General features: G+C 42.0%; 3 protein-coding genes across 5 annotated transcripts; all 3 read left to right on the top strand.

Moving 5' to 3' along the window:
• Positions 1-2,881: 2,881 nt before the first annotated feature.
• On the top strand, positions 2,882-18,587 carry FKTN (fukutin). Of its 2 annotated transcripts, none has more exons than XM_061454986.1 (9): positions 2,882-3,099; positions 4,360-4,419; positions 7,246-7,449; positions 8,604-8,881; positions 10,288-10,420; positions 11,575-11,704; positions 12,799-12,932; positions 13,815-13,942; positions 16,225-18,587. In XM_061454986.1, exons 1-9 carry the CDS (start codon positions 2,995-2,997, stop codon positions 16,436-16,438), a joined length of 1,386 nt encoding a protein of 461 aa, XP_061310970.1. In that variant the 5' UTR covers positions 2,882-2,994; the 3' UTR covers positions 16,439-18,587. The 2 variants fall into 2 exon arrangements, with proteins under 2 accessions (XP_061310970.1, XP_061310971.1); XM_061454987.1 differs by lacking the exon at positions 2,882-3,099 and adding an exon at positions 3,123-3,244.
• Positions 18,588-21,920: 3,333 nt separating this feature from the next.
• On the top strand, positions 21,921-46,142 carry TAL2 (TAL bHLH transcription factor 2). 2 transcript variants are annotated; one of them, XM_061454989.1, is made up of 2 exons: positions 21,921-23,126; positions 43,169-46,142. In XM_061454989.1, the coding sequence occupies exon 2, from the start codon at positions 43,179-43,181 to the stop codon at positions 43,527-43,529; it is 351 nt and encodes a 116-aa protein (XP_061310973.1). In that variant the 5' UTR covers positions 21,921-23,126; positions 43,169-43,178; the 3' UTR covers positions 43,530-46,142. The 2 variants fall into 2 exon arrangements, with proteins under 2 accessions (XP_061310973.1, XP_061310972.1); XM_061454988.1 differs by lacking the exon at positions 21,921-23,126 and adding an exon at positions 34,445-34,839.
• A 14,145-nt stretch (positions 46,143-60,287) lies between these two features.
• Positions 60,288-77,938, top strand: TMEM38B (transmembrane protein 38B). Its single transcript, XM_061454985.1, has 6 exons — positions 60,288-60,504; positions 66,982-67,138; positions 70,479-70,663; positions 73,025-73,112; positions 75,065-75,182; positions 76,780-77,938. The coding sequence occupies exons 1-6, from the start codon at positions 60,399-60,401 to the stop codon at positions 76,984-76,986; spliced, it is 861 nt and encodes a 286-aa protein (XP_061310969.1). The 5' UTR covers positions 60,288-60,398; the 3' UTR covers positions 76,987-77,938.
• Positions 77,939-108,548: the final 30,610 nt, after the last annotated feature.

Here is a 108,548-nt window from a genome sequence, read left to right as displayed (position 1 = left end):
CTTGGTATTCCATCATCTCAATTTCTATTTGGAAGCTTAGTAAACACAGTCAAATGACTATTAACAGTGGGAGAGCTAAAAAAAACCCAAACAAATCATGTTATATTCTTCATGGAAAATCTCAGCTTTTCAATGAGAATAACTTGTGTATTATAGACTGCTTAAATTTGCTTTCTTCCCTCTAATCAAGTCCAGGAACCTAGAAGCAATTTTCAGATACACAATTGAATTGAGTGTTTCCTAACTGAAGTTTTTTTTTCCTAATATCACCTGAGAACTGTTTCTACTTCATGCTGATAGGGTCCATAATGAATTGGCTTCTTTCCTACAGGGCCAAAGTAGGAAAGGAATAAAAATTTTTTGTGTATGTATCTCTCAGTCCATAAAAAACATAACCATCTAATTGTGTTAAATTTTGTTAGTATCAGTGGGTCCTTTGTATCCGTCAGGATTTCTCAAGAGGAGGAGAATTCCTTAAAAGTAATAAACTGGTTGTGATGTTCAGTGGAAAATTGAAGTTTTCCTTCAGTGGGAAACTTAATTTTTTTCCTAATACCTGCTCGAGAAAGTTTTGTTTCCCTTGAGAAATCATGAAGTTGACAAGACAGTTGAGCCCCTAATGTTCATTTCATATCTGGAACTTGAGCATCCCTAAATATTTGCATTTTGAACAAAGTTAGCTGTAATAGTTCTTGCAGAGGAAAGTGCAAAACAATTCCCAGTTTAACTGCACCTTCCTCTACCATTTAAGTATTTTGGGTCTTGAAACAAAAATCCTGGAAGGTGACATGGTTTTAAAATCAACAGTGTCTGAATCTTCCACAGATTATCTACAATTGTTGTTGTTCACATAGTCTGTGTAGTAATCTTCAATATTTCTTCCTCACTTCTTTTGTTTTTACTGCAATTGTCCTGGGTTCAGCTGTAGCTGTCTGGATGTTTAGGGGCTCATCTGCTATCAATTCAGTGGTATATGAGGGAGGATTGCATGCCTGGACCCTGGTGGTGTTTAGAATGAGGATGGTTAAGACAGATACTTCGTGTTTTGAGGCTTGTTCTAATAAATGATTGTGATAGACATTGAAATAGGATAGTACCTATTCCCAGTGCCCGGTCATTTGCTTCATCTTGGGTGTTCAGCTGCAGTTCCTATTTAAATTTCCCTTTTTGAAAAGAAAGGGGATGTTTACAGTAGTTAATGTGGGATGTGAAAGAACCACATCTCCAACCCTTCATAAGAGCATTTAAATGATGATGATTTTTCTAGCAAGATGTTGTGCAACCTGTAAGGTAAATTTGATATGCACAAGTAAAAATGTAATTTAACACTTAGAAGAAAGCTTGAAGTATTTCACTGTGACTTGTGACTTGCAAGTTTTAACTGATGATGCCCTAGATGAACTTAACATATGACTTTTTACTCTTAAAAGATAAATTTGTTACGTAATAGTTTGCACAGATGTCAGATTTTTGCTGCTAACAGCTAGTCCAATTGTTTCTAGTAAATGGGGATATGAAGAATTGCCTTAAGCACTTTAGGGTTTTTTTTTGACTCTTCTTTTTTTCTGAGCTAGTGTCTGTCGGATACCAATGTATTGGTGAGGCTTTGTTACAGTTGGTGCACTGTTTGTACCTGCAGCTAGAGAGGGTTGTGGCTGGTGAAGCTACTGTTTTTTTTTCTGGGGATAGGAGGGCTTGTTCTTTGGCAATGGATTAGACCTTTGGATGTCTGTAGCTTTTGCCCCGCAATTAACCCTAAATGTAATATGCCCGGTGACTTTAATACTCTGTGAGCCTCTCCTGTGGGGTTAATGCTGTCTGGTGGCTAGGCAGTTTCCTGCTTTATGACCAAAATGAATTTAAAATAACTTCAGGATGAGTTGTGAGGAACTGAAGATTTCTCTGGAGTTTTTAATACATCAGAAAAGTGTAACTCTTGACTGTTTCTGCATAAAGCTGTATGGACTGCAGCAAGGGATGCTGCTTTCAGAAAGCAGTTAAAAGCATCCAGGTGGTAGGTGCTCCTCCAGATACCAAATCTGAATGGCAGAGTGTAACAGGCTTATTTCTTTAGCCACCCTTTTCAGCAGAGAAAGTAGAGGCTAATGTACAAATCCTGTTTCCTCCTGCTTTGCACCATCCCATGTTACTAGAGTTTCTTTCAAGGACTAGGGAAACCAGTTCCCTCGGGAAGAACATCTGGCTCACCAGTATCTTAGTCTGATAATGGTCACAGCTTATGAATGATGCCTAGTTTGATAGACAACGGCATCGACTTCTGCTCATCATTGCCCCACTGGAAATCGGACACTCCGGATGCCCTGTGGAAGGGGAAGCCTGAATGTAGTCTTCCCTCCTCACCACGCCGAGCAACGGCATCCTCCATTGCCTCGTCCTGCGGCGCCTACCCCTGCGGCCAGCGCGGGGTTTACCCGGTCCTCCCTTGGCTCTACCTCAGATCTTCTCCATCAGTGCTTCATCGCGGCCGGGAAGGGCAGGAAGGCGGCCCCCGGGCGTGGCTTTAGGGCCGCGCGGTGTTTCGGGATCTGTGACTTGTGTGAAGGCGAGCTTTTTCTATTAAAGAGACACCTGGAAGCGGGCGCGCCCGTGTTCTCGTTCCATCCTTCCTCCGCGGACGTGGGCTAGCTGGGAGGGCCCGCTTCCCGGTACGTTGCAGGCGAGCCCCCGGGCCAGCAGGGGGCGTGCTCTCCCCCACCGCGCATGCGTGGGCAGCCGCGGGCGGTGCTCTGCAGCGAGGGTAGCGAGGTGCGTGAGGGGCCCGCGGCCCGGTGCGGCGAGCGGGCAGCGGGCAGGACCGTGCGGGGCGGGGCGGTGGGGGAGGCTTTTCCCAGGGCCTCGGCTCGGGTCTGCTGATTTGCGGCCTGTTGCGGTCCCTGCATCCCTCCGGCGGCGCGCAGGGAGGAGCTGGGAAGCGGAGAAGATGAGCGACGCGGCGCAGCTTCCAGGCGGTGATCGGCAGCGCCCCGAAGACTAATGCAGAAAATCAACAAGAACGTGGTTCTGGCGCTCCTCTCTTTGACCAGCCTGGTTTTCCTTCTCTTCCAGTTGTACTATTATAAGTTCTACCTGTCGCAGAAGGTAAGAGAGCTGCGCTGCACGGGTTTGCTTTTGTGGAATAACCCGGTATAATGTCTGCTCTCTTCAGAGGCCCTTAGCGGTACCAGAGCCACCTCCGAACTGCCCTCGTGTGGCTAGCAATTCCTGCATTGTTGACGTGGAGCAGGTAGGTAGCTCTAGCAAGGTACTGGTGGCAAAGGTAATCAGGTGAAGTTGTCACCCTGATATTCAAGTCATTGTGTCAGCCGAAGGCATCCCATTCATTCTAAAATGGGATGTCGTTCGCTGCTTAACCTTCACAAGCCTTCTTACTCCTGTTGTTAAGTGACTTTTGTGGAAAGTAAAGTCAAACCAAGTGCTATCTTGGGGCTTTGAAGAAACAAGGAAGCCTTTATTGGCTACAAGTTTTTCCAGCAGTGGTGTTTTTAAAAGAATTGCAGTTGCCTTACTGTTTTGTGATTCAGGGTTCCTAATTTTCTAGGTGACAGATTAAATCATACTTTTAAACTATGAGTGGGATGTTTAGGTGAGGCTGATCATCTGTAACAGAAAAAGAGGTTCAGTGTTAATGAAATACTGTGGGTTTTTTTATGGCTTTGTAGTTTATTGTTGCAGTGCAGATTGAACAAAGTAACTTAATTTTATTTTTATGGAAGAACTGCATAGGTATCATATTTCCTGAGTTTGTTTTCTTTTGGTGAGGACTTTCTTAACGAATGCAGCCTTACTGCTGGGTAGTACCACAGCCTTTGACTTTCTTATAGTTTCTGACTGTGAACAACAAGGCTGTGAATGAGAAATTCTTCATGCTTTTGCAAAGCTAAAAGCCAAGCCACTAACCACCTTGGCTTTGTCATATGAATATATTCTCTTTCAAATTTAACTCTCTAGGATTACACCTGGAAAGACTGAGGCATAATCCTGTTGTCTTTCCCCTAGTGGTATGTGCCTAACAGGGTTTGTATTTGTCATCTTCCTGTTTTACTTCTGTTGACTTAGAAACCTGAAGCCTGATCATGCAGTCCTTGTATGTCTGGAAGTCCTCAAGGCTTGTGTTGTACTTCTAAATACACTATGCCAGAGCAGTTGTTTCTGATTTCATGTGCAGTAATGTAGTTGAGTGACTGGAAGCATAAATAACCAGAGCCGTAACTATAAAATGCTGACTGAATAAATGCCTCTGAATTGTCCTGTTAAGAAATCCTGAGCATGAATTCAATCGAAACTTAATTTTTCTCCCTTTTGTTTCTCCCTCCCACTTCCCTTCTTTGGTTTTGACAGAATGGAGCAGTGTTTTCCAAAGTCAGAGGAAGCCTGTCAGGCCAAGACAGCACTAGATGGGTATGTACAATGTTACTGGTTCATATGGTGATTCTGCCAGTCTCTGAGAACTCTCATGGCATTGCACAGTTCTCTTTCAAATTCACTGGGGGTTTTCTAGTATTAGGTGCTAAAAGTTATGAAGTGCTTCAAAACATCAGTTTAAAATAGAACTGAGAAGCAGTTACAGGTTAGCAGCCTTTTCTGTGCAGTCCTTACTAATGTTGTTAAAGTTGTAAGCAGCAGCAAAATTTGTTCTTTCTGCTATAGAAGTTTTGATCCAGGCTTTTGTGTTCTTTCAGACTGAATATTGAAAAGATTGGCTTATTTGGGATGCAGCTGTTGATAGTCAGTAGCATAGTAAAAAAATCAGCTGCAGGTCACAGAATACCCCTTTGCTCACTCACCCAAGCAGTTATTTAACCTGCTGCTCAGTGTTTTCTGTTACTTGCTTATACTGGGTCATAAAGTTCTTCACAAGCAGGAAAATGTTACATTTCAGCATTCGCCAGTTTCTGTATTCCAGGGTTCAGGAGCAGTGATAGCAGTGCCATTAAATACTTGAAATGGGGTATTTTTATTGTGTCTTGTTTAAGGTTTGAAGGATTGAGTGCAACCAAAGCATCATGTTGGCCTCAGGGAATCAGAAGCTCAATATGATTTCATAGTTAGCATTTGTTTTCTAAACACTTTATAGAATTTTTTTGTTTAACAGATCTCCCAGAGAAAAACCAGCACAGATGGTTAAAGAGCAATGCGCTGGAAGCTGGCTGCTATTTTCTTTGGATGCTAACGTTACCAGTTAGCAAAATAGCTATTTAAACACCTTGCTTCTGCTGAGCAAGAGGAAGTGTGCACTGGTTAAGAGCTGTTCTTAGGAGTAATCTTGATCAACTGCCCTATGGACTGTTGGATTGCACCTGGAATGTCTCACTATTCTTGGAAGTGGCACCCCTTGGAACTACCTGCCATGTTAGATGACATGGTCATAGTGGGCTTCCAGTCTGTGAGCAGAGTTCTCATTAAGCTTTAACTTGTGCTTATGAGATCATCAGTAACAAAGCAGAATGTTGCACCCCAAACTTTCTTGAGAGTCCCTGCGTGATGAGTCCAAAATGCTCTGTTTGAGTGCATTTCTCTTAGCTGTTTGACATGATCATCATCTCTTTCTGCCAATTACTTGTTTCAACTAAAAGCATTTGTCCCTGAAGGAGTGAAGGAGGGGGTAGAGGGATGTACATACCAGTCTTATCTGCTAGTTTTAGTTACAGAAATAGTGCTAGCACATCACTCACCTTTCAGCTCCATGTAGATGAAATCACTAAAAGGGTGGTTGTGCTCCTACCTCTGCAGCATATGTAGCATTGTTGCCTGAATTCTGTTTGTTGATCCACATTCTGTCTTTACGTTTTTACATCCCTCTGAAGCCAAAGCACTATGCCAGAATTGGAGGTTGGCCTATGGAGTCTGACTGAACAGATTCAGCAGCTGGGCAGGAGGAAAGTTAGAGCTTCACTTAAAAAAAAAGCCAGAATTATCTTGCTGGGTGGATAGTTTGGGCTTACCACACCTCTTCTAGAAACCTGGAGATGTAACAGTTGTAAAGCCTGGCAGTTCTGTTCTAAGCAAATGTTTTGGGGTATTTTTAGAACAGTACTTTAAGTAAATTTATCTGTTACAGGTACAAACATTAAATTTTTAACAGCAGGGTGGCTGTGACTGTTGTAAATGGCTTCTGTATGCCAGTGTCCTGGGTTGAGCAGTAGCAGTCATTTTTCTCCTTAGTAGCTGGTGCTGCTAAGGGGAGAGGGAGTAGACTGTGTGGTTCTGATTTATGGCCTGGGCTTAAACCACAACAGCCAAGAACATTTAAAAGTATTTCATTAAAATCCTTCACTGAGTCAATTTAATAAATCCCCTCATCAGGCACAGAATCTTCTTGCTGCAGCTTTTAACCCCTATGCAGTGTTGCAGTGGTTGAGTGCTCTGGGTACACAGGTATCCAAAGACCAGATAGCACTCAGTTCCTACCTCCTCATTGGGTCACCGATGATATACAGCAGGTGTCATGCAGAAGATCTGGGGGGTGGGTCAGGAGGAGCCTTGCTGAAATCAAGGTATGAAGAGTGTCCATTGCTCTTGCCCACAGACTTCTTCAAATGCAGTTGATGAGATTAGGTGCAGTTTGCCTTTGGCTGACTTTCCCAATCACATCCTTGTCCTTTATGTGCTTGGATTTGACTTCCCAGGGCCTTTTGTTCCAGAAGCTTCATGGGGACTGAGAGTAATGTGACCAGAGTTCTCTAGATCCTCCTTTTTGAAGATGGCATGAGATTTGCCTTTTCTCAGACTTGAGAAACTGCTCCTGATCATGGCCCTTCAAGATGTTGCAGAGCAGCCTCAGAGTGGCATCAGCCAGATCCCTCAGCACCCACATGTGTATTGCATCTCATCCTGCAGTCTCTGGTTTATTTAAGTGCTTTCCAACTCGCTCTAGATCTCCAAAGGATCTAGAGTTTAGCCTAGAGTCTGCTTTCAAGTCTAGCACTCCACAGTTCAAGTGCTGTAAATTGTAGAAAGTTCTAATTGAAGCTGAAAGGTTTTTACTTTAGTCTGAGAGACCTGGAAGGGCTGAGAGCAGCCTGTTTTTCTGGGAGAGAAAATTTCCGTTTCCACAATTGTTCATGGAAGTAAAGTGGATGCTCAGAAAATGTATTGGGAAATAAAATTCCTTTCTGTCAGCCGGTTGGGGTTGTTTTTCCCTTCTGTCAAAAGGTTTTAATGTATTAACCTTTGTATGCTTGAAGATGGTGTTTCTAACTTAAAATCTTATCCTCTGTCAAACAGCACGTGGTTAGGAAGTTCCTAGGCTTAATATCCAGTTACAATATACCAGTGTATTTGATCGATCCTTTGATTCTGGGACTGGTTGATAAAGATATTGAACAGATCAGAAGTTCTCCTGATGGCCCTAGTCCAGAATGCAGGTACTTTTGTGCTCCAAGAGACTTTACTACATTTGCACTGCTGGACAAAACATGGAAACATGAAGTAAGTGCCTTTTTTTCATTTTGCATTTGTGTATTTGAATGTATTTAACTGTTCAGTGATTTTATTTTTTACACAGTGCTTTCTTGTTTATATTAAGCCCTCTTAATTCATTATGTGGAAATCTTGTAAAGGTACTGCTAGAGGAAGCTTGGTTTTAATAGTAAAAGGCATCCAGGCACTACCCTGAATACATCAGGAGTAATTTACTAAAAGGTTTTTGAAGCAGTCTGGAATATTCATAAACACTTGTAGTAAGAAGCCACACCAGAAAGAAGAAAAAAATGTGGTCTGTTAGGAAAGAAGAAGAAAAACCTTAAGTCTGTATTCTAGATACAGCTGTAATAAATCTTGAGTTTGGGGAATCTATCAAGGAGGAATGCAGGTATTGATGTGACAAGGCTGGAAAGATTAACTTAGTTTTAGAAGACATTTAAACCATAATCTTACAGTTTATATTTCTGTTAGTACATCCTTGTACTTAACACCATTTTATTTACTCAGTGTATTGTTATCTCTGCTTTTCTTTGGTGTTCTGAGATCTTTAAATGGATGCGTTAAAAATAGAGGTGTAGCAGGTAGTAAAGGACAAAATGAAATCCAAGATTATTTCATCAATTAAGCATCAGCTGGAAATATTTATTACTCTTTACAGACTAAATATACCAGTGACAAACAGGAAAAAGCAGGGGACCTTAAAATGGTCTGTGACTATTTTTACTGCATAGCTGTAAAGGAATTAAACTGAAAATAAGGTTGTGTGTAGCACACTTATTTAAATCCATCTCCCCATTCCTTTGTGGCTCATTGATAATATCTGTAGCATCCAGAGGAGAAGCTGATGTGCCTGTATAAAACAGTTCAAGGGGGGTAATTGAAAGGATGTTCAGATGTTGATTGGTTCTTTTCTTATCAGCCAGAATTTAATTCCCTTTTTGTATGGAAATATGAAAGCATGTTACCTAGTGCAGTGGTTGGTGAGATTTAGACAAATACTTATGTACATCATAAAAGAAGATTTTTGCAGTATATTTTTGAGTAGTTTGTGCTTAAGTCTAATTAGAAAGTAAAAATGGCACATAATGTCGCTTAATAATAAGCAATAAGCTTTTAATTTTTGGTTTCTCTAATCTTTAGCCCCTCTCTCCTAATTATAGGTGGGCCTTTTTAGAACTGCTGAGAAAATGGGATTCCAATGGCTAAAAATTATAAACAAGGACCCCCGCTTGGATGGGATGGATGACCTGTCTGGGACTGAAATTCCTTTGCACTACATATTTAAACTGGCATCTCATGCCATTCATCTGGTGGTCTTCTATGAGAGGAGTGGTAATTATCTCTGGCATGGCCCTCTGAGACTCAAGCAACATATGGACAGAAAGTTTGTGCCTTTCCGGAAACTCCACTTTGGTCGCTACCCTGGAGCATATGAAAAGTGAGTTCAAAACAGAGGAGAGAAAAAGCCATAATGACACTTGCAAAATAAGTTCTTTCTCCTGTATATAAAATTACTCTCTTTTCTGAAGTCAAGTTGTAGAATTTAGCTTATGTGTGATTCAGCCCTCAAAGTGCATGTAAGCTAAGGCATGAAGGTAAATCCAGTTCTGTTTACCTGGCAGCCAGAGCTTCCCACCATTCATAAATTAAGAAGTGCATTTTAGAGGAAGTTGCTATTTAGCCATGTCAGAGCAAGGATGTGAGAAGTCATGACTGAGGTTGAATGTACCACAGGATCTTCTGCTTGAGTCAGTGGTTTACCATTAATATATTTCAAAGTTTGAAATCTCTTGATAGCCATGTGCTATGAACGCAGGGGTAGAGATTTGGTACTAGCCGATAGATATTCGGTGTTAATTCTATAACAGTATGTATCCAAAAGTTGAATACAGGTACTGAACATTAAATGAAAAGGGGAAACAGCAGGCATCCATTCCATAACAGTAGAAATAATCAGTGTTAAAGAACATCAATAAAGAAAGGTGACTAATACCAGAAAGACATGTGCCAACCATTGCATCTAGACTATGCTCTTAACATGCTGAGGGGACTTCTTTCTTGCATAAATGTTCGAATTGCTGGTTTTATTTGTCCATAGTCTTATGCTTAAGCTTTGCATTACATTGGTAAAGTTACTGTAAATGTCTGCCTTTTCTTACAATGCTTTCAATGGGAGTATTTTAGGAAATACAGGTCTTGTTGCTGTTTTCAAATCCAAGCGCATGCCACTAGGCTTTGAGAGCAGTGTTCCTGTAGGATGTGTGTATGTGCCATAAATTAGAGAAAAACAGTCAAACAGGTCAAACTTAAATTTGTTAAACTTTCTCCTTAAAATTGACACCATTCTGTCTTTCTTTTAAAACATGCAGTCTGTGCTGGTTATGTGCCTGAACATTTGAAGTCAACTGTGTAAGCTGTTAAATAGCACATTTCATTCCTTGTGAAGGCTGATCATTTTTTAGATTTTAAACGCAAATAACCTCAAAGTACAGGGTAACTTGGTTCTTAAATGCATCCCATATTTAGACAACTAAATAAACAGCACTGCGTAACAGCTCTGAGCAAATGCAGTGCAAGTTATGAGTCAATAAAGGAGTCAGTGGTCTGACAAGGTAACTAGGGGCTTTTAGGCATGGAATTTCTTTTTAAACAAAATTTTGAGTTGCTTGGGAATTTGTTGAAGCTCTTGTTGGTCTCCTTTTATAATTGGGTTTGGGTGTATTTGGACATAGGTGTCACTGCCAGTTGTGTGCATTAAGATTTTAACCTAAGCTAGAGGAAAAAGTGGCTTGTGATTTGTAGAGCAATTGAAAGGGGTAATAGATCATTTTTTTCTCCCTGCAGGCCAGAACTTCTGCTTGTTTCCATTGATGACTTAAAAGTTCAAATTCCCAAAAACCCATCCAGTTTTCTAGAGGAGATGTCACACTCTAGATTTCTTGAATGTAGGTACAGAGAAGCTCGGGCTTTCTTTCAGGTTAGTGGTAATCAGGTAGTGTCTCTGAGATGTGTGTTTTCATTGCTTGACACAAACCTACAGTTTACTGTTTTTTACCTAGATGGGACTGCTTGCATACATAAAGCTAAATACAGCCTCTGAGACTCAATCCACAGTTTAAGTGCTAATAAAAATAAAACTTTAACTGAAAATTACTGTTTTTTTAACTTGTTAGCACATTTTTGTCCATTTTCCAAACTTCGAAAAGAAGAGGTAACCAACACATCCACAGTTCTCACACGTTACTGTTAAAGAGATTTCGTGTAAATAAGACTAAGATCGTATGTATCTTTGTAGTTGGAAATTCTCCTTAATGGCAATTCTCAAAGTCTAAGTAATAGACTTATAGAACAGAGCTGGAAAGGACCGTAAGATCATCTAGTTCCAACCCCCTGCCATGGGCAGGGATGCCTCCCACTAGTCCAGGTTGTTACCTTGGCTCGAAAATCGTCAGGCAGTATTCACCACAGGCAGAGAAATATTGAAATAAGCAACTGGCATGTTTTGAAAAGTATTAATTTCAGCTGTTTGTTGCCCAAGAGCTCTTAACCAGTCATGAAGCTGTGTGGTGGGTTGTTCTTCTGTTCAGTTTGGTGACGTTTGCCTAGACTGGCATGTTGTTTTGGGTTTTGCTTTACTAGAAGATCGTGCCCACTATTGCAGCTGGAAGATAGGCATGATTTTCTGTTCGCGTTGTTTTATTCTGTGACAGAAATTGTCAATGTCCGGTTGTAACACTTGGTGGCGCCAAATAAACTAATGTGCTGCGAGTCGCTGATCCTGTCCCAGCTTCCCCCTGCGCTCTGGGTATTGAGTTCAGCATGTGCAGAACTAGGGTTCGTCTGTGTTTGTTGTCAAATGCCGAGAACGAGTGTCTAATATGTATATTATGATTCTATTTTACTGTGACTTTACATTATGTTAGTCAAAAAAACTTAAGATTAATGTCTCAGGCTTGAATTTTAACTTGTCATTCTAGTGGAGGTTCAAAAACTGGGCTGTATCTGTGAAAACAGATACTGCCCAGATACTAGTAAAGTAACTTTTTAAAGGTTTTTTTTCTTAGGACACTGAAAAATGAATGGACAAGTTTGCTGTCTTAATAGCTTGCTTACTCTTTCTTTGCCTTTCAGTTGTATCCTGATGATGCCTCGCTTGATGCAGTGGAGTTCAGAAAGAAAGCAAAATCTTTGCTCCATCTGGCTGCCCTGACGCTGAATAAATTAGGGGTAAAGTTCTGGCTGAGCAGTGGAACATGCCTTGGTAAAATCTCTGTATTATGTTGTGTTCTTAAACTCATCTGAAATGTTAAACCTTTCATCCCCTATTGCTTGTGATTTTAACTTGGGTTAAATATACCATGTTGGAAGGTAATACCTGGCATTAGCTGTGTTGTCAGGAGCAAAACGGCCTACTTCAAAATGCTTTTTCTTTAGAAACCTGAGCCTTGGAGATGCTGAGCAAATTTCCAGTGAAGCATTTAGTGTGGTTAACATTTTTCTGTGTTGTGTTCACTACGATCACTGCTTAGGAAATAATCAGCTGTTCCCCAAATTGTGTGATTTGGAATTTACTAAAATACTAGTTGAAAAACGCAGTGATGGATGCACTGCTGTCCATGTAGGCTCTCATCTGATTTTTCTTCCCATGCAATTTGGTGATTATCACTCACTGATAAAATATTTATTCATTGTAAACCACATCTTTTTAATAAAATGTCAACCTATTAGTGTAGGTTTTAAATTGTGCTGAAGAGGGAAGTAGTGTCTTATCACTGGTGAAGAGTCTTATTACTGAAATAAGTTGTGAAAACTCCTGTGTGCACATTTGACATATCTGTTTAGTCCTAGGGAATATGATTTTCTGAATGGATAGTTAGTAAAAGCTTCTTTAATCAAGCAGACAGAAGGGATGTCCCATTTCTTGTCTTACTGGTTTCAGTAGTGACTGAAAGATGATTAACGTCTCAAATACTACTTAAAATAATAGTTTCAAAGTAAAGCACAGCTGTTAGCCCTATTAGACTAGGTTCAAGATATAGAATGCTTTTTCCTTAAAGATATTTAGGTTAGAAAACTGAAAATATTGTATCTTTGAAAGAGTTAAGCGTTTTCTCTCTCTTTGTGACTTTCTGGAGGAAAGAGCTGGCTATAAGTGCAGGAATACTTGTTTCTTCGATGTGGTTCATTTCATGCTGGAGAAAGCAAGGGTTATTGTTTATGGACTCACTCAGATATCTCTGCCTGGTGATTTTCCATCAGTTCGTTTTTATGTTGCCTTTGTTCTATTGGTGTATTTCTCATGTTCCTGAATTAACTAGTTTGGTTTTGTTCTTCTTTTTTTTTTTCCCTCCTTAGGTTGGTTTAGACAGTGCAATGTCATTCCGCACAGCAGAGATGTGGATTTGGGAATCTTTATAAGAGACTACAAAACAGATATCATTCCAGCCTTTCAGAAAGCAGGCTTACCACTGAAGCACAAATTTGGCAAGGTACCTGAACCATTTGCTTCTTATGTCTTTCTGTACATTTGTAAGTTTGAGAACCACTACAGATCTACAGTTAGGTAGAAGTGTGTATCTGAAGTTTCCTTGGCAGACATATTTACTCATAAGGGTTTTACCTAAACATATAATCTTGCTGATTTTATGTGTTCTCTTAGATGGAGAAAATACCCTTCTTAATAGCATCAGCCCTGTTTGGGGCCTCTGAATTCCACCTCAGATTAATTTTTTTACTAGGTTTCAAAGGGGTCTAATATCTGTCAGTGGTTTCAGGGAAATCTGAGAATCAGGGTAGAATTTAGTCTTTGAGATTGGATGGGCCTCATTATACAGGAGCATTGGTGATAGCTCTGAGATAATCTGTAGCCCTGTAAGTAGAGTGTTCAGAAAGGAAAGGATGGCTTGAGATGGGCACTGGGCTTGTTCATTATTAGCTAATGTGGATCTTTATTTAACTTTTTCAGAGTGAAATTGCAGGAATATGAATTTTCAGTCATAGTTCAAGTGATACAGTGTTACTGGTGCTAGTGAGCATTTTATTGTAGAGGAAGCATGTTAAATGAAGACACCTACTAATTATGTGTTTATTCACTGAGATTATTTTGCTTGTGGCAGAGGGCAGGGAGATGTTGCTGCAGCTTTTGGAGCTAAAAGGAGGCAAGAGAAGATAGTCCCACTGAAGGGCAGAAAGATTCTAGTGTTCTCAAGGCATTAAAAATAGAAATAAAAAAACTGCAGAGTTAGCATATTTTCTTCACTTAGGATAAGAGTCATTCTTCATACCTGACCAAAATAAATCTGTTTTATGACACCTGCTGACATAAATAGCCTGGTGTTTTTATGAGTACATACACTATTTTTGTCTTGCAGGTAGAAGACAGCTTAGAACTGTCTTTCCAGGGAGATGCTGACGTGAAACTTGATATTTTCTTCTTCTATGAAGAGGATGACCACATATGGAATGGAGGAACTCAGGCCAAATCGGGCAAGAAATTTAAGTATGAACTGGATTTATACCTCTAATAGAAAGGAAATTGAATCGATTAGTGTTTAGTGTTGGCATTTTGTGTGTTATGTGTTGTTGCCTTGCAAAGTCTGTGCTTATTGTGAGAAAGGTAGTTGTTGACAACAGCTAAAAAGCTATTTGATGAGTTTAGCTTATTTTCCCCTAGGTAGCTGGCATTTTGTTGCTTTTTGGTTTAGTCTAGGGCTTATCAGCAATCTCTGGATATACATATGAAAGTGCTTGATTACTTTTTTCTCTCTATCCATTTAAGGCATAAAAGCAAGGTTGTTTTATTTGCTGATACTGTTTGCTCAGTGCTTAGAAGTAAAATTAACTTTATGCTTAGAGGAACATGTGGGGGTTCTAATTGATGCAAATGCATAAATCTTTTAGCCTTGTTCAAAAAGTCTAAGTGTTTGTGGTTTTATTTTAACCTGTGAAAAGGAATTTTAAGATTGTTTTTTCCTGTGGAAGACTTCACAGATTCAGTAGTAGGAGTAGTTGTCTGCAGGAATAGTACATAGGCTTAACTTGTTTAACGAATTGACTCTGACACTATGATCCTACAGGATGTCTTTATGATCAGACTGTGAAATTTACCTGTGATATTCAATGGGTGTAAGCATGCCTATAGGTAGGGCTTGTGTTGGCCCTTCTACAGGAAACAACAGATCAGATTTGTAGAATAATTTATTTGGATTTTTTTTCAATTTAAATGGGCTGAGGAGGTTTCAGAAAGTACAGGGTAGCAGCTGTATTTTAATGCTTTGCAGCTGCTCCAAGTCTGACACACCATGTTTAAACATGGGTGCGGAAGGGGAATTGCATGCTTTGTTTGGCAAGATTGAAGAAAGGTAAAAACTAGATTTTAAAAAAGGCCTGATTCATAATAAAGTATTTAATGCTGCTTTTATCATTTCTCCTCTAACATGTATCATCATCTTGACACAGTTCTAAATGAGGTAACTGTTAAATCTAGTTTCTAAGTGAAAAAAGTAGAGACAGGGACTAAGTGATTTCCTAGAGGTGCCAGAATGGTATGGAAATAAACTGCGAAAGAATTAGAAATGCTCCTTGCTAAGGACCCTGTGGCAAACGTTAACCAGTTACTGTTGATAATAACATCCTGTGGTGGTTTAACTGCAGCCAGCAATCAAGTATCAAGCAGCTGCTTGCTCACTCTCTCCCTTCCTTCCCAGTGGATGGGGAGGAGAATCAGAAACAGGTTATAGCCCTTGGGTTGAGATAAGAACATTTAATAATTGAAATAAAGTAAAAGATGATGATGATAATAATAGTACTACTAATAATGGTAATAATAATAACAGTGACAACAATAATAATAGCAAAAAGAGAGGAATAAAACCCAGGAAACACAAGTGATGCAGAATAACATTGCTCACCACTCACTGACCAATACCCAGCTTAACCCAAGCAGTGATCTGGCCTTCTGGGTGACTCCCCCCGGTTTATATACTGGGCATGATGTGCTGTGGTATGGAATACCCCTTTGGCTAGTTTGTGTCAGGTGTCCTGTCTCTGCTTCCTCATGGCTTCCTGTGCCCCTCCTCACTGGCAGAGCATGAGAGACTGAAAAGTCCTTTACATAGAGTAAGTGCTACTGAGCAGCATATAAAGTATCAGTGGGTTATTGGCATTGTTCTCACACTAAATCCAAAATACCAGCACTATACCAGCTACTGAGAAGAAAACTGACACTACTCCAACTGAAACCAGGACAATATCCATCCCTTATTCCATATCATTTATGACATGTCAGATCTCACACTTCTTAATCATAGAATCATAGTGATGCCATCTTTCCAGTCCAAAAAGACTGTTATGAAAAATGGAACCCAAGGTTGTGGACTAAATGAACTCAACAGACTTTTATAGCGGTGGTCCATAAACTAAGGGAATGATAGCTGTATGTATATACTAAAAATCAGGAAAAGTGATGGTGTACCGTTCAATTTTCCCAGAGGCTGATGCATGATAGGGAATGTGATGTCCCCACTTGCGTCTGTGCTTTTTGGCACAGGTGTCTATGAGTTTTTTCCAGAAATGAGTCCCATTGTCTGACTCAATTATCTCTAGGTTGCAATGTTGCCACAAAACTGTCCAGTATGTAAGTAGCATTTCATAGATAGGAAGGTGTGAAATAAGAAAAAATATGAATACCCACTTGCTGCAGTTGCTTGCTTTCTCTGTGAACTTATTTAGAGGTGTATTTCAGTCTTCTGCAAATGACCATGTTCTTTTGTTATGACACAGGTATCTCTTTCCAAAGTTTACTCTGTGTTGGACTGAATTTGTAGAACTCAGGGTACATGTGCCCTGTGAAACCCTTCAGTATATTGAAGCCAACTATGGCCCAGACTGGAAGGTTCCTGTGAAGACATGGGACTGGAAGAGCTCACCATCCAATGTACAGTACAACGGTATCTGGCCTGTTGATGAATGGGATGACGTCATTCAGATCTACTGAGCACCTGACTATCCTTGGAACCATCAGTTTGTAATTTCCCATTTCCCAAAGGCATCAAGTTCTGTTCCTTTTGTAACTTCTCATCTGTTTCCTAAGGAGACATTTACTTTTTTTTTTTTAACAGGCATCTTTTTCACCTTCAGCATGCATTTTCCACGAAAAGATTGAAGGCAACTGAAGGAAAGAGGATCAGAAAGAAAAACTGCCCAAAGGGAATAGAGAGCAATGTTGCAGTAAATTAATGGGCTGTTTAACTGACTATTTAATTGACATTTAATTCACTATTTAATTGTAAACAGTGGCAAGGTGGCTTAGACTTTCCTTGGATCATCAAAACCATGGGACTCTTCACTTCTCAAGCTTAATAGAGGGATAGGATGGAAGAATAACAGAAGTTCCTTTCTTTCAGAGGAGATCCACTAAATATTCAACTTCAAAACACCAGAGTTATGAGTACCTCAGATGTGCTTGATTTGAGACTGATACATTCCTATGAAACACAGCAGTTTGCTCTTGTCAGTTGAATGTTTCTATTACACAGAACCCATGTGGTTCACCTGCTTCAATGTAGGAGGTATTGGGTAATGGTGTATGAATGGAAGGAGAAATTATCCACATTGGGCATATTCCAAATAATAGCTGGTTTTTTGTTTGCTTTGTTTTGTTTTTTTTTTTTTTGTGTGTGAACTATTGCATGCAGTTATGACAGGGAATGTTATTTACCTTTTTTTTTTTTTCTTTTTAAGGGCATGAAGGTGTAGGCTGCAGGTATGTCTTCTCATGAAAAAAATTATATTCTGGGTTTAGTGTCCCAATTAGTGTGTTCTCCCTGTAGTGGTTTTGACTGGGTTTTAGAGAATTACAACTATCTCTGATTTCGTACAAGCAGATGGAAATGGGGTATTCATTGTTTTCTGTTTACATGGGCCCACAGAACAGAGATGTTGGAGAACTGCGGCTCTTTAAGCAGAAGTGTGTAAAGATGCCAACTGTTCCATCAAATTTGCAGTAGCACAATTTCACTAACACTCTACTTGAAACATTAGGCTTTGGATGGGAAGAAAGTGGAAGCCTGGTAACTCTTCTGCTTGTGCTTTTGGTGAATGAAATAAGCTTGCTACTTAAGCATTTTTGAGTGAGATTATAGCTTTCATATGAGCATGTGTGTCCCAAGTTTGTTTTGGTCCTGCTGTGTGGGGAAAACAAGGGCACTAGAGCTGCTAGTGAATTATGACTAATATACAGTACAAACCCAGGAGTACTTGTGAATCAAGGTACTGAATGGAGCTTACACTTACTTGCACCAAACTTGTATCCATTCTGTCCTTGTTAAATCAGAAAGGTGTTATCTATGGGTTGCAACTTTTCCACCTTTCATTGGGAAGAGATAGGTTGAGTCTGTGTTTTGTGTTCTGTTGATCTGCAGTTCTCTGCTGTGTATTCAAATGTGTACAGTTGTGGAGAGATGAAATAGCTACTGCTGTGCAGCTGTTTCACTATTGTATTGTTCCAGCTGCAGTCTGGGCTTCCCTGCTGTTTTCATCCTGGAGTGTGCAGCATGCTTTCTCCTGCCAGCGCTCTCAGTTCCAGCAGTCAGGAGGCTCAGTGCCACTGAAGCACTGGAGTAAATTATTCAGCTTCTGGCAACAACTTGTCATGTTGGCTCTTCAGTTGGTATGGTAACTTTGTTTGCTTTTGTCTAATTGAGAAGGGAGAGATGTAAAATCCTGCTAATGCCATTTACTCAGTAAAGTACACTTTATATCAGAAGGGATAATTTCTCAGAAGTTGTTGTAGTTTTTCCCTTAAAATGAAAAAGAAAACAATGTCCATACATTTCTTTTTGTGTTCAGAACTCTGTTTTCACCAACTTTTGTTTAATAATGTACAATAAGCTTATCAATTTTTCAAATGTAATATATGTTTAAGAGTGGAAAAAGAAGATACTATCAGAAAATTATAAGCCTGTTAATTTTTTTACTTTTTAGATGGAAAGACTAATGGAAAAAAATGCATATCGCTGAAAGGGAGGATGTCTTAAGCAGCTAAGTTATGTAAGTTAACCTACATACCTGTAAGTTATTCTTCAGGTTAAAATACTTCCTCTTCACAAGACACTGATTAAAAGGAGAGTCTAATTTGCAAATCAGGATGTTGTTTCATCCTTTGTTTTGTCATCTTGGGCAGCATTTAACACACTTCATCCCAGTACCGTGTCATAACGCACCGAGAAGAATTTTGAACTGCTTCTTACGCTGCTTATTGACTGTCTTATCTTGAGCTTTTATTTTTAAATAAAGATACTTAAACACCACAAAGATACTTGGAATAAAGCAGGTGCCCATATGTAGAAAAAAGGATCTCTCAACTGCACACACACATTTACCTTCTGCATGTCTCCAGTCGTATTTTGTGCAGTGCCCTGATGGCAGATTTCCTGCTTGTAGGGCTATATCCCAAGGAACAGTGTGAACATGTCAGAACTGGTGCTCTTTGAAGGCACACTGTAAGGCTCTGAAGTCTTGCCATGCCCATGGAAACACACAGATGTAGGCATTTGTGTCCTGTTAGGTTATCCTGAATTGCCTCATGTGAAATAGATTATTAATTCTGTGTTACCTTCCTAACTCTACTACCTACCTTCATTTTGAAAGTTCTTTGAAGACACGCACAATTTCTGAATTCTTTTAATGGCATGCATTTAAGGTCTTAAGAAGCATCAACATGTGAAATACCTTGACTTTGTGTAGCAAAGAAAGCACATTACATATGTGTAACTTAAAGGTAGCAGAGCCTATTCAAAGAATACCCATGAGCTGAGATGAGGGTCACAAGATGTTCAAAGCTCCAGAGTAACTACAAAGTAAGATTGAAGAAATAGGGTTCCCTGAAGAGAAGGGACCATAAAAAGCCATATTCAAAAGATGGTTGTACAATGGAAGAGATGTATGTACTCCCTTTCCATGATTGTTAGGGAATGGAAGTAAAAGGGAGGAATGTAAATTGAGGTTGCCTGCATAGCAGAATGCCGGAGTGTTGTATATGTGCGTAAATGCATATACAACACCCCCCTTTGATTTTTAGGGTCTCTGAGGACACAGACAAAAGTTAGCCGAGACAGAAGGTAGTTTGCTTTTGATCTGTCCAGAAGGAATCTTGCCATAGAAGAAGGGCTTGTGTATGTTCCACCCTACTCTTTTAGAAGTGGAAGGTGGTCAAAACTGTAATGATACAGGTGGGAGAGAGTCCTGGAAATATGGTTGAATCTTCCACTGCTGTCCAAATGGAAAGAATTGGCTGATTTTGCTAAGCGCTGTCCCTTGAAAGAGTCTGGAATATGTTTGTTCCCAACACACAGTTGCATCCTTTGCTGCTTTAGAATTCTCTCCCCTCCTCATAAGTCTTAGAGTCTGTCAACTCAAGAGAAAAACAGTTTCTGCTTTGCACTGTCAGTTGAATTGTTTGTTTTGCACAGGTGAATGAGATGCTTAAGGGGTAACATCTGTTTATAGTACAGATACCGAAGGGGCAACATCTGGATAATAGATACATTCCTTCCAAGGACTGGCTTGTCACGGTGCAATGACTTTTAGGAGCTTAATTCTGTCCTTCATTACCCATTTGCAGAATTCTCTGAGTTCACATAGCAGTGTGAGAAATCTGGGGGCAGCTACCTCACTGTGTAGGCCTGCTTTTTGCTCTTCATGTAATTCTGTCATGCTGTGTATTGCAGAACTAGATGTGGAAACTTGAACACTGCCAGGGATTAGGCATCCACAACTTCTCAGGGCAACCTGTGCCAGTACCTCACCACCCTCACGGTAAACAATTTATTCCAAAATTTAATCCACCTTCTTTCAGTTTAAAGATACTATTCCTTGTCCTATCACTGTGCTTCTTGATAAAATATCCCTCCCTATCTTTCCTGGAGCCCCCCTTTTGGTACTGAAAGGCTGCTAATAGATCTCCCCAAAGTCTTCTCTTCTGCAGGCTGAACAAACCCAACTCTCTCACCCTGTCTTCATAGGAGAGGTGCTCCAGCCCTTTGAGCATCTTCGTGGCCTCTTGTGAACTCATTCCAACAGTTCCATGTCCTTTTTATGTTGAGGACAGCAGAACTGCACACAATACTCCAAGTGGGGTCTCACCAGAGCAGAGTAGAGGGGCAGGGTCACCTCCTTCGACCTGCTGGTCACGCTCCTTTTGATGCAGCCCAGGGTATAGTTGATTTCTGGGCTGCAATTGCACACTGCTGGCTCATGTCCAGCTTTTCAATCCACCAGCACCCCTGTGTCCTTCTCCTCAGGGCTGCTGTCAATCTATTCTCCTCCCGGCCAGTATTTGTGCTTGGAATTGCCCTGACCCCATTCACATGGGCCCACCTCTCAAGCACGTCAGGGCCCTTCTAGGTGGCAACTCTTCCCTCTAGATTATCGACCACACAGCTTAGTGTTATCTGCAAACTTGCTGAGGGTGAACTCAGTCCTTTTGTCCCTGCCACTGACCACTTTCAGTCCCAATACTGACTCCTGAGGAGCACCACTCATCACTGGTCTCCACCCAGATATCAAACCATTAATTGCAACTCTTGAGTGCAACTATCCAGCCAGTTCTTTATCCACAGAGTTGTCCATCTGTGAGATCCATGCCTTTCCAGTTTAGAGACAAGGATGCTGTGTGGGATGATGTCAAATGCTTTGCACAACTCCAGGTAGATGACATCAGTTGCTCTTCCCTTATCCACCAATGCTGTCAACCCATCATAGAAGGCCACTGAATTTGTAAGGCACAGTTTGCCCTTAGTGAAGCCATGTACAGGACTCGTGTCAGTCTAGGAGTGGTGTTAACGTCAGGATTTTGGAGTTTTTGACCATGGGTCAGTCTGTATAGCACCAGGCCTGCTGGCAGCAGATGGGGTACACCTGTCCCAAAGGGGGAAAAGAATCCTGACCCAGGAACTAGCAGGGCTTATTAAGAGGGCTTGAAACTACGTTTGAAGTGGGAGGAAAGTAAAACCAGGCTGGCTAAAAATGAGCCAGGGGTGGCATGCCAGAGTTGGAGACCAGTCCCCCAGAGCAACTTAAATGCATCTATGCCAATGCCCGCAGCATGGGCAACAAACAGGAGGAGCTAGAAGCCATTGTGCATCAGGGAAATCATGACATAATTTCCATCACAGAAACGTGGTGGAATGATTTGCATGATTGGAGTGCTGCAATGGATGGCTGCAGGCTCTTCAGAAGGGAGAGGCAAGGAACAAGAGGTGGTGGGGTTGTGTTGTACATCAGAGAACTCAACCAACTGCCCAGTCATCAATGTTGTGAGCAAGAAGGCTGAATGTTTGTGGTGAAGATGAGGGGGAAGGCCAACCAAGCACATATTCTGGCAGGAGTCTATTACAGACCACCCAGCCAGAATGAAGCTATGAATTAAGTGTTCTTCAAACAACTGGAAGAAGTTGTTTGAAGGTCTTTGATTGCTTGGCCTTGTTCTCATGGGAGAGTTCAACCTACCAGATGTCTGCTGGAAGTACAATACAGCAGACTGGAAAAAATCCAGGAGGTTCCTGCAGTGTGTGGAAGATAACTTCCTGATCCAGCTGGTGAGTGAGGCAACTAGGGGAGATGGCTGTGCTCCCCACCAGCTATGGTGGGCTGGGGGGACCTGGGGATGTGGAGCTGCTCCCTCTAGTTGCTGCTACAGCAGCAGGTATCACGCTGTAAGGGGAAGAGAGATCACGGTCATTGGCTGGCCCAAGGAGGGGTGGTGGGCAGTTGTGGTGCTTCAGTCTCTTTGCTTTCTACCAGCTCAGTCATTTCTGTTCATACCACTTCAAAACGAAAATAAACTAAGTGACCCTCCTTGACGTCAAGCAACTAATTTCAGTGCCTTTTATGCCATCACCTCCTGTTAGAAAAGTCAAAACTCTTGAGTTTAGCAGCTTCTACAAGGAGCTACTGTTGAACTCTGTGGCCTCCCCTCTCGAGTTGACACTAGCCCTTTTTTATCGCCACCACTGTCCTGAGTGGTACCTCAGAACCTTGTCAGGGCAGCAGGAGACCTTTCTGTTGAAAAATCTGCATGTTTGCTCTTCAGGCGCTTGTAATCATCTCACATTGTCAGCATTCAGGCTTTGGCCGCCCATTAGTAGCGACCTTTCCAGCTGCACTGACAGAGAGATATTTCTGAACAAACATGGAGAGGGAGAAGAGATTAAATAGGTGACAGCTGGTGAAGACAGGAGCCGGTCCAGGGCAGCTTTTCATAACTGATTATTTTATTTTGGGAAGCCAAGATACATTTGTGGCATAGGGGGATTCGGGGTGTGCCTCCATGACTGACCAAACATACAGTGCCTTCTCCGTGGGAAAACTTTATCTATACACATGGATGCCTTGCTAACTTACTGTTACGTGTTCCTTTCCAGGCATATTCATAGAGTAAATGCACAGAAAACCCAAGGTATTGTCAATGCATTGAAAAGGTAACTGCATGAAACAAGCAATAGTGTTCCCAAGCACACCCATTATGACTGTATAGTTATACTGGCATGCAGGCTTTTGTTCCAGAGCAGACAGGCTTTAGCAGGAGAGGGAGTAAACCAAGCACACACCTGCAATCTGAACTCACATTCTGTCCCACAAAGGAGGGGCCATACCAGTGCAGACTATACTCTCATATCCCCCAGGTAAGGGATGCAGGGGGTTCTCACTCAATATTTGGAAGAAAATAAGGCTTTTTTCTTGGTACATACCTTCTCAGCTGTGGAGACTGACTCCTTCTGCATCAGCATATATTGTAGCATCTACACGTCTACAGCCACGGTGTCCTGCTCTGCACTTGGGAAGAAAAGGCACATTGCTGTGACTCGTGGCCCTAGCACAGAGAGGGAAAAGGATATCAGCAGGTCTTTTAGCTGGGAGTTGGAGGTTACTTTGTGGTGTTCTTGGGTATTGGTGTTTTGCTCTGTGAACCTAATTAAGACATGTAACATACCTGGGAACATAGGAATGCCACCAGTGAAGAAGCTTGGGGACCACCTGTGATGGCTTACCTGCACTGCTGGTGCCTTTTGCACCCTGAGGCTACTTGCTGCAGGAACTTCTCAGGTTAATGATGCCTCTACGATGCATTTATTGTTGTTCAGAAAAAGTCCATGTTTTGTCCTACTGAGATCAAAATGTTGCTAAGGGACAATGTGCTGAGACATTTGTGGGCCTCATCCATTACTGGTCTTTTACATCCACTTCATTGCATTACTCCATGATGTTAACAAGGTAAGGTAGAAATGTTAAGACCTACCAGAGTACTTTCTGCCTTGCTAAGATCTTTCTGCCAACAAACCCTAATAAAAGTGTGTTCAGCAATGGCAGCTGGAAACAGCAGATTACATGCTTTAAGGGACTTTGTGCTGGCTGTCAAAATTAAGAAGACCTTGTGTTGTTAATAGTTAGTCTGGTGTGGTTTGCCATCCCTTGGAACTCATGATCCAAGGTAGGTAGACAGGGAATTAAATCTGAATTGCTGTGTGATACCTGAATAATGCCCAGGGTCTGTGCAGAAAAGGGCACCTACCTCCTGGAAAGGCAGTGCTGTCCAAACAGAACAGTCCTGGGTCTGGTATATTCCCTGCTAATGCTGATGTTGCAGAGAAGAAAATTGGGAAAGGGAGAGCGCAGGGGCCCATTCTAATAGTGCTCCATTATTCAGCAAGGCTGTTTTACAGCAGAATGCCTGTCTAAGGCCAGTTTGTAAAGAGAGAAAACTGCTGGGGGTTGGCGAGTCCTTTGCAACTTTGGGGCTACCTTTTTCTGTATGTGAGGAAAGTGGAAAACATGAAGTAGAGGGAAATACCAGGTCCTCCTTCGTGACCTGCCCTGTACCTTGTACAAAGCAGGAAGGCTGCTGATGCCAGCCCAGCTGCATCCAAAGCACCCACCAGGTGGGCACTGCTACCCTCACACATACTGCAGATCAGGACCACGGCTCTAACAGTGACCACTTGCAGCTGGGAGGTTTCAGGCTATTCTTCCTTTTCCTCCCCAGCCATCCCCCCACTGCCTCTCATCCTTGGTCTGTGCTCAATCCCAGAGAGGTGGGACACAAGCAGGGAGCTTTATTTATAGGGAAGAAAAACTGTCAGCAGCGGTGGGCAGAGGGATGTGAGTGGAAATGAGTTGTGCTGATAAGCCTTCTCACTGTATTTTATTTTACTGAGGTTCTTAACAAATGATCTTTATGAAATGCAAACCTGGCTTATCAGGCTAATGCAGATTGTCTGAAATCCTTATCTCCAAAGGCCAGTTAGCTGGAGTGATCCCCTTTTCACAATGAATAGAGAATGAAGAGCTGCACACAAGCCTACCCCTCCCTCCTTCCAATCATTGCCATTTACTGGCAGTGAACCGAACGGCTCTGATTTCCAAACTCATAAATAACGCAGAGGCTTCAGAGCTGAGCTTGTCCTGTGTTTTGAAACAGTTGTTCAGCTGTGCAGGGAGCCCAAGATGGCTGGGAGGGGCAAGGGGCAGGGAAAGGGAAAAGGGGCAAGAAGTCCCTGGTTTGTTTCACTTTCTGAGAACAGTCTATATTTAAGCCAACTTCTAGTGGTAGATACAACATACAAATGCGTGCCTCCCTGTAGCTGTTGTCAGTGGACCCAGACCCTGACATTTAAATGCGTTTCCTCCACATGCTTTTTGCTCCGCAGCATAGCGCTGTCTGCCAGGGAGAAGCTGCTGTTATTTGTAGGTTGAAGATTTATGGTGAGAAACTTGCCCACTGCTCAGGAGAAGGCTATTTCCTCATTGTGTTCATGTTGTGTATGTGTTTTCTGTACCTCCTGTGGCTCAAGTTTGTGTACCTGGGGAATGAATAGCAGCTAAATAGCTCTGCTGCCTTTTCTGGGATCGAAGCATGGAAAAAGTAATAGCAGCTGTGGGAAAGTTTTATTGTTCAGGCTGCTGAACTCTGGGGAATATAGATAAAAGTCCATCTCTGGGAACACACAATGGAGCAAACAGATGCCACTGTTGTCTGCCTGTGATGTGTGGTGATGTCCTCCATTCCTGGGGCACCATGAGATGCAAGATGATCTGCACCATGTCCTAGCCTTCTAATTCCAAATACAGAACAGGCCTGTACTTAGGTGACAAAACCTAGTGAAGAAGAAGCCTGATTTTATCCATCAACATGTGCACGTTCTCTTAACTCTATTTTTCCCCTTTTGAATATTTTTCTGCTCAAGAGGCAAGGGCCCAGATTCAGCATTCGGTGCAAGGGGGCCTTACAAAGCCACAGTTGTACAGAGAAATAAGGCTTTGTAGGAAGAAGGTTTCCCACAGCATGTTTCACATAGAAATGCTAGTGGAGCTGCTGTCAGTTCCTCATTCTTCTTGACATCTGGGCAGATGCCAGTACGAAGGATTAGTTCAGCAACAGAGATGAACTTCCTCAAAGCAGGAGAGCTTTTGTGCACCAGGATGCAGTTTATCCCTTTGTATTGATACTAGAGTTAACTGCTAAATCCAGGAATATGAATTCTACCAGAGCATAAAAATATCTTGATGATATGTCTACCATGGAGCATGGAGATATCAATGTACTGTGTGGTAGACCGGGCACCTTGCATGACACGCTGCTTCACAGAGGTGCAATTGCTGTCTAGCTTTGCACATTATGCAAGACAAATCCTGTCAGCCAGCAGCTGGGAAGAGTTATTTTTTCCAGGCAGCACTGAGGTGTGAGCTCTGGTTTCCCTTCAACATAGAGCAAAAGAGCAACTCCCTGTGTTGCAGCTTCTTGGAAAACAAACCCAAAACCACACAATGGAGATGACTGTACATGTGCGGTCAGCACACACTAGGTCTCATATGATGGATCCTTCCCCGCTTTTGTCCTTGTGCTTTTTACCTGGAAGTCAGAAGTGTTTTCCCTTTCTTGCTTCAGAAAAGGATGAAAAAAATGGAGAAACAAACATACAGGATGGCTTCATGATATTCTGCTACCTCCATATTTAAATAGATAACTATTTAGCATTTTTCATTCATGCTGCTGTTGGTAGGCGTAAGGAAGACACATTGCACTGCAAATCTGTTTACGTGGTATCTGTGAATGGCAGCTGTCATGCAGGTCTTCAGAGACCCCCCAGACAAATACACCAGGCAAAAGTGAATATGTAAAGCAGCACCAGCATCTCCAGAGCTAGCTATGGGGATGGAGTCTGCTTCTGGAAACAAAGGCTCACAATTAGTCTTGGGTGATTATATTGCAGCATTTCTACTGAAGGATTAAGCTTTATTGTATCTCTTTTCTTCTAGGAAGTCCAGTTTTCATTTCCTTGTAAGGCTCAAAACTGTGTTATAGTTGCCTAGCCTTACAGATGTCCCTCTGTACAATAGAAAAATGTCCAAACTTCCTCCTTCCCTGGTTTTGATGTGGATGCATGTGGGAGAGTTCAGCTCCTGCCACCTGCTATTTCTCCTAATCTGGAGACTGTCCCCAGTACTTTCCATTCCACAGTTAACACGTTTCTTAGCTTGGAGTTTCACCCCTTCAGCGTGAGTGGACATTTTGGGTGCAGACCTGGTTCTGTTAAAACCAGCAGCTGAACTTGTCTTGCAAGGACCTGAACTTCATCCATCTGCCTCTCATCCTGGGAGAGCTTGCCTGAGTCCAGTCAATGCTCTGAAGCACTGCTGAGGTTTGTATTATGTCCAAGCAGCTATGGCATTCAGCTTCTCTTCATTAAGTTTTGTCTTTAGCCTGCCTGCTGAGTTGCTATGGCAGAGTTAGGTGCTCTGCTGGATGGGAGGTCTTGGGCTGTGCTTGTGAGAGAGGTGTTTTGCAGACTTACTCCTTCTCCCCTGAGCATGCAGCTGGGTGGCCCTGGTGGGCTCTGCTGCCCTTCCCACAGTTGCCAATGCAGCCAAGTCCCTCGATAACCATAGCGCTTGTGGGCAACAGAAGACGACATGTTGGGTGTGAGGCTCTGGGAGCCCTGAGCATACTCATCCCCCTGTCACTACATTGCTCGTGGGGAAAGACATATGGGCTACAACCTGTGAAGCTCTCTGATGGTGTTAGGTCTGGTTTGCTCCCAGCTGAGCAGGGTACTGGTGAGAGAAGGGAAAACTACAGTTTTGGTTCTTGCATGCACAGGACCCTTCTCTTCAGCTCCCTTCTATGGCAGGTCTGGATGGGTCCTGCTGAACTACTCACAGGGAATGTGGGAGGAGCCCCACAAGCTGGCCCTTTTCAAAGGTGATGGCTGTTCCTGATAATGCCAACTGGCTCAGCTTTCATTTCAGCTTCCTGAAGACTAATGCAGACAGATCAATTAGGGACAGCACACATGAAGCTTCAACCCTCTCCCAGATAATAATAAAAATATGCCCCCGCTTTTCTCCTTCCTTGAAGTCCCCAGGAGAGAATTAACTGGTGCTGCAGGTGCAGCCGTCCTGCAGGGTGGTGAGAGCAATGAATAGTAAGGTTTTTAGCTCAAGCACACTAAGGCTGTTCAGCAGCCATTGGATAATCTTCTGTTAATCAGATTATGTAAATTACTACTTCAGCATCCCTATACCACCTCTCGTCCCCCTGCTCTTCAAGCTGGAAATAAAAGGCACTCTAAAAAGAAACATTTAAACTGCAAAGAGGCAGCACTGCTGAAAGGGGTGGGCAGAGGGTGCTGGGATGAGGAGCAGGGCTTTGTTTCTGTGCAGATGGGTGTTCCTGCTTGGTAAAGCAGCAGAAGACACCAGCAAATTAAAGGTCAGGAGTGGGCACTGCCTGTGTATTAACAGCGTCTCAGTAGTGGGTTGAGGAGGGCAGCGCTGGTGCATTCCTGGAGGGATGTTCTTTGCCCTGGGATATTACTTTTGCTGCATCTCTGACCTCCCTAGAGCAAAGTGGCTTCCTGTCTTTGCACTCGTGATGTAAGTTCATTTATTGACAATGTAAAGCCTGAACTGGGTTTGGATTGAGAGGTGCTGTTAGCAGTCCAGGCTTAGCCAGTGAACACAGCAACCAAACTGAATGAAGGGACAGATTATCAGAAATGGCCTCTGAAGCTGTGTCTGCACAGCTTGGCACTGTATCACCTGATACCTGCACTTGTGCTTTAGAGCATGCAAGGCAATCAAATCCTCTGGCTCTGGGTTTCATAGAGGGTTATGTCTTCCTGAAACACAAGTTGAGCAGTCACAACAGCGTCTTACTCAGCACTCAAAACATGGCTTATGACACTTGATCTCCGAGGCTGTCACATTCATCCAGGTAGGCACAGTGACAGTTTTTTTACAAACTGGAGTAGAGGGCTGAAGAAGGCAAGAGAGGTCAGCTGCAACTAAAGCAGAGCTTATTTATTCTTTGTGCAGCCACTGAAAGCCACCCAGAAAGCTGAGCTGACCTACATTTGCTGTATAATACTCCTGCCTGAAAGCAATTCCTTTTGTTTGTGACAAAGATGAGGCTGCCTCTCTTATGGCAGAAGCCACACACTGGAGATGAAGTTTTCCACCCCACACAGGGTTTTCCACAGGGTTTCTGGTATTTACAGATGATCAAGAGAATTTGTTCCCCCGTCTTTCTCCACACTGCTGAACACACGTCCTGATTCTTATATCTCGTTAACAGTGGACAGGCAAAGCTGTCTGAAGGGCTGCTCGTGGGCCGTTAAAAGTATTCCACGTGCAGGGTGCATACACTTCTGCTTTGATGGGTCAGGCTAATCACAGGACATCTCTTGGGTTCAGGTGACACGGTTCAGGTGAAAACAGGCAAATGCCTACACTACAGACTTTGCGGTTGTTAATGGGGCTGCTTCCCTGTGCTGTGTTGTGAGGCTGGGACACCAGCTCTGCAAGAGTGATAGTCATAGTCAAGTCGGGAATGGACACCCTGGTCTAAGCTCTTAGGAGCTGCTGCCTGGCCTTGCACAGTAATTTTGACAGTGGAGGTGGTCAGATATACACATAGGATGAATTTCCTCAAAGAATAGTCTTCCTTCCTCTGGCTGCTGTTGGCTTTTGCAAAGCCAGTGGAAAGTAAAGAGACATACAGCACAGTCATATGATGAAATACAGGTGAAAGGGAAGAGTAATAGTGTGATTTCTGCATGCTGCACATCACCCCATCTCTATATTGACTGATGAAAGCATATCATTTGGCACCAGCTGAGCACCTGAAATACAGAAATGTATTTAAAAACAATGGAAATAAAGCAATTGAAAATGAAATTTGAAATTAATTGTACCATCTCTCCATCATCAAGGCAGCAATAAGGGCATACATTCATAATAGGTCAAAAATAGGATTGCAAAACTTTAGAAACAAAGGAAGAAAACTACCATTCAGTCAGAATAGTGATCAGGTCCAGGTTTCCCATGTGAAACAGACTGCCTAATTGTAGTGAACTCCTGAGAGGATGGGTTTCTTGAAGTTTCCCTTTGCACACCCATGCGCTGCTGGTCCTGCAAAGGGAGCAGTCTCAAGCACGAAATATGGGACCTCTCCTTCAAAGATTTCAACCTCAGCCATTGCCAAGCAGCATCCTGTGCTAAGATAAGATATTAGGGAGATTCAGAGCAAATTCCCTTTTTCCTTGCACAAGCTCACCACAACAGCAAGCCGTATGGTTTCGAAGACTTGCACATGAAGAAAGAGAACTTTCTGTTCTCACAGACTGTGTGAAAGCCTGGAGACTCCCATCCCATTCAATAGCTGCGGCTGGCATGGCTGCAGCTTGAGTGCTTTGCTTCAAGTCATACTTGAAATTAAATCTTCACATCCCTACTTTTTGACATTAGTTAAAAGTTTATTGTAGAAGGTGCAAAAATATCTATGGCAAAGACCCTTCAGAGCTTATAACCTGTCCAGGAAGGTTTTCTTATATTCAATTACATGTTTTTTTGAATCCCTGCTTGGAGTGATGAATATGTGGTAGCGTTATAGCTGCATGCCACCTATCTGAGCTCAGCATTATGTGACGGTGAAAATGGCAGTGGCTGATTCTCTGGTATGACTGCTTTATTTTTCTCTATTTTAGGTGATTTCCGAAGGACTTTTAATGTGTAGGAACACCTGTGTCGACGGGAAAATGACCTGCTTATCTCTTCTCTCTTGCTCCCAGTGGAAGGTTTAGAAAAACATTAGGTTTTCAGTCTCTTTCTTTTGTGGCTGAACATTTTCTTCAAGGCTATCAGCAACTTTCAGCATTAAAAAGGAGAAGATTTTTGGCTTCTGGAATTAAGCCTAAAAGTGTGGCCAGAATTTAATGCACCCCCTGATGTGAGTGTTTTGTTAACACTAATAAGAGATTCAAAACATTACAAAAAGCTTCAGATGATGGAAGTTTAATACTTCAGCAGTCTGCATGCAGCTGCTGCTCTGAACCTCAAGCAGCTTCCTCCATCTCGCTGTACTCAAAACCTATTGATCTAAATTTTGATTTTAAAGCGCAGGAACCCAGATGTGTATAATTGCTTCTTATTGTTCTCATCTGTAGAGCATGGCTCTGAGCTCACAGCGATCATGTGGCAGTGTTTGCAGCTTCTTGCTGTCCTTTTTCTGTCCATCATTTTGTGTGTGCTGTTTTCATCAGACTTAAAGGGGTCACACCACAAAGGGAAAAAATAATGTTAACCCAGACCCATCTTCGCTGAAATCTTTACCCATATTTAGGCATGATCCTCTTTGATTTCCTGAACATCTGCAGTAAGAGTTTTGTTGGAGAAAGACAGGGTTTGAGGTCTGTCCCAGTGTGAAACGCAAACATGTTTTTAATCCATCTAACCACTACTCTGTCTTGGAGAGGCTTCTGTTGGCCCTGGAAGCTGTGTAGCAGCAGGATAAAGCCTTTTGTTCCTGCTTGCATACCGCACAGTCACATATGCCAGGAACAGCTTTTTTTCCTTTTAGGAAGAAAAAGGGTTTCTTTCTGCCCTTTAGGAAGAAAAAAAAGGGTTACTCCCCTAGGATGTTTCAGGGCCTGGAACGTAGATGCTGGTGTGAGTTTCAAAATGCACGTAAGAAACCTGTTTTTGAGATGTTCACACTTTGCAATCACCCACATGTTCCTAACTTCTTTAAAGGGGCCAATTCTCATCTATCGCTTTGTAGAGCCACACGGAAAGGCTGCTACATAAATGACTGGCAGTGCAGGCAGTCTGCTGCTTCACCCAGACCAGACTGTTACTGGTATCTGTGGTGATGAGGCAAGACAATAAGCTGACTGAACTGTGGCTTTTCAGAAAGAGATTGCACTAAATGTGAGCTCAGCACAGACTCTGAGGGGCGAATGTGCTGGGCACAATAGCAGAAATGGGGAAAGGGTGTTTTCTCTGGATGGGATCTCTACCTGTTCTCTTCAGCCTCAGTTCTTATCCGTGAGAGGGCCAAGACCACATTTTCTTTTCTCTCCTGGCTTTTGTGTCATCAGACTTGCCAAGGAATGTCTCTGCTGGGAAGAATGTGTACCTCCCTGGCAGAATGGCTTTGTATTTCAGCAAGGGGCAGCCAGCACCGCTGCAATAAATCAGTGCTTTCTGCATCTCAGACACAATAGCTCTATGTCCCCAGTTTCCCCATTTACACATACAGCGTTCCCCATCCTCCTCTCCTCAGTGCTGTAAGGGCAACTGGGACTCTACTTTCTGAGAGAGGTATCTGAGGAGGAAAAATGTGTCCATGACACAGGCAAACATGCTAATATCAACTGCAGTCTGGAGTCTGAGAATTACAAAACATACTGTTTCTCCTTAACTTTTCATGGAACTGACAATGGGGTAGCTACTAAAACCAGACCTGTTGCAGGTGAAGAATTACCCCAGGCCCCAAGGAACTGCCAGGATAGATCCTAGCAGAAATTTTTGTAGGGAAGAACATGCCCAGGGTGCAATATTGCTTTCACTGGTCTTGTTCCCCTCTTCTTGCCCCTGGCTGAGCTATGCTGTCCTGGCACCTATGGATTACTTTAGGGTAAAGCAATCCCAGAGATGTATTCCCTCTACTGCCATGTCACTGACAAGCACGGAGAGAAAGCTGGAGACTCATGTGGTTCACTGGTGCCAAGTAATAGGAAGCTTTATAAAAAAACAGTGAAATGGACTCTCATGTGTGACCCCTTCAAGAGTAAACTGATAGGGTGGAAAAGACCGTTAAAGTTGGTGTAGAAGTCAGCATCCCTGTGCCATCTCAGATCACATCACAGATGTGGTGCTGGCTTTTCTGAAGTACATGGGATGGGGCTAGGATGTCACTTTTTCTCCGTATGTTTTCCCAGTGAGGCAGGTTTTTCACAATGAGCCTGCTGCTAGAGGGGGCATGTATCTGACAGCAACAGGAGCAGAATCCTGCATGCACTCTTGCATGGATAAGGGACTGAGAATGAATAGCAGCCAATCCCATCCCAAATGCCTGCAAGGACAGAGACTTTTCTGGCTGTATATTTTATAACGCTTCATCTGGCCAGGTTTTGAGAGCCTTCGGCAATGAAGTATCCAAGCAGTTAGGGCTAAAGAGCTCTCTCCCTTTCCTGAACTGGCAAGCCCCCTTCTCTACTGCTGTATGCTGGCTGGAGATTCTCAGGGCAGATTTTGGGTAAATAATGGGTTGGAGGAAGTAACAGAGAGGAGGGGCTCTCTGCAACTTTCCAATGTAAATTACATGGAAATTAGGCTTCTGTGAGGCCAAAGGCCCCTCTGGAATAGGGCCTTTAGTTAACATAACACTTGTGCTAAATGAAGCGGTTGACACAGCTTTCAGGCTGTAGTGCCGCTGTTAATTTACCGTGTGAAAGGGCTGAACCTTCAGTCGAGCTCTGCGGCAAATGACTTGCCCCAGCAGGGATCTGGGGTCATTGTCTCCAGAGAGCAACCACATCATTCCACTGCTGTGTTGTTAATAATTATAGAGGCAATCACATTAACTGAAACATTCACAGTGCTTTTAAAAACCCAGTAGGTGAGCCCTACCTAGCCAGCTTGTAGTTTGGGTGAGGTGGTCAGGGTGAGCTGAGCTGTCTTTAGGCTTGGTTGAGGAAAGAAATGGAGTGTGCTTAAAAGCTCCCTTGTCTATTCTGGATGCAGGTGTTTTCCTGCCCCATGACTGTAGCTGAATGATTAACTGGTGTTTCTCCTTCCCCGTTCCTTTTTCCCCTGTAGTATCCCGTTGCTCCCAGTGCCTAACTAGGTATCTTGCTCTTGTTCCCCCTATTTACTCATCTCCACCCAAAGTAAACTCCCACCACCTAACAGAGAAGCAGATGGAGATGCAGGTGAGGTCACATGGGTCCCAAGGCTTTGTATGTCTGTAGCAAGGCTACATTGCTTCATTGGCTTGTGCCTGGGCCAATTTTTCATAGACACATAGAATACTTCGGGTTGGAAGGGACTACCAAAGGTCATCCAGTCCAACATCCCTGAAATGAACAGGAACATCTTCAACTGGATCAGGTTGCTCAGAGCCTTATCCAGCCTTGAGTATTTCCAGGGACGGGGCATCTCCCACCTCTCTGGACAAGCAGAGAGCATGGGCCCCGAAGTGGATGGCAAGCTAGCTGACATGCGAATACATACCTGCAGCCTCCTGCTGTAACTCTGCAGATTCAGGCAGACGGCCAGCGTGGGGCTTGGGGCCGTGCTGAGCATGCAGCAGCTTTAGCTGCCCATGTTGCAGAAGGTGCTAGCTGTGTCCCTAAGTGAAAAGCAGCTTTCACCAAAACATGAAGGCGGGATTGATTTGCCTGCACATGGTCACCCCCACAGCCTCACCGCACTTGCTATCAGAGCAGAGAGGGAATCCCTTGCTTAGGAATATGATAAATACAACCACCCTCTACCGCAGTACTGAGTCACGTTGAAATTGGCTTTTAAATCAGCACTGCATCTTTGTCTCTGGAAACATTTACAAGCTTAGAGCTAAGTTTTATTTATTTTTTTTTTAAAGCCCCCTCCCCCCCCCAAGAAAATAAAACACAAAAAACTAAAACCAAACCACCAAAAAAAAAGAGAGAAAAATTACATACTTACCATGAGCAGTTTCCATCCTTTCCTGCACAGTTCCCTGACCTATCCGGAGCTGCTCTAAGGGTAGCAAGAACTACCAGCCCCAGGAACAGCAGAGGGTGAGAAGAGAAAAGGCAGGATAGAGAGAATCTCCTGGGAGATGCAAAACAATCTCCCTGGATTGCCAGGACTAGTGGTGACACGCGCCAGACAAAGGACCTGCTACTCTATAAATGAGGCAGCCAGGACCCGTGCTAGGCTGACTCCAGCGAGAGCAGGCTCTGCGGCCAGGCTCTGCTAGAACCATCAGGAAAGGAAAACGAGAAGTGTCCGATCTTGCTGTCTGTTTGCCTGCTGACCAGATCTGAAGAAGCACAAGCACCTGTGACCAGAAAAGTGAGTGACAATGGACTCTTCTCTTTACAGTGTTGCCTCCACCCGTTTGGGCTTATCTTGCAACTTTCTTAGGAATGCCAAAGTTTCCTCTCGGGGCAGGGAATATCCTTAAAGGAAGGAATTTCTGCAGTAGCCTTTTACCATCCACTGATTTATCTCTTATCATGGTAGCCCTAGGTCTTGTCATCAAAAAGTTAAGAGTAAGGCACCTGATCTTACAAACAGAATAGTTACAGAAACTGCCACTACAGGTGACTGTGTTTAATCAAGCAAAGTAAACCTGTACTCTGTTTTTGTTCCTGGACCTGTCAAATTCTTAGTATCCACACAGAGACTCAGTGAATTGGACATGATGCTGAGAAAAATGATTAGTTGGTTTTACTACTTCAGAAAGAAATGTTGATGCTTAGATGTGGAGCAAACTAATGTGATTTTAAATCTCTGTTACTACTATCCTAGATTTTTTTACATCATAACTATGTAATTACACACAAGGCAAACTCACACCACTGCAAAGTGCTCTAAATTTGAGTTATTGCACTGGTGCAGAATGGTTACATAAAGCACCATAGACTTTCTGAGTTTAGAACCAAAACTTAACAGAATTGTCCAGTAGTGTTTGATTATCAGAATAAATCATTCACAGAACCATAGACGGTCATGCGTTCATTAGACTTTACGCTTGTGCACTAGACTGTGTAGAAATCTTATGACAGTGTCAACATCTTATGACACTATCAACAGGTAAAGATGTAAAGAAATAGGTTTAAATTCCAATCCTCACAAGTTTAAAAACATTCCCATTACTTCATTGGTTGTTTTACAGCTGATGTGTATGTCAAATACATAGGTACTTGAATTTTGCTCAGTTCAACAGTTCGCTTAGGAGGAAAAGCTCAGCAATTTTATTTCATTTCTGCTGGCAAATATTAATAACCCTCAGATTTGTAAAAAAATCCCACCTTTTGAAACTGTCAGTCTAGAACAGGTTTATATTTCCAGGGGTAGTCTTTTACATAAAGCTGTATTTGCCTGAGAAAGTTAATAAAACAAGCATTTTTTCTGAAACAGGCGTCTCTAGCATTCATGATTTCCATATAATGGTATAGGATGATATTTGATTTTTAAAGCCTTTTCCCACCATGCATTTCTGTATCATTTCACAAAAAGTAACTAAAATGAATGCAGCTTGATTTTACTGCCTGTTTACATAAATCATTAGTAGCTGTGATATGAGCAAGAAATTAAATGCTGATAGAGCCAACATGCTGGGTGGAAGGCTTGATGACCTAATGCAGACGCCCATGAGAATGTGGTCGAGGCACAAATGATCTTTCTGATATTCCTATCAGGTGTAGTCCCATGGAGGTGAGCAGCATGATATTTAGGTGAAAACAGGATTGTGGTCCCTGTTGTGCAGTGATTTGTATCACACTTTTGGATGTTACAATTTGCTGTGGTGTTTTTTTTTTCTCTGTGTTTATGGTGACTTCTAGTCTTAGGCACAGCAGATCCAGTTAGTTCCTAGGGTGATGGCATGGGGGTCAGTAGACTGGTTTTAACTTGTGTTCAATAGGAAAACAAGGCACTGCATGCCACTATCTGGATGCTGTCAGACCTTTAGCCTTGCTTTGGCTGAAGTCAGATTTGCTATCAGACTCAGAGCAGGCCTGGATAAAATGCAAAAGCAAATGTTGTCTGGGGGTCATATCTAAACATAATACGAGATGTATCTTCCCCCCGATGCAATGTCCCTTACACCACTGGATTTTCCTTTCGCTGCCCCTAACAGCTCCTGTAAGCAGGATGTGAGTTTTCCTACATAAGCAGGCAAGGCAAGGGAGTCAAGGCAAATTGACATTTTTCTGCTATCAACGGCTAATTTACTGCCTCACAGTGGCAGGTGCAGAGAGGAGCATGCAGGAATGAGTGCTGTAACAAGGTGGGAGTGAATACCTGTATAGAACAGCGGTTTGCACACAGGGTCTGGAAAAAAGAGGGTCTCTGAAGACCTCCCTGAAGATCACCAAGCTGATATTCTTCTCTGTGTTAACCTGAAGCACAGGGATAGTGTCTGTGTGAAGTATTTGGGCAGTTAATTTGGCAGAGAATGTTCTTAAAGGAAACCCACTGGAACTGTAGTTGAGACTTCGATACAAGATAGCCTTACTGGAGAAGGCACCAGGAGGACAGTGAAGCACTTTTCCAAGGAAGGCTCTCAGATCCCCTTGAACAGAAAATAGCACAAGTGCAAGTTTAGTGAATAAAGGCTAAACCTCCGGGCAGAATGTTCTTTTCTCAGCTTTGCAAGCAGCCATGTCCATTGCTAATACACTAGGCATCCATTTAGCAAAAGTTATTGTAGCCCATGGATGGGCTCTTTGTTTTGCAAGGAACTGCGGTATAATTTGACTTTATTGCAAAGGAACATAAAAAGCATTGACAAGAGAGGAGCCACAGGGAAACCAACCAACAAACAAAACCAGTCCCATGCACAGAGTAAACCATTCTTTGAGTAAACATTTCCATCAGTATTGGTGAGTTCTTAAGCACACATTTTGTGCTCTCCCAAATGCCTTCTGGGTGCCAGCCCATTGCTTTACAGAACCTACCTTTCCCAAGGCAGCCTTACAGGATATGATCAGGGTGTCTAGGTTAAGAAGTATGCAGGCTAGGCTGATTTCTCAGGAAGCAGCAAGCTCTCTCCCCCAGTACGGTGAAGATCTGCACCCTCTAGGAAGGCAACTGGATTACAAAGCTAAGCAACTCAGGGGCAACACTGGGTTGGGTGAAAGATTTGCCTTTTGGAACTGTGATCACTTATAGACTAGTATCCCCAAACATGAAGGCTGACTTTGGCCAGAGACCTTTGCACAGCTGCTTTTGCAGACTAGTGGTTTCTTTTTTCTGAAGGTTCAACAAGAGTACAGCATGGCTGTGAGTTTCTGTAAATGCTGCCCTTAGACAGGAGGGCTCCCAGAAGCAGAGATTTCACTATGTGCATTTCGCCCCAGATTTACAGACTCTGAAAAATCACTGTCAGTGCTGACTGAGTTTTATAGCACTTTTGCTGCTCTGCTATGCTTTGTACTGTGGTTTGATTGTCAGGTTACACTCCCAACAGAGGCATGAGGCAGTGAAGGAGCCCTTGTTTACTCCCGAAGTAGCTCCTCTTCCCACATCTTATTTGAAATGAAATGAAGTTCACTGCTGTTGTTAGGAATTGTCCCGTGAGAGCTGAGAGGCTCTTCTCTTTCCTTACACAAACACATCATCTACCAAACACACAGACACAGGCACGCACACACACACATACAGACATACACAGACACGCAGACATACTTTCCACAAACCTTGCAGCTGAAACAAACTAATTACAGGCAGAAGGAATACTGAGGTGCCACAAAGGAAAGGAATTTGCCTGAGGCAAAGGAATACCAGAAATGAGGACAGAAGTTAAATTCCCTGGTTTGTTCAGCTCACTGCATTGTGCCCTCTTTTTCGTTGTACATCAGTACACCCATGGGATTTCAGGTGGGAGACACTTGGGAGGGCTACAGTGCTGAGATACAGGGAGGCAGTGATGGAGAGAGGGGGCTTAGGAAGTCTGGGAGGGAAGAGCCTGGACCTAGAAGTGCACTGCTCCTCTTGTAACCTGTCAAGCTGGGATACATTGTCTCCTCTCCCCTTAACTCTCTTTCCAGCCCAAAGGAAGTCCTCGCAATCCAAACAACTGCGCATCAATCAAAGCACGGTTCAGCTGCAAAGAGTTTCAGCGTATTTCTCCTAGGTGGTGGGGGAAAAGTCACATGTTACGGATAGGCAGTGAAACGCATTGTGACATCGATGCTCAGTCACGCCCTCTGCATGGAGCTGAGTCCCATGCTCCCATGAAACTGAAGAGGGAAACAGTGAGCGTCCTCTTTCTCCTCCAGATCACGCTGATGTGAACAAAGCACAGCAGCGAGGATTGATAGCTGGGGAATCTTTACTCCCCGTGGTAGATCAGGCTCACAAGCACCTGCCTGATATGGAAACAGACACCATCTGCTCTTCTGTTGCCATTTACTTAAGGGCTTGAGGGGACTGCACAAAATCCAGTGCAATGTGTTAAATAACCAATTTTAGCAGCCACTGGGTTTCCCCTGTGGAGTGGCAGTGTGGCACTGCACGTTTACTAGAAGCACTCCAATTCTTGCTAGCAGCAGGCATCTGACGTCTGATTAAGATTTGCAGAAGTAGGTCTCCAGTGGCTAGTTTCAACATGGATTTAACTTCACCGAGGTCAAAGGTATAACTTGAGGGAGGCACTTTCTCATCCAAGATCTTTAGTTAATAGCAGCCTGCTAATTATGATTGAGTGCTGGGCTCCTGGAGAGTCCCTTACCAGCCCTCAGACATTAACTGCTGGCTCAGGGGCTGTTTTCTGGGGAATGTCCTAGCAAAGATGGTGTTTTGTGCCGAAGCTGCTCTGCTGCTGCTGCCGGAATTGCCTGAATGGCTTTCGCATAGAGAGGCTGTGAGAATTGCTGCTACTCAGGGAGAGATCTTCATGTTTTCCATCGTTTAGTCTTTTGTCTAAGGTGACCCTTGTGGCCGCATTAATCACAGGCAGTATTTTTCTCTCCTCTATTCTTATATATTTCAAATGGGTAGGCAGGGGGGGTGGAAAGAGCTTCACTTAACTGATGGGTGGTGGTGGTTTGTTTTTTCTCTTTCGGGCTGTTGGAGCAGATTTGCTGCTGGGCTGGATTATTTGTTTGCACAATTCTCTTTACACACTGCAGGTGTGGATCTTAGCTCATGAAACTGCACTTACCTAGTACTTCTGGACATGGTGTCTCCTTGATCTGTGTTAAATCCTGTCAATTTTGCCCTGCAGAGTAATTCTTCCAGTGAAAATGGCGTAATCTTCCAGGTTCACATTCCTGAGAGCAGAATTAATCCTCTTGAATTTAAGCTGCTGTCTTCCTGGGTTTCTTTATTGTCAACTAAATGTGGGGCTGTTAACCTGTGGTAAGAAAGATGACCAGAAAGCAGAGAATCCAGGCTTGTGGGTTAATGCAATTTGTCAGTCCATGATATGTACAAACACGTGATTTCCGCACAAATTTAAGATAGACCAGTGGGATATAAGCTGCATGCAGCCACTAGACAATATGTATTTTATACAGCGCACCAGAGAAAGCTAAAGAATACATTGCTCTGATGTGCAACATCAGCAAAGACCTGAAGCTGCAAGTAATATCATAATGAAAGCCAAGCCTGGTGGGGACGGTTGAAGAGAAGGCGGGAATAGGAGGAAGGGAATGAGACGAAGGGAATGAGACAAAGGGAATGGAAATTAGATCCCCTGTCAATAAACTGACTGCGTTTTAACTGGAAGGCGTTGTGTTTACAAAAAACTCAAGGGATGTGTAGGTGACTGTATGAGAAAAGAAGCTGTGCTGAAACATTGCAATTACCGCAGGATTGGAGAAGGCTTGCTTTTCTCTTATGTTTCTAGCTGAAACTGAACACAACAACAGGAAACCTGCACCAGTAAAGGGGGAAAGGAGAGAAAAATGTAAATTGGAGAGTTGTACAAAGGCGGATTACACCTGAAATGAAGCTCTCTGTAGAGCTGTCAGGGCAAGGGGTGGGGGCACGTTGAGAGGGAAGGAGCTGTTGTTTACTGAGCTTGAATGAATGTCAGAAATACAAACACACATTTTTGAAGTGTAAATCATGAGCTGGTCTCACAAAGACATATGTTTGCTGACAAGGCTCATGATCACAAATGTAATATTGTCCTTTCCAAAGGCAGGAGAAGAGAGACAAAGAAAGCGTGATGTCAAGTACTAGGCTGGGGTTATTTTTCCACCAATAATACTGCTGACAGGTCAAGATGACATGTTCACAGCACCAGGGCTGGATGGTAACCCGCTGTGCCGGGCACTGCCTGCAGGAGAAGAAAAAGAAGAAGCAGACCCTCCGTTGGTATTTGTAACTGAGGTATGAAGAGGTATGCAGCAACCTGGGCCCACATAACAGAATTATAGCGCAGAGACTGAAAAGCCTGGCAAAATACAATCCACCTGACCCATTAGAAGAAACAAGGAAGCCCAAATAACTTTCTTTATAAATCTGCCTTTGCACTTGGATAAATTTGTCTTAAAAAAAGAAACAAAACACCAAAAACAGAAGAGAGAGAGAGAAGCAGATGGCACTCTGAATTTCGCATGGACCCAAGCAGCTGCTTGGAAGAACAGAACTATACGAGTAAAAGTTCTACCTTCAGGAGTGAACATGCCACAGTACAGAGGAGCACTGGAAGACAGTGTTTAAAATCCGTATCACTGATATAGCAGTCAAAAAGGTACATGCTAGCTGTTCTAGGCAGGTGCAAAGCATCAAGTAGATTTGTTCCCGTAACAAAAATCAAAAGGAATATGTGGAGTAGGAGAATAATTAAAAAAAAAGAAAAATAATAAAAATATAATCCCCATTTAGATCAAGCAATGGGGCTTAATGTAAGTCTACAAAAAACATTAAAAACTCTCAGCAGCCTGAAATATGAGTATTTGTGTTTTAAATGTGCCACTCACGAAGCAGGGCATTTTGATAGGAGAATTTTCTCAACCCCTGAAGGCAGAGTAGACAATTGAGCATGACAGTGATTTCAGACTTCTATCAAAATAGAAATGTGGTAGCTCTGTAAGGTCTACAGCCAAGCAGAGCCTGCAAAGTATGGGCAGCATGAGTGTAGCCATATATAGTACACATGGGTGCATCTGTATTAGCTGCCCAGGTCTCCAGATATGGCTCTGATATAATTTATGACACTGTAACTGTTTCCCTGGTGATCTGTAATCAGTGCTGGACTGGGTCTTGAAGGACTTGGGAGAGAAATTCTCTGCCTGCCATGCATGTTTTGTCTCCCTACAACAGCACCCCAATTAACCTCTGAGTCACAGTGCAATTTCTTTATTCACCCAGACTATTAACATGTATTTTGGTGAACCCTGAGTGCCCTGCACGGTATGAGGCTGCTTAACATGGACATGGGATCACAGCTGTGCTGTCACCCAAAGTTGCCTCTTTCTGAGGGTAAAGAGTGCTATCTCCCCTGCTCCTCAGTCCCCTGTGGGATTGCTGTAAGGATGGGTTTGCCAATGAATATAAAAAGCTGATGTTTTCACATGCATAAAAGGTTAAGGGGAAACATTTGTCCTTTAGTCTCTTGGCTGCAGCTAATTTTTCCATACCCCAACTGTCTCTGTGCCATTGGCATAAAAAGCAGCTTCAGAAATGGAGAAGTGAGTGTCTCCTGCAGGGCTGTGGAAGAAAAGAGAAGACTTTTCAATGGTGGTAGAAGTAGGGTTACAGCAACCCCAAGCACTTTTGATAACCTTTATGGTAAATGGCTTTTAAAATTTGCACCCATTGCACAGTGCCCTTGTGTTGCTAGGTCTGCTCTGGGTACTGGGTTCATTTTGCTGCACATCTCTTGCTGCTCCAGGCAGGATGGGCAGGTAACCCCTCTGTAGGCGTTTTGGCTGGGATGCCTGCAAGTTTTGTAGGAATCACACTTTCCCTCTTCAGCTTGCACTCATGGCACTTGTGGCTTAGTCTTGGCAGCTCCCAGGGGATAAAACAGAAGCCTGAAAGGATCAGACTGTAGTGTCTCCGCCACCAGCAGTGAGCAGTCAGTGTGGGCTGGGCAGGGAACCAGACTGTTGCTTCCCTGGAGAAGTCTTCTGAGGTAACTATAATCACAAGTGACTGTAGTGTTGGCTGTCTGCTCACAGAAGGCCCATGATGAATGTCCACCTAGATTAGAACCAGTCAGGAGTCACCAAGCTAGGGCCAGCTGGGAGCAGACCCCAAGAAGGTGTGAGCTGGGGCTTGGGAAAGCATGGATGTGTTCTGCGCTGAGCCTGCCTGCCTTCCCTTCCACCTTCCGGGTGTCCCTCATGCAGCCTAGTAGGATGATTAATGCATTCGGATTGGGAATTCTGCTATGGAGGAATTCTCAAGAATCTGGAGAAGCAGCATTAAATGGTTGTGTGAGAAAATAAAATTCCATTTACTCCTTTGTGAAGTCCATACTAGACTTTGGTGTCCATTTGCAGCTCCCATGATTCTGATCATGGCGGTGAATGGGGACATGACTTTAAGAATTAGGGTGAAACTGTGCAGGATATGTAGGACAAGGGCATCAGCCACAGAGGGCAAAAATTAGAAATGTCTAGCACCACCACTTTGTGCTCACTGCTGGCCCAGAGCAGCAGCCTGTGTGAAAGCCAGGCTTATCTAGCATTCACTCACCATCTCCTTTGCTTTGCAGGACGTTAAGGATGACAAGGAAGATCTTCACCAACACCAGGGAGCGATGGAGGCAGCAAAATGTCAACAGCGCCTTTGCCAAGCTGAGGAAGCTCATTCCCACCCACCCACCAGACAAAAAACTGAGCAAGAATGAGACACTCCGGTTAGCTATGAAATACATCAACTTCCTTGTCAAAGTTCTGGGAGAGCCAGGCCCGCAGCAGACAGCAGTGCCAGCACGGGGCAGCATCCTGGGCTTCTTCCAGCAAGCTCCATGCTTGCAAAACATGGAGGAGCTGACACTGATCGAAAACTGTGTCCCCTCTCCTGCCATGAGCAGCAATATCATAGGGTGCTGGTCAGAGACATCATCTCCCTAGCAGAAAATGAGATGTGCAGTCTTTGTATTAGTCTGATAGTCCCCCTCTTTTTGCAGAATTTGTGGGTTGCTCCTCTATGGATTGTGATTATTTATTTATATTTATTACTGATTTATTTGGTATACATTTTTATTTCATAGGAAAGGAAATCCTTGGTCAGCCAACAACTTGTAAGACCAGACAGAGAACTTGCAGCCCCTGTCAACTTGGAAGGACTCACTGCTGTCAGAGCAGAGACCAAGAGAGAAGGGCCTTGTGCCCTGATCAAATCCATAGATCAGACCATAGAAATTCATCCAGTGTTTCTGGGAGGGAAAGAGATTATTCTGTTCTGCCATGCTATTTCAAGAAAGCACTAATAAGCTCAAGAATTACAACTGCAGCGCAAAATGTGTCCAGCAGAGACACAGGCTTAGGTAGTGAAAAATTTTGAGAGGTGTGATACTTGCCACAGTCCTCCACCAGTGATTCCAGGGGATAACTGCATTCACTCTTGAGCCTGTGAATCTTACTTCCAACTTGAGTTTTCCTTTTTTAAAATAGAAGTCCTAGCCCTTGAACTTGGCTACATCTTTCTCCATCAGACTGGAATGATCCCTAGTGCCAGAGCAACATACTATTAAACTAAATTAAAAGCAGAATTAAAAGCAAAAATGGAATTTCTGTTTTAAATAAAAGACAACATAGTCATAGATGAGTTTCAGTGGGCTCAACAGGCAGAGTAAACCTCCTCCGTATCAGTGACTGTACACGTGAAGGAAGCTGATCAGCTACACTCCAGCTGCCTTAAAAGCCCATCAAACAGTTTGATGGCTAAATGTCTTTGTTCTTCAAAAGCTGTAGCAATGGGGGAGATCCTGCTCTGGGAAGGAGATTGCAGGAGAAAGGCCTCAATGATGCACTGTGAAAACCTTCATGGAAAAGCCAGTGAGCAGTGTCCCTTCCTGTGACAGGGTGCAGAAGCAGCAGGAGCATGTCTGGGGCTCTCGGAAGGTGTTGGGAATGCACCACTGGTGTGCTGTGGTGGCCGTTTGGCACAAGGCTGTGTGCCATGGGTCTTGGGCATCGAGCTCTTGAACCAGCCCTGCTTTTTCTGCCGTGGGAGGCAGAACCAAACTACACGCATCCTTGCTGTCATCTGTAAGACCCCTGGTGCTATGATGCTTGGCTGCATGAGGTTGGTTTAATGTCTGCCCTAGGTGGGGTATCAAGGCCATGGACAAGACTAGGGGCATGCTGCCCCCATGCCCACCTGACTGCCTTTAAACTGCCTGCTTCCACCTGCTGTAGTTGAGATTCCTCCATCTGGGCACTATCACAACTGGGCTGGTGGAGCAAGGACAAAGAAATAGGTGTAAGGGTCTTCCACCTGATTCAGTGGGTCAGCCCCCTGTAGGGAACAACCGCCACCATGCTGTAGGTTTTTAGATGATAAGTAGGATGAAAAGGGGTTTTGTGAAGGTTACTATTGTGGGTTTTTGCCCACATATCAATTTAATTTCTTAACTGAATTATAACCTGTGCCAGCAAAGGCCTGGACTGCTCAATCAAGTTATAAAGCTTCCTAGAGCAACAGAAAAATGACACCAGGTTTAAGCAGACCTGCTTCCTGCTCAGATCCTTCTCCCACTGACACAAGTCCTTTTGATTTCCATGTGGACCAACATACCTGTCAATGTTAGAAAAGACAACTGTTCACCACTGGCGAAGAAATGGAGCTCACGTGTGCCTTGGCATGCTCCTGCACTGTTTCTGTTTATTCATGAGACAATGAGCTGCCTTCAGGAAGCAGAGACAGGGTTTATGCATATAACATGTACAGCCCTTCTGCATGAGGGGATTTGGCACCCACAGCTGAGCTGCCTTTTAAAACACCACCACCACCAGTTGCACCAAAGAAGCCAGGACTGACTTCTGCTAGGTGTGTATTGGACTGTCCTGTTCACTGGCAAAGACTGAGGTCTGTCAGGAGCACAGCTCACCCCATCCAGGTCTGGTGCTGTAAGGTACAGGCATGCCAGTGGACTGATTCTGACCAAAGAAAAGAAAAAAGACTGAAAGGGTTCATAGTGATTTCATTTTGTTTCTGAATGCTGCTCATCTTGAGTTTGCTTATCCCTGCCTTTGTGAGCTGTCAGGGCTGAGGACTGCACTGGAGAGCAGCTGAGTGGAAACACACTAAAGAGTCTTTTGCATAGATCATCAAATCTGTACTGCTTTCTCTCCACCTCTGCTCACTTTAATATTGATGAATGGAGTCTGCACAGCTCCTCAAAGGTAATGAGCCAAGTCCTCCTCCTACCTTTCTGTTGACTGGCTGCGTGTTACAGCAGGATAAATTAGTCCAAGTAAATCAGAGCACTTATTGGTGTGGTGTGGTGCTGTTTGGTCTATCAGTTACTTGCTGTCTTAGGAAATACAGGTCACCAAGGCAAGCTAAAACATCTTGTGAGCAGAGTTATTGTCCAGGAAAGGGGAAAGAACACCTGAGAATTTTGTAATGTTACATGCTTGCTATATTTTCTATCCTGAAAAGTTTTCCTTCCCGTTATTGCTATTGTTCATACCAGTGCTTTCTTTGTTCTTTCAGTTTAGGAGTTCTCTACTTTCATGTCCAGCATGTATTTCACTAGATCTACCAAAGACTTTTTTTGTTTTGGTCAAGTTTCTTATTCATATTTTGTGGATTGTGTGGATTTCTTACAACTGTGTAACTGATCACATTTTGTGTCATATGTTGTTATTTAACATCTAATATATTTCAAATAAATTATTTAAGCAACTAATATTTGTCTTTTTAAACCTCTCTAAAATCTGATTTTATGTTTGCATACCACTTGGTAAAGGATCCCAAAAACATTACAATGTAATTTCCAGTAGAGGATCATTCTACTGTCCAGCACTTACACAGTAGTCTTGATGTTAGAAGCAATATTATCAGATGCTGAAGTATAACAGGAATTATTTGTTTACTACTATTCCTTAAACTTTTTAGTTATATTGTATTTCAATCTACAGTCTTAGGAGACTTCGACCATCTATTGAAAAAGACAGACAAATACAATTTCATTGTGCAATACTGTTGGGTTTGTCTTCCAAATATTCACCATTCAAAAGATTTTAACCAACTCCATTTTAAAAAGCAGAAGTAACCCTGAAAATTTAATTTGGTCTCTGATCTGAGTCTGTCATTGTCTGGAGATGTTCAGATAGGCACAACCTACAGATTCAGACTGGAGTGCAGGTTCAGATACAAAAACTCATCCAAAGTTGAGGGGAGTTCAGGATGTAAAGCTGCACTTTCTGGCTAACATCTGATGGGAAAAACCTAATCTCCAGTTGAATACGAGGCTGGGAGGGGAAGCACTAGGATAACAGATGCAAAAGTTGTGAGGAAAAGATGGGATAATCTCTGGGACACAGGGCCAATTTCATTTTCATGCTTAATTGGTTGTCTCACAGCCCTGACTCTGCTCTATGAGACACCAAGAGACGGATTTCTGAACAATATGTACCTGAGAAAGGTATCATCTCAAGAGGTTATATATAAATGTAATGAAATCAGATGTGAAGTTCAAAATATGTATTTATACTAAGTAAGATAATGCCACCTTATAAAGGACCCTCTGCTTACAGTAGGCAATGCTGAATTAGTTTGTATGCTCAGGATTGTGTGTGAATGCCTCCTCTGGAAGTGGGCATGGTATAGCAATGTTAACATGGTGCTGTGCTGTGAGATAATGGGGTCTGTGGCGTGGAGATGTACCAAGTCATTTGGAGCTGGCTGGAAAAAATCTCACATGTGTTGCAGCAGTGGCAAAATCTTAGTATAAATCACAAAAAATGTCCATAGTCTTAAGGCCCCTCCTGAGTAACTAATTGTAACTAGTAGTGTTAAATAGAGTTGTGTCAACAGCACTTTATCTCCTTTTTCATTTTTCTTTTTTTTTTGGTGATGATATGGCTGTTAGTATCACAAGGAAGATGAGCTAAGGTGGTATCTTCTAGAAGCATCTTTGGCATCTCCTGATACAAAAAGGCACGATGTGAAGTTAAAAGAGTCATGGCTCCCTCCAACCCATAGTACTCCTAACCAGCACAGAGGATGTGAGGTATCTTTGTGATGCAGAAACCCCAGTGAGATATTCCGTTTACTTGGAATTTCCAACAGGATCAATAGAAGAATATACCCCCGCATTCCAGGTCAGATGAGGATTACTTTCATCAGAGACTGGGTGCTAGGAGTCACGCACCACTCTTCAGCTATCACAGCCTAACAAAACTGATGCCAGGAGATGTGCAATGTATACTGTCCTTAAAAGTAACCCATGCATCACCAGAAAAAAGCCTGCTGTGCAGACTGCTGTTCATCATGTCCTCTTTCTCAGTATCATCTCCTTTGTGGTCACAGAGTGTAACTGAAGTTGGATATTTGTGTTGGGTAAGGAAAGAAATATGTTGCAGCTCTGTCTTGCAAGGACACTGTAGTCTTGGGCATGAACCCTAGTGATGGCCAGCTTGTGACTAAAGGAAGGGCAGGTCTGCAATCAGGGTTTTGGCATGAGATTCAGTGGATTTTGATCTTGGCTGATATGAACACACTGTGCCTAGCACTGGAACTTGCACAGTGGAATCCTAGACCTGCATGGTGCCTTTTCTTTTTTTTTCCGGAGTGTGGCTGAGGAATACTTTGTGGTAAGGCATGGAGTCTAAATCAGGGAGGAGGAGGATGCAAGGAGCATAGCAGAGGGAGACTCACAGGGTTCCTGAGGCAGCCAAATTAAATGGCAAAACAGAGTTGTTTTAGCACACTAGACTGAGCAAGAAGTTTAAGCTTCAGGACTGTTGTGTTTCAGAGGCATACGATTCATGAACCATTTAGTAATTAATCTTCCAGTATCTAAAGGGGTCCCAAAAAATTTCTTCGCTGATAGTGAATGATATGCAGTGACCATGGCTAGAGTGAGCAAGGCAGATCTGACTTTTGTTCTTTGAAGGCTGGCTGATGAAAGGAGTTGGAGAGAATGGGGGACTTAACTACTGACCTGTGGGGCAGGGGTCATTTGGGAGCAGTCTTAAATCTAAAGGTCATCGACAAAGTGGTAGAGTCTAAATCCATCACTTTTCAGGGGTATAATTCTATTTTTAATACAGCAGGTGCTGAGAGAATCAGAGGGGAGAAGGTGGGTGAAGGAAGCAGCTCAAACAAGTATTTGGGTTATAGAGGTAGAGATTGCCCTGTGTCTGTTTAATCCATGTATCTGGCTGAATATATTCATTATTCTGTCCATAAGCCATGGGTAGCATTTTCATTGTACTCTGAGTTGGTCAAGCTCTCTCTAAAAGAAAAAGAGTTAGTCTCATCCCATTGTATTCTCCCCCCAGCCCTTTCCCATGTGTGCAAACAAATGCACATCCCATCCCTCCATGGTTTGTTTCACAGCCATGGATTGCAAACCCAACAGTGCACAAATAAGGACCCTCAGATAAGCCTCTTTTGGGAATTTCTTTTGGAAAAGGCACTGAAAGACAAAAAGAGAGGCAAAGAAAACCCAACCTTTTCTGTGGGTACATATCCCCTGCTGAGCACCAATGCCATATAACAGCACAAAAGTGGCTCAGGATGAAGGGCAAAAAAAAGTCAGGAAGACTCCTGTGGATCTCAGCATGGACTGCATTTGGCCTCACATAAAGTCTCCAACTTTTAAGCTGGCAAGTGATGCAAAGGGGTATTCACAAGCACAGGGCAGGTTTCCCATGCACCCACTGTTCTGTCCCATTACACAAGGGGGGCACGGTGAATAACAGTGAATATCTCAGACCTGGAGAAGATCCCTCACTTTCTTTGAAATTCCCTACTCTGCACCTTCAAAGACTTTTTTTTTAGGTAGCATAAAACCTTAGTGGAAAGCTAAAGAATGAAGGTCCACAGTCAGCAGGTCTCATGGGGGGTGTTCCACTTCCAACTGTAGGTGTAGACAACATCTAGCAGTGATTTTCTCCTGGTGACTCTATTTGGAAAAATGTGGTAGACAGCAGTAGTCAGTCCTGCAGCTGAGAAAAGCTAAGAGCAGCCAATATTAAATCTCCCTTCAAATCACAGCAGAATTACTGTGCTCGGATATATAGATGTACAACCAACCAAAACATAACCTGTAGATTCCCTCAAGACTATACAGTATTTTAAATTCCAGCTTTAAAAAGCTTTATGCTTACTGGAAAGACCTGAAGACTCTCAAGAGGAAACTACAGTGCCTAAAAGCACCTTGAGTGGAGGCTATTAGATGTAGTTAACCACAGAAGCTCAGGCCAACTGACCGTGACCTGAAGTGTTTTGCTGTCTATAGGTTAAAAGGAGTTTCAGAAGGAAGTGTCTAGCCCTGTTAAGATGCTCTATAGTGATCTCTATCAGACTGAATGGCAAAAAGTCTGTTTCTAGTTGAGAGTTCCCAGCAGAGCAAGAGAGCCTGGCAGTTGGACTTGCCAAAAGCTCTTGGTGCTGGCATAGCCTGCTTGGGTGGGAAATGATCCCACCACTTGAACAGGAACTGAAAATAACTCAGTGCTGAACGGATTGAGCTGCCCATTCTGGCTCTTTCTCCTGAGCTACGCTGCAAATGTTTTCCCTACATTTTCAGGCACAGAAGAGCAGACAGCTGCTGTCTGCTGAACATGCCCAGCCACTGTGTTTGGCACAGTCTCAAAGCCGACGTTTCTGCATAGACACGTGGAATGAGAATGGGTATTCCCCAGCTCTCACATTTGGAAACGAGGGGAGAAATTCATGCCAGGTAACTTCAGCAGCATAATTTTACCTGTCAATTTTGAACTGAAGAGCTGACCAGTTTAGAAAACATACATATATACATACATATATGTCTGTCTGTCTATCTATCTATCTATCTATCTATCTATCTATCTATCTATCTATCTATCTATCTATCTATCCTACCCTTATCATCAATTTGTAGCCCATGTTGAAGTTCAAATAAGGTCACATGCAAAGAGAAAACCACCAAGTTTGCCTTTAAAACTGAAATTACTTTTCTTTCAGACTAAGAATAAAAATGACAAAAATGAAAACAAGACAAGTTGACAGTGAAAGTGGGAGAAAGCATGTAGGATGGTTCTTCCATGTCTGACTAATGCCTGGATGGACATTACTGTTGTTGTAGGGGGAAGAATGCTATATTACTTTTACATATATCATCTACAGAGCACCACTACCTTGTTTCTGTTATGTCTAATAAATAACTCAAACTGCCAGATAGGTTATTCTGAAAGCCCTGATATACTGGCTGCTATTAATTTTGAACATTTCTGAAGACTAGAGGCTGCTGAACCAATGCAGATAATCATGAATTGACCATATGTTTTTCATTTTATCTAAGTATGGTTTATATTTTCCTTCATGATATAGTTGTAAGTTAATTGCTTATTTCTAAAGTTAAAGAAATGAAAAGGCTGTTAAAACAATAGTAAAAGAAGTTTCTTTGCTTTTTATTACATCTTCATCAGTTAAGTACTTCTAGCATTTCTCTCCCATGTGCAGTTAAGGTAAGTCACAAAGACAGTATTTCTTCTTGAAAATTGCAGGTTCAAGTTAGCCAGGGGCTTGTCATAAATACTGCCTCAAAGCTTGACTCATCCTGACATTTCTGTTTGCTTTTATCCTGACCCTGTGAAGTACGAAAAAGTCTAAGGCTAAGGCTAGTCAGTAAGACTCTTAATCTTGCAGGCTCAACTTAAAAACATTTTTGGGTTGTCATGACTGCTTTTTGGGGTGCTTTTCTTGTAATCTTTGTTTTTGCATGCTTTTAAGATACCTCAGAACTGGCGGTGACTGGTCAGGGGATTCAGCTGGATGAGCTGGTGGTGCGAAAGCAGCCTTGTAAGGTATCTGAAAGGGTTTTAAAAAAAACCAAAACAGGTACATTAAAATAATTTCACCTCCTGAAAAAATGAGCATATAAAGCCCCTAGGTGCCTTTAAAACTTGTGACTATGGATTTGAAACTTGAGTCCTCTGGGAGGGTTTCTCTCCCAGTGAGGGCAAAAAGTGGAAAATTAGGGGAGGCACTAAGGCAATCAAGGAGACTTTTTACTACTCTTAGCAATGCAAGCCCACCACAGAAAATGACCAGGAAAAACATCCTCAAAACCCACAACAACTCAACCCCCCCCCTTCCTCTAGCCAGTTTGCTTTTTTCATACCATGTGTCTTATCAGTCTCCTGCAGAGACTCTAAAACTCTTATCTTGATAGGCCAGATTACCAAACTCATGATAGGCCAGATTATCAAGATGATCTACTCTCCATGATGAATAGGAATCAAACAGTGTTTTCCATTGTCAGCAACTATACATTCCTAGTCCAGTTAATTAATAGAAATTCCCCTCTCCTCTCCGCTCATTTCTATCCCAGCTCTCCTGTCACTCTTTCACTGCCTCCTTACCCTCTCCCCAATTAATTCCTATGCTTTAATACCATCTAAGAGTCCTTAGTGAGAAGAGGATCTGCTTGCTATGCAGGTGCAAGTTTTCAGCACCACAACACAACAGCAATACCACCCCCTTCTGCCCTCCTCAGGGCTTCTCTTTGTGAACCACTTTTTCTTCCTTTTCAGCTCCATGCTGAACAACCCCAAGCAGCTAATCTGATTATGCTAATTTGTACTTCATGAACCCAAAGACTGTAAGGAGATCTGCGGACGGTGAGGTGGGCTGGGGATGAGGGTGGTGAGGACAGGAGAAGGGGGGGTGGGGAGTGGGGCACAGACAATAGGTTCAAGTCAGTTAACAAAAAAAGCTGTCTGTATTGCCAAACAAAGCACACTCTGGGTAACCCCTTGCTGCTCTTGACAATTTAGAGTGTCCCAAACTGGCCTGTGCTACTGACCAGAAAAGGGAGCAGGGAGAATATACAACGAAGGGGCACAATGAGAAGTCTGTTTCCTGCTGAATGTTGCTTTTCTTTCTCCTTAACTAATCCTTCCCATAATCTAGTAGTTGAAGTATGGCCCACAAATTGTTAGTCGAATGGTAGCTATGGCACTAGACAGCTTCTGATCACATACAACCTCCTCTGTCCAACTAGACTGATGCTGCACTTGAAATTTATTGAATAATGGGCAGTGACTTTGAAGAGACAGACTCACAACTCCAAATTCGCATCCTCTCTCTGCAGGAGCTGACAGTGTCCCCAGCCTGATTTTACCAACATTACCTTTGCTACAATTCATAAGGAAACAGTCTTGAGAGGAAACATAAGAAGGAAACATGGAAAATTTGTTTTCAGGATTAAAATAACCCTGTTTTGGCAATCACAGAACTGTCTGCATTGCCAGGGGCCCTCATGGATCACATGGTCCAACCCCTTGCTCAAACTGATCTAGAGCTGCCTGCCCAGGATCAGCCTCTCCTTCTACGCAAGATGTTCCAGTCCCTTAATCAATCTTGTGGCCTGTACTGCACTTGTTTCAGTTAGTCCACATCTCTTGGACTGGGAAACTCAGAAATGGACACAGAACTCTAGACGAAGCCTCACCACTGCTGAAGAGAAGGGATGGATCAACTCCCCTAACTCGCTTGCAGGACCCTGATTGCTCTTCAGAATACTGGTATGGGTGCAGGATCAGGACTATATGTTAGCTTGAGCTAGTTCCAAGGATGGTGTGAGCAAGAACAACTCTACCACTGCCTCTGTTGTGTATGTTTGTCACAAACCAGAAGTATATTTTGTCCTTCAAACTGGAAAGTTTTGGAGAAAGGTACCTTGTTTCCACACATAATAAAAGCACTGTCTATATGTACATGCCTGTAGAGATGATAAGGCAGAGAAGGGGGCATTACAACACTTTCAGAGATGGGCTTGAACTTGTTGTCCATAAAACAATGGTGTACATTGTTTACTAGCCAAACACATACAGGGAATATTAACTGTTTTCTTAACGATCATTTTTTGTTTTGTGCTCCTTTCAGGCAGAAATTCAGAAGATTAGTTTCTGAACAACAATTCCTGCCTCTGGTGAAGACAAATAATTTGCTGTTGAGAGGAAAAAGGGAAAATGGAAGGAAGACATTTGCTTTGCACTCCACCTCAAATAGGACAAGTCCTGTTTCTTATCCAGAGCAGACTATCTGTTCAGTCCTGCAGCCCTAAGCAGAGTATTTCAGGACACCATTTTATGAGAGCAAATGGAGGAGGAAAAATTACTGTCTTAAAGCTGTTGTCTCAGGACCCGGCTTGGGTTCAGCTGCATTTGCATTATGTTTCAGAGAGGGGATTACATGTAGTTTATTTGATAGGGTAGAAATTATGCAGTATCTTTCCAGCACTGCTCTTTCACATCAGAGATCTCAGCTGCTGAATGTGTAGTGCATCATAATGCATATATAAGAATTTAACAGAACTAGCTCAAAATAACGTTGAGTGGAGCAACTAAGCAAAAGAGCAGAAAACAATATCAGAAACATAAGATTAATATCTTAAATCCAAATAGAAAGAGTATGCTTTTTGAAATTACCACATGCTGATTGGAGTCTCTATGTTCATAATATGCATGGAAATGTCACTTGCTTTTCTTTTTTCCTCTGCAAAGCAGCGAAGCTTATCAGATGTGAGCCAAACCAAACAGTATTTTTATGAACTGTGTTATGTTATACATAAATACATCTGATTAAACAAATAGCTTGAAATCTGAGACAACTGGTATTCCCACATTCTAACTTCCCTAAAGGCCAATTTTTTGAAGGTATTGGAACACCTAAAATCCACAGATATTTAATGAACTTCAAGGACCTGGGCTTTTGCCCTACTGATGCATCTAACAGTGAAAAGTCATTGCATGCAGCAGGACTTACTGCACAGTAGTCTGAGCCATGCTGATTTGTATTTTATGAGGTCTTACTATATCCTTTCTTCCCTTCTACAGCAGGTCCCAGATGAGATCAGACTGGCAAGGATTTGACAAAGGAGATAAACAGAGTAAGCAGCATAATCTAGAGAAGAAGGTCGTGCTTTGTCACCTTGTCTTTCTTCTGACCTGAGAAACCTGAAGGACCTTGCTTAGGCCACTGCTTTTCCTAATGTTTTGTTTACGGCCATAGTGAGTTATACCAAGCAAGGATGTTCCTCTTGCTGTGTGGAGTTTAATGCAACGGGATTTGGTCTCATTTGAAACTCCTAAGTAATATTTTTACATATAATATTAATACAGTAACAGTTACACTAACAGGAATCTATAAAGAATGTATTGTCAATGATTGTTGACAGTAAGCTTGAAACCAGCTAGCAGTTATTATTAATGAATGGATTTTTCCAGAAGAAAAACCTGAGAAGTTGGTCGAAGTGGGCCCACAACTTTCAGACCCAGAACAGACTCTTATGTGGATAGAGTGGGACTGGTCAATTAATTGCAATGACAGTTGTGTAGAGATTAAATGTACAGAAGGTGTATTGGGCACATACCTTCAGGAATCATGCATATAATGAGAGGAAAGAGAGGCTGCCTAGAACTTCAGGGCTGAATCACAAGCCAATAAAATGGCTAAAAGTTCAACCAGGGAACAGTGACATTGCAGCACTCCTGTGTGCCATTGCCTCAGCCCATGTGTACGCTGAAGGCGAGTCATGACTGTTAAGGAAAGACATCTTTGAACCTTGATTCAATCAACAGAGTACCTGAATTTGTTTCAGTCCTGTGAACTAAGCATCTAGTGATACACTTAATGACACAGCTGGGAGATAGAAAACTAAGAGTTCAAGCCCACTCTCAAAATCAGTTCTGTTCAAAGAGTGTACTCTTCAGGAACAAGATGCTAAGAAGTGGTTTAACCCAACACTAAGCAAAGATGAAAGGAACTAAGCATTCAGGAGCCCAGTGGGCATTTCTAGAACAGCTACAACCCTGCAGACTGTAACTTTTGTACGGCATATCTCTACTACTTGAATTAAGTGGTGGTATCCACCTGAGCTCTATGCGAAATCATGACTTGAGTTAATTGCTGCAATAAAGATACAAAAATACATGCAGTGTGTAACTCAAGAACCTGAAGCACGCACTTTGCCTAATTGTGTGGACATAACCTAAGGTATCTGCTAGGGAGCTCCTAGGTGGAGCCAGCAGCACTGGCTGCAAGCTGTGCCAGGGTCCAGTCCCAGGCTTCACCTAGGAATCAAACAATGATGTTGTTCTAAAGACTTTAGAACAGAAATTTAAAATGGATTCTTAAATACTTGTGAGACTCTAGTCTGGTGTGAAGGAGGAGGGGTCTGAGGTGGATGTAAGTCTAACTGATGCTGCTTAAGAAACACTCCTATTTCTCCACTTTGCAATCTATATTATAAAAAGAAACTGAAGTAATATTGTGTTAGGTGATAAACGGATGTGTGAGCTTCCTATTATTTATCTTCTCAGCAAAGTTTTCAAAGCACTTCAGCAAACAAGTTCATAGAAAAACCTGAAAGAAGACAGGAAAAGGTGACCTGCTGGAGGAAGATTGTGGAAAAGGAGTAACAGTAGTGAAACACAAAGTTGGAAGGTATGCAGAGGTATAGGTGAGGCCTGAGTATATAAGTGTTCACTGAAACCATGCACGAATAAGATGACAAAGATTGGATGAACAGGCAGATTCTCAGAGAGAGATGGGAGACTTAGAGGTGTACTAAGCCATGACTAAAAGCTAAGGTTGGCATGAAGAAAGCAAGAAAGTCAGGGAAACTGGGAGTGTGATAATTGTGAGAAGCGACACTGAAAGAAATAGGCAAGGTTGGTAAATATATGGTGCTAAAGAGAGAGGGGAGAGAAGAAAATCTACTAGAAGATCAAAGTAAGCAGGTTGAGGGGGATAAGAGGGTGTTGGAAAATGGGGAAACATGAATGAGGCAGAAAACTAATAAGCACAGTGGGAACTGGATTAGAAGAAGATAAATAGTAGTGTGGCAGATGACAACAAATCAAAAACATGGCAGGATGAGAGCAGACAATGGGAATGTTCATTTTCATTTGTTAAAAAGATTTCTATTTCACCTATCTTGATTCTGATGTATAGAAGTGAGTTTGAGAGATCTCCTAAGAAATTTTAGTAAATTTAATAATCCATAAAATAGGAATATTTCTAATTTCCTAATCTGGGAAGTGGAATACAGATGTATGAGTTTTGAGGTATAGTGATGACTAAAGAATTCCTTCTTTTTTTTTTCCCTAAGGCACCATCTTTGAACTCCAGGTCAATGTGTGTAGGTTCCCAGACATTACGAAATAAAATACTAAATAAACATATTCTACACTTAGCAGCAACTTCACCAGCCATGCATCTATGCTAGTTACACAGAGCTTTTCAAACACTAAATTAGCATAAGTGCCATATGAGATGAACTCAACAAATGGACCCTGTATGACAGCTCTAGTTCACGTTATCCACAGGTTCTGTAAGATTGAGGAAGTAATGGATTATTGATGTCATGCTCTGCGGAGCTTCAATATGTGGACATGCACATACTTTGAAACCAACTCTCTCCATTACTTCTTTCTTTGTTACTGTCAGGTGCTATGTGGTGGTTTCAGCTTTGCCTAGAATGGCCCAAGAACCACTATTTATCCAGGATCAGTTACAACATGCAGCAGGGCAGCGAACAGGAATAGCTGACAGGCATATAACATCCTAGGCTTTCACAGCTGTTCCAGAAGTACAAATGTGGCAACTTCATGAACAGCTGGAATGTTTTCTAAAACAAATTGTATTAATTTATCAGCATCCTCTTGGAAAGAACAACTAATCCTGCCAAAAAATACTCGGGTGCATGTGGAAGTTGCGTGGCTAATCAGTGTCTACAGAGGGTTTTTTTAAGGTCATGCTAACATTCCTTTGGCAAGAGAGTCATTCAAGCTTCTGCTTTGTTTTCATATTGAGCTTTATGCTCATGCAAGACAGCAGAATAATAATCAGTCTATCTGTAATTTTTTTATATGCATAATGTGCTCAGCTATTTTTATTAGCCTACTCCTAAGAAATGAAGAATGGGGTATCTGTTCTTACAGTTCAAAATCAGCAAACCACAAAAAATTGTGTCACACACACATAATATGCCTAGCTTACACATTAACACCAATTTCTCACACTGCAGCAGTTCTCAGCATCAGCGTATTTGGTCCAAGGATGAATAGGGTTATTTCAGGGGTGCTTATATCCTTTGTTACCTTTAAATTATTCCTGAAATATCTAGGATAGCTGGAAAATCAATGGCCAATTTTAAGTTTTCTTATTTGTTACTTCTATTACACAGACCGTGTTCCTTGGTGGGTTCCTCTATCCTACGCTCTGCTAAGACGCTATACTGAGTGCACAAAAATCTCAGGAATCTCTTCCTGGTTATCAGCAAACTTTTAGAAACTGCTATTCTTATTTCCTGCTGGTGCTGGAGGTAGAAAACCCACCAGACCTCCCTTTTAGTTTAGCTGTGTCAGTTTACCTACATTTCCCACCTAAATGTTGTGAATGTAGCTTGTGGAAATCCAGTTTCACACTAGCTATCTATGCTTTGGAAAGCAATGCTTCAGGTGCATTAAGGACCCCCTGGAAGAGAATGCAGCATGTATTTGAGGACTGACTAAAGATTCAGGTAGCTCTTGCCAATATGCTACACGATAGCACCAGTTGCAATATCATTGCTGGCATTTTAGAGAATTTAAGTGTACCTCCATGAATTGTAAGCATGGCGGTAGCTGCACTGCAGACATTGCCATCAGGCAAAATATGCTGCTGGCTCAAATTATGATTTACTTTTGTATCAGTATTGATTCGTTGCCCTCATTGCCATTTTTATTTCTCTCCCTGTCCTTCTATGATCACACACAAGGTAGTCTGAACCATGTTCGCTTTCTAACAATGAACCTGATGCCACTCAGAGGGAATAAAACAGTACTGCAAGGATTAGAAACTAGCATTTCTACAGCCTATGGGAAGAGGATCACTACATTGTGTTAAGTCTGCCAGTAACTCTCCTGTTGTTGCAGTTGCGTAGACACATATTGCTGTTCAGTGGGAAACAAAATCATGCTGAACTGATTTCTGCCAGAGAATGCAGCTTACTCATTTATTATGTCTCACCATCTGTCAACGTGGCAAAGCAGTATTCTGCTCTAGAAAAACAAACTGTGGTTTCCATGTCTGTGCATAAGCACAACAGAAAATAAGAATTAGAAATGCTAGTAATAAGACTAGTAAGAGATCACTTTTGCTAAATCTTGACCTCTTCATGTAGATAAAATGCACGATGGAAATGTCTGGAAAATAGAAAGCAGGCGTAAGCATATGGCATAAGTGTTAGGGACAAAAAGAGTCACTGGACAAACAGAAAGGAAGAGGCATTGAGAAAAAGGAGAACTTATTCTGTGAATATGGTACTGATAAGAAGAAAATAAATTAAAAGAATGGCTTACTCTTCATGGCAAGGTAAAACTATACTGGGAAAAGTTAAGGTGCTTTCTATCTTTCCCTGCATAAACCTTTTATGAAGAATGATGCTCCAGTTATTCCAGTTATCCCATGAAATTAGCTCTTGGTAGGCAAAGCACAAGTTAGAAAGAGCTTACAGAAGTTGAATGTTTTTAGACTACTTACCTTGATTAATTTCACCATACTGTGCAGATCTTGAAGCCATTAACAGCTCTTTTCACCACCTTGTGGAAATTTAATGGAAAAGGCAAAAAGATTGTGCCTTTCTCTAGTAGAAAAAACAGACTAAGTCAAACTTAACTTGCATCCCCAGGGGAAAAAAAAAAAAAAAAAAGTAAGCTGAAAAAATTAGAAGACCAACAAACCCCTAACATGGGTCCATCAAGAACAGTGTCACATCAATGTAATTTGATTTTATCACCAGTCTGGTGGCCAAAGAAAACGCAGATGTCCTGTATCTCAGAGTTACTAGATACCTGATAAAAGTTCCGCTTGAGAAGCTCATGAGCAAACTATTTTTGCTGAAAATACTGTAGGCTTGATGTAAAATTGGTCAGAGACCTACCTGCAGAAAACAAAACCGTTAACAATAGCCTTCACTATCAAAATGGATGTCCTCAACATACAAGAGACGTGGAGCTGTTGGAGCAAGTCCAGAGGACATGAGGATGATAAAGGAGCTGAAACATTTCCCATATGAAGACTGGCTGAAACCTGGACAAAAGGCTGAGTGGAGACCTCATAGCAGTCTTCCAGTATCTGAAGTGGGCCTGCAAATATGCCAGAGAGGGTCTCTTCATTAGGAGCTGTAGTGATAGGACAAGGAGTAATGGGTTAAAACTTAAAACGGGAGAAGTTCAGGTTAGAAGTACTGTGTGGCTGGTGAGGCATTGGAACGGGTTGCCTAAAGAAGTGGTAAATGTTCCATCCCTGGCAGTGCTCAAGGCCAGGTTGGACAGAGCCTTGGACAACATGGTTTAGTGGGAAGTGTCGCTGCCCATGGCTGGAGGGCTGGAACTAGATGATCTCAAAAGGTCCTTTACAACCCAAACCATTCTGTGATTCTATGTAAAGATGTATTAAAGGGGTCTCTGCTGAGGTCTGACCAGGGTCTAGTACACGTTAATATCCCAGTAATTATTAGGCATGTGATAAACAGATGATATCAAGCCGCGAAAGGCCACATGTTCCATATGCCGGAGCACCAACGTTGGTGAGCCCAAATACTCGCAGCCCTAAGCTAACATTCCTCCCGTACACTCAGTCCCCCGGCGGCCTGAAAGCGGATGATCGCCCCGCTCCGCCCCGCCGCTGACGGCGGCCGACGGGGGCCAAGCTTCCGCTGAGGCGGCCGGCGCCGCCGCCGTGCTGTGTAGGTTTTTCGGAGTCCTCCGTCTCGCTGTCGCCCGGCCATGGAACTGTGGCAGGTGCCGCTGCTCTTCTCGCGACTGCCCATGTTCCCATTCTTCGACTTGGCGCACTATGTGGCCTCCGTCATGGCGGTGAAGGAGCAGCGGGGTGAGCGGTCGGCGTGGCGGGACGGGACGGAGCTGTCCCCGCTCCCCACTGTTCCCCTGGCGTCCTCCCGTGTTTCTCCATGTCTCCCTCCGTGCACCCCGGCTGGCCCAGGCCTGAGGCTGGGGACTCTCTTGCCGTCCTAGCCCCGGGTGGGCAAGGGTGGCCACTGCGCACGGTGGCGGGGGGTACCTGAGGGGAGCCGGGGTGCCGGGAGCATGTATGGGCTGGGGGGACCGGGCGGGGCCGGTGGGACCGGCGTTTGCCCCTGGGTCTGTGCGGGAGCCGCAGGTGTCTCCGGCATCTTTAACCTAGAAGATGCTGGAGAGGTTTGTACTATTTTTTAACTCACAACCTTTGAATTGTATTTGTTTTTAATGAGGGCGAGTGGCTAAAGCTGTTACTGTGCTACACTCACAAAATTCCAGGGGGGCTTGTGTTTCGTTTGAGGTAGCGAGAGGTTTGTCAGCGCTCTTCGTGGCCTCCGGAGTGACAGCCCTGTGTGAGAGTTTCAGCTTTGCACGCAGAGCTGCTGCCTTGGCTCAGCTTGTGCCGCTCCCCGCAGCAGAACCCGGGACTTCTCTGTCGGTCCCTAAGACTGTCTGCAGTGTTCATTGTCCATCTGACCGTAAATAATGTCTTACTGGCTGCAGAAGCCACATAGGAAGCCTCCCGCCAAACTTTCCTTGCTTTCTCAGGACTAGAGGCACTGGTGAAATCGGCCAAGAGTTTTGCTGGAAACCTTGCAGTTGAGAGTTTTAAAAGTTACAAGAATAAAAGGGCTGAACCTGCCCGAAGTTAGGATTATGCTTGCAGAGGGTAAATGCAGATCACAGGCCAGTAACTTGTTCTCAGGTGCCACATCTGAGAAGTGAGAAGAGAGGTTCTCAACTAATAGGTTTATATAATTCACATGCCCTGGATATGCAGGAAGCTCTTAAAGCAATTCTGTCTCCCAGGAAACATAGCTGGGAAGTCTAATGGGCAGGCTGTGTGTTAGCAACTTTTCACATTGTGAAATTAAATTAGGAAAGCTTTTCACTCCCAGTAATAGGATTTTGGATATTGTATGAGTGCACATAATGACACTTCAATCTCTACATCATCTTTTCTAGAAAATCTTTTGCACTGTGGTTGTTAACCCCAAACCTGGTTTGTTGGTTTTGTTTTTTTTTTTTGTTTTTGTTTGTTTGTTTTGTTTGTTTTTTAGTTTGTTTTTTTTTTTTTTGTCATAAAAGGTAGAGACTAGCCTTGTTTTAATATTTAGAATAACTACCTGTGATGTGGCTTTGGACACTTACAGTAACTCTGCATCTTGGCTGATAAATGTGTAGGAAACCAAGCTGGCTTTCAGGAGTATAGTGTAGCTTTGGGAGCTCTTTTTAAGGCTCTGTGCTGTTTGTTTAGTGAGAATGTGTTCTTCTGTCCCTTTCTATACTTGTTAAGGTGAATGTACATTTCCTGCTAAATAAGTGCACTTGTCAGATGTGAAGACTGATACAAAATGCTTATGTATGCTAGCATGTTCACCAAATTTTGTTACTACTGCTGATACTGTTTCTAGGTGCTGACCTGGAGCACTGTAATATGACTTTTCCATTAAAAAAAGGGACTTCCTGTCTAAGGGTATTTGACATTATCATGCATTTCCTTTAGGCTTTCCTCTGGAGTGGACACACTTAAAGACCAGTATGAGAGGAGTGTCTCTGCTTTCCTAGATTCAGGATAACTTTTTGGAGGCAGCGTTTCTGGACGGTAGAATTACTGTCAGAAGTCCAGTCAGATCCGTACCAATAATTTTTTTTATCTTCTTGACGGAATAGCTGGAAAGTTCAGAACTCTTGAGTATTCTCTAATACTTTGCATTAATAACTGTGATTCAGGTGACTGCATGCTGGTCTGCTGCTCCCTTGCAAGCAGCTTGAACTGAGCATTAAATTGAAACTGAAAAAACAGTCATTATGAAATACTCGGGATGGATCTATTATCATTGATTATTTTCTCTAGGCATTACTGTGTGTTCTTTCTGGAAACTTAAAACAGTAGCTATATTTCACAGAATAGTAACTGGGTAACCTTAATTGGCTGGTGATACAAGAAGCATGTGTTCAAGTCAGAGCCAGATTATCCCAGATTACTGGTCTCATTAAAATATCAACCCCCACTCGCCCCTCTTAAAATCGGATTAGGGTATTTGTATCATGGATGGACTCACACTAACTGGGACTTTGCGAGTCCTAAATGGCTAAAAGCTGGATTTTCCTGCTCACTTGGGAGTGCTGGCAAACTACATCAGTGATAACCAATATAGAATCGTATCATAGAATCAACTAGAATCATAGAATCATAGAATAGTTAGGGTTGGAAAGGATCTTAAGATCATCTAGTTCCAACCCCCCCTGCCATGGGAAAAGACCTTTAAGATCATGAAGTCCAACTGTTACCCCAGGACTGCCAAGTCCACCACTAAACCATGTCACTGAGGGCATCTAGATGTTTTTTGAACACTTCCAGGGATGGTGATTCCAGCACTTCCCTGGGCAGCCTGTTCTAATGCCTGAGCATCCTTATGGTGAAGAATTTTTTCCTGATATCCAGTCTAAACCTCCCCTTGTGCAGCTTGAGGCTGTTACTTCTTGTTCTGTCGCTTGGTACGAGAGAGAAGAGACTGACCCCCACCTCACTACCACCTCCTTTCAGGTAGTTAGAGAGAGTGGTAAGGTCCCCCCTGAGCCTTCTCATCTCCAGACTAAACACTCCCAGTTCCCTCAGCAGCTTCTCATAAGGCTTGTGCTCCAGGCCCTTCACCAGCTTTGTTGACCTTTTCTGGACCTGTTCCAGCACCTCAATGTCTTTCTTGTAGTAAAGAACCCAGAACTGAACACAGGATTCGAGGTATGGCCTCACCAGTGCCAAGTACAGGGGGATGATCACTGCCCTGGCCCTTCTGGCCACAGTATTGCTGATATAGGCCAGGATGCCATTGGCCTTCTTGGCTGCCTGGGCACAAACTGGTTCATGTTCAGCTCCATCATTCAGCACCCCGAGGGCCTTTTCCACCAAGCAGCTTTCCAGCCACTTTTCCCCAAGCCTGGAGCATTGCATGGGGTTGTTGTGGCTCAAATGCAGGACCCGGCACTTTGCCTTGTTGCTTTTCCACGTTGCTTTCCACATGTTTTAAACTATGAGTTTTGGTTAGCTCATTTGGGATTGCTTAGGAGTTGCTCATTTGTAACTCTGGTCAGTTGTAGAACTGGCAATTTTTGGCAATTTTATTTTTTTTGGGACAAAGGAACAGCAAAAGGTGTTCAGGGTTGAAGATGTGTCATATTTGCAAGGAATGTGCTGTTTTTGTTCTTGCAAGTTTTCTATTAAATGATTCTGATGATTTGGAGACAATTGGTTTTGCTTTGTTTTTTTTTTTTGGCATAGTTTTGCTAAATTAAATCTGACTGTAAATCCTTTCGCTTAATTGATGTTATTATTTATAGTTCAGCAGGGGTGCTAGAAAAAACTTCTGTATGTTCTTCTGTTTTGCTGTTTAGTTGTGTATGGGTATGTGCTCCTTATTACCTATTTGGAACCTTTTGAAAAGATTAATGCAGATCTTATCCTGCTGACAGAAATAGTTTGCTGGCAAGAGTTTGGGTTTTGGTTTCATTTTTTTTTAACTATTGTGTAGAAACAATGTTTAAAACTATATTCAACAACAGTCTTTGCATTTGAAACCTTATCTTTTCTTTCTAAAGTATACCATTTGAAGGGCTAATGGCCTTTTGGCAGATCATGTTTTGCATGGTTTTATGATGCCTCATTAGTTTTACAGGATGCATCAGAGGACAAATATAAATGACCAGTTGTTTAAAAATACGTGACCCACTTAAAACTGAGTTTGTTTTCTGAAAGGTTACATCCCAGTTGTAATTTAGTTACCAACACTAAGATAAGCTTTAAATTGGGTTCAGCATTTTTTGTCTCATTGCCTTCTAAGTTGGTTATGTTCCTTGTTGGAAAGAAGGTATGAATTGTTAAATATGGTATTTGAGCTAAGAAAATTCTAACATTGACCAACAAAAACATCTTGGAAGTCCAGTAAAGTGTTTTATTCTTTTACACATAATAGCTTAATGAATAAATTTATGTGCTTTGTTGTGGAGCTTGTTCGCAGAGAGCAATCTGTAATAATAATAGTAACTCCTATCTGTGTCCTCAGAACTGCAACCACTTGCTGCTATTTCTGGGTAAAAGGAAGAGCAGAAAAGTGGTGATGTTGAAGGGCAGGGGAATGGATTTGAAAAGAGAGCAGATAGCTAACTAATTTTAGAACAACTGCAATATTTCATTGTTTTGTTTTTTTTTTTAATTAATTTTTTTTTAATCCGGACTTTGGTATAGGAAGTGAAAAATCACATGAATATTTTAACGAAGTGTGTAGGAGAGAAGCAAAATTGTTTCTCCAGAGTTAAAGCTTCTGCATAGCACAACTGATCTATTGGCAGTATTCCCCAGTTCCAGCCCATGTTCACTTGTGATTTACAGTCACTCCTGTTGTTAGCCAGGTTTTCTCATTGTCCTGTAAAGTTTGGGATATTTCTTCTCAATATTCTTTTATTGTGAAGAATAAAAGGTCACTTTGTGTTATAATGCCACAGCAGCATTTAGTGGAATTACTCAACAGAGTACTGACAAACATGGGAGTTGGATGTTCTCTTGTTGCATCAAAGGGAATTTAGTCCTTTCAAGCTAAAGTAGTTCTGTAGTAGTGCTTGTGTCCATGTCATCAAACAAGAGAATTATTACACGTGAGGAGGAACCTACTGCAGTTCTTTTGGACCAGTGAGTCTCTCCTTGATATAGTTTTGTTGGGTTTTTTTTGTTTTTTTTTGTTTTTTTTTTAGTGCAATGGCTGTCAGCATTTTTTTTTTTCCTTTTTTTTTCTTGAGGAAACCTCCATGTAGTAAGCATGAACTGTTACTGTATGGTAAGTGTCTTACCCTTTTCAAATATGTTGGTGAAAACAGATCCACATTCATTAATATTGGATCTGGATGTAATGGTATGCTTTATATTTTTACTTTTGCAGTTAAGTAACATTAGCATGCTTTAAAATTTTCTCCTCTTAAGGTTATGCACACAAACAGTTGATGGCTACTTTGGAGAAGGGATGGTACGCAATCACGAAGATGAGCATAACTGACTTGGAGCACCTGGTACTGCAGTATGGAAAATAAATTACACAATAGTTAAAAAAAATCAGATGTTATTTTATATTCAGATATTCTGTAGTACTTGTGAGTGCTCATTTTTTAAAAATTCGCTGTTACATAGGAATTTAGATAGTGCTGGAATACATGATAGCTGTGTCACCACTAAAACTGGAACAATCATGTTAATATTCTTCTATGAAGTGAATTGTATTGAGAGTGCTGTATTTTCTCTGATATGTTTGAGCTTTCATCTTTGGTTAGAAGCTCTTTTTCCCACAGAAATGCCTGAAAAAAAAACAAAACCTTCTCCTCTGAATTGGGAACATATGTCAAACTGCATTTTGGGGCAGACACTAGGTTTCATCTCTGCTTTTGTGAACTTCAGCCTTTGGACTATGGAGACTAGTTCAGGCAAACAGAGCGCTGCATATGTGTAAAGGGGAAATTTGGGCAACATTAGTCTTTTGAAATAGAAGGGAATAGTCAAAACAATTTCTTGAGAATATTTCTGGCTTTGATTAAGTGTTGTTTCCCCCTGAAACTGGTTAAGGCTTCTGATTGCCCTCAGCATAATCTTTTAGTATAGAATACTCTTTTGACATAGTTCAGTTGTAATTTAAAAAAATAATTAATTGCGAAGATAACAAACTGAACTGTGAAGCTTTTAGTAACAAAGGAAACTTAGATGTGTTATTATGGCTTCAGGTGATCTTTTTTCTGTGTTCAGGATAGCAAGTGAAACTGGTAAATAATTGTTTTGGATGCTGCTTTCACTTTGGTCAGCAGACACAGTGGGGTGTTATGATGAAAAGGGAAAACAGTGACCTTGGATTCAAAAGCAGAAATGGAATTTGTAGAATAACCACCCAAAAGTAATCAATACCAATCTGATCTAGGTCAGCAAAGCCACTTGTGTATTTTTAATACAAATTTGAAAGCAACTATAAATCTATGCCAGATTATTAACAATGAGACCTCTTACCCATGCTCTGAAAGCTTTTTATTCTTGGTAGCGGGACAGTTAATAAACCAGCCCACAAAAGACGTTCAGAGTACACAATGTCACTCTTTCATTTATTTAATTTCACTTAAGCATATTCTTAAGTTAGAGTACTCTGAAATTTGTATTTCTGTGAAAACCTACAGAATTCTTCAGAATTTTTCATTACCGAGAGGAACCAATGATTTGAAAAATACTGAATTTTAAAACATGGTGTGATTCTCAATTGTTTTTATACAGTTTCTATTTATGCATCTTTTGCTTTTGTTTCAGGAGCCGTGGAAGTGTCAGTCCGAAGTCCAATTGCCTGCTGGTTTAGTGCTATGCTTCATTGCTTTGGTGGTTCAGTTTTGTCTTCATTGATGCTTGCAGAACCTCCAGTAGGATTTCTGGCAAAGGGCACAAATATTCTACTGGCATCTTCAGTCTGGTAAGCAGCCACAATTGAGTTAGATGAATAGTATTGATTCTGATGAAACTATACTTTGTAAACTGATACACCATCAAGCTTCTGCATAAACCTGAAGATTAAATTAAAAATATTATGGATTTGGTTGCTGTCTCTTCATCCGGAAAGTCAGTGCAGCAGAATAGCTATTATGATCCTGTCCTATAGGAATAAAATGCTCGAGAGAACAACTCTTACAGGCTGTGTATAACCAGATGCTAGTCACTAGACTAAACTTTTTGTAGTATTCCGAGTTTCCTAGTTCAACAGCTGAATAATGTTGGAATAACGTGGACTTTTGTGGATATAGGTAAGTCATAAACGTAGTCTAGGTTTTCAGCAGTAGCTCTTGAAGACCAGAACCTGGCTGATGTAAAAAATTTTGAACTTTTCTGTAACTTGGGTCTAAGACACTGATCTTCTTTCCTTTTCTCTAGTTTCTGCTTCCTCTGCTTCCTGACATTTTTTTAATTTTTTTTTTTCCTCTCTACTCTAGATTTTGCTTTTTCCCAAATGGGTGGTCCTTGTAGTGGAAGACAGTAGGGAGCTGAATGAGAAGTCATGTATGTGAACAAGGCAGCAATTCGGCCTGTTTTGGAATTTTTAAAAAAGCATTGGAGGCTCATATAAATGTTGCCTTCCAGTGGAGTTCATTTGTTACAGAAAGTGGTCTTTGAAGAAACCCTCAAATTTAACAAAGTTGGTGAGCAGCAGTGGCTTTTTGAATTTAAAAATCTCCTATCTTCGAAGAGTGTTATCTGCTTGAAATCCTTTAGTATCTGTTCTTTGTAGCTGCTTAGGTTTTATAATTGCAAATTTGTTTAAAATGAAAGTAAGTCTTTCTATTTGTCTGCGTGTATCTAGCCTTCTGGTCCTCATGTTGCGGTATAAGCCGACAGATTTCATTTAGGCAAATAGGCGGAATGAATAATGCACAGTATATGGTGTGGTATTAATAAAGCTTACAAAATCTGCTTATGATTCATATTAGTCTGATGTGGGCAATGCTGCTGCTTATTTTAAGAAATGACACGAGTTAGGGGTACACGTAAACAGAACATGGGTTCTGTTGAACTTAACTTTGCCAAATGGGATCTGCTGTGCAAAAATAATCCTCATGGATGATGTTGTGCACTGCTATGAATGAGGAATTATGAATGTTATGAAACCTTTTAAGCGTCTAGTTTTACGAAGTTCTCTCTTCATGAGTATAATGACTTTCATTCTCTGTCCCAGATCACGTGAAATTAAATTACCAGGAAAATAAAAGGGGTTGTGCCGTGCTTGAGAAATGCTCCTAAATAGTCTGTAGGACAGCGACATCTGCTGTTAGCAAGTATTGCTAGCAGAAGTTGCGGGAAAAAAATGCCGTGGTGCAACTGCAGTGCTAGGTTCAGTCGTTACCCTGTACATCATGGACCTAAACCGACATACTGCAATTAATTCTAAGTAGTGCTATGTGTTGAGTACTGGCTTAAGTGGTTATTTGCAGTGGCCATTAAAATATGTGCTCTTGATACACAGAATCATAGAATCATAGAATGGTTTGGGTTGGAAAGGACCTTAAGATCATCTAGTTCCAACTCACTTGCCATAGGCAGGGATGCCTTACCCTGGACCATGGCACAAGGCTCTGTCCAGCATGGCCTTGAACACTGCCAGGAGTGAAGCATTTACCAGTCCTCTGGGCAACCCTCACAGTGAAGAACTTCCTTATAATCTTTGACTTCATACCAACTGAAGCTTGGCAATTGGCTTTAAAAAAGAAAAAGGAAGAATATAAGTAGTTCAAAATTAAAGCTAAAACTTAACACCAGAGCAGTATTAGTATTATGTAAATTCCAGTAAGTTTCTTGTATGTGAGAAATTGGCTTTTGCATGCTCCAGTCTGGGAGGTCTTGAAAGTGCTTTAGATCTTTGCAGCAGCAAGGTACTGTATCCGCTGCAAAAGAAGAAAATACATGACTAGGATAGGGCTTCCGCTAAACTTTGCCTGTCTGGGGAGGAAGCTTCTTGGCATTCTGCTGTAAAGGATAAGCTTCTTTGTTTTTTGTTTGTTTTTTTTTTTTAAAAGAAAAACCCCCAAAACCAAACCAAACCAAAACCCCAAACCCTGTGTGCCATCCTGGTTTCTAATCTGTAACCATGAGGTGTAACTCCTCTTAGTTGTGGTGTCGGCTAGTAGTGCTAATGAAGTAAACTAGATATGAGAGGAGCATCTTTGATTGCAGCCTGAGTAAACAAGAGAAGGATACAGCCTTAGAAATTCTTGGTGGACAGGACTGAGCTCAGAAGCCTAAGCTGTAAGGCAAGTATGTTTTTGTGGTTTTGGGTTTTGGTTTTCTTCTTTATTTTTTTATTTGTTTGTTTGGTTGGTTGGTTTTCCCTTCTTTTTTTTTTTTAAGGAAATGAAAAGTACCCTTCCCATTTTTTAAAGCATTTCTCTGCTTTTAATTAATTTTTACTCTCTTATTCATGTGCTGAAATGATCTGGATAGTGAATCTTGAATATTTTTTGAGACCTTGAATTTTTCTGTAAGAACTGCCTTTTGTTTATAATCGAAGAGATAAAATGAAACACCACATAATCTAATCTTCTAAAATTTACTGTCATCTTATTGTTAGCCATCTTTACTTTGTTTTTAAAGCAAGTTGATAAAAGATATTATTACATTTTGTGTACTGTGCTGCCAGTGCTTTCAAAAAAGAAATACACTTGTAATTGGCAATCTGGAAAAGCTAGAACTGGTGGTTACTAAGATGTGAAATGTGTTTGAAAATAGATGTAGATTTCATCTAGCATGACATTAGCTAGCGGAGGCATTCTTGCTGAAATTATATAATTCCTTGTATGTATCAATTTGAAAGCAGGGTGTCAGCATGTAATTTACCACCCTGTTGTAATCCTATTAAAAAATTAAACCCAAACCAAACAAACAAGAAGCCTCAACCAAACAAAAATTAAGCCACAAAAACCCAAACCACACAAAGTCAGTCAGGCACTAATTTAATAATTTGAGTTATAAAAACATTATATGTAAGCTGTAAAACTATGTAAAATTTAAAGCTGTTTCTCGTGTACTTTAATGGATTTTCCTCTGGGACAATAGATCAGTAAGAACAATTTCAAGTAATGTATGATGATTTTGATGCAAGAGCTTGAACATGCTCAAAAGCATTTCAAATTTGTTTTGTCTGGCACACAAGAAAGTAAGTTATCAGTAGTATATCACGCATTGCTAGTCATATTCCAAAAATTAGAAAGGGAAATCGTTATCAAAAGCATTTGAATGCCACTAATGGGTTTTCTCATGATTTGCAGGTATTTTGTGTTTTACTGCCCACAAGACTTGTTCTGTCGGTGCTTTGCCTTTCTGCCTCTTCGGCTTCTGGTTGCAGGAATGAAAGAAGTGACTAGGACATGGAAGATAACAGGTGGCGTTGCGCATGCAGACAGTCACTTCAAAGATGCCTGGCTTGTCATGGTAGCTGTGGGCTGGGCCAGAGGTAACATGCATAACATTTTGTTTTGATGGACTGTGATGTTTTGGAGTGTCATTTAAATGGCTAGCCCTTCAGCATAATTGTAACATCATTCCTTGCTGTGCTGGATACGATAGTCCTAATACAGTCTGTTATCCCCTCAAGGGAAAAGCCTGTAGAGCAGTTTTTCTGCCTAGATTAAGAGTGACATTGAATGACTCAGGGAGTTTCATCTTATCCCTCCAGAAGGTCTTGTGAGGACTTGTAGGATGGGCTATTGATGGTAATGAAGAGATAGCCCATGTAGCTTCAGAGCTATTACTAAATTTTCCAACAGCATATTTTCCCAGAGCTTGCATGTTTTTCTTGCATGTGGCTGAAGGAGAGAGCTTGTTACATTAGCTTTTTCAGTTGTAACATTAGTTGATTTTAAACATAGGAGTGAACCTTCTTAGAATGATAGAATCTTGGAATAGTTAGGGTTGGAAAGGACCTTAAGATCATCTAGTTCCAAGCCCCCTGCCATGGGCAGGGACGCCTCACACTAGACCATGTTGCCCAAGGCTCTGTCCAGTGTGGGCTTGAACACCACCAGGGGTGGGGCATTTACCAGTTCTTTGTGCAACCTGTTCCAGTGCCTCACCACCCTCACGGTAAAGAACTTCTTTATTATATTTAATCTGAAGTTCTGCTTAAATTTGAAACCATTACCCCTTGACTTATTACTACAGCCCCTGATGAAGAGCCCCTCTCCAATATCCTTATAGGTCCCCTTCAGATAGTGAAAGGCTGCTAGGAGTTCTCCATGCAGCTTCTCTTCTCCAGGCAGAAAAGCCCCAACTTCCTCAGCCTGTCTTCATACAGGAGGTGCTTCAGTCCCCTGATCATCCTTGTGTCCCTCCTCTGGACTTGTTCCAACAGCTCCATGTCCTTTTTATGTTGAGGACACCAGAACTGCACACAATACTCCAAGTGAGGTCTCATGAGAGCAGAGGGGCAGGATCACCTCCTTTGACCTACTGGTCACGCTCCTTTTGATGCAGCCCAGGATATGGTTGGCTTTCTGGGCTGTGAGCACACACTGCTGGCTCATGTTAAGTTTCTCATCGACCAACACCCCCAAGTCCTTCTCCACCCAACCTGTAGCTGTGCCTAGGATTGACACAACCCAGGTGTAGGACCTTGTACTTGGCTTGGTTAAACTTTATGAGGTTGGCATGGTCCCACCTCTCAAGCATGTCAAGAAGCATCCAGATGCATCTGGATGACACCCCTTCCCTTGAGCATATCAACCACCACATAGCTTGGTGTTACTAGGAAACTTACTGAGGACGCACTCAATCCCACTGTCTGTGTTGCCAACAAAGATGTTGAACAGGATCGTTCCCAAAGCCTAACCCTGAGAAACACCACTTGTTACCCGTCTCCAATTGGGCATTGAGCCATTGACCGCAGCTCTCTGCATGTGGTCAATGGCTCAACGAGTGGTCTGTCCATCAAATTTATGTCCCTCCAGTTTAGAGACAAGGATGTCATGTGGAACAGTATCACATACTTTGCACAAGTCCAGGTAGACAACATCAACTGCTCTGACCCTGTCCGTCCGTTCTGTAGCCCCATCATAGAAGGCTACCAAATTGGTCAGACATGTTTTGCCCTTAGTGAAGCCATGTTGGGTGTCACCAACCACCTATTTGTTTTTCATATGCCTTAGCATGATTTCCAGGAGATTCTGCTCCATGATCCTGCCATAATTCTTGCCTGCCTGCTGTTTGAAATACTAATCTGGAAGCTACCTTCCTAGCAGCTGTATTTGTTGTCACATTAGAACCACTTCAGGAAGTAGTAGTGCAGATCTTGGGTTTTATTTTCTTGATTCTGTTCTTGTTTTGGGAAACAACATGTGTTATCATTTTCTTTTCCCAGGTTATAATACAGATCAGTCTCATTGGCTAGAGTGTCCAGCACATCCTCATGTCTTGTATTCTTCTAATGTACAAATACATACGCACTTTTCTCACATAGGGTTTTTATAGTTTATAGAGACAGTCTGTGCTTACATGATGATGTGAAGAATGGAATTATATAAGCCTCTCTGGAGGTTTACTTTGGCAATTCAGGCATTTGCTTCTAGTGATTAGTGCATCAGTTCAGATGCTATCACATAAAGGTAAACCTGAGGTTCTCACTAAGTAGCTAAACCTCTGAGATTTCATGTAGTTGCTCAGGTCACGCACGAGTAAAAGATTGGATTAGTCACTTTAAGTCTGAGCTTTGGGTGCCACATTTGGCACCTGGTGTAACGCGTTTTGCTGGGTGCAATAATAGGTTGTGCAGTAGTGGCAGCAGTCAGAGGAGTCTTATGGTAAATCTCTGTGGTTTCAGGAGCTGGTGGTGGCCTAATTTCCAACTTTGAGCAGCTGGTGAGAGGAGTATGGAAGCCTGAAACCAATGAACTACTGAAGATGTCCTAGTAAGTTTTTTAAAAAGTCTGCAACACCTTAACTCTTGTTTTGCTAACTCCTTGTGCTGGCACTCACTTTTAGTGGTTCAGATTAAAAGATACGTTTCTATTCAATCTTTTGGTGTGTATCTTGTGAGAGATTAGTGAGTGATCGTCGTTAATTTTATTAGATGTTTTAATAATTTTAGGTTCACAGCACAAGAACACCAAATGGGAACACAAGTCAACAAAAATTATTTATCAAAAAGCAGTATTGAGTCAGTAGGACTGACTGGAAAGCAGTTTTGACTTAATTTGTTTTATAGGGACACGGTCTTCTATCCAGAATAAAAGGACAGCAGTACCAGAAGTATCCAAATGAAGTCTGCACTTTTGGTGCATGTTCTGAGCATCACTAAGATGGCTTCCTTTAAGCGTTATCATTTTTACTTTCTTTGCCAGCACTGTTTCCTCCATAGATATCAGTTATTTGAGAAGTTGCACACTGGTTGGTCAATATAGTAAAAATATACTGCAAAATAGAAAATCCTACTTCTCTTGCAGAAGCAAAGAATGGGAATATTACATGCCTCCCAGTTTAGTTAGTACAGTAAAATGAAAATTGAGGCAGGCTAGAAAGCCGCAAGCCACTATTGTAAGTCAAGATAAGCTCACTGTGGTAATTTCCTAAAATTCATTTGATGTTTCCTATGTTACTCTCAGCAATTTAGAAATTACTTATTTTTTAAAGTTATCTTGTTTTTCTGCAGCCAGTCTTAGGAACAGAATAACAGAAGAGATATTTGTAACGTTTCCTTTGGCAATATTTCAAGTTTTTATGGCTTTTGTTGGTTGTTGGCTTTTTCTGAAATTCCAGGTATTTGTAATTTCTCTCCCTTTTTCAGTGCCTAAGTAGCAGTCTTGAAAGCAAGCTTCCAAAAGGAAGAAGACACTGTCAATAATGGCACTGCAAACCCAAATAATACAGGTGCAACACTACAGTAATGCTTACTGACTGTGGCACTGTTTGCATATAGCGTCCTTTTCCATGGTGTATGTGGTTCAGAGTAACTCAAAAAGGATTTTTAAAAATTGTTTAATATGTGAAGCTGAAGAATATTGAACAGAAGTTACAAAGTTGAATGGATAAAATGCTTGTATACAGAGTTGGTTTTTTTGACTTTCTGAGCAGGAAGTTGATGCAGTAAATCTTGGAGTTACTGAAAAGACAGTGAAGAATGTGTCTACAATGAGATGTTCTGTGATAACAGGAATGTCACCTGTACATGTCACATGTAGATGCAGATCAAGAAAGCAGAGAATATTTCTTCCAGTATATTAATGCTCTCTCTTCAGATGACTTCAGATAATTCATGAAAGTTCTCTTATTTCCTGACTGTATACTTTGCAATGGATTTACCACCATAGTGAGATAGCTAGAATATGTAAATGTTTGCACGCTCATGTCAACACAGCTATGCTGGCAAAACTTGGTAACATAGGCCTGGCCCAGGCCAAGCATAAGCTGACTAAAACCCCGTAACTGCCAGAGTGTCCAGTTATTTTAAGCAAACCCTTGGAATAGGGCTGAATAGGAGAGGAACCTATTTTTAAGCCTAGCCAGAGCACTGCAAGCTTCGTGATTTAACTCTTCAGTAAGATATGTTGGGAGAGGAAGAAAGGGAGCAAACTGATGTGTAAAGTCTGAACAGAGGCACTGATTTGAGTAGGATTTCTCAAATGTGTTTTTGCTGGGTGTCTAAAGTAGTGCTGAATTTGATGCTTGTCCATATTATGGACAGAAAGCATAGTAATAGTATGTATAAAGGTAGTCTTAGTTTAATCATAGCTGGGTTTTGGACCTAGCAACTGTTACCAAAAGTTTTCATTAGTTCTATTTAGAAATAATTATTTTGCATACTAAGAGCATTATTCTTTTCACTGTAGAGAAGAGAAATTAACTTGCATTTTTTTATTTCCAGCCCTGTGAAGGTAACTTTGATAGGAGCAGTTCTTTTCACCCTGCAACACAGCCAGTACTTGCCAATAGCAAGGCACAACCTCATGTTTTTATACACCATCTTTCTTGTTGTCTCCAAGGTAAGAATGTGAAAGTGTTGCAAATAACTGAAGAACAGAAAATATTTTATTTCATTTTCTTATATGAAAAACATGCCCTCAAACATTCTACTGCAAGTTAGAATGCATGGTTCTGGGTGGGAAGGCTAGCTTCTACTGAAGTATGAAATGTGTGTTTAGTCTTCTATGTGTGAGCAGAACAGAAGATCTGTTCCTGATACTTTTGGCAGGGTGAGAGAGCAGGAAGGGAAATAAAATAAAATTTCAGGAATTTGGAACCCAGCAGTTGATATGTCAGGCTTGTATGTCCATAAATCTCAAACAAAGCTTATGCTTGTAGTAAGATACTTGTTCTCTGTGTTTTGCTAGCTGCTTAATGCCTTCCTTAAATCTGTGCAGTTGTCTGTGCTTTTGCAAAATAAGCCAACTAGGTTCTCATCTAGTTTAAAGTGTTTGCAACTAAGTGTTTAGGTGGGAAGAGAAAGCATATCAAAACAACTTTGAAGTAGCTATAACTACGTTTACAATAGAATAGATACTAGTTCTCTATTGAATCCTTCAGTCCCTCCAGTTTTTCATTTCCAGGATCGTGCCTGTCTTCAGGATTATTAGTTAATAAGAAAGTGTAGTCTCTGTGTTAGTAGATATATGGTAATTTTAAGAGCTTCAGAGTTGGTGCTGAAGAAACTGGAGACTGTCTTAAAGTGGTGGTTGTTAGTCTCCTTTCTGTGAAGTAGCTGACAAGTTTAATTCTAAAGAAGTTAGGGTTCAGGGAGCCAAGGCTTCAAGCTGATGCTTATGAGTCTCCACTTAGCCCAGTAAAGGAAATACTGGGAATAGAGAAGGAAAGGAATATTATTTTGGAAGTGAAAATTACAGCTGTCTTCAGAAGCTGGCTGTCAGGCTGCACTGAAGGAATTAAGTTCTTAAACTGGTGGTCATACTGACAAACAGGAACTTGAGCAACCACTTCAGTAATAAAGAAACAGTTGCAGACCGTGCATAGTACTGTAGTAGTATCAACTTTTCATGTCTTTAAAAACTGTAGAAGTGGTTGCCATATAAACATGTCCATGTTTATATGCCATATACTTGTCCAGTACCTGGATCTACAAAACAGATTATCCTGTTTCTAAGTTACGTATTGTAAGGTATTTCCACCTAAATCTCTCAACTTTATGGAAGGAGAGTGGCTGTCTGGAATTTTAACTAAAGTTTGGCTGTGTGTATATATTTAGGTGCTTACACATTACATTCTTTAAATTGAAATAGCCACTCTGTTTCCAGTTTTTCCAGTTTGAACAAAGTACAAACTTACACATAAAAGTTGTTCTTCACTTTAGTTGTATGACATTAAGTGTGATTTAGGATGATTTCAGTAAACTGACAGAAAATTTTGTGTGTGCATTGTTTTTATATAGCTTTCTGAAGAAAATAGGTCAGAAAGAAAGGCATTCTTTGATCAATTCAAGCTAAAGTGAACGTGTTTCAGTTCTTGGTGGTATGGCCTCATGCTTGTGTAGAAAGTTAGAAATGCCATACATCTATTCAGCTTTGAACTTGTTTTCAGTCGATAAGGAATCATTAAAACTTGTAACTTGCTCCTTGTTCTTCATAGGTAACAATGATGCTGACAAGATCTGCAGCTTCTCCATTTGGTCCCCTTGAGGCTGCATTAGGTCGTATGTTCTTTGGCTTGCAAAAGGCACCATCCAAAATGAAGGGTGAAGGTGCTGCATCTTCCAATGGCTCTTCAGTCTGTGACCGATCTTCTGAACAGCACCATAATGGTGTTAAGAAAAGACAGGCAAAGAAAACAGAATAAGTGGCTTAAAATCCTTGATGGTCATAACCTTTGAAGATGTTTGTATTTCAGATTAGGCTGGCTGAGTAATTTGTTTAAAGAAATGCATGTGAGGAGAGGATAGGGCTGTATCCTGCTGTGCTGTTGTTTGCCTTTGGAACATGTTTTGTAAGCTAGTGTTCAGATGTTTAAATGCACATGTTGGATTTGTAAGTTAAAACCAACAAATTTTTATAGTGATGTTTACTACATTTTGTATTTATGATAACTTTAAATGCTTACATGCTGAAAAGATAGTTTCAAAATGCAACAATCAGCTTTGTTAATTTTTCTGATCTACCTTTTGTTTCACCTCTTCCCTCCACTCTCACCCTTCACCCATCTATTCTTATGTTTCATTTGGATAGCATGGATTTGCGCTGCCAGGTGTTCATGATAGCACGTACCAAATAAGGACATCATCTGAGTAAGGTTTAATCACATTGTGTTGTAAAACCATGAAAATATACTGAACTAATGCCTTTAGGAAAATAACTGAATTAACTGTTGTAATTCACATTGCACTGGTCTAGATTTCTACATTTACTTAAGTAAATAATTTTCATATTTTTCTATTCTTTAAAAAGAAGTGAATTACCTGGCACTTTTAAAAATCTTTACAGGTAACTAAGTAGAAACATTTAAGTGGTTTTGTTGTCACTTTTGTCTTACTTTGACACTTTATTTGCAAACATTTGATATACATGTTTTTCATGTTACATAGGGGATATACATGTGGTTTGTAGTTATCTTTCAGTTTGACTGGGACTAGACATCTCCACCTGTGCTTTTATCCAAGCATAAGAATATTTTTACTTTTCAAAGCCAAACTTCCTTTTAAAAAAGAATATTGAACAGTACATTTACCTTGTTTCTCATGAGTTCAGCCCTATTATGCCTGATATTAATAAATACCAGTGCTAGTTTATAGCAACTACCTCTGGTGCTACTGGGGAAGAAGCCTGGCGTCACTTGCAGAATTTTGGGGTTTTTGACCATGGGTCAGTTTACACGACACTAGGCCTGCTGCTGGTGTCAGATGGAGTATCCCCGTCTCAAAGGAGGGAAAGGAGCTTTGCACAGGAGATTGCAGGGCTCATTGAAAGAGCTTTAAATTAGATTTGAAGGGGGAGAGGGATAAAATCAGGCTCACTAGAGATAAGCCTGCAGCCAGCATGTCAATGCTAGAGGGACAGTGTGCTCGCAAGGTCCTTCAGTCTGTTGTCTCAGTGGAGGTAGGGGATGGAGATACATGCGACAGCAAAGACACACAAGTTATTGATGTTTTGGAAATCACAGAAGTGCCTCAGAATGGTCACATAGGGCCATCCTCATGTGCTGAAAGATGAGTCAGCGGGGAAGAAAAAAGGATTGCCAAGCATTAGAACAGGCTGCCCACAGAAGTTGTGGAGTCACCATTCCTGGAGGTACTTAAAAGACGTATTTAGGGACAGTGTCTAGTGGTGGACTTGGCAGTGTCAGGTTAATGGCTGGACTCTATCTTAAAGGTACTTTTCAACCTATATGATTCTATGGTTCTGTAATATCAGAGTCACTGAAACTATTTATCTGCTGAAAATCTGCCGCTTCTTGCTCATTGCATCTTTTTTCACATGATGTGGAGCAGTCTTCAGTGGCATACACTTCAGAACTGAGAACTTGGACATTTTAGAGATATTACATTTCATAAGAATAGAGTCTTTTCAGAGGAATCTTTCATAGATGTGCCAATTTTTAGAATAAACTGTTTTTAGAGAATTATTTTTCTTCAGAGAATACTGCTTTGAAGAGTGTACTTCAACAGTAGTTTAATCTTTGTGTAGATATGCCAAAGAGAATGTAGAGGCAGATCTGATTTGAAAAGACAAAGTTCTAGTTCCAGGTACATATCTAAATTTAGAAAAGCTGTCACCAGTGTTGTGCTTAGAGGAGAAAACAGAAAGTACCCAAGAAATTCGTGTGCCTGTCTAGTCACATTTCCATGATAGTGACCAAAACCATTGAATCTACTCAGCTTGGAATCCAACTTTATAGCAAAGGTGCTATACCTTGAAAGCTAAAATATGTATTTTTTCAACAGAAAATAGAAGAACCGAAAAACCAAACCAACCAACCAAAAAAAACCCCAATGCTTTGGACAAAATAGGGCTGAAATCATGAGAACTCATGACATTTTACACTGAAGCTTGGTGTACAGTTATAAATGCTTGGAGTAGTTGCTTGTGAGGTGTCTCAGTTTTTTGTATCTTTGTATTATGGATGTATGGATAAGCTTGAAGCTGCCAATTAACTAGTGATGATGATCAACTAGTTATTCAGCAAAATCAAGAAAAGTTGTCTGTTCACAGTTTCTCAAACTCTTTTGGATTTTTATTTTTTTTAAAGCTCTAATTGTGTATACTAGATCTCAAGAACCATACAGATTTGGATTGTGGTATGGAACTATGTGGCACAACTGTGAAACACTGGCTTATAACTTGCTACTCTTAGCCCAAATAAATGTGAAAATATGCTTAGACTAATTCTAAATTTACAGTTTAAAGGAAGATACATGGGTTTATATTAATTTTGGACTTAAAGACAACATTAAAAAAAAATTGTTTTTCTTGACTGAGCACCTTAAGAGAAATACACATCACATTAAAGCTGTACTGTTGTGAGACAGAATGTAAGTTATGCTGAAAGAAATCCTGTTATAAGAACCATGAAAACAAACCTTCATTTTCAAAGATCTCACAGGCTTCTGAAGTATGGGTGCTCAAAAGAACTCCATAGTGAATAGTTACATGTAAGTGTTCTAAAAACTGTTTTTTCATAACACAAAAAAGCTACTTAGTTGCTCAGGGTTTAACCTGAATTCTGTAGGAGACTTTTAATACAGTCTATCCAGAATGCCTTAAATAAAGTTACTTTCCTAGCTTTCATGCTGATAGTTCTGTACCTCAGCTAAACTTCTCTATGTGAGATTGGTAAGAATTCCTTATAATTGTTCAGTTTGGTAAAGCATGTCAGATTCAGCAGAACTGCATATGTGAACTGTTTGACTCTGATTTTTGTCATCAGCATGGTAAAATTGAAAGTAGTGCTCTTGCGCTAATATAAACTAAGGGTCGAAGGAGTTGTTTTATCAGCTCAGATCTCAGGCTGGAAAGGCCTATTCGTAATTAATCCAGTTGCTGTTCTGGGTCTTCATTTCCATTAAGTATGCCAAATTTCTGTAAAAAGAAATACCTTAAGAAGTGATTCATGAACAGAACAAAAGTTGCTTTAGATGATAAATGCATTTGCTTTGCTTTACTGTCTCAATTTCATTTTAACTAAGTGGAGACAGGAGGATATCATACAGACAATGCCTCCATTTCCAGCTTGATTCTTCGGTGTTTTATTACACAAGACACAGTTGTTCAAGAATTCCAAGCATCTGTCTTCTGTAAATTTGCTCAATATTAGGGCCATGCTGAAATCTAACATCTTTGAACAATCTACACAGTGAATGTTGGCTTGACTTGGAATGTATACTCTTAATTTATAAGGTGAAACCTCATTTATAAGATCTAAGTGAAGTCTTACAAAGAGTAGAAACAGAGAAGAAGCAGTTGACACTGAAATGAGAATCAAAAATGTGTTGTAAATAGTAATTTGCATTTGTTCCAGTGAAACTGCCCTGTTAAGCAGTCAAATGCCTTTTGTGAAATGTGCTAAAATGTCCAGCAAGGAACAGATAGCGATATGAACACTGACAGAGAAATAACATTAACATTCTCAGGCAAGAGCAGCCGATTGTACACTGATGTGCAAGTGGGTTTTATCTACAATCAGCAAGTAGAATATGATGATAAAATGCCATACCAAATAAAACCTGCTGCAACCAAGTTTGGTCAACTAGTGCATGTGTATGTCCAACAACTTCTATGAAGGAGGAACAGAATTGATTGTCGGATGGAGATCAGTGATGAGTGGTGTCTTTCAAGGGTCCATGTTGTGTACTGCAACCAGTGCTGTTTTATATCTTAATCAGTGATGTAATGGGACAGAGGGCATTCTCAGCAAATTTGCAGACAACACCAAGCTAAGTGGTGTGGTTGGCACATCTGAGAGAAGGGATGCCATCAGAGGGACATGGACAAGCTTGAGAAGTTGCCCCACGTTAACCTCATGAGTTTCAACAAGGCCAAGTGCAAGTCTTCTGGGTCAGGGCAGTCCCTGGTATCAATACAGGCAGCGGAGAAAGGGATTGAGAGGGAGGATTTGTCTCTGCCGTGTGGAGAAGGACTTGGGGGTGCTGGTGGATGAAAAGGTGGACATGAGCCAGCCATGTGCACTTGCAGCCCAGAAAGCCAACTGTATGCTGGGCTGCACCCAAAGGAGCGTGGCCAGCAGGTTGAGGGAGGTGATGCTGCCCCTCTGTTCTGGTGAGACCCTACCTGCAGTAGTGCGTCCAGCTCTGGAGTCCTCAGCACAGGAAAGACATGGACCTGTCAGAGCTAGTCCGGAGGAGGGTCACAAAAACAATCAGAGGGCTGCAGCACTTCTGCTGTGGAGACAGGCTGAGAGAGTTGTGCTAGCTCAGTCTGGGGAAGAGAAGGCTCAGGTGAGACCACATTTTTTTTTTCTTTCAATATGTAAAGACGGCTTACAAGAAAGCTGGAGAGAGACTTTATTGTAAGGGTAATGGTTTTAAACTAAAAGAAGGTAGACTTAGCTGAGAGGAATATAAGGAAGAAATATTTTTTAGGGAAAGGGTGGTGGTGAAACACTGGAACAAGTTGCCCAAAGAGGTGGTATATGCCCCTTCCCTGCAAACATTCAAGGTCAGATTGGATGGGGCTCTGAGCAACCTGTTCTAGTTGAAGATGCCCCTCCTTATTGCAGAGGGGTTGAACTAGATGACCTTTATATGTCCCTTCCAATCCAAACTACTCTATGATACTTTGATTCTATGAAAAAAAGTTTCTTCGTGTTGTCAAGGTGGTGGAGACAGCCTTACTGACCCTGGAAGGTGACAGTGCTGGTGTCACATAGCTTTTATGAAAGGACGCTAAAAGCAAGAAACATGCATCTGCTGTACAGCCTTTGCATGTCTTTGTCTGAAAGTTTAACAAGCTTTATGGCATGCCTTTCCATTGTAAATCATGTAAAAATTGTTCCTTATGATAGTCACTTCAATCAGAGTCACCTTTAGTTTCACCAGATTTTTATTCTCCCTTAAGAGAAGACAACTTATCAACCAATAGAATATGAAGACTGGATTAGACAGTCTTTTTTTTAGCTGGGCTTTTGGGGATGAATTTGGAATAAAATCCCTGACAGATTTTTTTGATCCAAAGATCTTTGGTACACATTCTGTTTTCTGAAAAGTACATGCATCTCGGTCTGGGATGTTTATGGAGTTATATGGAAGTATTTTTGAGTGTCTCAGTGGAATCTGAATATACCTTTAAGACACTTAACAAGAATGTTAATGCTTAGCAAGTTGAAGATGTGAATTTATATGGTTTTCTACTGTCACAGCAGGCTGAAAAATCCAAGGTGAAGGAACAAGTTTTGTATTGGAAAGAGTATAGTTTCATGGCAACGTCTCTCAAATGAGTGACTTCTGTCATTCAAATGTTTGTATGAAAACTTTGCTATCTTTACTTAGTAGTCGCTCATCATGCAGCAAAGCTTGGTTCTGATTCTCCCAAAGTGAGCTGTTGTCCTGCAAAGGAGGTGATTTTTCTATGTTGTTTGCTTTCTAGCTCATGAAAGCTTAAAATGGCGGGACAGGGGCTTAACACTTGATATTTTGAAGTTGAGCCAAGGGAAAGTATGGAGCATGAGAGAGAGACCCATCCTTCTGAGCAGCTGTGTTTGTATTAACTGGGGCATGTTCTCTGGCTTCAGTCCAATCATCCAATATATTTTTAGGCCTCTTTAATTCAGTATTGAAGCTGAAAACAAGGAGAGGTACCTTACGAGATATGTTTAGCTCATAGCAAACCCCACCAGTGGCACTGAGAACCAGCAAGCATGTCTGGAAGACACGCTTCTTTTAATTGCTCTTTTGACAATAGCCTTTTCTATGGGATTTGTGGATTTTAAAATTATTTTAGCTGTCAGAGTCTGATATTATGCAAAGAAGAGCTGGTGACCTTATCACCAGACTTGAATCTGAATTTGAAGCAATGTTACATGTTGAAGTTTTATATTCTGATAATTTGGGTATCCTCTCCTGTAAACAGTACACATACGCTTTATTTTCATACTGGACCTTCTGGATTAAAATGTTCAGGACCAGGTTGGATTCTTCTGAATCCATCTCTCCCAAGTGTAATCCAGATGTCTTGTAGCTGACTTCGGTTTAGAACTTGCCAATTTAATAGGTACCTAGAAATCAAATTTGTTGATGATTTTTTTCATTCACTTATCTTTACCTAAATCTCCTGCTTATTTCAGATTGAAGCTTTATGTGAGTAAGGTTGGCAGGAACTGGAACAAAGCTAAGTTTAGAAGAAGCTGAAACATAAAGTCTTTAAAAAAATATTGCAATGCTGGTGTCTATTAAGTAAGAAGATACAGATGCCAAATGCTCAAGAGTTTACCAAAACCTAAAACAAAATCCATGCTAAAAGGATATACTTAAGAAAAGCAGAGAAATTTCAGAAAACAAATCCATGCACTGCTTTCGAGAGAAGTCACTGTACATGGACACAGGAAACAAGTTTTAAATCATGCATTGTTATGTATGTGTTCTTGTCCTCAAATGCAAACTGGATGGATTACACAGTTAATGAGCTTCAGACCGAGCTGAAGCCAACACAGAAAGAGTCAGGACAAAGTGAAGTAGTTCCTGGAAATGCTACACAGTGTGCTATTACTACAGCAAGAGGAAACCCAGACTGCTGCCAGAAATGAACTAGGAGTATGGTTTTAACACTAGAACAGCCTTATTGTTGCTGACCTTAGAGGTGACATGCTGCGTTTCTGAGTCTGTAGCTAGTCTATATGGATGTCTATGAAATTAAAGCATCAATGCTGTAAGGAAAAGCAATGATTAAGAAGGTCAAGCTGTGTCAGACCCCTAGGGATGTGTTTAAAGTATGAACTACAAGAATGCGATCAGGCATTTCAGTTATTAATGAGATGTGCTTCTGAGATCTTTAAACAGTGCTGATTTTTTTATTTTTTTACTTTTTTTTTTTAAGCAGGCTGAAAAGATGGTAAGATTGGGATTATGTCTGAACAGTTCATTAATGTCAGAAAGGAATAAATTAGGGTGTTGAACAAGATACTCCCAGTAAAATAAATCTTTGCTTCTTGGTACACTCTAAAATAGTCACATTAGGCAACACAGAATTTAACCACCTCTAGTGTGGGCAATAGGGAGCTTCCATTTGCTGCTCCAGGGCCATCAGATGGGAGCAGATATTACATCTTATTTACAGTGAAAGAGCAAGAAAACTTATAAAAATAATAATAAATATAATAATAAAAATCAAGATTGCTATAGAAGAGAGAGGAGAACACTGACTACCATAAAGGTCTGTAAAATCAAAACTGAGTCTGATGCCCATGGAATGATTTTTGCATAAAACAGCAACCTCAAGTGAAACTGGTAGGTAACAGACCCTGTGCGAACCAAGAAAGAAGTGCTACTTAAGTTGCACAATATGTGATTAAACTGTGGAACTCATTGCCTCAGGCAGAAATGCTAGAAATGGAAAGCAATTAGATAACGGTTCTGACTCAGGTAGGCCTCATAGCGTTTTGTGAGATGGTGGAAGAGTATTATGGGTACATTATATAGTACATGTCTGACCTATTCTCAGATATTCACTGGCCATTTGCTTCTGGCACCTACTCCTGGCAGACCCTGTTAACCAAGGAAAGGTGCAGACTGTCTCTTCCTACCAAAAATCATGCAGCTGAGGTCCCTGGAAAAATACAGATATCAATGTCTGGGAAGTTACAGGGTTCGGCACATCTGGAGCGCGAAGGATTGGCTTTGCCCTAGACAATCCACCTTCCATGACACGATGTCTCCCCTACTAGGCAAACAAAAGGCTGCTGGGCTAGAGAGACCATTGTCTGATCTTGTATTGCATTATTAATGTTTATATTTGCTTCTGAAACGTGAGCCCTTGCTTTTTTAGTGTTTCCGCTCACAAAACAGAAGTAATTCTTTTGCCTCTCTGCAGTTCATTCTGCTATTTGTAGAATGCTTTCAGGAGCCCAGGTGAAAGAGTATTCTTGATGCATGAATTATTACTGTTAGCACTGAGCACACTTGTTTTGTTGAGGGCTTTTTTCAAGCTAAAAATGGGTTTGACTGGTAGGAAACATATTATGGCAAGAAAACTACACTGGTGGAAATTGTTTTTAACTCTGGGTAGCAAAGAAAGCCAATAAAGCTATTTTTCTCTAAAAAATCTGTTTTGTTTTGTGAAAATTATTTCCCTCTTTAATCAGAAGTAGTACTATATATGGAATACTGATGTCAGAGAAAATGGTAAAAATGTTAAATAAACTGAAAAGGTTTTAGGGATAAGTAATTTCCTCACTTGCATGCTATCCATTTGCTTAGGTATTGACAGAAAATTTTGTTGGAAGCTGCGATTCAGAAAGCAGACTTTGAGGTTAATGAAAATTTTCAGCAAATATCTCATCTCCATGTAAAGTGCAGCCATTCTTATTTTTTTATACAAGCAGAATACGATTTTGAAAAAATCATCATACTGCAGCTGGAAATCACCTGCGATAATATGGCATTCTGAAATCTTAGGTAGCGGGGAGAAACATTCTTACCTTTTCAGGTGGTCATGTGCTAATATTACTGATGACTTGCTGGGATTGTTTAGGTTGCAGATAAGGGGTTTATTCAAGACTCTGGTCATAAAAGAGTTGTTGTTTTTATATTTTCTGATGTAAGCCCCATTAAAATAAGCACTGTTTTCATGCTGGAGGGTCTCAAAAAGCTTCAGGCTGAAAAAAAGAACCCAAAACTCAACAAAAGAAGAATGTCCTGTTTCTTTTCCCTTCATAGAATCCTAGTATCAGCGAGGTTGAAAAAAACCTTTAAAATCACCAAGTCAACCTCTATCCCGGGACTGCAAGTTCACCACTAAATTATGCCACTAAACTATTGAGTGCCAACTCATGCCAACTCATCTACATGGTTTTTGAACACTTCCAGGAACGGCATAAATGCATATAAGTTGCTCTGCTGATCTTGCCTTCAATGCTGGCACACCACCCCCTGGCTGATTCCTAGCATGCCTGGTTTTACTTCCCTCCCTCTTCCAACGTAGTTTAAAGCACTCTGAGTGAGCCCTCCTAGATCCTGAGCTCCTTACACTTCTGAGCTGGTGCTAAAAGCACCTGTTTAGGCCTATCACAGAGTGCTATTAGTAGTGAGAGGGTATTGATTTTTTTTTTGTCTTGTATGAACTCATGCATTCTACTTCTCTTTTTAAAAGAACAGAGCATCCCAAGCAAGGGGGGAAAGCATTTGTTTACCTGCCTTGTGGTTGATGTTATGGAAACATAAGCACTCTTGAAAGACAAAGCAAAATGGGAAAAGTGTTGAAATTGACATGGATGCAGTGCTAAGCTTCTGCCTTAGTAGTGAAACCTCAGCAACCAGAAGGAACATCTGCAGCAGAGTAAGGTGAGTTTTCTTATTCTTTGGTCCATGATGCCCCATTCAAAGGTATTAACTGATGGTTGTCAGGACTGTGACTTGTACAAACAGCTACAAAATCTGGGAACCATCTTCCCAGGGAGTCAGGGTTGGGAGCTGTGTTTAGCATTAGCTGAATGTGAAGGCTGGCCTGGATACGAATGGTGAAAAGCCATGGATCACCCTCTATGGCTCTCTGGGTCTAGTTGGAGAACCTTACTTCTTATTATATTTATCTTGTTTATCGAATCTGGCCCTAGTTTGGACTATACAGTTGGACTCAATGGTCTTAAAGGTCTTTTCCAACCTAAATGATTCTATGATTCTAAGAGTGTTATAAACCTCTCCTTTATTTGCCTGATGTTATTTTGCCTCATATTATTATGAATGGGTAGTGGGTATGCAGCAGTTTTGCTGCTCAGTGTGCTTTTTTTCACTCAAAAGTATGCTCTTTTGTACAGCCAACAGACCCAGGACTGTTCAGCATGAAACTGGCGGGTCAGGCACCTTCAGTGTAACCTGTGCAATAGGCTGAATGCTGTTGTTGAATTGTCTGGAGAACTTGACATGGACAGTTTCACTGTTATTTCCAAAGCTCTCTGCCAAAGGAATTACAGATAAACCATGAGAACACTTGAGTTAAAATCTCCTTTGGTATCTCCAACTGTGATGGCATTCCCATGGCAAAAAAACATGAAGGACAGTTCTCTGGAGCCATTACAGTCTCCTCTATACATGCATGTTTGGGCACATTTTAAAGTCTGTTTCCTCAGCTATGAAATCGTCTTTGAGTGGCTGCATTCTGTTTTGTAAGCACTCTATTTAGGGCTTTTCCAACATGTGTTTACAAGCCCATATGGATGTGCTGAGGATCCAGCTGGAGAATAGGTTTTGCTGTAGCAATTCCTGGCTCCACTTTACTTCGAACATCTTGCTACTCATAGGGATTTGAAGAGGGAAGAAGCACAGTGGGAAATGGCATCCAGAGTTCCCAATGGCATGGACCAAAGCTGGATGCCTAAGTGTCCTTCAGAAAGTCTTCCTCTTTCTATAGAATGGGCATTTTTCTCTGCTGGTAATAAAGCCATGCTACTTCTATCAAAACATACAACTGTTCTCATTTTACCCTTTTTCTCTGCTTGTTGTTTTCATCTAAAATGGTATTTAATCAAAAATAGATTAAACTAACCTATTCTGAATTTGCAGTTTGCCTAGTTAAATGTATTTCAAGTGATGAGCTGTAGCTTGTTAAGCTATGTCAGCCCTTTGTCCACACTATGACTGCTAGGGTTTTAATTGCCTGCTAAATTAAACCGTTCTTTCCACCTTGTCATGGTTATTTTCCTTTATCTCGTTTGACATTCACATTAAAATGTAACAATATTGTAATTGTTTTTAAAGATAATGAAATTATTTTTCTAACAACATAGGACATTGTTTGGTGGCATGCAGTAGCTCTATACCACAAAATATGGGAGGTACAAAAGGAATGTGAAAGTAAAGACATGGGCCTGTAAACACACATTGATTTAAGAAGGGAGGTGTCATCTTAACTGAGACAAATGTGAACCTGAAGATCAGTGTGTGGAACAGAAGTGTATAGGTTTTGTGTGTCTTAGCTAAGACTCTGATGAAAGAGACCAAGTAGTCAATTAGCCAGCATGGAAAGTATTACACTAGTACAGATACACTTGTATCTAGGACAGCATGGATTAGAATGTGGGAAGTGTTATATATGGAGTAATACTCCACCTGCGGTGACAAATACTTGTCTTTGAGTGCTCACCTCGTGATTGCCAACACGTGGATCTTGCTGAGTAGCATGAGAGATGGTACACATGCCCTCTGAACTGTGTAAGACCTGTGCAGGGGAGAGGCTGAGCTTGAGGTGGTGGAGTACACCACTTAGCTGCTCTGTTCAGTTAGGAAGGCATTCTCCACTCCTGTCTCTGCAGTTCTGGTATTCCCAGTATCCTGATGCTCAAGAAAAGGAAGAGTTTGCAAGTTGGTTCCTCGTTGGAGCAGTTTATCTTTGTGAGCCCTGCATCACTGTGCTCTCTGCACACACGTCCTTGATGATGTCTTTTAACTTTTGTATTTGAAAATATATTAGAAAAAGCCCTACTGTCTGGATTGTTTCTGGATTCTCATCTGTTCTGCCTTATTATTATTTTCAGCCACCATATGGGGTCTTCCTACAGCATTCCCATGGCCCTGAAAATAAATGTACTAGTCTAGGCATTTCCAGCCTTGTCTGGCCAGTGGGCAGTAATACTGATAAAAGCAATGTACTTTGAGCAACACTGAGGTATCCCTGTCAGCTCTGAAAACAGAAGCAGAGAGCTCGGTTTAGCTTTTTAACTTGTCTGGCCACAAGCAATTGTGGAGGATGTTGCAAACAAGTGGTGATGGCTAGCCATGGAGAAAGGGAACCCTTATGCTTAACAGTGAAAGGCATTAAAGATATAGTTTAAAGCATGAGAGGCATTGCACTAGGCCTCACCCTAATACTTTTTATATGCAGCAGTTGTGCTGCTGAAGCACGTTCATTAAGATTTCCGTATGTCACATCCTGGAATTGTAACAGGGTTTGTAGCTGCTCAGCTTCCTCACTGTCTGAGCACAGATGCACAGCCTGAGAGACATCTGCTGGTGGAAGCTATTGTAGCATTTCGCATGAATACCGATTTGAAACGCAGGCAGTCTAGACAGTAATGAGAGAGATGGCAGTAATATCACACATGGCAAGCAATTCGGGGAGTAGGAGATTAACAGAAAACTAGTAAGTACGGAGACAGATAACCAGTCCCATTTAACCAGCTGCCTAACTGTGTAAATGCACTTTTTGCATTTACAGACAACTTCTGCCTGACTTTAAAAGAAATGGGTATGTTCAGGCTCATGTTTAAGCAATTAAAAGGTGCTTCTTGACCAATCTGAAAGGGTCAATATAGTTTATGATTTCTTGCTCTTTTTTGGCAAAAGGAGGGTCTGATATATATATATATATATATATATATATATATATATATATAAGTAAAAATAACAGTGTTTGTTTGCTTTAAAGAAGCTGTGCTAGTCCAAATTGCTGGATGATCTAGTCCAAAAGCTGTCAGATTTTTTTTTCTTTACCAAAACTAGGAAAATATGACAGCAAAATAGCACGGAGTTCCTATTTTGAGGAACAAAAACCTTGCATTTTACCTCCTGCATTTCAGTGGTACTACAAAATAGGCAAGGTGAAAACCATCAACAGTAACATAGATCTACTAGTTGATTTTCATGTTTGTTTACTTTTTACTTCAAAGGAAGAGGTTTGCACTAGAACAGCAACTTAAAATACAGCCAACCTATTTCCAGTCAGATATGCACACAAAAGTTCTGTTGCTTTCATTGAAATTTGATGGAGGATAGAAATCTCCACTCTCAGAACTAGCTGAAGCATCACCAGAAATCAAAGACGTTCTGGAGGACAAGCATCAGGTCTTTGGAATGTTTCCCTCACAGCATTTTCAAAACAAGTCTCCTCCTGACAATGAGTATCTGGATATAAAAATGGCCTGTGAAAGCCTGTCTCCAGCAGCCGTTGCACATCCCTGAAACTGGCAATGTTATACAAGTAACAGGCACCTCCTCTGTGCCTTCCCTTATGTATGGAAAATTTGCCATTGTTGAAGTCTATCTTTTGGGAAGTTTCAGAGGTAATTGTCTGGAGTTGACTTATGGTGCTTCTGTCAAAACAAATTAGCATTTCAGCAACTTCTCGTCCAGTTCCATGACAGTACTGAAATAGTTGACTGTCTTACACATCATCTGGCCTTACTTAGGAGGAACAACTCAAAGGTTTTTAGAAGCAAAATAGTTATCATTCTTCCACTGCTTCCTGCCAGAAAGTTCTTCCAGCCCAGTTCAGGGGAATGAGTGTCTTTATTTTTCTCTCCATAAGCCTCTATTTATAGCTTATGAATACTGGAAAATATGTGACAAGGAACGGGGAGAGGAACGGATTTTAGGACTTTAAGCTGAAATATTTTGTTCAAGGGAAGCCTGAGTTGTTCTTGATTAAAAGGACAGCCTGATGGCAAAGCCTTGAGAGGAAGGCATCTGCTGTGCTTAAGGTGCTGAAGAGGGAAAGTGATTAATTTCAGGAATAAATCTTCAGTGGACACAGAGGGTTCCCCATCACTTCCAAGTTGTTCATCTGGAGTCCAGAAGCCTTTCTTGAAGCTCCCTTTCAGATATGATGAAATTCAGCAGCCTGTGTTTGTGGTCAGATCCAGTGTTCTTTCTCCTCATTGCTCATGACAGTAGTTGCTGTGTGAGAAAATATTACTCAGCATCAGTAAGAAATAAACCATTTAATTAACTATAATTAAAACTGTGTTCCATCATGAGTTTATTTCCACACAACACATTTTCCCATGGTCATTTTATCCAGTGATGACTGAATCCCAGCTGGAGCAGGCTGGCAACGTTAATCCAAAGTCCTTGAAGTCAAGGTGATTTAAATGGCCAGAGATCTTTTTTCCAAGGTTATCAGTTTAAAGGTATCTGGCACTTGGCCTTCAAACTCTGAGCTGTATAATTCTTATCTTGGTAAAGTCAGCAGCAACGTCCTCACTGACTTCAGCAGAAGTGGACCTTACGTCATTACTTCTCAGCTGTGGTCCTTTGAAGCATTTCACCCCCTACAGCATACAGCTGTGTCAGATGTGATTATTTCATTGCTTGTTACCCAGGGTTTCTCTCATTTCCTTCTGCTTTTCTATTGCAAATGATATTTCACCTTCACTGTCTTATACTCTACCAGAATTTAATTTGAAATGCATTGGTCCTATTTACAGTTTTTAACGCTACTTATTCCTCCTGCTCCTTGTAATTTTCAGTTCCACTGTCTGGGCAGAATGTAAAAACATCTTTCCTAAAAGCGTTGTAGGTAGTACTTCATCTGGGAACTCAGTGGAGACAATGTCCAGTCACAAAATCACAGTCTAGGTCCAAAGTTACTCAGAAATTTTATCTGGGAGCTTGATTCCTCATGGATTTTTATTAATAAAAAAGATTAAAAGGAATAAAATATATAAGTTGGATTATGTTCTACAAATTTTCCTGAGCTACTGATTTACAAGTTTGGGTGGTTGTTTTGAAATCATCCCTCTTCCCACTAAAAATAAATAAAGTAAATCAAGGTGAATAAAATACATCTGTGTCACAAGAGCCACTTATAATGCAGCTGACAGGGCTGGCTGATCCCAGAGAAGACAGAGAATGGTGAAAGTAACTTTCTACTGCTGTTATGTCACTTTGATTTCCATGTGTTCATGAAAACATTCACTTTATGTACTAGTTATACTTCCTTGTTAACTTTAATTAGAGGAGGCTTTGGCTCTGTGTCACCCTCTGGAAGGGTTGTTCATGTCGTAACTTTCAAGAGTAAAGTGTGTTTGTGTAATGTATAATATGCACAAATGCAAAGGCTACTTGACTTAAAAATCAAGACATACCCTGTATTTTGTGAAATATTTAAAATAGAGGACCAAATGGTGGCTTCAGCTGTAGTCTGCTGGGTAGATGGTGTCAGTAACAGATAAATTTGGCCTAAAGCCTGTATATTGTGATACTTGATATTTTTGGCAAGCCACACAAACAAATATTGTGGTATTATTCTTGGCAAGCAACATGAATACCACTCTTGCTTTATTCTGTTTGTCTTCACAAACATTTTATGGCAAATATTCATCACCAAATAAAATATGAGACCATGTACATTGCAAAACCTATTAGGTCATGTATTCTGGCACTCCGCTAGGCTGCAAGGTCTGCCACAAACTTGAACTGCCCACACTTGGTTGAGCTGCACATTACACTGATAGTATTTCCCATGCAATGTAAATCAGATACTCTTTTCCCTTTGTACACAAAGGTGTATATTTGAGTGGGTAGTGGCGGTGTGGTATGCTAGTCCTAGACTTGTGTACCTAACCAAGACCCATGCGTAAAATTGACGTGTGTAAAATTCACGTTTAAAATATGCATTTGTTAGAGTTTTTACAATCATTTACACCACTGTTGCATTCTTGTGCTTTTCTCCAATCCTTCCCTTGCCCACCAGTCAATGCTCTCTACCTTTGGCACAGCAGACCCCTAGCACCCAAGCACCTCAAGGACCTAATGACCTCTGCTGTTAGATCTATGTTAGAAGTTAACTGTAACAATGTGTCTTCTACAAACCCTTCCAGCCCCACAGTATCCTCCTGCCCCACTGCTACTGCTGGCTCTCATCAGTTTATAAAGTATCATCAATTGCCACAAGCAACAGCCTGTTCTTGAAAGATCTTCCGGAGAAGTCTGAGGTTTGGCTTCTCCATCAGTATCTTCTTCTGCAGATGATGGCTCTGGCATGCGTCCTTCGGTTATCAGCGCAAAGCCAAGGATTTTTGTGCATGCTGAGTCTCCTTTTCCAGCAATGCCCTGAGGATGCAAAAAGGAATCTGCCTGCAAGTCCCTTTTGATCCTGAAACTCCCACTAACCAAGTGATAAATGGGAGGTAGTCACCTTAATATCTCTGTGGCTATGACACTTGATTATTAGGAATTACTGTGTCCTGGAATTTCAGATGCGCTGAACATGCGATGTATTTTAGTCTTGGCCTTCTAAGTATCAAGCTTAACAAACCTCTAGTGACCCAGATGCTTATTACACTCCACACATGCACTTGGTTGTTTTTCAACGTTTCTCAGCAGTGCTTAGATGTCAAGTTTTGTGGAATCCACCCAGTGGAAGGAATCCATCTAACAGCATATACCCTGCACCTGTGATGAAGCCCGGAAGTGCCTACAGATAAACCTGATGGCGAGATCAATTCTGCAGTAGTTTACTAACATGATCTTGAGGGCATTTCTAACAGACAAAGATACTGTTCAAAAGAAGTAAAAAAAAAAAAAAAGTACTCTGATTACATTATTTCATTATTAAAATCTTTCTTTTGATTCACTTTTCTCTATGCTTTCCATATCAAAAATGAGCATTTGCACCCTGGTAAGTGATAAGTCTGAGAAAACTAACTCAATTTAAGGTAGAGCTTGAAATATTTATGGAAGGAACCCTAAGAAGCAGTTACCTACAATAATAGGTATTCTATTTGAGAACTGAGGGTTCTTCTTCCTGTGTTTCTAAGACACTGCTGTGTGGATGCTGTAAGAATGCAAAAGATAAAAATATGCATGTACCTGCTGCAGTACTTTTGTGTACTTATAATGCTATTGTAGACTAACAGCAAGACTGATGAATTCTTCTAACTTATAATGGGTCTTGGCTGCACCTAGCCATACATTTTCACCAGGAATCTTGGAGGATACGGAAGATGGAGGACAATACTGGAATATCTTGCCCATGCTACTGCCGTCCTTAGGTAATCACCTGGAACCGAGCATCGAGAGAACCCATGTTTTCTGCCATGGCTGGAGGGGAATCAAGTACAGGTGGGTTTTCAGCTCCTCCAGAATCAAGTACAGGTGGTAATGTGACAGAATTGTTTACACAGATCTTTCTGCACTTGGATGTATTATGACATGGTACAGAATTTTAAAAAGAACACATGTAATAAAGATCCCAGAAGATGGCTACTATCCAAAATTATTTCCCTATTAAGTCTTGATATTAAGGCTATGCTCTAATATGGCAGTTTATTATCGATAGATGCAAGCGTTCTTTGTATTTAAAACAAGTGAGACTGGAGCACAGATAGTTCTCTGACAATTCCCTACTCCTGCAATGGTTCAGAGTTAAAGCTAAAAAGTTACCTTTGTTTATGCCCCCTCTAACAATGGGCAATGGAGTTCATGGGAAATAACCCACTGGGCTAAGTTTCCCGTACTGATCCTGTTGACCTGGGCTTCGTTTTGCTGAATTTGCTTTAGAATTTGGTTAGAATTCTGCACTTTCTCCTCCTGTAAAAAGCTCTTTCTGCACGGCAAACGATCTGCCAGAGGATCTTTACGTGCCCACACACAGTATAGACGGCTGCAGGGCTTCTATTTGTTTTGAAGCTCGGGGATGTTACTTCTCAAAGACAAACATGTACAAACAAGCACACCTGCAGCCAATCGAACTGAGTTATTTAGGGTACACCCGGTGCCACCCTGGCCTCCGAAATCAATGCAGACCTGAATGCAGCTGCTGAAAAGTGGGACCCGATGTCGGAAGCCACCCTGGGCAGAACAGAGAAGAGGCAAACGCTTTGACGCCCCGGACGGCGCGGCCCGGCTAACGCGAGGACCCGGGTGGCGAACGTCAGAAGGGACCGGGCATTGCTGAGGTGGCGGAAGAGGGTCAGGGGTCGGGGCGGGGCAAGCCGGCATCCCAGCCAAAGCGCACAGAGGCGCGGTGAGCAGCTCGGCTCCGAAGTTCCGGCCGGGAGCAGAGAACGCCTCAGGACGGCTGGGGAAGCGGCAGCGCAGGGGTACCGAGCCAAGAGGAGGGAGGAAGGAGGCTGGGGCGGGAGGGGTGAGGGGAAGCGGACGCGGGAAAGCGCGCGCGCCCCCGCTCGGGCGGCGCCACGTGGCCGCGCCGCCGCGTGCCCGCCGGCAGGTGGCGCGCTCCCGCCGCGCGGCCGGCTAGCCCCGGGGCACGGCGGCGAAGCGGTCCCGGGGAGCGAACCGGGAGGCGGGGGGAGGGGGAAATGTCGCCGCGCACCTCCCCGCCGCGAGCGAGCAAGCGTGCCGCCGCGCCCTCCCCGCCGCCGCCCCGTGCTGCGAGCCGCGGGAGCTGGTACCGATCTCCTGCCCGCTCCCTCCCGCCGTCTCTTTGTGCCTCCGCCGCGGCCCTGGGGCCGGGCGCGGCGGTGCACGACGCGTGGCGGCAGGGAGGCTTTTGCGCGCCGCGGAGGTCTCCGTGCCCGGGAGAGCCTCAACCCCTCCCCGGGGCACCGGCCCGTCACCGCCTACAGAGCACGTGATGCGCACCCACCCCACCGAGGGCAGGGAGCTGCCCGCCCGAGGCCGCCCCGCGCAGGAGTATCTCCAATGCGAAGGCTGACGGTCCCCACCCGGGTGGGTCCTGTCGCTCACCGAGTTGTCTGAGGCTCGTATGGAGGAATCTGAATTATTTTGGTAGCCCACTTTTTTGTTTTGTATTCTAAAAAACTTCTTTTTTTTTTTTTCTTTCTTTCTTTCTTTTTTTTTTTTTTTTTAAAGCACATATTTAATTTCCTTACACTAAGTTGCTTCTTGTGTTGCTGGTGCTTTTTCATCAAGCCTGTCGTGACTCCATACATGACTCTCTATTACCAGATGTGACATTCCACATTTCTTAAAAATTTCAAAAGATTTCAATAAGTTCTGCACTTTTTGAAACCTTTCTTTCGGCTGTGCCCGTGACCCTTGGCTCGTCTACGTGAGCAGGCTGCAGACCGGGAAGAAGCTACTTGCACAAAGACAATTATCTTTTCTGTACATGTTATGCGCACACATACTCTCATGTCCTGGAGAGGGTTTCTGCTGAGTTACACAAAGTTCTTCCCCTACTAACACATGTTCAACTGAATAGTTAGCTTTGACCTTCTGAGTTTTCTCAGCAGACAAGCCCAAACATAAGGCAGCTGTCCAACAGCCTTTATCTTCTTTTGTTTAGGGATGTGGTGTTTTAAATCTATGAATAAGCAATGTGCATGGGTTTCAGTTCTGCAGAGTGAAGTTACAGTGGTAATGCCACCTGTCACTCACAATGTACCTGTTCATAGGCATTGTCTTATAAATATGTACACAGTAGTAGTACTTGCAAGTCAGCTGGGTTTTGTTTTGTATTAGCGATGTCTGATAGAGTAATTTTCAAAAAAAAGCTGATTTTGTAAATAGCTTAGGTCTCATGCTGAAGACTTATTGAAGGTGATGTTCGCTGCTAAGTGCGTTGGCAGTTCTTGCTTATTCTTAATGACAAATTATTAATATAATATAGGCAAATACATCTTTTCAGCAGCTCCTTGGTTTTTTTGCTGTTCTCTCTGGTGTTGTCCTTGTAAATTCAATTTCACAGGCACAATCTGTAACGCAGCAGGTGCCAAGTGTAGCCTTCTCATTTCATAGAATCCAACTAACTGTCTATGTGGGATTCATTTAAAGAGTAGCACAGGCAGAAATGAAAAAAAAACCTTTGTGTTTGTTACACAAAAAAAGGATGCTTCTCAATTAGCCTGCCCTTGTAGCTTGTTCCATGGTTATTTAAGACCACCTACTACCATGCGTCTATGCAAGCTGGTTCTGAAGACATTATAAACTCAATGGAGGAAACAATTGTGTTATCTGTGAGTATGGCCTTGCTTTTGCAGGTGAAGTTTTGTGGACCAGGCCCAGATACTTAATGGTGTGAAACCAAATGAACTTAGGCATCTGAATACCTTTGAGGATTTGGTCTTTGGTTCTTTATTGTGGTCCGTTATTAAGACTCAAGAGCTTGCGATATTAATTACTATTTTGCAGATTCTTTGTGCCTTATGCCTATTGAATTGACTTATGTGTATGCCATAGTCCTGCCACGGGGAAAGAAGCTACCTAACTCATTGCTTTTACACTTTTCCCTGATTTTTAGAGCAGATGTAGGTTAGTAGTCTTTCTATCCTGAGTAATCTCATGGAAGTTTCCCTTGGGAAAGCCTTTGTGTAGACACACATGCATGATATGTCTGCATGACATGAACTACCCCCACAGAAAACTCATTCTAATTGACATTGCAGTACTGATCAAGATGGGCTGGGTGATTGGTGGGACTGAACTGCATTTTACCAGTGGGATGGCTGTGCAGCTGGAGTTCACATCTGCAGAGCTCAGATGCAGGGATCTGTACCTGAAGTTGGCAGAAGGAGAGATGAGCACAGCTGAGAGTGCCAGCACAATTAAAGCTGAAGAGGAGGGCACAAAGAGAGAAGCGCTTAATGCCCATCAGCACCCTGTACTCTGCACCTGAGTACCAGATGAAGCAGGATCTGCTCTGAGCAGGGATTTGCACCAGGGTGGGAACCAACAGAGAACACAAAGGCTGCTTTAAATTTGGAGATTAAATCTTGAGCTTCCTTATATTTGACTGCCCTGATTCAGGTCCCACAACTAGACCTATGGGCTCCAGTGTGTGACATGGCATAGGCACCATAAAGAAGCTGCATGCTAAATGAGCAGCACTCAAAAGGCAGCCAGCTGAAAGCTTGTCTACACATGAGGAGGTTGCAACCTCCCCTTCTTTCTGGAGTGCTGGCGATGGACTAAGGGCTTTGGACAGGTACTCGCAAAATCATCTCCCAGGAAGCAATGCTTGTGGTCATTCTGAAATGAGCAAATAGACAGCAAGCACTTGAAGTCAGCACAGTAGCAGGAGAAGGAAGCTGCTCCACAGCAGTTTGGAGCCTTTTATTCAGCAAGGTAATGACCAGTGACCTCTTCTTAGGTACCTACACAGGGAATACAAAAGGCCCTTTGGCCATGAAAACTAAGATATGTGCCATCCTTGCATGTGGCTAGATGTGCTGATGGAAGTCACTGGCTAGCATCACACACGTTTTAGTTGAACAGTAATATATAAGATAGGAGAGACAGTGGGATGCCCCAAACCCCAGGTTTCGTAGGTGTTGGACTGTCCTAAAGCTCATCTGATGCATGAGTTGCTCTCTGCCACTTCTGAGGGGAAAAGAGTGTGGGGAGTAGACTGCACTGGTGGCTAGAGGATGCGGCTGTAATGGTGAAAAGTATTTGGCTGCTGAGCTGGCAAAGGAGTCTGGCATCCACTCTGCTTGCACTATTACTACCTTCTTTTAAAAAAAGTCATAAATGACATTCCTAAAGTGCCTCAGAGAACACTGAATCATAGAATCAAGTAGGCTGGAAAAGACCTTTAAGATCATCAAGTCCAACCATTACCTCAGGACTGTCAAGGTGACCACTAAAACATGTCACTGAGGGCCTCATCTACATGGTTTCTGAACAGTTCCAGGAATGGTGATTCTACCACTGCCCTGGGCAGCCTGTTCCAATGCCTGAGCACCCTTTCAGTGAAAAATTCTTGCTTATATCCAAACTAAATCTGTGGTGCAGCTTGAGGCCGTTTCCTCATGTCCTTCACTTGCTACTTGGGAGAAGACACCAGCCACCTCCTTTCAGGTTGTCGCAGAGAGCAATAACGTCCCCCCGTGCTTTCTCTTCTCCAGACTCAACACCCCCAGTTCCCTCAGCCGTTCCCCATCACACTTGTGCTCCCGGCCCTTCACCAGCTTTGCTGCCTTTCTCTGGACCTGCTCCAGCTCCTCAATGTTTCTCTTGTCGTGATGGACCCGGAACTTAACACAGGATTTGAGGTGCAGCCTCACCAGTGCTGAGTACAGGGGGATGATCGCTGCCCTGGCGCTGCTGGTCACACTGTTGCTGATACAGGCCAGGATGCCATTGGCCTTCTTGGCTACCTGAGCACAAGCTGGCTCATGTTCAGCTCCATCAGTCAGCACCCCAAGGTCCTTTTCCACCAAGCAGCTTTCCAGCCACTCTTCGCCAAGCCTGGATTGTTGCATGGGGTTGTTGTGGCCCAGGTGCAGGACCTGGCACTTTGCCTTGTTGAACCTCATACAATTGGCCTTGGCCCATTGATCCAGCCTGTCCAGATCCTTCTGCAGAGCCTCCAAATCCTCAAGCAAATCAACACTCCCACCCAGCTTGGCATCATCAGCAAACTTATTGAAGGTGTATTTGATCCCCTTATCCAGATCATTGATAAAGACATTAAGCAGCTCTGACCACAATACCAAGCCCTGGGGGACACCACTAATAACTGGTCCCTAAGTAGATGTGACACCATTTACCACCACTCTTTGGGCTTGGCCATCCATGGAGTTTTTTACCGAGTGAAGAACACACCTATCTAGGCCATGAGCAGCCAATTTCTCCAGGAAAATGCTGTGGCAGACAGTGTCAAATGCTCTACTAAACTCTAAATAGACAACTTCCACAGCCTTTTCCTCATCGACCAGGCAGGTCACCTTGTCGTAGAAGGAGATCAGGGTGGTCAAGCAGGACCTACCCTTCATAACCCATGCTGACTCAGCCTGATCCTTCCATTTTCCAGTATGTGCTGTGTGATCACACTCAGGATGATTCACTCCATAACCTTCCCTGGCACTGAGGTCAGCCTGACAGGCCTGTAGTTTCTGGGGCCCTCTTTCCTGCCCTTTTTGTAGAGAGGTTGGCTGACCTCTAGTCCCCTGGGACCTGCCATCTAGACCAGAATGGCTGATAGATGATGGAGAATGGCTTGGCAAGCTCTTCTGCCAGCTCCTTCGGCACTCTTAGGTGTAATCTGTCTGGCACCATAGTCATATGTATGTCAAGTGGACCAGGAGGCCACTTAACTATTTCTTCCTTGATTATGGGGACTTCAGTCAGCTCCCCATCTCTGTCATGCAGCACAGGGGACTGAATACCCTGGGGATGGCTGGTGTGACTATGAAAGACTGAGGCAAAGGCATTAAGTGTCTCAGCCTTTTCCTCATCCTTGGTCACTAGGTTTCCTCTAGTATCCAGTAGAGGATGGAGGTTCTCCTTGGCCCTCCTTTTATTGCTAATATATTTGTAAAAATATTTTTTATCTTCTATAACAGTGGCCAGATTAAGTTCCAGTTGTGTGTTTGCTTTTCTCATTTTCTGTACATAACCTAGCAACATCCTTGTACTCCGCATAGGGTAGCAGTCTCTTCTTCCGCAGGTGATACTCTCTTTTTTTCTGAATCCCAGCAATATCTCCTGTTCAGCCAGGCTGGTCTCTTCCCCGCTGGGTTGATTTTCAGCACATGGGGACCACCTGCTCGTGCGCCTTGAAGATTTCATTCTTGTAGTGTGCCGAGCCTTCCTGGACTCCTTTGTCCTTCAGCACTGTTTCCAAAGGGACTTTTCCAACCAGAGTCCTAAACAGGTCACATTCAGCCCTCCGGAAGTCTAAGGTGAAGGTTTTGCTAACATTCTTCATGACTCCTCCAAGGATTGAAAATTCAGTCATTTCATGATCGCTTTGCCCAAGATGGCTCCAAACATCACATCACTCACCAGCTGTACTCTGTTTGCAAACAGCAAATCTAGTCAGGCATCTCACTTAGTTGGCTCACTAACCAGCTTGGTTAGGAAGTTATCTTCCACACACTGCAGGAACCTCCAGGATTGTTTCCTGTCTGCTGTGTTGCACTTCCAGCAGACATCTGGTAGGTTGAAGTCTCCCATAAGAACAAGGGCAAGCGATTGTGAGACTTCTCCCAGTTGTTTGAAGAACACTTCATTCATAGCTTCATCCTGCCTGAGTGTTCTGTAATAGACTCCTACCAGAATATGTGCTTGGTTGGCCTTCCCCCTCATCTTCACCACAAACATTCAGCCTTCTTGTTCACAACATTGATGACTGGGCAGTTGATTGAGTTCCCTGATGTACAACACAACCCCACCACCTCTTGTTCCTTGCCTCTCTCTTCTGAAGAGCCTGCAGCCATCCATTGCAGCACTCCAATCATGCAGATTGTCCCACCATGTTTCTATTGCAGCGATAATGTCATGGTTTTGCTGCTGCAGTAAACTGAGGCTTTGCCGTTTACTGTTCAGAGACTCTCCATAATGTTAGAAAAAGCAGTGTAGTCCTCTGCCAAACTTTATCAGGAATTTACTATATTTAAGCAGTAGATAATGATGATGCTGGGCTACAAGTAAGTGATAAAGCAGTATCTGTTTCTTAGTTACCTGGTTATGTGTAAGACTTGACTTTAGCCTAAATGGGATAAGAATGGTTTTGTGACTTTATAATTAGCAGTTGTGTGAGATTAACAGTAAGGTTTGTTAAGTCATTTCTGGTAGCACAGTTTCCTATTTTCACATTGTTTAATTAAAATAAAGCACTTCAGTTGCGTTTTCTAATGTAACTTTAAATAGGCAAACAGACAAACCTAATTCCAAGGGGTGGTCCAGAGGTCTCTGCTACTGAGATTCATGGTATCTGAAGTGTATCTGAGAAACTAAAGAAAGATGATATACTGGAAATGAGTGGATTGGGCAGAGAACACAAAGGAGATACTTGGGAACATCTTGGGATGATGATTAGAGAAGCTTTGAAGATGGGAGAAGGATACATGAGCGACCAAACCGTAATGGTATTGTAACTTGCCATGAAGTATCTTTGCTGTCAGTTTTTCCAATGACAATGAAGCACAGTTCCATTAAACTGACTATGAGTTCATGATGCATTTACCCTGTGTATCTCCCATATACATGTGTTTCTTCTCTCTTCATTTCCAGCTTCTTCCATGATGTGCTTGTAACACAACCATTGCTAATCATTTTCTCAAAGACTGGGATTTTCAGGAAGACTAAAGGGAGTACTTGCCCAGCTACCAATGAATTCCAATCTACCTGATGATCCCACCCACACTTCTTTAGAGCTGTAGGCAGTTGAGCTGCCCCTCTCCCCAAGTGCTACTGCTGGGTTGTTAGTTTTGTTTTCAGGGTCTGGCAGCAGCTTCTTCCCAGTGAAGAAGATCACAGCCAAGTCTGTATGACAAGGTACCCAATACTGGCATTGTATTTACGTCTAAATTTCCCAACAGGTGGAGAGCTCAGACATGGCCTGGAGAAACTGCTGGAGGACCTCTTATTTGTGTTGGTTTTGAGATAGATACACTTGAGAAGATGGAAGCTGAAAGAGTGATGCTTCTGTCAAGTCCTGAACATTTCTCTATCTGACAGAAGTCAGAGGCAGTCTACTATCTTCCTGTTTGGGTTCTTCTCTTGATAATCTGTGGGGCATCCCAGGCACCTGGTTTATTTGTGTGTCTGAGGAGAGAGGCCTCTGTCTTGCCTAGGTCATATCAAAAGAATCACACTCAGAAGGTGGCTGCCAGCTATTGCTTGGGACCACAAACCTACCTGATGCTTTATAAACAATAAGAAACATGCCTTAAACTGAAGTTCACATACTTTGCCCAGAAACAGGGCTTTTTTTATTGCCTTCTTTTAGGGAGAAGTAATTGTCCCCAGCACCCAATACTTAGATTATCAGCTGGTGTATATCATTACCACTACATTAATGTCAAAATGAATGATGTCTGAAGCCCATGCTCATTTACCGCCTGTCTCCTTTGTTTTCTATGTTGGTCTCTCAGGGAGGAGCTGCAAGTCTGCTGGGGGAATTGAGCCCATAGTGGGAGATACACAGGCACCTACAGCTGTGAGTACTTCTCCTTCTCCTTGGTCCTCTCTACCGTTTACTGACTGCCACCACCTTTGCATGGTTTGAGATTGCCCAATTTTTTTCTGGGCTCAGAGCTGCTAGAGTTTTCATTGCAGCTGACATTGCTGGTGTGCTGTGGCATTAGGTAGCCTGTGCCTGAAATGCAGTGAGAAGCACCACTATGATCTCTGAGGCTGGAGGCTTTATTGTGATGGCTTGTGAGAGGGAGATCTGAAAGTTGCACTATTGTTCTGGAAATAATGAGTCCTGCCATCTTCAGCATTTTTTCTGTGGCTGATGGGCTTTACAGTCTGTGTGCTTATTAGATTATTAAGCTTTCTGGTGTGTCTGCATTTAGGGAAGTGAAAGAGCAAGCATTTGTTGGATAGCCCACAGTATGGCTATGTGGTAGGTGGGAAACTCATCCTCAAATGGATGCTTTTTGGGGTTGTGCTGTCATAGTGGGTTGCAGGTAGAGAGCAGAGAAGCATGGGTGCTTCTGTTATGGCTGCTTGCCTAAGAAACAGGCCTGAGCAACAGGGATCTGTTTGTTTTTTTTGTCTACATGGATGGAAAGATTGGCCAGAGGAGAATGTATGCATGGTTATGACTTATTTTGCATATTGTGGAAGGCACATATGAATAGTTACCCAAGGCTTTTGACTATGACAGCAGACCATACTGTCTCTTGCATCCACCAAGCAAAGGGGACCATAGGCTTTTGCATATATCACTTTCCCTTCTGTGCCACACTTTTCATCAGTGGACCTTTTTGGAAGTGCTGTTTAAGGTCATTATCGCCACTCTCATTCTAGACAGGTAAATTGAGGCACTGGGGTTTACTCTGGGCAGTGTGTGATGGTTCTCCCTGGAGGAGGCAGGTCTTCCTGATGCAATCCATGAAGTCCCTTTTGACTTTCAAAGCTTTAAATGACATTGGGTCTGGCTGCCATGGAGACATGATCTCAGCCAGAGTGTTTGAGCTCGTTCAGGGTCTTGAATCAATGGCCCCAGAAGGGAGGCAGCAGGGTATTATCAATGAAATGTTTTCAACTGTAATGCCTCCTTGTTGACCTACAGACCATGCTTTTCTTTGCATCTACTTGGAAGGACTGGTTCTTGTAGGTTTTCTCTGGCTGGGGTGTCACTGCATTTTTATTTCTGCATCAGCTTGAACTGTGGCTGAAGCTTCAGGAGGATGCATTATTTATACATGGGGACACCAATACAAAATGGAGGGAGAGGTGAGTGCTTTCAGAAGCTGCAGATGGTGATTTTCAAGCTATTAAGAAAGCTGCTGTGGCCTCATCTTTCACTGGGGCTGCAGTAAGATGTGAGCACCAAGGTTTGTTTGTTCTTTTGGGAAGAAGTCTCATTTGCAATTTATAAATTATCATTGAAGAAAATTCTCTTCTGACTGCAGCAGCTGTATGGGCTGAAGACACATCATTTTGCACTGAATAAGAAGTGAAATGATGATGGTGTGACCCAGCACTCAGAATGCAAAATGAGTGGGTTACTGTGTGGCACACTGGAGAAACAGAGAAAGTGCATACAGTGCCACACAGCTCTAAGGCATCATTGCTGTCTTGCTGGAATCACCAGAATTTAGGATCAACTCTCAAGTCTAAAATTTTAGAGTTTTTCTGGAGACAAGCCTTTACCTTTTCATTGTAAATTTTTCACCATGCTCAGAGACAAAGCAAGGTTCTAACGGGTGAAACACATTGTGCTTTCAAGCATCTCCCAGCACTTTTCAAAGCTGAATTTTAGCCACATCAGCTTTTTTGTTGAGACAGGTGAGATGGAAATCATGATTTTTTTCCCCACTTGTGTGTGCTCAGATGACATAGCTATTCAGACTCTTGCAGTCCACTCTTATCTTAGCGATACTCATGAGCTTTGGGAAAGCTGTTTGATGTAGTCATTCGTGAGGGTAGTCACAACAGAGATCTTAAAACAAAGAACCCTCTGTGTTTTACCAACAGAAACCACAGTAACAGGTTTCAGTGTAAATGAGAGTTGTATTGCCTTCCATCAGAGATGACTTGAAAATAAAGTACTTCGATGGTAATACTGCAGATGTCTGCAGGAAACCTAGCACAGCCTTGAACACTGTAGTTAGATAGCTGTGCAAAAAAGTACATGAAGGGAAGAGCTAATGTGCAATACTTCTATTTAAGATAGAGGGAGGAAATAGAAATTGTGATAGCATGCTATTTCAAGTAATAATAGAAAGTACTTGATGTTTACATGGTGAATGGATCAATACTAATTCTGTAGTCAGGGCACATACAGTAGTTTTGGATTATACAAGTGATAGATGCACTCGGTATAGCTGAAATTTCCACCCTGCAACATTTATTTCTCACTGTGTGTTAGATGGAATTTTCCACCCGACCATCTGAAAGGATTTGCATAAGAATGGTGATAGAGCAGTATTCTTTAATGATGTGCTTTTCTTTGTTAAACTTCAAAAATGTCTACGATGCATGATGAGGTTCGGATGAATTGCCAAGCTAATGCTTTTATATTTTCTTTAAAGAGCTTATCTTCACTGTGTTGTGGGAGTTACTTTATATTGTTGTCATAAAGGCAGTAGAGTAAAGCCGACTTTGTAGCAACCCTGGTAGGTGTCCCCTCCTTCTTTACCTTAAGGTCTTCAGTACTTCTGAAGGAGACAGATTACAACACCCCTTATCCAGCACCTGTTTGCCCTCCTGTTAGCTCATTTATACTGCTTCTGTGGTGATACACATGGCACTACTCAGTGTTGCACTGTGTCATTTTACTTTTAAAACAATAACCCTCTTGGCATTTAACCTAGATCAGCCCAGGCTGCTGTACTGTCTGTTGAAACTGGATCATAACCAGGCTCTTCCCAGAATGATGTGTTGATTTAGAAGATTAAACCAAATGTGAAAATCTTCTGCCAGTGGTGATATTTACAAAATTATAGAGAAGACCCTTTTCTTTTGTTCTTCAGCAATAGTCTATTTATTTATTTATTTATTTTAAAATATGAGAGAAGAGCTGCTTGAAATTGGTAAATTTTAGGAATGAAACCTGATGAGAAGCAGTATTTTCTTCCTTGGCCATTGGCCCATTGAGTCACCTTCTCACCTGCACTGAAGCTATTCAGAAACCTCCAGCAGTAGGAAAAAAAAAGTAGTACAGTATGTGACTACAAGGTTTGTCATCAAATCCAATTGCATGTAGGGTGCAATGATTCCACTTTTACAACAGGTATTAGACAGACTGGGGCTAATTTTGTCATGAATCAAGGCTTCCAGAGCACAGCATGAGTGTAACTGAGAAATTATTTGGATTTAGTTGGGTTTACTTCTTTTTTTTTTACTTTGCTGATAAAATGCATTAGTTAGAAAGAAATTTTAGCAGGCATAACTTTTTTCCTAATGATCTGAGGCTCTGCTCTGATATTGAACCTCACATGTCAAATTCACTAGCATTTTATTTTGCTGTGCTTCTGAACGGATAATAGTGTGTATCCTGTACACAAACATTCTAGCTATATATGAGAGCCCAATGCATCCCATATATATGCCTTGGTAGTCAGTCACACCCACAGGAGATTCATGCACCTTCCTGTGTTCTCCTCACTTCTTCAGCTTGTCTTCCTCTGCCCCCCAGACTGTAGGACATCTCTATGTAGCAAGAGGAGAGCACAGGTATTTGAGCTGAAAGAAGGGAGGAAATTTTTTATATCAAATCTCTTTCAAAATCAACATTTTTTTTTGCAGACATTTTGCAATGTCTGCAAAAACACGCAATTGGAAGTCAATTGTGACTTCCTTAGTGGTAGCTAGCAGGAGGTGGTGTTTTACTACAGTGCAGTCTGGCACATGCACACATGGACATTTGTGTTTGTATGTGCATCTACAGCTATACACAGTGTGTATATATTTATATAGTTGTATTGACATTTATAATGTATCACAGGATACATTATATTATAATGTAATAAACATATAATTAATTATCACAGGATAATTCAGGTGGGAAGGCACTTTGGGAGCTCTCCAGTCCAAACTTCTGGTCAGAGAAGGGTCAGCTATGACATTAGACCAGGGTGCCCACAGTTTTATTCAGTTAGGTCTTGAAAACCTCCAGGGGTGGAGACAGCCCAACCTCTCTGGGCAACCTACTCCACTGCCGGCCTCTCCTCAGGGGAAGAAATGTGTCTTTATCTCCAGCCTGGACCTGTCTAGTTTCAGCTGATGCTGCTGTTTCACCCTCCTGTGAGGTGAGACAGCTGTGAAGAGCCTGTCCCAGTGTCTCTTTCTCAGTAGGTACTGTGATGCTGTTAGGTGTTCCAAAGCTGTCTCTGCCCCACACTGAACCAGCCCTAGCCCCATAGCCAGTCCTTGCAGGGCAGTGCTCCAGCCCCATTATCTCAGCAGAATCTGCTGATCCCCATCAGTTTGTTGACATCTGTTGCACCAGCCTCTGAAATAGGACTCAGTGTCCTGGTAATGGCTGTTGAGTCTTCCCCAGTCCCCTGCTGGCTGGGGCAGGGTTGCCTGCTGTTCCTGCTCTGATTGTATAGGGTCCCTTTCGGCCCCTGTGTCCAAAATGTTTTATATTTATGTACAAATGTTTGCCTAAACCATATTTTTTAGAAATGTGCCTGTGCTGATATTTAAAGCAGCATGTTTAAGACATAGCATGCTTAAACTCAAGTTTGCATTTTTAGTGTTTTGTTGAATTTTTGAGGAGTGACAGATCCTCACATCTCTGAGTGGGTACTACTCTGTCTTGTTGTCATGGTTTAAGCCCAGCTGGTAACTCAGAACCACACAACCGCTTGCTCACTCCTCACTTTTTTCCTCCCCCCACTCCCGGAGGCATGGGGAGGAGAATCAAAAGAATGTAACTCCCACGGGCTGAGATAAGAGCAGTCCAGTAACTAAGGTATAACACAAACCACTGCTGCTACCACCAATAGTAATAATGGTAAGGGAAATAACAAGGGAAGAGAATACAACTGCTCACCACCTACTGATACCCAGCCTGGCCTGAGCAGCAATCTAGCCCTCCCAGGTAGCTGTCCCCAGTTTATATACTGGGCATGACATGCTGTGGTATGGAGTACCTCTTTGGACTATTTTGGGTCAGGTGTCCTGTCTCTGCTTCCTCCCGGCTTCCCCTCCTCCCTGGCAGAGCATGAGACTCAAAAAGTCCTTGGTTGGAGTAAACATTACTGAGCAGCAACTAAAAGCATCGGTGTTATCAGCGCTGTTCCCAGGCCGAAAGTCAAAACCACAGCACTGCACCAGCTACTAAGAAGGAGAAAAATGACTGCTACTGCTGAACCCAGGACACTTTCGTATAGCCCCTTAACATAACATGACCCTTGTCCCGTATCTGAAAACATTTCATAATCATGGCAAAATATGTTTAGACTTGGCATCCATTTTATAGGTTCAAGGAGGGAAAATGTCCTAGCTGTGGAACCTCTTGTTCATGGGACTGGTAGTAGGACATACAAAAAGCTGACCTGGTGGACTAGCCAGTTTGGAGGAGGCGGTACTAGCACAGTCACAGTACTGATGCTAGAGCTGAATGTATTTAGAAAGAATCAAGAAGGTCAGCCTTAAAACACAAACACTTTTGTCTGCATGCATGCTATTT

This window comes from Pezoporus flaviventris, unplaced genomic scaffold (assembly GCF_033815535.1).
Source record: "Pezoporus flaviventris isolate CSIRO_AGI_PZ_B2104156 unplaced genomic scaffold, CSIRO_AGI_Pfla_v1 ptg000018l, whole genome shotgun sequence".
Lineage (NCBI taxonomy): Eukaryota > Metazoa > Chordata > Aves > Psittaciformes > Psittacidae > Pezoporus > Pezoporus flaviventris.
This window is presented reverse-complemented; position numbering and strand designations above follow the sequence as displayed.

What these genes read in the sequence shown, in the direction of transcription:
- FKTN (XM_061454986.1), top strand. Translation starts at nt 2,995, where the DNA reads ATGCAGAAAATCAACAAGAACGTGGTTCTGGCGCTCCTCTCTTTGACC. An exon ending in AGTTCTACCTGTCGCAGAAG is followed by an intron (nt 3,100 to 4,359) that starts GTAAGAGAGCTG and finishes TGGTTTTGACAG; the next exon opens with AATGGAGCAGTGTTTTCCAA. An exon ending in GCCAAGACAGCACTAGATGG is followed by an intron (nt 4,420 to 7,245) that starts GTATGTACAATG and finishes TCTGTCAAACAG; the next exon opens with CACGTGGTTAGGAAGTTCCT.
- TAL2 (XM_061454989.1), top strand. Translation starts at nt 43,179, where the DNA reads ATGACAAGGAAGATCTTCACCAACACCAGGGAGCGATGGAGGCAGCAA.
- TMEM38B (XM_061454985.1), top strand. Translation starts at nt 60,399, where the DNA reads ATGGAACTGTGGCAGGTGCCGCTGCTCTTCTCGCGACTGCCCATGTTC. An exon ending in GGCGGTGAAGGAGCAGCGGG is followed by an intron (nt 60,505 to 66,981) that starts GTGAGCGGTCGG and finishes CTTTTGTTTCAG; the next exon opens with GAGCCGTGGAAGTGTCAGTC. An exon ending in CTACTGGCATCTTCAGTCTG is followed by an intron (nt 67,139 to 70,478) that starts GTAAGCAGCCAC and finishes CATGATTTGCAG; the next exon opens with GTATTTTGTGTTTTACTGCC.